Source organism: Oratosquilla oratoria, chromosome 19 (assembly GCF_046742065.1).
Source record: "Oratosquilla oratoria isolate Oo_2021 chromosome 19, ASM4674206v1, whole genome shotgun sequence".
NCBI lineage: Eukaryota > Metazoa > Arthropoda > Malacostraca > Stomatopoda > Squillidae > Oratosquilla > Oratosquilla oratoria.
Genome location: NC_134795.1, coordinates 17,461,979 through 17,604,478, shown reverse-complemented (window position 1 = coordinate 17,604,478; position 142,500 = coordinate 17,461,979). Strand labels below are relative to the sequence as shown.

At 40.7% G+C, this 142,500-nt stretch overlaps 4 protein-coding genes across 5 annotated transcripts in view; 2 read left to right on the top strand and 2 right to left on the bottom strand.

The window, feature by feature from the left end:
• Positions 1–28,109: 28,109 nt before the first annotated feature.
• On the bottom strand, positions 28,110–64,970 carry Neos (nuclear receptor coactivator protein neosin). Its single transcript, XM_076202676.1, has 9 exons — positions 64,836–64,970; positions 62,177–62,258; positions 61,810–61,967; positions 58,081–58,191; positions 57,357–57,534; positions 55,075–55,320; positions 45,443–45,642; positions 35,285–35,527; positions 28,110–28,911 (listed from the first exon to the last, which is right to left on the bottom strand). The coding sequence occupies exons 2-9, from the start codon at positions 62,236–62,238 to the stop codon at positions 28,346–28,348; spliced, it is 1,764 nt and encodes a 587-aa protein (XP_076058791.1). The 5' UTR covers positions 62,239–62,258; positions 64,836–64,970; the 3' UTR covers positions 28,110–28,345.
• Positions 64,971–66,649: 1,679 nt separating this feature from the next.
• On the bottom strand, positions 66,650–95,383 carry LOC143035761 (putative peptidoglycan muropeptide transporter SLC46). Of its 2 annotated transcripts, none has more exons than XM_076202692.1 (8): positions 95,299–95,383; positions 91,091–91,434; positions 90,738–90,977; positions 90,086–90,584; positions 85,982–86,083; positions 84,925–85,062; positions 77,920–78,160; positions 66,650–75,842 (listed from the first exon to the last, which is right to left on the bottom strand). In XM_076202692.1, the coding sequence occupies exons 2-8, from the start codon at positions 91,355–91,357 to the stop codon at positions 75,764–75,766; spliced, it is 1,566 nt and encodes a 521-aa protein (XP_076058807.1). In that variant the 5' UTR covers positions 91,358–91,434; positions 95,299–95,383; the 3' UTR covers positions 66,650–75,763. The 2 variants fall into 2 exon arrangements, with proteins under 2 accessions (XP_076058807.1, XP_076058808.1); XM_076202693.1 differs by lacking the exon at positions 95,299–95,383 and adding an exon at positions 94,845–94,993.
• Positions 95,384–133,087: 37,704 nt separating this feature from the next.
• The window catches only part of Sap30 (SIN3-associated polypeptide 30), a 13,836-nt gene continuing 4,423 nt past the window's right edge, over positions 133,088–142,500 (top strand). Inside the window, exons 1-5 of the mRNA XM_076202675.1 lie at positions 133,088–133,170; positions 133,291–133,393; positions 136,607–136,788; positions 137,911–138,048; positions 141,381–141,458. Of these exons, the coding sequence (XP_076058790.1) occupies positions 136,621–136,788; positions 137,911–138,048; positions 141,381–141,458 (384 nt within the window). The 5' untranslated portion in view covers positions 133,088–133,170; positions 133,291–133,393; positions 136,607–136,620. The remainder of the gene's footprint in view (positions 133,171–133,290; positions 133,394–136,606; positions 136,789–137,910; positions 138,049–141,380; positions 141,459–142,500) is intronic.
• On the top strand, positions 133,406–136,600 carry LOC143035751 (uncharacterized). The gene is made up of 2 exons (XM_076202674.1): positions 133,406–135,909; positions 136,283–136,600. Exon 1 carries the CDS (start codon positions 134,873–134,875, stop codon positions 135,461–135,463), a length of 591 nt encoding a protein of 196 aa, XP_076058789.1. The 5' UTR covers positions 133,406–134,872; the 3' UTR covers positions 135,464–135,909; positions 136,283–136,600.

Genomic DNA, 142,500 nt, shown 5'->3' with positions numbered 1-142,500 from the left:
TTCTAGCTTATGGTAAGACATTGGAGGATGCGCGTGACCAATATCAGCGAGCTATGTTGCAGGATAAGGAGACGGTAGCCCAGTTCTGCGCTAGATTGAAGAGTTAATTGGACCATTGGATGGAAAAGGACGAGACTCCGCAGACTGTCGAGGGTCTGCGCGACTTGATGCTGCGCACCCAGCTGGAAAAGTCGTGTCCCACGGAGCTGGTGGCTAAATTCAAGACACAGAAAGTAAAGGACCTCCAGCAAATGACTGACCTGGCCGACGCACACTTCGCAGCTTACGGGTACCACACGAGGAAACAACTTCACAAGAAGTTGCCTCCCCCTGTACATTCTCAGACACCACAAGGGTCTAACACGCAAGCCCAACACCACAATAAGTTACCAGTCATCTCCACAGTAGTCGAAACCACAAAGATTTACTCAATCTTTTTTTTCCTCACAGCCAACCACAGCAAGTGAGGAACCAGCCCTACTCTCAAGGTGGTTGGAAGGGTCACAAGGGTCAGAAGAATCAGCACGCTGCAGCAGCAGCAGTACACCACGGAGGAGCACCTGAGGAATTTTCCCCAAAGGTTATTCCACAAGAAGAGTGTGTCACCGCCGGTTCCGTGTCAACTCCCCAACACGTGTACTTATCAGCTGCATTGAGTTCTAGTCTCAGAGGTACAGGGCTCCTGGTTCAGCCTGGCAAGGTAAATGGTGTCACCGCGGAAGTCTGGGACAACGGATCGACGGGGTGTTGTGTCAAGGAGAGGCTTGTAACGCCTGACAGTTACACTGGAAATTATGTAACCGTGAGTCTTAGCAACGGGACTCGGGTGATCTGCCCCTTAGCTACGGCTCACACGAAGACACCACCCAAACCTGTGCAGCGGCGGTTACCAGAGGAGCCGCCAGAGCAACCAACCAGGTAAAACCTTTGATACTTTCATCTGTTTCAGATCTTGCAAATAGTGAGGACGTAGTTGCCGAGCAAACGACCGATCCCACACTTGCCATGGTTTGTAAGAAGGTTCTAGAGGGACATTGCAGAACTTCTCGGGGAACGGAAACCAGATTCCTTAAGTAAAGGGGAAGAATAGGACCAATTAAAAACGATGAAAATGTCATGATAGAATCGGAAGAAAAAATGAGTGAGGAGTTTAACAATTATTTTCTATCGGTGTTTACTAATGAGAGGTTAGATAAAGTACCTGACTGTGATCCGATTTTCAGAGGGAATGAAGAAAATAGCCTAACTAATATCAGCATTAGTAAAGAAGAAGTTATCAAGCAGATTGACAGACTTAAAGCTACAAAATCTCCGGGTCCGGACGAAATTTTTCCAAGAATGCTTAAGGAGTGTAGATTTGAAATCTGCGACCGGTTAACTGAAATATTCAATAAATCGGTAGACACTGGTTCTGTTCCAACTGCTTGGAGGCAGGCAAACGTTGTTCCTGTTTTTAAGAAGGGAGATAGATCGACCATATGCAACTACAGGCCAATCAGTTTGACGTCGGTTATAGGAAAGATGCTTGAATCAATAATAGTAAATAGACTCAGAGAACACATTGAAGGGCATAATTTAATTCGTGATTCACAGCATGGTTTCTCCAAAGGTAAGTCATGCGTAACTAATCTTCTATCCTTTTACACTAAGGTATATAAGGCATCAGACAACAATGAAAATTACGATGTTATTTACCTTGACTTTAGCAAAGCGTTCGACAAAGTGCCACACCAGAGACTACTAAATAAAATCAAAGCCCATGGCATAGGAGGAAAAGTGTTAGAATGGATTAGAGCTTGGATTAGTAACAGAAAACAGCGGGTCACCATAAATGGAATAAAATCTAGGTGGGGCAATGTTACTAGCGGGGTCCCCCAGGGCTCGGTTTTGGGTCCCTTATTGTTCATTATGTATATAAACGACTTAGACGATGGGTTAAATAGTGATGTTAGTAAGTTTGCGGACGACACTAAAATAGGACGCCTAATTAGGTCAGGAGAAGACGCCCAGATTCTGCAGGATGATCTTGATAAACTGTTAACATGGTCGGTGAAATGGCAAATGAACTTCAATATCTCTAAGTGTAGCGTGTTAAACGTAGGGCTACACAACCCCGAAAATAGATACAACTTAGATGACACGTTTTTAGAAAAATCTGAGTGCGAGAGGGACTTGGGAGTTCTGGTGAGTCCGGACCTTAAAACCAGGAAGCAGTGCATTAGCGCCAGAAATAAAGCAAACAGAGCATTAGGCTTCATTGCTAGGACGGTAACAAATAGAAGTGCAGAGGTAATTATTAAACTCTATCTAGCAATAGTTAGACCCATCCTGGACTATGCGGTACAGTTTTGGTCTCCGTCCTACAAAATGGACATAAATTCACTAGAATCAGTACAGAGAAGAATGACCAAAATGATACAAGGACTCGGAAATTTGCCTTACGAAGAGAGGCTTAGGCACCTAAACTTACACTCTCTGGAAAGACGCAGAGTGCGGGGTGATCTAATAGAAGTGTTCAAGTGGATCAAAGGCTATAACAAGGGTGATGCAAACAAGGTCATCATAATAAAACAACAGGGCAGGACTCGCAGTAATGGGTATAAACTGGACAAATTTAGATTTAAGAAGGTAATAGGCAAGAATTGGTTTACAAATAGGGTGGTCGATGAATGGAATAAACTTAGTAACCACGTAGTAAGCGCTGAAACTATCAGTTGTTTTAAAAAACGATTAGACAACTTTATGGATGGGGACGACAGGTGGTGATGGATACGGAGCTGCCTAGTGTAGGCCTTATGGTCTTTTGCAGTCTCCTTTATTTCTTATGTTCTTATGTTCTTATGTATCCAAGCGGGGACTCGAGACTACAGTTCGTCGTTCCAGAGAAGTACCGCCTGGCAGTGTTTAAGCTGGGTCATCATGCTACACTAGGTGGACACATGGGAGTACAGAAAACACAAGATAGAGTTTAGTCTCAATTTTTCTGGCCTGGGATAGGCAGAGAGATAGTGAGGATGATGAGGTCATGTGACGTATGTCAGAAGACTACAGATCGCGGCCGAGTGAAGCCTGCACCACTCTGATCTCTGAGCCATTCCAGCGAGTGGCTGTGGACATCATTGGACCTATCATTCCAAGGGCAGCTGACGGAGCCAAATACACCCTTACCTGCGTGGGCTTCGCGACGAGATGGTCTGAAGCAGTACCCCTTCGCAATATTGAAACCATAACTGTCGCCGAAGCAATGTTCGAAATCTTTTGTCGCGTGGGCATTCCTAAGCAAGTGTTGTCCGACCGGGGGAGCCAGTTCACTTCAGTCATGATGGAAGAGTTGCTGAGGCTACTGGCTGTAAAAGGGCTCAGGACTACCCCTTACCACTCTGTGAGCGTTTCAATGGCACCCTCAAGAAGATGCTGAAGCGGATGGCAGCAGAGCAACCTAAGGAATGGCCACGATTTATCGCCCCTCTACTATTCGCCAACCGCGAAGTACCCCAAGCTTCACTACAGTTCTCACCATTTGAGTTAGTCTACGGCAGGTCAGTTCGTGGTCCTCTGCAAGTACTGCGAGAACTCTGGGACGAAGAAGAGCCTGACCCCGCAGTGAAGACAACTTATGCATATGTGCTGGACTTGGCCGAACGACTATGAGAGACCTGTGAAGTAGCAAAGCAAGAGCTACTGAAAGCTAAGGAAGTTCAGAAGGCGTACTACGACAAGAAAACTAAGCTGAGGATCCTCGAGGAAGGAGACCAGTGCCTCCTCCTTCTACCCACCGCGCACAACAAGTTGCTGTCGCAATGGCAAGGACCTTTTGAAGTAGTCAAACGTCTCAATGATTTGAAATACTTGGTGCAAGTGGGACCAGACCAAAAGAGGTTCCACATTAATATGCTGAAGAAATATTACACACCTCAAGTTACATGTTCGGCAGTTGGTCAAGAATGTTTGCTGAATAGGGGAGATCGTGTGCTATCACCTGAACAGTACGAGTGTCTGCAGATTGTCGAAGGCCAGTTTAAGCAGTCGCAGATGGTCTCTGCTGCCATGGTTATATCAGAGGTTGAGGAATTGACAGATTGCGCACCCCCCCTTACCCGTGAAGCTATTCAAGGCGAAACGGTGGAGGATGTGCAAGTACCTCCGAGGCTTGGTCCAGAGCAGAAGAGACGTATAAATTCTATTCTCCAGCGACATTCAGCAGTGTTCTCCGATAAGCCTGGAGTCGCCAAGGTGGATTGCCACGAAATACAGCTGACGAGCAGCGTACCCGTCAGATTGAAGCCATACCCGATACCCATTCGTCTGGTGGATGCGGTCAAGAAGGAGATAGACAACATGGAAGCTGCAGGCATCATAGAGAAGTCATCGTCTCCCTACTGCAGTCCTATAGTCGTTGTACGCAAGAAGTATGGAGGTGTACGAATCTGTGGAGATTACCGCGGAGTAAATGCAGTAACCCAGGTGGATGCAGAGCCAATGAGCAATCAGCAGGAAATATTTGCAAAGGCCGCCAACTCCAAAATCTTTTCCAAGATGGATTTGGCGAAAGGATTCTTCCAGATTCCGCTGGAGGAGAGAAGCAAACAGGTCACGGCAGTCGCAATACCCAACGGACTTTACCAGTTCAAAGTACTACCTTTTGGACTTACCAACTCCCCAGCAGTTTTTAACCGTGCCATGCGTCAAGTTCTGCGCGGCATCCATGGAGTGGAAGCTTTTGTGGACGATATACTCATCCACTCTTCTACCTTCGAGGAACATCTGGAGATCCTGGAGAAGGTACTTAAGAGATTTAGTTCAGTGAATATGACAGTCAAGCCGTCTAAATGCGAACTTTTCCAACAGGAAGTACAGTTCCTGGGACATACCTTAGGCGAAGGACGATGTGGATGCCAGGATAGCAAGATAATGAAGATCAAGAATGCATCTCGGCCGACCACGAAGAAACAGGTCCGATCGTTCTTGGGACTTGTGGGCTACTACCGCAGGTTCATTCCGAATTTTGCTGTCCTCGCCTTGCCACTCACAGAGCTTCTCAACAAGAATGCTCCTAACAAGTTGACATGGAGGCCTGAACAGGAGGAAGCGTTTACGACGCTTAAGAACCTCCTCTGCAAGGAGCCGATACTTCAACTACCGGGCTTCAACCAGCCTTTCATCCTCCGGACCGATGCGTCCCAAGAAGGCATTGGAGCTATCCTGATGCAAGAAAGGGATGGGGATATTTTTCCTGTTAGTTATCATAGTAGGAAGCTGAAGCCAGCGGAGTTGAACTATAGTACGGTGGAAAAGGAGTTGCTTGCAGTTGTAGAGGGCATCAAAAAGTATTATTATTTCCTCTACGGAGATAAATTTATTTTAGAGACTGATCACTTGCCTCTTTCGAGCCTTAGGACCCCCAAGAACGCCAACGCCCAAATCATGAGGTGGGCATTGTACCTCCAGCTGTTCAACGTGGTCATCCGGTACATCAAAGGAAGTTCAAATGTTGGAGCTGACCTGATGTCCCGACTGCTCGAGAAAGACGTAAAAGTGTAGTAATTGTACTTTTATAGAATATTATAGTTGTGCAGTTAGATTTCAATTCAATTACATATCAGTGTCTCTATGTAATTATTACTGGAGTAATTGGTTAGACATTGCGTGGAGCAATATCTTTTTGTGTGGGCGAGTGTCACAGATCACTTGTGACTCGTAAAATTTGGCTGAATTATACATATACATAAACAGCTCATTAACTAATACATCAATTACAGTTTGAAGAAACTAAGTGGTTTGCGAGAGTATCACCAATTTGCGTAATCGAAGTTCGAAACTCTGAAGCATCAAATACCAAGACTTGGAAACTCTGAAGCTTCAAACCTCAGAAACTTCGAAACTCAAACTCCAAAGCGCGAAGAGTGGAGGAAGGGAGAATGACCAGAATGGACAGTCAAGAATCGACACAGCTGGTGAAAGATTCTGACAGAAATAGACAGTGTAATCAGTGTATTTGCCCCCCCCCAAAAAAAAAAACAGGAGGCTGATGTTCGTGTGAGATACCATGAACAATGCTATGTGTTATTAATGTAATTTAAATACTTTTATTAACAGGTTCAGAAGTTCATACACGTTTTTGTTTGTATTTCTGTTTTTGAAGCTATTATTTTTTATTACTTCCATGAGTCCATGTGCACTAACACTACACACGGATCCTACAATAATTTCTGTCTATGCGAGAGTATACGCGTGCCAGTGCCTTGTCACTGACTAGCACAAGCGTGTAACAATATAAAACGAATATTTATTCTATTATATATGTCTAAAATACAGAAAAATCTGAAAAACCTTATTAAGTATACTCCAGACTTCTGATACATCAGACTACTCAGAGGAAGGAATTCAGGTTAGCCCCCCCCCCAAAAAATTCTTATCCTGGATCCGCCACTGGTCAGCACCCAGCACTCACAACCATATACTAGTAGTGGTCTCAGTATACTCTTATATATAAGTATTTTAACTCTGGTAGATATGTGTTTTTCTTTAAATAGAGGGTACATTGGCCCAACATTTTGTGAAAACTTGGATATTCGATTGTTTATTTCAAATTCCATACTGCATTTTTCGTTTATCATCACTCCCAAGTATTTGAAGTTGTCTATCAGCTCCAGTACAGCATCTCCCAATCTCACCTCTATTTCGTCTCTCATTATCTTTATTACTATTACCATTATTAGCTTTGTCATTGTCATTACCATTATTACCACTATATGCCATTGTCATCGATACCATTATCATTACCATAAATACCATTATCGTTATCACATACATATAACAAAGGCTTTTTCCCCTGCACGGGGGGGTAGCCAAAAAGAAAAAGGCATAGAAACCACTCCCACCTATTCCATTTCCTATATATTCCACTCCCCTCCACCCTCCCTCTTATCTTGGCACCTCCTGGATGACGGGTCATCCCTGCATCCTGTCCACTGCCCTGGGTCAGAAGCAGTGTCGCAAGACACAGCACATCCACAGCAAGGCCGCTTCATAAATTCGGCGACCCCCTTCTCCGTCCCCCCATGCAGAAAAAGAGAAAACGTTATTACCATTAGCACTATGATAACCACATTTATCGTTAATTTGATCATTATTACCATTATCCATAATATCTCCATATCTATTACCATTACTAGTATTACTATCGTTATTGCTGTTGCTATTACTATTACCATTATTACTATCATTAATCACTATACCATTAATATAATGCGTGAACCAAATTAGTTTTAAATACAAATGCCTGTCGGTCAAATGTCGAAGAATTTGTTTTACCAACGGTACAAGCGACGTAGCAAGACAATGGGAAGAGAGGAGAGGTCCCCATAGAAAACGGAGACAAAGAGACAAGAGGAATGTGTAGACAGATGAAGCGATACATAGGAAAGAAGGTGAGAGCAGGAGGCAAGGAGGGGAAAAACAATAATAAAGATGAAACTAGAGGAAGAAAGAAGCTGAATAATTGAGGAATAAGTATTAAAGAATATAACTACGTTTAGGGCAAGGAAAAACAACTCCCCACAATAGTTTTAATGATTACAATAACACTTGATATAATGGATATACTTACGGCAAACGAAGCCGTCATCTTTGCCCTCAGCACTAGGATAACCTGGCACATATGAAGGACGCAAAATGAGGGAGTGAATGGAGATGGAGAGTTGTGTGGGGGTGGAGAGGTGAATGGAGGTGAATGTGGAGTGAGAATGAAGGAAGGTGGGTGAGGGGGTGGGGGTGGGAGGGTGAGAGAGAACTGGGTGTGTGATGTAGATCGTAGACGATGAGGGAGAGGGAGAGAGGGAGAGAGATATAGAGAAGAAAGGAAAAGACAAGCGTGTGTGTGTGTGTGTGTGTGTGTGTGTGTGTGTGTGTGTGTGTGTGTGTGTGTGTGTGTGTGTGTGTGTATTTACCTAGTATTTTACGGAAAGGGGAGCTATGCTCGTGGTGTCCCGTCTTCATATCTCATTTTATCTCAACTTTTTTTAAATTCATGTATTGTTTTTGCACACATCACTTTCTCATATGACTTGTTCCAACTGTCTATTACTCTGTGTGTGTGTGAGAGAGAGAGAGAGAGAGAGAGAGAGAGAGAGAGAGAGAGAGAGAGAGAGAGAGAGAGAGAGAGAGAGAGAGAGAGAGAGAGAGAGAGAGAGAGAGAGAGAGAGAGAGAGAGAGAGAGAGAGAGAGAGAGAGAGAGAGAGTGTAGGGGGAAGAACGGAGGGAGTGGAAGAGCGGAGGAAGTGTGGAATGGTCGAGGGCATGCAGCGGTCATTTACCACCGGAGTGTCTGTCTAGACCTCAGCAGGAGCAGGAACATCAACAGAAGCAATGGCCAGAGCAACATCAACGCTGACAGAAGCTCATAACATCCTTAATGTTATCGTCAATGTTATCAATATCGACAGCATTACCATCGCGTAGCATCACAATGATGAGTTTACATCATCACTACTATTGCCATCATTATTATTACCAGCATCATATATATTACAGTGTACCATCATATACCATATCACATTGTACCATAATACCATACGATAATAATGTATATCATCATATAACCACATGTTGTGGCATTATCACATTACCATCGTATAATTATCATTATCGTATTGTCATCATAATTATTGTCATCACCCGCCTCCCCCAGCGTTATCATCACTACCTCTTGATAACGAAAAAGTGAGTTTGAACAACCGACTCGATGTGGATGGCTCCCCTGCTTGCTTGCTTGCTTGCTTGCTTGGGGAAACCAGTTAGCAAGCGTACCTGAGCGAGGTGTGGCGGACGGGGGAGAGGGGGGAGGGGGAGTAGGGGAGGGGGGAGCAAGTGGCGTCCCAGCAACGACGGAAGGTGTTCGATTCTCTTCAGAGACTATTGGCGTTTCGATGCCTCCTTATGAGGATTAAATACTGCGTCTCATAAACTGGGTCGACTTTGTGGTGTTGCATGAAAATGTCTACACTATTTTGTAGTTACTAAAAAAATATCGTACCATAAGGATTATTATGAATGAAACATTAGATATCACTATAAGCAAATTTTGTTATACTGCGTGAGGCATTACACACCATACACTATTATACAATACATACATGTTAATGCAACAGTCTTAAAATTTTTATGGTGTTCAAACACTATTGGGATCAAGGCAAGCCAAGACAGATATACAACACTATCAAATACTGCAGAACTACTGATATAGTATTTGATGGAAGTGGTGGTGGCAGTGGTTGTGGTTGTGGTTGGTGGTAGCGGTGGTGGTGGCGGCAGTGTGGTATGCGGACCTACCTGAGCGTTCCACGACGTTTAGTCTCGAAGAGTATCGTTGGGTATCGATTATCTTCGCCGAGTACACCGTGAGAAACAGACGCCAGCACATACGCGCACACATATACTGTACTTGTATGTATATGTATGTGTATATTATATATATATATACATACATATATATATATATATATATATATATATATATATATATTATATATATATATATATATATATGCCTTTAGCCCTATTTTCTATTGTAGTGTGATACCTCAGCGTTTATTCTAGTTGTTGCCGGATGATTTTAATCACTTGATGGACCCTCCCCCCATTTCAGCAATAGAGTTAGGCCAGTTACTATCTCGCTCAACCTTCTCCCTACTACGACTTTGTACTTTACTGCAGCTCCTGGCTGTCAACATGCGATTTAATTCACCTGGGTAGGGAGACCCAGTACATAGCGAAATGGTCCAGGGTGAAATCCAAATATTTCGATCTGCCTAGCAACAGACGATTTCAGTCGGTTCATAGGACCACCGTCCGTGTAAGGTGCCAGCCAGGGGGATGGAAGGAAACTTGCTTCGGCTGCTAGAGGGAAAAAATAAAATAAAAGATGTTCCTCTGGGACTGAGGGGTCCTCGAAAAAAAGATTATATTATATATATATATATATATATATATATATATATATATATATATATATATATATATATATATATATATATATAAAATAATTATGATAATAATAATAATTATAATAACGACAATAATAATTATAATAATAATGATAATAATAATAACAAATATAAAAATCCTATCCCGCCCCAACTGTACTCTGGGGGGGGGGTGTCACTGAGGATGTTTTAGTGATCAATTGTTAGACGTCAGTTGTTAGATGGACCGAGATGGGGGCGCCCTTCTTCATCATCATGCATGATGACTCAGCATTTTCGTGGCATTCAGGAGTCACCCACCCCCACCCCCACCCCTCCTAGAGACGATCATCAAATAACTGCGACCACAAGCGGGTGGCGTAGTAGTGGAAAGAGAGGGCGAAAGGGGGGAAGAGGGGCGAGGTGGAGGTGGAGTAGGTGGCATAGGGGGAAACGAAAGGAGAGGGAGTGGAAGGGGAGAGGAGGAGGATGAGGAGGAGGAGCAGGGGGCAGTGGCAGGAAGAGGTGCAAGGGGAAGGGGAGGGGGAAGCGGGGGAGGCAGAGGAGGATGTGGAGGGAGAGGCGGAGGGGAAGGAGGGGTATGTGAAGGGAGCTGTGGAGGGAAAGCGAAGGGGAAGGAGTGAAAGGGAGGGGAAGGACGGGGAGAGGAGGTGAAGGGGTAGAACGAAGACTGGGAGGAAAGGGAGGGGGAAGTGAAGAAGGAGAGGGAGGTGGAGCTGGAAGGGGAGTGTAGACGAAGAAGAGGAAGAGGAGGGGAAGAGAGAAGAGGAAAGAGGAGGGGAACGGGAGCAGAGGGGAAAGAGGAGTGGGAGGAAGTGGAGGACGAGAGGAATAGAATGAGAGAGGAGAGGAGAAGGAAGGAGTTCAAGGTGGAGGAAAAGGAGGGAGCGAAGAAGGCTGGGCTATGGAAGAATATTGATATAATATAAAGGATCAAATAATACTACGATTCTCGTTTTAGTTGGAAAATATATGTAACTCGTTAGTGTTTTTCTCAACCAAGAGTTTCTAATGGTGCAAATCAACGCTTCTTCGTCTTACAAGAATGGACAAAATCACTGTTGGTTGGGTTCTAAAACAATTTACCAGTCAGCTGTTGGACTTCACTCCAAGATTTTAAAGTCAGGCATAAATTTTTTTTTTGTTCTCTTTGTTAATTAGGTTACAGAAGAGTCTACATATGTAGGGGTAACTTTAAAATATGAACGAACGCATTTGTTTTATCTGACGAAAAAGGGGTGAGGTTTTCGGTACTGAAAGAAATACTGGAGATGTTAGTTTCCGAGATAGGTTACTATTGTGTAGTCTTCTTATGTCCTGGTTGGGTACATTACCGTTTGATTTTTTTTTTCATTAAATGCAAATAAATGCCAGCACCTAATCAGCATGGTCGACCCAGTTACATAGATTTCAGACTTCGTTCACCACCACAGCCTTTCAACATAAAGAAACTCCACATGTATTTCTCATCATACATAAGGCAACATTATCCCAAGTCAATGATGATAACACCAAAAACTACAAGACAAGTTTGCTCCCTAAAAGGTTCTGGATTCAGGAGCTTGTAAAGGGTGCAAGGAGGATAGGAAGTTGTCACTACAGTTTAGGTCTGGAACTGCTGACAAGTCTACGAGACCTGTTGTGCATGGGGATAGGCCAATGGATATGTAGGTCATTGGAGGCAAAACACTGTAATTTGTTTTGTTGCATCGTAATAGGATGTGGGTTGTTAGTAGGATGTTAGTTTGCCTCTTAAGGTTGTGGTGGCATTTCCCCGAGTGGTGTCTTGTACTGATGCCCCCTTGTAGAAACTATAGTGGGCATGATGTGTAGTTAGCTAAGGTCTGATAGTTTCCATGTATTTTTTTCTGATGGAGGGGAAAGATGGATAACCTTATTGTCTATTTCATCTTCGTATGGGCCAACATGGAAACTGGTAAAGCAGGGGATGTTCCGAAATGTTATATCACTTAATAGTACTGGAATTTTGGTTCATTGCTGTGTCTCGTTAGTCATACTTGCATCAGTGACAGTAAAAGTTCCCCTCAATGGGGGTGGGGTAATTGCCATCATGTTACCTAGATTGATCCTGGGTTTGTGGGGATGCCTCAGCACTGTTGATAGGGGAAGTACAACTGAACATGGCTGCAATGCAGCATATAGGCTTTGATGTATCTAGGTGGCTACAGCTTTCTCTGTTTTTATGGCATTATTTGTGATGCAGTCAGGGAAACGTTACTCAAGGAAACTCCCCAGCCATGTAAAAATTGGAGAACTATTTTTGGGGATCTTTTTCTAGCCCCCTCCACATCTGGGTTGAGCAGAGCAGATTCTTGGAGAGCTGTTGCTAAATTGTTCTGTCTTCCCAAGCCAAATACAGTACTGGGTGACTACTGGTCATGCATCCATTGATATTAGTAAAAATAGTGGGTATGTAAGATATGTGATGATGATTTCAATATGGTAACTTTAACTAATCATTAAATCACAGGATATACCCCCTCTATTTTTACTAATATTAACAGAAAGCTTCCTTGCTGCCATTACAAGGATATTGCCAGAAATCAAGAAATCCCCTCTCCTACCACATCATCATGCACCATCACTGGCAAACTTGTTAGCAATAAGAATGAAGTTCATTTGATAGTTGAAGTTAAAGTTTTGACTGTGACTGAATACACTACCAGCCTCTGCCTCACACTTGGCACTTATTTTTTCTGGTGGGCACTGATCCTGTAGGGCAAGACAACGAGGTAGTGAAGCAGCAGCAGCTCACCAATTCCTCCAGGGAGAAAGGTCTGGGAGGCTTAGCCTTTCCAGATGAAAATAAAATACAATAAGAGGAGGAGCATGCTGACAGGAGACCTTTTAGTCAATAAACTAAGTTACAAACAAAAATATAAGAACAGACTGACTTATACTATACAGTGATTCACTGGAATCATGTCACAGATTTATATGTGGTGTGGTAGATGGATCTTTCACACCATGAGGTACAATTGAAATGTTATCTTATCAAATTTATCTTCCCAGTACATAAGCTTACAATAGCCTGAAAATGTATTTATCTAAATAATTCGATTTTCTACTGATACTAATGCTTTTTTTCTTTTTTTAATCTTTCTCCCACCTTGTTAGTGTTCCCTTTTATCTTACCATAGGCATGGGTTTATGACAATCATAACAGCATAATTATACTGGTAACAGCCTTCAACTACAATGGCCCTATCCATATGTCCTATATACCATTCAATTACGAGTGAATGGGCAACATCTTAAAAGAAAAAAATCTAAAAAGCACATCAAACAAAATGAAAAGGAAAACAACTTGGGCTATCTGAGTTCCAATTATCTTTATTACTGGTAAAAGTATACATCTTAAATTAACCTCGCTATATGATCAACTGTAGCATCATCAAACTCATACAGGGATAGCCACATGTCACAGTATTGGAACCTGTGTACAACAGGGCACCACTTACATAGACGGTACTTTTAACATAACATAAAACATACATACATACATTTACTGTATGTATATTTCTTCTTATATAGTAACTATAGCCTGCTAAGACTATTTTGTTGCTGAGGAAGGGCAATGAGTATGAAATTGTGTGAAGTCCAAGAATACTAGAATTTATCACGAGGGATATGCAAATTATTCAAGGTACTATGTTTTGAAGACTTAACTGAAGATGCTATATGCAGGAAGAGTAACCAATATTCAGATTTGGAATAGGGCCTGTCATGCTAAACACTACAAAGAGAAAGAGAGAGAGAGAGAGAGAGAGAGAGAGAGAGAGAGAGAGAGAGAGAGAGAGAGAGAGAGAGAGAGAGAGAGAGAGAGAGAGAGAGAGAGAGAGAGTGAGAGTGAGAGTGAGAGTGAGAGTGAGAGTGAGAGAGAGAGAGAGTGAGAGTGAGAGTGAGAGGCAGGGAGACAAAGGGGGAGGGAGACAGAGGGGGGGGAGAGGGGGAGAGAGAGAGAGAGAGAGAGAGAGAGAGAGAGAGAGAGAGAGAGAGAGAGAGAGAGAGAGAGAGAGAGAGAGAGAGAGAGAGAGAGAGAGAGAGAGCGGAGAGAGAGAGAGAGAGAGAGAGAGAGAGAGAGAGAGAGAGAGAGAGAGAGAGAGAGAGAGAGAGAGCGTGAGAGAGAGCGTGAGAGAGAGCGTGAGAGAGAGCGTGAGAGAGAGAGAGAGAGAGCGTGAGAGAGAGCGTGAGAGAGAGAGAGAGAGAGAGTGAAAGAGTAAGTGTGTCTGTGTGTGTGTGCGAGTGTGAGTGTGTGTGTGTCTGTCTGTCTGTGATTCACCATGGTCTTGGATCATGTGTTGGACTCACAGCTGACAGTTATAAACCTCCCCAATGACAGCCGAGTTCATATATGCCTGGTCTATGGGTAATGCTGTAAGATCTTACACAAACCCTCACATGCACACACACACACACGCACAACCTCCTTGCCCACAAGAGTTGGAGTGCTGGCTCGCAGTGCAGTGATAATGAAATCATTTCAGCCCTGAGCAGGAATCAGACTCAGACCACAGGATTAGCATTTGTGAACAATACCACTGCACCATCATGCCATGTGTTTGTTTGTTTGATTCACAATGGTCTTTGGATCATGTGTTGGACTTGTGATCAATAGCTATTTCCCTTCCAGAAGAAAGCTCAGAGCTCCATATATGACCGATCTATGGGTAATGCTGACCTTACACGCACACACCCACCCAACTCCCCACCAACGAGAGTTGGAGTAACAACCTGCAGCACAATGATACTGAAATTATTTCAGCCCTGGGTAGGATTCAAACACAGACTGCCATAGTGGCAGCCTTGAACTCTAACCACTGCGCCACAAGGTGTGTGTGTGTGTGATTCATCATGGTCTTGGAGCAAGTGTTGGACTCATGATCAACAGCTATTTCCCTCCCGGAAGAGAGCTCAGAGCTCATATATGACCGATCTATGGGTAATGCTATGTGTGTGTCTGTGCCTGTTTACTTAATTCACCTAATTGTAAATTTGGTTTATATATATATAATATATATATATATATATATATATATATATATATATATATATATATATATATATATATATATATATATATATATATATACCTGACATACAGAAAAATAATTGGTCCCACTTAGCACACAGGATGTGTATTAACAAAAGGAAAAATAATTCAAAGAACATGGGTGAAGAGTATAAGATCAAAGGAACTATCACTTTTAAGAATATATGTGCAAATAACTTGTTGATGTGTGTTTGTGTGACTAAGTGTAAGCGAGGTGAGGAGCTTCCACGAGGTTGTGCAACTAAAGCTCTTATGCCCATGTGTTCATACTGCCAGTACAAGCAGAACTCACAGTAACTGCTGGATTCAGATGAGATTCCACGTCGCGTGATAGTGATCAAAAGCGGCCCGCTACATGCACGTAGAATGCATGTTTAGCAAGAAACTTAATTCAAAGAACATGAGTGAAAAATATAAAGACTGAGATCATCAATTATATACACATGGCAGGACATCCTCAGTCTTTGCTTATTGCCCTTGAAAATTACAATATGTCCTCGTACTAATAGGCTCTTCTCATGGTGCTATGTACTTGACATCCAGAGTATATGTGCAACAGTAATACACCTTCCATGGTATCTCGGCAGTAAACCATATTTTCCAGTCACTACCTTCCCTGAGAAGAAAATGCTGGTTGTCAAAGAAAATAAATAAATAAAAAATAAATAATTAAAAAAAAAAGGATAAACTGAATAATGAATTTCTACCTCCAGGTATCAAAATCCATGACACTGAGTTGGGCTGGCTGGTTAGGTGGCAAACCAAAATTATTATGCAAAGTTAGAAGGGTTGATCAACTAAATCCCTCAGCCATAACCCACAAAGTGAAGTTTGTTTGGCACAGGAGAGGAGCTTCCTTGCTCCTTTCACTCACTCCCCTAACACATGTCCCTTTCACTCCTTCCACTTAAAACTAGGCAGAGATTACACTTTCCACTTTCCATTATGCCATATCATGTGGCAAATCAATTTAGTGAGATATCTGGACAAAAATGTATGGTACAACTGTAAGGCAAAACTGGAAAGTGAAACAGGCTGTAGAATAAAAGTGTTACGTGAAATTAAAGGTTAAAGTGTTACAGCCATGCAAAAGCTTTAAGCAAGGCTGTAGATTACATCTGGTAAGTGAAATTAAAGATGGAAGTGCAAGGCAAAACATAATTTGGCAAAATCATTGAGTGAAATCTCTGAAATCATCATGCAAAAGCATATGAAATGGCTTGGAGAAACTGTTTGATTCTTAAGAATACATACAGTATCTCAAAGATCCTTTCCCCCTTACAAGGGAGGGTTGCCAAGTCATTGTATACACACACACACAAACTAATTCAACCCCCTCCTCACTTCAGCATCTTGGAGATAACTGGTTGCCCTGAATCCTACTACAATGCTTGGGTCAAAAGAAATGTAAAACGGCAAAGTTTTTTTTTCCACAGCAAGGCCTGACAGCCCAAGCTGGTTTACCTCCCACTACTTCACCTTGTGATGACCTCTCTCCCCATCCAATCAAAAACAAATTATGCAGCAGATGAGATGAATATTCTTTCAAGCTCCACCATCCCTTTATTTATTCAAAATTTCCCTACTATTTTCTCCTATTTGTTTTGCATTCTCCCATCCCTACTCAACAGACATTCCAAAGACATCCAATGCCCTTTTCATCCATTACATTGATCTCATTCTCAAAAATTAAAAAAGAAAACAGGAAAAATCATAATGATAATTCTATGGCAAAATCATATGGCTAAGTTGTATGTTAAAAGTATAGCTCAAAATCATTAGGTAAAACTGTAATGAGAAATTTTAAGCAGCAACTGTCAAACCAAATTTGAAGATACAGTTTTTGTGTGAAATCTACATGACAAAATTACTATATGAAATCAAAATGTAATATGGCAAACCCATAGATTGAGTTTGTATGGCAATCCTCAATCTAAGAGTAAGATTGTAAATTTGTTGGCAAAACCATTAGCCATATTCACTGGATGAAACCATAAAGTGAAATCACCAAGCACAATCAGTTGGCAAGCAAGCCAGACATCAACATCAGATCATGATAGATGAAGGAGAGAAGACGGGAGGAAATACTAAGTTTCAAAAGGTCCACCAAATTTAATTGGGTCAGCAAGTACTTAACCTCCCTCAACACACACACATGCACACAAAGAACCAATACCATAACATGGCACTCAGATATGAAGGGTAGTGGGGGTGGAGAAGAAGACACATACATATATACAGTTATTAAAAAGTTATAGAATATTCATTCACTCTGATTTTTATTGAAGGCAAGAATACAACATAGTATGTCTTTGATGTCTTTAACATGGGATTATTCTCAAATATGTCGTGCATAACATACAATGTCCTACATGAACAAATAACCCCAGGTTCAATTTCACACTGTTCAGGACATGCTTACCTCTGCATCTGGGTGGATGAGTTTTGGTAGAGGTGAATCGCCATGCCATTTTTCATACCAATCAATCAAAAAACAACTTTTGCACTCAAGGGTTATGCTAATTCTTCCTTTACTTGGCGGCACTTTTTCTTTTAAACAGGCTGCTTGCCACTAAGCTGTCTTATTCGTTTCCTTCGTAACAAAGTGGTCAAAGGATAGCTCTACAACATAAGGCAGCCCGACACAGGAGCATACCCATGTCAGCCACTTATCATAATTACAAGTTCAACTGTTTTCACCCTACATCGTGAAATATACTGCAGCCAAAAAACGCTTTCCTGATAAAGGCCGATGTTTTTGGTCACCTGAGTACAAATGTTAGTGGGACAACATTCTAACATCCTATAACCTAATTAAATACCATTTTCAAGGTTTTCAATCTACCTATACCAAGGGCCTCCTCTCCCTTATATGGAAGGTAACCAAGACAAAAGCCATGCACCAACACCCGCCCATTTCACTCTCATCCACCTTCCCTCTCATCTTAGCTCCTTGTTTTCAATACCTAGCAATCATGAAAAGGCTTTACCTGCATATGATGTGGGTATGTGATTTGACTAAGCTATAAGGAACAGCAATCATGAAAAGGCATTACTATATATGTGGATATGTGATTTGACTAAGTTACAAAAGAACCTTTGGTATCTACGATAAAGTCATCAAAATTAGCACATAAAGACAGCTCTCTACATTATGTTCCCAAGGAAGGAGACAATTCTTGGATATGGTACAAGCTGTAGTTTAACATGTGTTTCATCAAGGTTCTAAAACTTTTAACAAAACTGCTGGTTAAGCATGAAAATTGGGGATGGAGAGATGGCTGTCTTACAAACATGCCTGAATCCTATGGTGATAAAAAGTTGAATGAAAACCTGACCAAACCTGAGAAAGTATGTACTATGTAGGAATGTGGATCAAGAGGAATAATCTCGTATGAAAAAGAAGTAAAACAATCAACTACAAAAGACCAAACAATATATTTCAATGCTGAATATGAGTAGGATTTCCCATGATGGAAGTTATGTTCACATAACTACTCTGCTTAATGAAAGAGTGCTGTTTCCAATGACAATTATTCAAGCCAACCCAGTGAACACAACCAGCAATGTTAACACGATTATGTATACCCACCAAAGACAACAATCAAGCTATGCATGGTGTCTACAAATAATAGAATTTAGAATTTTATCATTTTTTCCCCCATACCTAATTAGAATTTTTGCAACCTTTTGGCTTCCGAGTCCAATAACAAACTACCTGTTGGTAATGGTGGCCATGCACAACAGACATCAAAGAAACTTCTTGCAACCACCTGTCTACATAACCTGTCAATAACCTTATCTTCATCAAAACATACAGCCCCAAGGAACTCAAAGGACTAACAGTTTCCTAAGTGTGCCAAAGATCTCTATTATTTCCTTCACCTTTTAACATAAGGTGAGCTAGCAACTGTTCCTCTCCTCATGCTAGTGACATAGAAACTGTCCCAAACTAAGAAAACACGGATAAAAGTTCAAAATTTCTGCCTAGAAATATCTATAGGAGGACTTAAGGACAACTGTCAGGTGCTATAGGGTTTTAGGTTTCCAGTCAGTGAAGCTTGAGGCAGCGTCTTTGGCTTGTACGTGTTGACCCTTACAAGATGCAATGATAATGGGGAACTGACACTTCCACAAATACGGAGTATATTTATTTATACTGTACAGGCAATTACCGCAGTTACAGGTCATGCAACAGTAACACTATTTAATGACCCAGTAGTAAAGAGTATGACATTATTGTCATGACATGAAAAATTTTGTTTATGAATTGGTGACCCTCTAGACACCATGCTAAAGCTAAAGAACCAAAACACCACAGCTAAATCCCATTCCTAACTGCAACTTTCCTGGTATAAACCTCCATTAGACTTTCCTACCAATACTAATGTACATAAACAAACATGTGTTGATTCTTTTCCTTATTCATAAATTAATATAAGTGAGGGCTTAGGACAGAGGTTGCATGGATCAGGTTTTTCTTGTAAGACATGTATGTGAGAAAAGGATGTTTTTGGGACCTTTATGGATTTGGAAAAGGCTTATGACAAGATAGACAGGAAGCCACTGTGGGAGGTTTTGCAGGTATATGGGACAGGAGGAAAGCTGTTAGGAGCAGTCAAGACTTTTTTACAATAGTAGAGCCTGTGTTAGAATTAGAAATGGAAAGAGTGAGTGGTTTCAGGTAAAAGTGGGACTTCACCAAGGCTGTGTTATGTCGTCTTGGTTGTTCAATTTATACATGGATGGGGTGGTGCGAGAGGTAAATGCAAGGGTAATGGGTCAGGGGTTGGAGAAGGCTAAAGAAATTGGAGAAAAGTGTGAGATAAGCCAGTTGTTTGCTGATGACACTGTGCTTGTAGCAGGATCAGAGGAGGGATTGAGGAAGTTAGTGACAGAGTTTGGGAAGGCGTGCAAAAGAAGGAAGTTGAAGATAAATGTGGGTAAAAGTAAGGCGATGAGATGTACAAGGGGAAAAGTGGCAGCAGACTGGAAGTGATTATTAAGGGAGAGAGACTGGAGGAAGTGGATAGTTTTAGATACTTGGGTGCAAATGTGGCAGGAAAGGGAGGAGTCTAGATGGAGGTAGAATATAGATTGAGAGAAGCAAGTCAATGCTTTTCGGGGATTAAAAAGTGTAATGAGAAATAGACATTTGGGAATGGATACTAAGGAGATTATATGAAGAAGAGATTGTGCCAACAGCACTGTATGGGGCAGAAACATGGAACATAAGTGAGGAACAGTTTAAATAAGTTTGAGATGAGGTGCCCGAGAAGTATGATAGGAGTTACTAAGTTGGGTTGAGTAAGAGGAGAATGGAGGTGGAAAGGGAGTTGGGAGATACGGTTGATGAAAGAATATTGGGAAAATTTGGACACAGGGAAAGAATGAGTGAAGAAAGATTAGTAAAAGAGGTGTGGAAGGCAGAGGCAGGAGTGAACATGAGGGGGTGACCAAGGATGAGATGGACAGATGGGGTAAAAGGGTCATTGGTAAAGAGGGGAATGTGTGTTGAGGAAGGACAGAAGACGGAAAATAAGGGTGAATGGAGAATGGTTGTGTATGGATGAAGTTGTGATGCATAAGAAGGAGTGGGTGGGGGATGGGGGTGAGGGAGTATGTGTGAAAAAATAATGTAACACAGTCCAAAGGAGGGATTTCTTCCCGTCTTCTCTTTTTCTGCACGAGGGGACGGAGAGGAGGGGTCGCCGACTAAATGAAGCAGCCTTGCTGTGGATGTGCTGTATCTTGCAGCACTGCTTCTGACCCAGGGCAGTGGGTGAGATGCAGGGATGATCCGTCATCCAGGAGGAGCCATGATAAGAGGGAGGGAGGGAGGGAGGTGGGGTGGATGGGAGTGGAGTATGTGGGGATGGAATGGGTGTGAGTGGAATTTATGCCTTTGTTTATTGGTTACACTCCTTTGTTGGAGGAGAGAGCCATTGGTATATGTATTTACCTAATTGTAGTATACTGGAAAGGAGCAATGTTCATTGGGTCCTGTTTCCTACTCTCTAATTTTCTAACAGACCAATGTGTGTATTTACCTAGTTGTATCTTACGGGAAGGGTAGTTACGCTCGTTGTGTCCTGCCTTTGTATCTCGCAGTGTCTAGTTTGCTCTTAAATTCGTGTATGGTTTTTGCATACACTATTGTTTCGTCCAGTTTGTTCCAAGTGTCTACCACTCTGTGTGGATTTTTTTTTTTTTTTAATCTCTTCTATAACTGTCCTTTTTGAGTTTTTCCCATGTCCTCTTGTGTTTCTCTTGTCTCAATTAGTAAGTCCTCTCTATCAAGTATTTCCATGCCTTTCATGATTCTGTAGATGGTCAGTAGGTCGCTCCTTTCTCTTCTTTGTTCCAAAATCGGTAACTTCAATTTAGCCAGTCTCTCTTCATATGACAAGTTTGAAAGTGCTGGGGCCATTTTCATGGTTGCTCTCTGGATTCTTTCAATTTTCTTTATATTCTTTTTGGTACTGGGTGACCATAATGTTGCAGCATACTCCAGTCTAGGCCTTAATAGTGTGACTAACATTTTTTCAATCATTTCTTCATGTAAATAGGTAAATGCCATTTTTACTGATCTTAGCAAGTTACAGGAATCTCCGACAATTTTGTTTATTTGTTTATCAGGGGAAAAGTCGTTTGAAATAATTACTCCCAGGTCTTTTTCAAATCCCACTTTCATTACTTCCTTTGTGTGTGTACATGTGTATTTACCTGGTTGTATCTTACAGGAAGGGGTTACACTTTTGGTGTCCCATTTCTGTATCTCGCAGTGTCTAAATTGTTCTTAAATTCATGTATGGTTTTTGCACACACTATCATTTTGTCCAGTTTGTTCCACACATTCTGTGGGGGAAGCTGTTCTTTTTCAGGTCTCTTTTATAACTGTCCTTTTTAAGCTTCCTTCCCTGTCCCCTTGGATTTCTCATATCCCAATTTAGAAAGTCTTTCTCTATCAAGGACTTCCATACCTCTCATGATTCTATACATGATCAGCAAGTCTTCTCTTTCTCTTCTTTGTTCCACGGTCAGTAACCCCAGTTTTGACAATCTCTTTTCACATGACAGTTCTGAAAGCACGGGGGCCATCTTTGTAGTTGTTCTTTGGATTCTGTCAATTTTCCTTATTTTCTTTTTGGTACTGGGTGACCATGGTGTCGCTGCATACTCCACTTGGTCTTATCAGTGTGACTAGTATTTTCTTCGCCATTTCTTCGTCCTAGTAAGTAAATGCCACTTTTATTTACCTTAGCAAGTTGTAGGTTTCTCCAACAATTTTGTTTATTTGTTTACTATGGGACATGTCCTTTGTGATGATTACTCCCAGGTCTTATTCAAATCCCCTTTTCTTCACTTCCTTTTCACAGATTTTATATCGTCCTGATATCCTGTTTTTACTTTTTCCAAATTCCATTATACTACTTTTATGTTGAAGTACACTTTCCACTTCAGACTCCATTCCCAAAGTTTGTTCAGATCTCTGCAGCAACTCTCAGTCTATTTCAGTGCTCACTTTTCTCAAAACTTTGTGTCATCAGCAAAGAAGCTAATGTAACTGTCCACATCCTCGTCCATGTCACTCACATAAATAGCAAACATTATTGGAGCCAGTATCAATCCCTGAGGAACTCCACTAATCACCTCTTCCCAAGCAGAACCCTTATCTCTGAGTACTATCATTTTCCTTCCATGCAAAAAATTCTCCATCCATGCCAGTAGTTTATCTTTTGTGTATATGTATTTACCTAGTTGTATTATACAGGAAGGAAAGCTATGCTCATAGTGACCCATCTTTGTATTTCGCAATATCTGATTTATTCTTAAATTCTTGTATGATTTTTGCACACACTATTGTTTCATCCAATTTGTTCCAAACATCAACAACCCTGTGTGGAAAACTTTTTTTTTTTTCAGATCCCTTCTATAACTATCCCTTTTGAGTTTCTTTTTATGTCCCCTTGTTTTTCTTTTATCCCACTTTTAAAAAGTCTTCTCTGTCAAGGACTTCCATGCCTGTGTGTGTGTATTATCTAGTTGTATTTACCTAGTTTTATTATACAGGAAGAGAGCTATGCTTGTAGTGACCCATCTTTGTATCTTTCAGCATCTAGTTTGTTCTTAAATTCTTGTATAGTTTTTGCACAAACTGCTGCCTCATCCAATTTGTCCTAGATATCTACCACTCTGAGGAAAACTATTCTTTTTCAAATCTCTTCTATGACTACCCTTTCTGAGTTTCTTTTCAGGTCCTCTTGTTTTTCTCATATCCCATTTTCATAAATCTTCTCTGTCAAGTGTTTGTGTGTGCATGCATGTATGTATGTATTTACATAGTTGTAGTTGTATTTACCTAGTTGTATCTTACAGGAAGGGGAGCTAGGCTCGTGGTGTCCCATCTTTGTATCTCTCCATATCCAATTTGCTCTTAAATTCTTGTATTGTTTTTCCACACAGTTTTTTCATCTAATTTGTTCCATACATCCACCATTGTAGGGAAAGCTATTCTTTTTTAGGTCTCTTCTATAACTGTCCTTTTTAAGCTTCTTTCCATGTCCTCGTGTGTTTCTCATATCCCAATTTAATAAGTCTTCTCTATCAAGGACTTCCATGCTTTTCATAATCCTGTAGATGGTCAACAAGTCACTTCTTTCTATTCTCTGTGTATTTTACCTAACTGTACCTAGTTGTATCTTACGGGAAGGCAAGCTACGATGGTGGTGTCCCATCTTTGTATCTCACAGTGTCTAGTTTGCTCTTAAATTTATGTATAGTTTTTATATTTTTGCACACACTATTGTTTCATCCAGTTTGTTTCATACAACTATATCTGCAAGAATCAACAAATTTATACTTTGTTTATATGACCCACTGAATGTCGCTTATCCTTAAACCAAAATTGGTAAACAGAAAGGCCTCATTTTCTCACCCTTTTTTATGGTGTAAAAAATCCAATCCAATAGCACTTTTATTCCTCCACCACCCTCTCTATCAATAACTCCCATATTTTCTCTATTGGCTCTCTTTTCACCTTTCCTTTTCATTCTAAACTCATCCAAACATACATCAGCAGGTTTCTTTCCTCAACCATCATTATTTCCTCTTCACTACTTCCCTCCATCTCCTAAGTTTTCTTATTTCTCTTCTTCCAGCCTCCCTTGCTTCATATTCATACAGCTGTTTCATGTGCAATCTTGTTTACATTTAATTTTTCTTAAACCCCCCTCACTTTCTTCCATACTCCAGCTGTTTTACAAGCACCCAGCATACTATGCTTTGTTCCTGTATCTGCCAGAGCTGAAGTATTCATTTTCTTGACATTTATTCCCAGTTTCATCCCCTCACATATCTTACCTGCATATATATATATATATATATATATATATATATATATATATTTACTATCCACAAGACTTTTTTCAAAAAAATCTAGTATCTTCTCTTTATTCAGTGTATAAGAGCCTCTTGGCAAGAGAGGGGTTAAGTATCTTGAAGTAACCCTATACTACCCAGCAGATCAAATTTGTTACACTTAGGGGTTAAGTTTTAATGAACGAACCATGACTTTATTCAGCTTTGAAGGGTTAGGTTCCTCAGGTGTAAAGAAAGGAAGATGTTTACCTCACTAGAGTATTAGTACATGACACAAACATACACATATACACATCCACTCATATGAATACAATACTCTTGCAGGCATTCAGTATGGTGCCACCATCACTGATTGAAAAAATCAAATACGTAAAATTAGAATACAGGCTATAATGGAACCTTGACACAAGATAACAGTGAAATTGAAATGTCACGTACTATCAGTGCTGAAACAATAGCCCTGTGAACCAAATGGTATATTATTTACAGCAGGATGAATCTCTTATTCACATATTAATGAATTGCTAAATTAGACTCTACATTCTAGAACTATGTTTGAATATCATACATGTCACTTCTAAAGCAAAATAAAAAAAAATGACGTGTCTCAAAAAAGATTTACAACCCTGCAATTCTATGGTGTATATACAATCCCATCAGAAAAAAAATAAATGCAAAACATAAGAAAATAAATCAATTAATGAAATAATAGCAATGATAACTAAATAACTTATCATAATAATGATAATGATGATGATGATAATAATAATAATAATAATAATGATAATAATAATAATAAAATAAAACAAGTCATATGTATCATGAAATCTATGGTAGAAGGCCCTTTATATTAGTAGAGAGCAGAAAACCAGTGTAAGATTTTCTATGATGCTTGCAGGAGGCTAGCATGGAAGAATGAAATACTTTGATTGAGTATGCTGTAGCTAAGTATGTTAATAATGATTCTATTAAAGGAACAATACCTATTCTATTACACATTTTAAATCAAAATGGTAGAGGGCATTTCCCAAATTTGCCCTTGTAAATCCTTCTTCATAATCATACACTGTTTTGATTATATAATTACAAATTTCCACTACTAATTACCTGTAAATGGAGAAATTGGAAAAAAATCGCAAATATGAAACGCAATCACATGAAAATTTCCAGTTCTTCGAAATGACCATGAGACAACAGAGGAAGAACTCCTCCCGAAATTATGTCCAGAGAAAATTCCGAAAACCGGAAATTGCAAGATATCTTTCAGCCATCTGTTAAATGTGGAATGCAACCTCTTTGCAGACCTCGACAGAAAAATACCATAAAAGGCAGGGCAGGTCACGAAATTTTTATCAGAAATAACGGCCTTGAGAAAGAAAATGAAAATAAAAGACTTCAGCAAAGTGCACATCTATACCAGGGACGTAGGCTGCACTTGCAAATGTCTTTTCAGCGATTCAGGATGAGGATGCAAGCCATGACATTTCAAATATATTCCAAGAATGATCATCCACTATTACATTAACATCAAATCAGACCATTGTAATTATTCAAACATAAAATTCTAATGAACAGTACTAATATTATGATAACAATAAAGCTTAAAACTAAAAGCCTTAAAAAATGCAATGCAAATTTCTCATTTCTATGACACATTTCAGCTCTCTTTGGAAAGCATACCAAATCTTGCCTCATAAAGGAGGCTAGAGTATTGGTTACTGGCTTTCAAAAAATATCTAAACTGTAATAAAACTAAAGAACTATGAATGGAGGGAGGACCAGTGAGGAAAGACGACTAAGACAGAATAGCGGAATAGGAGTTTGAGTAGAAGGGTGAGTAGAAGGGGAAGTGGGTGAGGGGAGAGGGGCAAGATGGATGTGGATTGATGACTCAAACTTTCTGAACCTTCTCTACACAGAAACCCAGAGTCCTGCAACAGCCAGCTACTCCCCAGGTTCTATTTCAGATCTCTCACAAAAAATAATGTTGCATCACTGTGTGTTCTCTGTGTATGAAAGGAGGGGGCTTTATCTGTCACCAAGTAGTACACTGAAGTGTGGAGCAAGCACTGGTTGTTAGCATTTCAGTGACTGGAAACCCAGTCTTTGTAATGTTCCTTAGACTTTCCCATAGCTCTCTCTCATAAGTAATTTTGAACAGTTGTCTATGATGTATTACTGTAGGACAATTGCATGTCACCAGCTTACAGTCACTTATTGGCAGCTCTTATTGTGTGAAAAGGTGGAGGAAATAGGGCCAATGTTGAAAAAGGAAGACTTTGGACTTGGCCCAGATATAAAAAGTGTCAGTCCCTCAGGGCTGCACCTCCAAAGATTGAGGGTGTTGACAAGTTATGAAGATGGCCAGCTGGGAGATGATCTTCTTTGTCATCAATCTTGCAAAACTCTCCCTTCCTAATACCCATTATTGTCCCCCCACTCCTTATATGAAAATATGTCAAAATAGTATTAAATGATAGAAAAAGATCTTAGGACAAGCCAAGTTGCCAAGTGCAAGCCTCTTAAGGTTACTAGCTGGGTGGAGGTGAGTGCTGATGGACTTTGGAGGCATCTGGAATGGTAATACTCTCCAACATCCATCCTGCAAGACATCTACAGCAAGGGCTTTGTTGGTCCTGTACAAGAGAATGGGAGAGGGAAGGGTGGACAAAAGAAACAGGAGGGTAGGAGGGTTCATGGTCAAAAGCTAGACAGGAATAAGGAAGGGGATAGGAAAGAGTGGAAGGGAATGGGGATGGAAGAAAAGGATAAAGAGAATGGAGAGAAAATATGGGGGGAAGAAGGAAGAGGGAGTAGAAGAGAGAGAGGAAGTGGAAGAGAGACCAAATCAAGGGAGGAAAGGTGAGGAGATGGGAGATGAAGAGGGGAATGGAGATACTGAAAAGATAATGGGGGGGGTAATCACAACAGAAAAACATCGAGAGGAAAGAGAATGACAGAGAGGACAGAAAAAGTAGGTATAAAGTGAGGAATAAGATGAAGGAGAGTGACTTGGAGAACATGAATTAAAATACTGAAGAAATGTGTTCATGTGTGCATGAGAGAGAGAGAGAGAGAGAGAGAGAGAGAGAGAGAGAGAGAGAGAGAGAGAGAGAGAGAGAGAGAGAGAGAGAGAGAGAGAGAGAGAGAGAGAGAGAGGAGAGAGAGAGAGAGAGAGAGAGAGAGAGAGAGAGAGAGAGAGAGAGAGAGAGAGAGAGAGAGAGAGAGAGAGAGAGAGAGAGAGAGAGAGAGAGAGAGAGAGAGAGAGAGAGAGAGAGAGAGAGAGAGAGAGAGAGAGAGAGAGAGAGGGAGAGAGAGAGGGAGAGAGAGAGAGAGAAAGAGAGAGAGATCAGAGAGAGAGAGAGAGAGAGAGAGAGAGAGAGAGAGAGAGAGAGAGAGAGAGAGAGAGAGAGAGAGAGAGAGAGAGAGAGAGAGAGGAGAGAGAGGAGAGAGAGAGAGAGGAGAGAGAGAGAGAGAGAGTAGAGAGAGAGAGAGAGAGAGAGAGAGAGAGAGGAGAGATAGAGAGAGAGAGAGAGAGAGTGAGAGGGAGATAGGAGAGAGAGAGAGAGAGAGAGAGAGAGAGAGAGAGAGAGAGAGAGAGAGAGAGAGAGAGAGAGAGAGAGAGAGAGAGAGAGAGAGAGAGAGAGAGAGAGAGAGAGAGAGAGAGAGAGAGAGAGAGAGAGAGAGAGAGAGAGAGAGAGAGAGAGAGAGAGAGAGAGAGAGAGAGAGAGAGAAGGGGGGTGGATATGTAGTCATTTGTAACATCCTGTAAAAGAAGGCTAGAAATTGCCTTTCATCCCATCTCATGAATTTGGTTTTCTTTTTCTTTTCTTTTCTTTTTCTCTCTTCCGTGTTCTTTACTTCTTCCATCTGGGCTTGAAATGAAAATAAATGGGCTGAAGACTCCTCACTGGAAGGGGTTGTATGCTGCAAATAGGGAAGACTGACTCTGCTGTCCTTGCCCCACTTTAGTTGCAGCAGGAATAGTGCTTGTTTTTGACGTTAGGGCCGTAGAAGCACCCCACAGGGAGGAGCCTATACTTGGAGGAGGCACACCTGTAGGAGGTGGCACTCCTGTGGGTGGAGGAACACCACTCGGAGCTGGTACTCCAGTAGGGACTGTACTTATTCCTTTCATCATGCTAAGAATTCTATCCTGCAGATCTGACTGCTTTGCATTTGACGCTGCAGAGCCTAAAGGCTGTGGTGCTGCCACTGGGGCTGGTGTTATTGCCTGAGGCACTGAATATGCACTAAACGTCAAAGTGGGAGGTATGCTCACAGCTGGTGCAGTGTAAGGCTGATAAGGAGGCACCACTGTTGAGTGGCCAGGAGGAGGAACACCTGTGTTTATTGTTGTGGAGGTAACCACAGTTGAAGTATGGCTTGATTGAGGGGCAGTAGTGGCGATGGTGTAATTATAGCCCGGGTATGTTACGGCCATACTTGCATTAATAGAGGTGGAATTTGCACCTGAAATGTAAGTTTCCCAAAATATCAAATTAATCAAATGAAACAAAATCACATCAAAATGGCTTACATCTTAAAACAAAGGGTCTTGGGGGGGGGAAAATGGATTTCTTATATTTAACATCCCAAAATCATTCCCATCAAAATATGCTTAAGAAGAGATGAGAGAGTAAAATAAAAGAGCAACAAGAACACGAGTCACAGAAAACTAAAATTCTCTGTGTTTTTCATAGTTGAAAGCTTCCAGAGATACAGAACATAAACAATCATACCTAACTGACCTATCTGTAATGTAAAATTTCATATTTCTTCATAAAAGGCACATTCCAAAATAACTTCACAGCAATAACACCTATCTCTACATATCTTAAGCAATCTGAGACAGAATGAATAGCAAGTAATGATCACTTATCAAATGCGGGTGAATTTAAAATTTTTTAACACTACACAAAACGTTTTATATCAAACAAATCAAAACCAAAATAAAACACAACCACAGAGCAACAACTGAACACAGACAATAAATGTATCTGTTGAGTATGTTCAGGTGTGAGTTTTGACACTGCCAACACCTTATTCGGGGGAAAGGGGTCTACAGTATGTATTTGTATTGGAGTATAGGAATATGTGCAAATATATCAATCAGTCCAATACCCCAGCTTTCTCTTTCATGAGGTAAATATATGTATATACATGTGTATGTATGTATATATGAATGCATGTATGTATGTATATGTATGCATGTATGTACATGTGATATACATATGTATGTTTTTAATTATATTTACCTACCCAATTGTAATCTACAAGGAGAGAGCTACAGTTATGGGGTCCAGTTTGTTTTTCAATGGTCCCAAATCTCTCTGGGAAGAAATTTTGGAATATTGTCTGCATTGTATCAATGTGGGACTGTTCCTACATCACTGGTCGAAAGTTGTAGAGAGAGCAGAGCAATCACAAGATATCACCTCTCTTATGTTTGAAAAAGTACAAGAAATGCAGATGAAGTTGATAAAGAGAGACCTTGGGCCCAATCAGAAGACCAAGAGTCAGCCCCTCAAGGTTCCACCTCCTGAGGGAGGTGAGGGGGTTGAAAGGTTTAGAAAATGGGAACCTTTGCGGGATTTGCAGGACAAGCAGGTACCCATCACTGGTCCCAGGGAGTGATGTATAACTATGTTTTAATGTTTAGAGAAGCAAAGATAAATGTCAGATTGAGTGGTAGGAGGAAAATGATGATGGTTTATAAATTAATTTACTCTAACATTGCAAGCAACACGGTCTTTTTGGGAGCTGTCTTAAGAAGACCATATTGGTTACAGCGTTAGAGTAAATAAATTCCTATACCATCTTCATTTTACTCCCACTACCCAATCCCATGTTTTAATGGGAGTAAAGGGGTATGTATCTATAACTAATTTGTGCTGAATGAAGGAAAAAATGAGACAAGATATTGTGACACAACTGCAGTCCTGTGACACAACTTGGTTAATACACGTATATAAATGTCCTCAAGTCTCACGTGGTTTGGTGTGAAGTAAAAAAACAGAAACTACTTATGAAGGTGAGTAACTCAGTATTCATGAATCTATCCATCAATGTCTGAATATTTGTACTGGTGAGTCCTTTCCAAAATGTGCTACTGTGGCATATTCTTATCAATCATCAAAATGATGTGAAAGCCTAACATGTTCAGTTTAAAAAAATTACATACATACATATACCAATGGCTTTTTCTCCCCACACGGGGGGTAGCCAAAAAGAAAAAGTATTAGAAACCACTCCCACCCATTCCATTTCCTATATATTCCACTCCCCTCCCTCCCTCTTATCTTTACACCTCCTGGATGACAGGTCATCCCTGCATCCTACCCACTGCCCTGGGTCAGCAGCAGTGTCGCAAGACATAGCACATCCACAGCAAGGCCGTTTCATAAATTCGGCAACCCCCCTCTCCATCCCCTCATGCAGAAAAGAAGACGGGGAGAAATCCCTTCGGGCTGCGTCAATTCTTTTTTCCTATATACTTCCTCACCCCCATCCACCACCCACTTCCCCTCATGCATCACAGCATCATCTATACACAACCCCTCTCCATTCACCCCTATCTCCTGTCCTTCCTCCACAGACATTCCTCTCTTTTGTAATGCCCCTTTCACCCCATCCATCCATCTCATCCTAGGACGCCCCCTCATATTCACTCCTTCTACCTCTGCCTAGTAACCCCTATCATACTTCTCAGACATTTCATCTCAAACACATTCAAACTCCTTCTCTCTTCCTCTCTCATGTTCCATGTTTCTGCCCCCTACATTGCTGTTGGCACAATCACTCCTTCACATAACCTCCTCTTAGCATCCATTCCCAAATGTCTATTTCTCATTACACTTTTTAATCCACCAAGGCATTTACTCGCTTCTCTCAATCTACATTCTACCTCCAGCCCCATTCCTCCCTTTCCTGTCACATTCGCACCCAAGTATCTGAAACTATCCACTTCCTCCAGTTTCTCACCCTTAATGCTCACTTCCAGTCTACTGTCACTCTCTCCCCTTGTACATCTCATCACCTTACTTTTACCCACATTTATCTTCAGCTTCCTTCTTTCACACACCTTCTCAAACTCTGTCACTAACTTCCTCAATCCCTCCTCTGATCCTGCTACAAGCGCAGTGTCGTCAGCAAACAACAGCTGGCTCACATCCCACTTTTCTCCATTTTCTTTAATCATCTCCAACCCCTGACCCACTACCCTTGCATTTACCTCTCGCACCACCCTATCCATGTAAAGATTGAACAGCCAGGGCAACATAACACACCTCTGACGAAGTCCCACCTTTACCTCAAACCATTCACTCTCTCCATTTCTAATCCTAACACAAGCTCTACTACTCTCATAAAAACTCTTGACTGCTCTTAACAGCTTTCCTCCTATCCCATTTATCTGCGGTACCTCCCACAGTGCCTTCCTGTCTACCCTGTCGTAAGCCTTTTCCAGATCCATAAAAGCCCAAAAAACATCCTTACCTTTTCCTATAGCTTTCTCACATATCTGTCTTACCACAAAAATCTGATCTACACATCCCCTACCTGTCCTAAAACCACACTGTTCCTCACCAATTACTCCCTCTGTTCCTCTCCTAATCCTCTCAATCAAGACCCTCCCATAAGCCTTCCCAACTACACTCAACAAGCTGATCCCTCTGTAACTACTACACTCACACTTGTCCCCCTTTCCTTTGTAAAGCAGAATTATACAGGCACTCCAGTCCTCTGGCACTCTACCCTCTCTTAAACAAACATTAAATAACCTCACCAGCCAGTCCACCATAACTGTACCTCCTTTCTTCAGACATTCTGCATGGCATCCATCCAACCCAGGTGCCTTACCTGCTCTCATCATCTTAACAGCTGCATTCACTTCATCCTTCCCTATTTCTCCTCCATTTTCCTCACTCATCACTCTCATTTTCTTAGTGCTTCACACTGCAACTACCTTTCCCTCCCTATCCCCCTTCACATTTAGCAACTCCCTAAAATACTCTGCCCACTTTTCTCTCACTGCCTTCTCTTCCATTATCATCTCTCCATTTGCACCTTTTACCTTTTCTTCTCTACTTGATTCGCCTCCTCTTCTTCTTTTAACTTCCTTCCAAAACATCTTTTTATTACTTTCAAAATTTTCTGTCATACTCTTACCCCATTTCACATCTGCTTTCCTCTTTGCTTCCTTTATCTTATCCTTAACTTCCTTTCTCTTTACTTTGTACCTCTCATATGATTCCTTCGTACTAATTTGTAGCCAATCTATGAATGCCTGCTTCTTCTCTTCTACACCCTTCTTTGCTTCCTCATCCCACCACTCACCACCCTTCTTTCTATTTCCTCCCGCCCTCCTTGTTCCACACACCATCTTTGCACACCTTATGACTCCCTCCTTGAACCATCCCCATTCCTCCTCCACTCCTAGTTCTACTCTATCCTTTACTCTCTCCCACTCCCTTCTCAACTTCTTCTTATACTCATTCTCCTTTTTTTTCTCATTTAAGCAGTTCACTCTAAGCACCTCCCTACCTTCTGCCCTTTTCCTCTTTCTCCACCTATTCTTCACTCTCAATTTACCTTCCACTAGGAAATGATCTGATATTCCCCCACTCTCTCCCCTTAGAACATGTACATCCTTAACTCTTCCTACCATACTCCTGGTCAACACTATATAGTCCATTAACGCTCTATCTGCCACCTTTCCATCCACCACCCTCTCCCATGTGTACTTATGCTTGACTTTCTTCTTAAACACTGTATTTGCTATCATCAACTCTCTTTCAAGACACATCTCCACCATCAATTCCCCACTACGATTTTTGCCTCAAACTCCATACTTCCCAATCACTCCATCAATTTGTTCATTTCCTACCCTAGCATTTAGGTCTTCCGATACAACTACATTGACATTTCTCCCTAATCCCTCTATGCACTCATTTATATCTACCCAAAATGACTCCCTTTCCTCTACGTTCTTCTCACTACCAGGCCCATACGCACTTACAAAAACCCACATCTCCTTTCCCAGCTTCACCTTCATCCACATCAACCTTGATGACACCTCCTTCCACTCCACTACCCGCTTACTTATCTCTTCACTTACTAGTATAGCCACCCCTTCTCTCCCTCATCCCCTCTTCACTCCTGAGTACCTCCCAGCTACACTCCTAAACTCACAGTTGCCCTTTCCTTTCATTTTAGTTTCACTCAAAGCCAGTACATCCATCTTTCTTCTCACAAACATACTGCCTATCTCTTCCCTTTTACTCTCATCTGTACCACATCCACGCACATTAAAAGACCCAAACCTTAGGGTACTGGTTGGAAAACTCCCAGACCCTCTTATGCCTTTACTTTCTTTTTTAGGAATGTCCCCTTTTGGGGCTACAGGTAGTAGGACTCCTAATCCCATCCCCCGTCCCTTTTTTGTCGCCTTTTATGACTCAAGTGGAAATACTTGGTGGCAGTATTCTTTTCCCCCACCACAGGGTAGGTAGGCAAAAAAAAAAGGAAATGAATATTCAGAGAAATGGTACAGGACAGTGACAAGGGGTTGGGGGACAGCATAACAGAGGAACAGTTGTTGTATAAAAGTGTCATTATTTCTTTATGTACAGAGTTTTTCTCTATCACAGACAAAATGATGTGTGGCTCTGGTCCATAGGGGCACCCCATATAGACCCTTAAGTATCAACTGCATGCTACTTTGCCACAATAACATGCAGCCAATACAATACATATATATACATATATATATATATACATATATGCATATATATATACATATATATATATACATAAATGCATATATATATATATATATATATATATACATATATATATATATATATACACACACACACACACACACACACACACACCTATCAATGTTCAACGTTTCAAATAGAATTACGGAGCTACAAACAGAAAACTGGGTACTGAAAAATGTAATAAAAATATCTGAAAAGGGCATACAATTTTTAGGTAAAAAATGAATATGTCATCGGAACAATCCCAAAATTTAGGTCAATCATTCTCCAACAATGGAAAGAAGTATCTGAACTCTTAAAATTGTTGCCCCGTGATACTCATTCTACACCATTCAAGATATCAAGGAAAATGCTCAATCAGTGATCACCTCTTGCTTCTGGTCTCAGTCGCAGCTTTCATAATTCATAGTGCAGCAGCCAGAGCTCTAAATGAAACAATATTCTAAACAGCTCTGTGAATACCTTGCAAAAATCTGCAGGTATTCCTAACACAAGTTTGACGTGGAAGTGCTATCTGAGCAAAAATTGTTATGTTCATATCAATAGCTTGTTGCTTGAAATGCCAGTGACCTACGTACACGATATTCACAAAATTGTTCCCGACAATGCTGACATCAGTAAGGCACATTACCTTCTGTACATTTTCCATTTCCACATACAGCATTTTATGCCAAGAAATACTGCTGCAGTCTTCTATACACTGAAATTTGTAGCTTGTCCTTGTTTTAACTACAGCACCATAAAAATGTTCACTTTAACCAAAAGATTACTAAGCACCACATGAATGCTCATGTCTATCAAAAGATTATCAATCTCAATCTCTACCTATACATACAAATGCACATAGCCACAGTCACACATGCAAAAATACATTTGTACACCGAGCCAAATATTTGTGCACACCCTTTCTTCTATCCAAGAACAAATGCCATTCATTACAACCACACTCAATAATAGGTCAATCATTCTCCAACAATGGAAAGAAGAATCTGAACTCTTAAAATTGTTGCTAATAAACTTCGTGGGTCTACAGTTCCCCATGGCAAAGACATGAAACTTACCTGCATTCTCTCTCTTTTGTTCAATTTGATCATCAACAAGCATACTCTGCCTCTCTTTAAGGTACTTGATTATCTTGTCAAGATCCCCCATAGAAAGTGGGCGGGATTCCAGTAAATCATAGAGCAAATTGCGAACATCTCGGGGCACGACTTCACGCATACGCTGTCGAGTTTTCTTCACATATTGGGCAAAATTTTCCTCAACTAAACGCAAAGCATCTTCTACGGGCATGTTGCGGTGCTCTGTATGGGACGAAAGACTTCCATTATCAAATTGTTTATATAAAATGATGTCACTCCTTTAAACAATGCTCACCCACATCAAATAAACAAGAGATGGATGCAGGACTCTTGAATGTATCTTCTTCCCAATGTGGCTTCTTCAATTGCTACAAAAATTCTTCTGCATATTAAAAAAAGATTGATTTGAAATGCACACAAGTTTCCGATCTAAAAGGTCAGTATGAGTAGCATTCCTACTGTGTGATTCCTCAAGGACTTCACATGCTCCGAAATTATCAATTCCTGTGAAAAATTTTGGTAACATGTCAAACATTTGTTCATTTATTCAAACTTATAAAAAAGTGGACACATGAAGCAAACCTAGAATGTGCACAAAACCATGTTATCTGAAATAGAAAAAATAATATTTACCTCCCAATGCTCACTTTCTATGTGCATTGAAGTGAACAATGCTTTAAGACATCGAACATGCATAAAATATTCCATCCAAAATTCTGAGGAAAATTATGATCAAATCCACTATTATGAAAACAAATGGTGATGAAGATAATGAAAATACATCATATATTACCTCTGTAGAATTGAGGGACTTTGTAAAGAATGGGAGATCAGTAATATCTTATTATTTTTTTAATGTTATTTATACCCTAACTCCAGCAGCCGGCAATAAATTTAAAGCTTTCTGAACATTAAGACACCCCCATCAATGTTTTCCTTCACAACTTCATGATACCCTTTACCTGAGCTGTTGAGAAAGCATCACTTCACTCCTTTCCTATTCAAAGTCCCTTAAATCAACTTTAGGCTAACAAGTTTTCATACTGTGTACATTCCATTTTCATCTAAATCCCAACACAAGAAAAGAACTTTTACACATTTCTAGACCACAGTCACAATAAAAGTTATAAAAATACTATTCCATATATTTACTCCAGAATTCACAAAAACACATACAAGTTTCTGGCTCTGGGAGCAATGATGAGAACAAAGTCAAAGGGATATCACTTTATCCCTGATGTCAACATTTTCTATATTATTACAAACATAAACCTTTATTGGTGAACATAGTAAATACTTGGATCTGTAGCCTTTTGATGTTCACAATGTTCCACATATCAATTCTGCCTCATTTCTACCCACTCATGCATGGCTTCATCTAACAACGACACATCTTTTTGTACTTTGGCCTTTGGGTTCCCTACACTCCACTATTGAGATACGGTGAGAGTTCCTAAAAATCTAATACCATCTAGAAAATCTTACACTTGTGGATTAATCAATCCACTATCCCAGTTCTCTTTAACGTAACTCTTGGCCCTCGGGAAGCCAGTTACAATCACCAATTCAGCCTAAGGTCACTCTACTTTAACCTATTACCTATGTATGCCCCAATTACACCTGCAGTGTTAAGATCAACAGTGCAACAAATTTTTCATGAAATATCCAAATACCCACCCCCCTTTTACAAATTCCATCTGACTCAAAACGAAATCTATCTACCTTCAAGGTTAATTATCTGTGACATTTATACATGTGATGTTCTATAGATGATGTTAATTGTTGAACTGTAGTTAGTGAAAGATATATATCCAAACAGTTTGTGTTTAGAAATCAGTGGTCTTGACTCCCCACCTGAAACCAGAATATGTTCCACAAAAGTGAGAATCCCATGGTTGAAAACACACATGTACTCAGACTTTCTTCAATGTATCATTAATTTTCATTAAACATAGTTTGTCGTGACATCCAGAAGTTTAACAAGTATGAATACTACTTTACTCTGACTTAAAATAAAACAGAGTACCACTGAACCAACTCAAAAATCCAAACATCAAAAAATCATTATTCCTATGATGGACAGTTAAGGTTACATTGCACAGTATGACCATGAACATGAGACAAAAGAATTGAGTAGTCATGGATCTATTTCCATTTCATAGAGGTGATCTCAAAGATAGAAAGGAAAAGAAAAAAAAAGTAAAAAATCATATACACACAAGCCTCAACTTATAAATGCTCAATTCATGATCTTTTGTAGTTGCAACTGTCCACCAGCTCTTGCCTTGTAATTTGTGCCAATATTTCAATGTTCTGACATTTCTCTGCAATCTGGGGCGGTGGGCGGGGTGCAGGGATGACCCATCATCCAGGAGGTGCTCAGATGAGAGGGAGGGTGGGAGGGGTGTGGAGTGTATTTAGGGATGAAATGGGTGGGAGTGTTTTTATGCCTTTCCCTTTTTGGCTACCTCCCTTGGAAGGGGGAAAAAGCCTTGGTATATGTATGTATGTATGTATCTGCAATATTAACTGTTTTGGTAAATTATGACGAGTTATTGTTGTCACTATATAAATAATATATATTCAATTCATATGGCTAGTGTTATGAAGGTGTTCTTTAAATCCTAGCCAATATCTAGCAATATCTTACCTTATTTTACCTAACCTCACCTTACCTTAGCTAACCTAACTTAACCAAAGGACTCAGAGATGTACACAGCAACAGATATGTAATAGTGATTACACTATTGGTGATAATGATCAAACATGTCAGTGTCATAAACAATACACATTCAATTAATGTCACCACTGGTTATCTGTAAATCCCACACAGCATTTGGCAATACCCAACTTAACTTAACTGAAGGCCTGAGAAAACTACAGCTTTATCAGGTATGTCATGTTAGTGGTGATGCCAACAGTGATATTGATTGAATACATTTTCTTTAAGTGATAGCAATACTCTTATTCTAATATACTTTTTTTTTACATGGCCTAATCTGATGTCTAATAATTATACTGTACAATCAGTGTTTTTAAGTTTTATGTTTATAGTTTATGTTTGTTATGTTTATATGTAACACTGCCTCTAACCCAGGGCAGTGGATGGGATGCAAGGATGGCCCGTCATCCAGGAGGTGCCAAGATAAGAGGGAGGGTGGAGGGGAGTGGAGTGTATTAGGGATAGAGAGGGTGGGAATGTTTTTTATACCTTTTTCTTTTTGGCTACCTCCCTTGTAAGGGGGAAAAAGCCTTTGGTATATGTATGTGTATGTTTATAGTAAAGGACAACTATTTCTCCCTATGTTCAGGTTATAAAATTTCTTACTTTGACCATAAGTTGAGGCATGCCTGTATTGTCTACAACAAACCTGGTCACTAGCCATGGGAAGGAAAATCTCTCACTAAAGAAATACCATATGAGGACGGAGCTTTTATTGGTACATTTCGTTTCTTTCAGTTCTGTCAGGTACTAATAAAGGCTCCATCCATACATGGTACTTCTTTACTTAGTCTTGTCAGCAACTGCCAATTACATACAAAAACTCTCACCCATTTCATTCCTATCTTACAATCCCATCCCTTTTCCCATGTCAACCACAACAATATTGTACCAATTTTACTTCTCTAGTAGTACCAATATCCACCCCACTAAGAAAGAGGTTACAGTCTGTACAATAATCTCAAACTCATTCTGTCACCCAAATAATGATTGATATAAAAAATAATAATGATACATAACATTAATAAAATAATTAACAAAACAAAAATGAAATACTAGCATTCCTTTCCAGCCATTTTTTGTTCAACCGACCTTGATTCTCACATTTCTTCTTGTGTTGAAAATTTACCTTTAAATCATCTTATCTTAAAAATGCAGATATATTTTGTACATAATGTAAAAATAATTACTTTTACATATTAACCTATGCATACTACAAACTTTCAAGAACACTTAACCTAATTTCATAAATGAGGGCTTCAAGTCTACAATGCACACCAAAAAAAACAAGAAAAAAAAGAGCATTTGTTAAAAACTTGTTAATGCTACCAATAAATCTAGGTACATATATTAACTAATTCTGTTTCGATGTTATATCCATTAACATACACTCCTATTAGGACTACACAGGAAAATTATTATCAAAGGAAAAGAACATTCTAAAACAGTGGATGAGAAAAACACTTGTTTCCTGAGCTGCTGAAGAAATTCCTGCAATCAAGAAGTTGCCATTATAAAAATCTCAACTTATATCTAACACCAGTTCTTAGCACATTCTTTTAAGTAGAATTCAGTTAAAAGTTTAAATTACATAACTTCTCTTTAAAAACATACAAACAAGTTATGTTCAAAACCTGGCTCAAATTCTTATAAACTACTAATCAAATACACAAAAATCTGATCATATAAAAAGTAACATTGGAATGAAACTATCAAGAAATTATATGCACACATACATACATAAATACATACACACCAAGATGCCTTTTCCCCTTTGTAAATGGGTGGCCAATTCTAGGCATACATCAACCCTATATCTATCTCACACCCATCCAAGACCCAATAGTTGCCCCTTTCATCTAAGCTCCTTGCGGAGGAAGGGTCATCCTCATCCTGTGCTACACCACTCATGGGCAATGCAAGCAGAGCCTAACAGCCCACTGCTTCATTATATGGTGACCTCCTCCCCATTGGATGAAGAAATGGTAAAGAAAATACTAGTCACATTGATAAGGTCTAAATTAGAGTACACAGTGACACTATGGTCACCCAGTACAAAAAAGAACACAAGGAAGATTAAGAGAATCCAGAAACCAGCTACAAAGATGGCCCCAGAACCAACATAACTATCATATGAAGAAAAATTGTTAAAATTGGGGTTGCTGATTCTGGAACAGAGAAGAGAAAGAGGTGATTTGTTGACCATCTATAGCATTATGAAAGGCATGCAAGTCCTTGATTGAGAAGAATTATCAAATTTGGATAAGACATGAGGACATGGAAAGAAGCTTAAAAAGGACAATTATAGAAGAAACCTGAAAAAGAAAAGCCTTCCCCACAAAGTGGTGGATGTATGGAACAAATTAGATGAAAAAACAGTGTGTGCAAAAACAATACAAGAATTTAAGAGCAAACTGGATATGGAGAGATACAAAGATGGGACACCATTAGCTTAGCTCCCCTTCCCATAAGATACAACTAGGTAAATATACACATATACACACACAGAAAATTATTGATGCTGAAAGATACAAAGACGGGTCACCACGAGCATAGCTCCCTTCCCATATAATACAACTAGGTAAAATACACACACTGTGAAAGGTGGAGAGGATCTATGGGGAAATATATTACTTGACATAACTATAGAACATACAATGACACAATGGGTAAAAGAAAATACCAGATATAGAAATAATGAAGAACTGTCGAGACTGGATTTAATATTTACAACATAACCTGAAATTGTGGATAAAATTGAATGCAAGACACCATTTGGAAAGAGTGACCACATACTAATAGAGGTTGAACTAAAGAAGGAAATATATATGGAGAGAAATGAGAAATAAAGAAAAGAATGATGTACAATAAAACGGACTTTGGGAAACTTAAAAAATTCTTTCAAAATGGAAATTGGGAAAAATACTACAATGAAGAGACACAAGTAGAAAAGAAATGGATGATTTTGATGGAAATCTAAAATACATACATACATACATATACCAAGGCTTTTTCCCCCTTACAAGGGAGGTAGCCAAAAAGGGAAAGGCATAAAAACACTCCCACCCATTTCATCCCTAAATACACTCCACACCCCTCCCACCCTCCCTCTCATCTGAGCACCTCCTGGATGACGGGTCATCCCTGCACCCTGCCCACCGCCCTGGGTCAGAAGCAGTGTCGCAAAACACAGCACATCCACAGCAAGGCCGCTTCATTTAATCGGCGACCCCCCCTCTCCGTTCCCCCTTGCATATAAGGAGAAGACGGGGAGAAATCCCTTTGGGCTGCATCAAAATTTACTCACACATACTACCCCACCCCCCACCCCCCCGCCCATTCCTCCTCATGCAATCACAACATCATCCATATACAACCATTCTCCACTCACCTCTGTCTTCCGTCCTCTCCCTTCCTTCCTCAACAGACATTCCCCTCTTCCCCAAAGCCCCCTTCACCCCATCCATCCACCTCATCCTAGGACGTCCCCTCATGTTCACTCCCTCCACATCTGCCTTCCATACCTCTTTTACTAGTCTTTCTTCACTCATTCTTTCCATGTGTCCAAACCATCCTAATATTCTTTCATCAACCCTATCTCCCAAATCCTTTTTCACCCCTGTTCTCCTCCTCACCTCCTCATTTCTCACTCTATCCAGCCTAGTAACCCCCACCATACTTCTCAGACACCTCATCTCAAACACATTCAAACTCCTTCTCTCTTCTTCTCTTATGTTCCACGTTTCTGCCCCATACAGTGCTGTTGGCACAATCACTCCTTCATACAGTCTCCTCTTCGCATCCATTCCCAAATGTCTATTCCTCATTACACTCTTTAATCCACCAAGGCATTTACTCGCTTCTCTCAATCTACATTCTACCTCCACCTTCACTCCACCTTTTCCTATAATGGAGTGGATAAATACGTACCAAGACAGAAACAGGAAAAAGTTTATATTGAGTGCTGGTTCAACAGAACATGCAGTGAAGTGAAAGACAGAAGATATAAAGGTTAGAAAAGATGTACATACATACACAGATTTACCAAAGGCTTTTTCCCCCTTACAAGGTAGGTAGCCAAAAAGAAAAAGGCATAAAAACCATTCCCACCCATTCTATCTCTAAATACACTCCACTCCCCTCCCTCTTATCTTGGCACCTCTTGGATGACGGGTCATCCCTGCATCTTATCCACTGCCATGGGTCAGAGGCAGTGTCGCAAGATACAGCACATCCACAGCAAGGCCGCTTCATTAACCTCTTCACTATGGGGTACATCGCATGTCTGGCAGCATTAGCTGCCCGACGTGTGATGTTGCATCATAATAATCGCATTATAAAAAATAAAGTCAGTGCTCAATCGTTTGTTCTCTTTCACCCGTGTATTTTGATAACCATAGAAAACTGATGAAGCCAGTTTAGAGAGGATGAAAATAACGTAGGTACGACTATAATAAATATAATCAAGATGGCGACGTCGGCAACATCGAGTACCCACTTGCTCCTCATGCCGCCTACGTAGGCGTCACCGTATGGAAGTGGTTAAATCAGCGACCCCACCCCCCTTCTCCGTCCCCTCATGCAGAAAAAGAGAAGACGGGATGAAATCCCTTCGGGCTGCATCAAATTTTTCTCACACATACTACCTCACCTTCCATCCCCCCCATCCATTCCACCTCATGCATCACAACATCATCCATATACAACCATTCTCCATTCACCCGTCTTCTGTCCTCTTCCATCCTTCCTCAACAGACATTCCCCTCTTCCCCAAAGCCCCTTTCACCCCATCCATTCATCTCATCCTAGGTTGCCCCCTCATGTCACCTCCACATCTGCCTTCCATACTTCTTTTACTAGTCTTTCTTCACTCATTCTTTCCATGTGTCCAAACCATCCCATTACTCTTTCATCCACCCTATCTCCCAACTCCCTTACCACTCCTGTTCTCCTCACCTCAATTCTCATTCTATCCAGCCTAGTAACCCCCATCATACTTCTCAGACACCTCATCTCAAACACATTCAAACTCCTTCTCTCTTCCTCTCTTATGTTCCATGTTTCTACCCCATACAGTGCTAGCAGCACAATCACTCCTTCATACAATCTCCTCTTAGCCTTCATCCACATCATCCTTGAAGAAACCTCCTTCCACTCCACTACACATTTACCTATCTCTTCACTTACTAGTATAGCCACCCCTTCACTCCCTCGCCCTCTCTTCACTCCTGAAAACCTCCATATTACACTCCCAAATTCACACTCGCCCTTCCCTCTCAACTTAGTCTCACTCAAAGCCAACACATCCATCTTTCTTCTCACAAACACACTACCTATCTCTTCCCTTTTACTCTCATCTGTACCACATCCACGCACATTAAAAGACCCAAACCTTAGGGTGCTGGTTGGAAAACTCCTAGACCTTCTTATGCCTTTACTTTTTTAGGAAAGTCCCCTGTGGGGCTACAGGGAGAAGGATGCCTGGTCCCTATCCCCATCCCATTTTTCTTGCCTCTTATGATCCAAGTGGGAATACTTGGTGGCAGTATTCTTTCCCCCCCCCCACCAGAGGGTAGACAAAACACAGAAATGAAATTCAGAGAAATGGTACAGGACAGCAACATGGGGTTGGGGGACAGCATAATGGAGGGACAGTAGCAGTATAATAAAAGTTTCATCATTTTTTTGTGAACAGAGTCCTCCTCTATCACAGACAAAATGATATGTGGCTCTGTTCCATAGGGGCACCCCATATAGACCCTAAAGTATCAACTGCATGCTACTTTGCCATAACAACATGCAGCCTATACCTGGAAAGCACCAAATATATATCAACCATATAAGTTAATATGTAAAGTGCAGAGGAAAAAAGAAATTACGAAAAAGACATCAGAGATAAATGTAAAGATCAACCCAAACTATTACACAGATATGTGAATGGTATACTTAAAAATAAACAGGGAATAGTGTAACTATGCCATGGAAATATAGAATATGCTGAAGATTTAGAAATGGCTGAAGTCATGAACAATCACTTCAAGTTGTTTTCACTAGAGAAAAAGTACAGCATTGGGACAAAGGAAGTAAAGTGCGACCCCTCCCCCCCATGAGTGAAATAACAATAACACAAAAAGAAATACATACATATACCAAAGGGGACATGTATGAGTGTAGTAGTTTCAGAGGAATCAGCTTGGTAAGTGTAGGTGGGAGGTGCTTATGGGAGATTGTATGAAGGAGTGATTGTGCCAAAAGCACTGTATGTGGTAGAAACACGGAACATACAAGAGGAAGAGAGGAGAAGTTTTAATGTGTTTGAGGTGAGGTGACTGAGAAGTATGATAGGGGATACTAGACTGGATTGAGTGAGAAATGAGGAGGTGAGGGGGAGAACAGGGACGGGAGTTGGGAGATAAGGTTGATGAAGGAGTATTGGGATGGTTTGGACACATGAAAAGAATGAGTGAAGAAAGATTAGTAAAAGGGGTATGGTAGGTAAAGAAGTGTGGATGGCAGAGGTGGAAGAAATGGACATGAGGGGGGCAAACAAGGATGAGATGGATGGATGGGGTAAAAGGGACATTGGGAAAGAGGGGAATGCCTGTTGAGGAAGGGAGAAAAAAAAGATAAGAGGTGAGTGGGGAATGGTTGTGTATGGATGATGCTGTGATGCATGGAAGGGAGTGGGTGGGGGATGGGGGTCTTGAGGGAATGTGTATGATGTTTTGATGCAACACAAAGGGATTTCTCCTCTTCTCTTTTTCTGCATGAGGGGATGAAGTTGAGGGGGTCACTGATTAAATGAAGCAACCTTGCTGTGGATGTGCTGTGTTTCGCTGCATTGCTTGACCTAGAGCAGTGGACAGGAGACAGAGATGACTTTTCATCCATGAGGAGCTAAGATAAGAGGAAGGAAAGGGTGGTGGAGGGGAGTGGAATGCACTGGAGTGAAATGGGTGGGACTGGGTGCATGCCTTTTGACTTGACTACCTCCCTTATAAGATCGAAAAAGCCCTGGGTATATAGACAGATTAGGTTTGTAACTAGAGTGTGGTATGCCTGACCTGACATACCTCGCTAGTTACAAAGATAATAAATTTTCTTTAACTTTTCCTTTACAGACTAGATATGTACAATAGTAAATTAAAATCTTACTTTTCATTAATTATACCCTAATCAGCCTAGTAAATTGACCTGAAAATTTCACATACAATTAAAGCCTAATAAAATTCTATCAAAAGATTCAATCTAACAATAGTATCTCTACTGACCTTAACCAGTCCATAAATATTTCAATACTAGCTTTTATTTTAGTTTAACAAATAACATCTGAATGAGATAACTAACATTGACATTCTTAGGAGACATTAACATAGCATTTCATCCCATTCTTGTCCAAGCCCTTCTGAACTTACCTTGTGGATTTTCATGTAGTACATTTACTGTAACTGATCGATGGTTTTCATTCTCTGGCAAGACGAAGATAGCATACAGACATCGTCGCTGCGTCAGGTCTTGCAACACCTGGGAAAGTGGTAGGTCTGGTGGTGGGAAGAGAATGTCTACCAACATGTTGGCACGTTTCAGCTGGTTCTCGATACTCTCTGCGTAACTCCTGCAGGCACATGGAATTTCAAGAGGACCTTTAGTTACTGTCAGTATCACATTTAAGATGTAAACAATACTGTTCTCTCACAGGACACACCATGTTATACTAAAATCAACTTTTTAGTTACTGTAATAGCTAAACATAACAGACCTCCTAAAATTGGAGCAAATATTTACTAAAGTAAATGGGGTGGTGCGAGAGGTGAATGCTAGGGTAGTGAGTCAGGGATTGGAGATGATTAAAGAAAATGGAGAAAAGTGGGAGGTGAGCCAGCTGTTGTTTGCGGACGACACTGCGCTTGTGGCAGGGTCAGAGGAGGGATTGAGGAAGCTGGTGGCAGAGTTTGGGAGAGTATGTGATAGAAGAAAGCTAAAGATAAATGTGGGTAAAAGTAAGGTGATGAGATGTACAAGGGGTGAAAGTGGCAGTAGACTGGAAGTGAACATTAAGGGAGAGCGACTGGAGGAAGTGGATAGTTTTAGATACTTGGGTGCAAGTGTAGCAGGAAAAGGTGGAGTGAAGGTGGAGGTAGAATGTAGATTGAGAGAAGCGAGTAAATGCCTTGGTGGTTTAAAGAGTGTAATGAGGAATAGACATTTGGGAATGGATGCGAAGAGGAGACTGTATGAAGGAGTGATTGTGCCAACAGCACTGTATGGGGCAGAAACGTGGAACATAAGAGAAGAAGAGAGAAGGAGTTTGAATGTGTTTGAGATGAGGTGTCTGAGAAGTATGGTGGGGGTTACTAGGCTAGATAGAGTGAGAAATGAGGAGGTGAGGAGGAGAACAGGGGTGAAAAAGGATTTGGGAGATAGGGTTGATGAAAGAATATTAGGATGGTTTGGACACATGGAAAGAATGAGTGAAGAAAGACTAGTAAAAGAGGTATGGAAGGCAGATGTGGAGGGAGTGAACATGAGGGGACGTCCTAGGATGAGGTGGATGGATGGGGTGAAGGGGGCTTTGGGGAAGAGGGGAATGTCTGTTGAGGAAGGAAGGGAGAGGACGGAAGACAGAGGTGAGTGGAGAATGGTTGTATATGGATGATGTTGTGACTGCATGAGGAGGAATGGGCGGGGAAGTGGGGGGTGGGGTAGTATGTGTGAGTAAATTTTGACGCAGACCGAAGGGATTTCTCCCCGTCCTCGCCTTATATGCAAAGGGGGACGGAGAGGGGGGGTCGCCGATTAAATGAAGCGGCCTCGCTGTGGATGTACTGTGTCTTGCGACACTGCTTCTGACCCAGGGCGGTGGGCAGGGTGCAGGGTTGACCCGTCATCCAGGAGGTGCTCAGATGAGAGGAAGGGTGGGAGGGGTGTGGAGTGTATTTAGGGATGAAATGGGTGGGAGTGTTTTTATGCCTTTCCCTTTTTGGCTACCTCCCTTGGAAGGGGGAAAAAGCCTTGGTATATGTATGTATGTAATAACAACTGTTGCCTGGACATTCACTGATTGGATACCTGTAGCCTCACAATGGCTGAGAAATATACAATATTAATGTCTACAACATGTAATTTTCGCAGGAAAATTAATTTTTCCCTGATACAAACCTGAGGTACTCCTTACACTAGGATACTCTCGCGTAGCGCGAATATTTCTACTGCGAAATTAAAATCCTCACTCTGGGTCTGGGCAACACTTATCCTCAGTAAGGGGCCCCATTGGGGCAAGGGGGGGGGCCCTTGCCCTCCACCACAAGTCTCGCACACTATAACCATTCTCTGAGCCAGGTATGATTTAAGCACAAGGTTGTCAGGCAAGGAGAAGGAACTGTTTAGAGGGGTGGTTGAGGAGGGCCATTAAAGGTAAGGAGTACCTCAGGTTTGTATCAGGGAAAAATTAATTTTCCTGCGAAAATTACATTTGTTCCGAAGAATACAAACTCTTCGGTACTCCTTACACTAGGAGACTCGGACTTAGGAGGGAAGGAAGTTGTTATCTAGCCTGGGAAACCGCTGTAAGGAAAATCTAGTGTGCTAAGACTATGTTGACCAGACCCCTATACATTCCCCTCACTTTGAAGTGCACCCCTTTCTGTTCCCTGGAGTGGAGACAGAAAGGTTATAATCACTTTTGTACCACTGAAGGGCTTGAATTGATTCCCTTGGAATGCTTGAGAGCCCGCGGGTGAGGTAAGGGAATGTAAGAGTATGAGAAGGATTTTAGAAAGTTATCCCTGCAGTTGCCGAGCCAGAACCTGGATGAGTTGTCAGGGTCGGCTGTGTGCTCTTGAGGAGGGGTATATCATTTTCAGGACTTCTTGGGCGGCCACTATGGGGCCCAAAGATAAGTTCCCTAAAGATTCCCGCATAACTTCTTTGAGGTAAAAGGAAGTGAACGTATTCTGGCTCTTCCATATACCTGCTTGAAGAACCTGGTTGACTGACCGATTCTTACTGATGACTAGGGAGGTCCCTACTGCCCTCAGGTCATGGGCAATCTGTGTGGTTCATGTCGCAGGCTCTGCGGATGACTTCCATTGTCCAGTAAGAAATGGAATTCTTAGTGATGGGCTACCTTTAGTAGAGATGAACAACCACTTTAATTCTGGTCGAAGATGTTCGGTTCTCTTGAGGTAGGTCCGGATGGCTTGTACCGCCGAGAGGGAGATCTTCCTGGACTTCCTGAGGACGTGGAAGGAGGCGATCTCAGGAATGGTGGCTCGAACTGGGACTAACTTCCTGGAGTGGCACCATTTTGCAAAGGCGCATTTCCCTTGATAAAGGTTAGCTGAGGAAGAGCAAATAGGAGCGGACATGTCCTCAACCACTTCTCTGGGAAAACCCTTCTTTAGGAGGATCTGGACTATAGTCTGAACGCGTGAAGATTGAGTGCTGAAGGGTTCTTGTGCCAAGGCCCGTTGATGGGTGGATACAGAAGATCTGGTCTTCCCTGAAGGGCCAGAGGCTCTTCTACTGCTAGCTAGAGGGCGTCCGGAACCATGGGGCTTCGGGCCACCAAGGAGCGATCAAAGTCATCCGAAGGTAGGATGCGTGTCTTGCTCTGAGGAGTACCTTCTGGAGCAAGGGAATGGTGGGAAAGCGTAGGAGTCCAGGTTGTCCCAACTTTGCAGAAGAGCGTTTTCTCCTGCTGTCAGAGGATCCAGGAAAGGGCTGAAATATATTGGGAGTTGGTGATTCCATCTCATTGCAAAAAGGTCCACTAGAGGGGAGCCCCATTTGCTGAGGATGAAGTTCGCTACCTCTCGATAGAGGGACCATCTGTGTTGATTATCTGATTCTTCCTGCCGAGGTGGTCCGCCCAGACACTCCTCTTCCCCGGGATGTAACGGGCTTTGAGTGACACCTGGAGATTCTTGGCTAGGTTGAGGATGTCCATCATCAGAAGGCATAGTTCCTGGGAGACTGTGCCCCCCTTGCTCGTTTAGGTAGGCTACTACCAAGGAATTGTCCGACATTATGCCCACTACTTTTCCTGAGACTTGATCCTTGAAGTGACGGAGAGCCAGGAGTACTGCTTTCAACTCAAGCCAATTGATATGGGCTGTCCGCTCGACTGTGGACCAGGAACCGCTGATGTGATCGTCGTTGAGGTGGGCTCCCCAGCCCTCCTTGGAGGCATCGGAGAACAGGAGGACTTCGGGGGGAGATGGGCCGAGGGGCATCCCCATGAGAAGGTTGCATGGGCCTTCCACCAGAGAAGAGAATCCTTGACTTCTTCGGTGAGGGAGATGTGTTGTAGGGGTTCTCCCTCTTGCGGGGCCCACTGAGACTTGAGGAGCCGCTGTAGCGGTCGCATTCTTTGTCTACTCCAGGGGATTAATTTCTCTATGGAGGCCATATGGCCCAGGAGGATTTGGCATTGTGTAGCCGTCAGGAACCTGGTCGATAGTGCCTGTGCAACTAGAGATGCGAGATTCGGGATCCCCTTTCCTACTGGGAAGGATTCCATTAGGGAGGAGTCCAGGACCATACCCAGGTACGTGACTCTCTGTTCTGGTAAGAAATCTGACTTTTCCGGGTTGACTACTGTGCCCAATTTCAGGACAAAGGTTAGGACCATTCTCAGGTGTTCTTGGCATAGCTGGGCGGAATGCATCTTGGAGGTCCAGCGACACCATGAAGTTCCCTTCCCTGATAGACGCCCTTACGGACTCTGGGGTGGCCATTCGGAACTTCGTCAGGGAAAAGGAACTTGTTGAGTGGAGACAAATAGATGACTGGTCTCCACACCCCTGTTGTCTTTTCTACTAGGAATAGCCGTGAGAAGAACCCTGGGTCCGGAGTCGAGACTTCCACTAAAGTTCCTGTCTGGAGCAGAACGGAGGATTCCTCCGCTAGGGCCCGCCCGCGAGCCGAGTCCGGGTGGAAGCTGCTGACTTGGATGGGATAGAGGGAGAGGTTTGGGACAGTGGAAAAGGGAAGACAATAGCCCGTCTTAATGACTTAGTAGGTCCAGTCTTCCGCCCCGGCCTCTTCCCATGCTCTCCAGTAGAGGGAGAGGCAACCCCCTATCTTGTGCGGAGGGGCTGGCCAATTCCTAGGAGTCCTGTGGGGGAGTCCGGAGCCTCTATAATGTTTGCGTCGAGGATCTCGGAGTCCACCATATCCGGGGGAATCAGCGCGTGGGTGAGCATAAATCTCCCTGAGGAGGGGGTCACTGGGGTTCCCCGAGGATGGTGTCTCTCCTGTGGGACTCGAAGTTGGCTCAGGACGTTGAGAGACAGGAAACCTGATGCTTCAGGGCTCTGCTCGCGCTTGCCAAAAAGCCTGGAGGTCGCATTCTTCCTGGGGTTGTAGTGCGGGTAAGAACTCCCACGCCGAGGCAAGGAGGCGTTCTAGCCAGGAGTTCACCGCCAGGGACAGAGCCAGTGATTGAAGGTGGGAGCTGACTTCCCTGCCAGAGAGGAGGACGTTTCGCCTGCGCAGCGACTCGGCGTCCGCCTAACCAGCTCTGGTAACCTCGCCGGGATCGAGGCTGCTCCGAGGGTTGACCCCGATGGGGTGTAGAAGCGCTTCTGGTGTTCCAATGGGACCGGAAGCCAACGCGTCTTCTCGGTCGTCCTTGTTGCGAGAGCGTCGGAGGCCTGGGCCATGGCTCTCGCCGTCTGCGTACTCCATGGAAGGTGGAGGGGAGGAGGCTGGGCTTTCTGAGAGTTGGCCGTCATGAAGATGTCAGACTCGAATGTGGCTTCCTCTGCTTTCGGGTGGCCCAGTCGATTCGCCCTCCGAACCCTCGCGAGGACGTCCGAGAAGGAAGGAGGGACCACCATCGAGGATTCCGACTGGGAAACGGGAGGGGAAAGGGAGCGTGCCCCCCCCCCCTACGGAGCTGTGGACATCGTCGTCGGCGTAGGAGGGGTCGGCACGGGCAGAGAGGAACCTCACGCTACCATCCCGGTCACTGATGGGTACAGAGGGGGGCCGAGCAAGTGGAAGATGGTCGAGGGGGGCCCTTGGGGGCGGTGACTCCTCACGAGCTTCCGTGCGGTGCACGAACCGCGCTTGAGAAGCGCGGAAAAATTCCCGTTGGGCCTCCATCTGTTCCTTCAACGTAGTGACGAGTGAACAGAGAGTGGGGAGGAGGTCCGGGGAATGTCCGGGGAATGTCCACTTGGTGAGTCCCGCCTGGGTGCGGATGGTCCGGGAGACGCCAAGGGGAGACTGCCTCCAATGGACGAAGCTGAGTCACCCACGACGAACGCGCGCGTGGGCACATCTCGGGCTTCCTGCCCACCGGGCATAGAAAGGGTTCCGGCGATGACCCGGCTCGTCTGACGACGGGTGGAAGGTGGATGTGGGGGACCACCTGAGGAGAAGAGGCCGACGCGCTCCGAATCTCCGAACTCGGCTCCTTTGTCCGTGGGGGGGCGGAGCCGCCGGACGCATCCGGGAAAAATCTCGTACCCGGGGGGGGGGTTCGCGGGGGCGGCTATGTACAACCATTCCGTTTACTACGCTTAGGAGGGGGGAGACAACTGTCCGCGTCCTCCGCCGACGTAGCATCCGGTCAGCGAGAAATACCGCGTCTGCAACCTCGTCCCTGATCTCTGTCCCTGTGAGCAAAGGGCATGGAAGGTCACCGTTGATCACCCGGCTCTTTGTGCGTACTGCGGGATTCCTGAGTAGAAGAGACTAAGGGGCTCTTTGCCCCCCCCCCTTTGTCCGTGCCGGCGTCGAGTGTCGGGGGCAGCCGCAAGCGACCACATCCGGGAAAAATGTCATACAGGAACGGTAGCTAGCGGTGGTGTTGACGCGCATGTCCGGCTACGCTAACCGTCCTGGTTTGAAGGAAGAGGACAACTTGGCCTGAGAATGACTCGAAGTGGCGTTGTACCACCTTCCTGGCGACTGTTGAGTTTCTGGGATGGGCGAGGGCAAGCCGCAAGCGACCACATCCGGGAAAAGCTCGTACAGGAACGGTAGCTAGAGGTGGCCTTAGGCGCATGTCCATCTACGCTAACCGTCCAAGTTTAAAGGAATAAAGGACAACTTGGCTTCCTGTCTACTACGCCGTGGAGGAGGGAGAGAATGCTCGTCTCCTCCGAAGCCGTAGGCCGCCGTCCCATGTTTTTGGGGGGGTGAAGAGGGAAGCCATGTTCTATGCGTGCGCACCTTTCCCTTTATCTCCCTGCGGCGAAACCACAACAATACTGGAACCAGATTCCATACAGGAACGGTAGCTAGCGGTGGCGTTGACGCGCATGTCCGGCTACGCTAACCGTCCTGGTTTGAAGGAAGAGGACAACTTGGCCTGAGAATGACTCGAAGTGGCGTTGTACCACCTTCCTGGCGACTGTTGAGTTTCTGGGATGGGCGAGGGCAAGCCGCAAGCGACCACATCCGGGAAAAGCTCGTACAGGAACGGTAGCTAGAGGTGGCCTTAGGCGCATGTCCATCTACGCTAACCGTCCAAGTTTAAAGGAATAAAGGACAACTTGGCTTCCTGTCTACTACGCCGTGGAGGAGGGAGAGAATGCTCGTCTCCTCCGAAGCCGTAGGCCGCCTTCCCATGTTTTTGGGGGGGTGAAGAGGGAAGCCATTTTCTATGCGTGCGCACCTTTCCCTTTATCTCCCTGCGGCGAAACCACAACAATACTGGAACCAGATTCCATACTTACAGTGAAGGGTAGGATACCCGGTGGCGGTTAAGGGAATAATACAGGGAATGGAGAAGCACTTAATAATGCCAGGACACAGGATGGCGTAGGGAAAACCCCGATGAAATTGAAGGACGACGAACTCCTTAGCGTCCTTAGAGTGAGCTGGCGACAATCGAAGCGGATTGCTTGATTTTCGGCACCGACGTAAACAGTGACTTGGATGCCACGCCAATAAAGGAATTTGACTGAGAATCGGCCCATTAAGGGGGAAACCGAAAAAAAAAACTAAACATGCAGTAGAGAGATGTTAACGCGGTCACTACTGCGAAGAGAATGGTTATAGTGTGCGAGACTTGTGGTGGAGGGCAAGGGCCCCCCCCCTTGCCCCAATGGGGCCCCTTACTGAGGATAAGTGTTGCCCAGACCCAGAGTGAGGATTTTAATTTCGCAGTAGAAATATTCGCGCTACGCGAGAGTATCCTAGTGTAAGGAGTACCGAAGAGTTTGTATTCTTCGGAACAAATTGAGAAATGGTTAATACCCTTCATAGCTGCGGGAGTGCATAGTATCCCAGAACAATTAGGGTCCAAAAGACTGTACAATGGAGACCCAAAGGATGCACTACTATTTCCAGTTCTGTCTAACTTCACAAGTGACCTTCCCTCTCCAATTCAAGTTCCATCAGAGGTTTCACATATGCAGATGACCTAATAATCATAACCCAGCTACAAAACAACTACAAATCAGCTACCATAAACAATCAAGCATACCTAGACATACTGAAGCTGTACATACATACATGTACCAAAGGCTTTTTCCCCCTTACAAGGGAGGTAGCCATCAAAGTCATGAATCCACTCCCACCCATTTCATCCCCACATACTCCACTCCCATCCACCAAACCTCCCTCATTCTTTTCTTGGCTCCTTCTGGATGATGGGTCATCACCGCATCTCACCCACTGCCCTAGGTCAGAAGCAATATAGCAAGACACAGCACATCCACAGCAAGGCCGCTTCAATTGATCGGTGACTCCCCTCTCCATCCCCTCTTGCAGAAAATAAAGAATATGGGGAGAAATCCCCTTAGGCTGCATCATAATATCATTCACACATAACCATTCCTTACTTCTTCCCCATCCCCTGTCCCCTCCTTTTTTTTCATCACTGTATCATCTATATACAGCCACTCTCCACTTACCCCTATCTCCTGCCTTCCCTATGTTTCCTACTCAAGCACATATACATACATACATATACCAAGGCTTTTTCCCCCTTCCAAGGGAGGTAGCCAAAAAGGGAAAGGCATAAAAACACTCCCACCCATTTCATCCCTAAATACACTCCACACCCCTCCCACCCTTCCTCTCATCTGAGCACCTCCTGGATGACGGGTCATCCCTGCACCCTGCCCACCGCCCTGGGTCAGAAGCAGTGTCGCAAGACACAGTACATGCACAGCAAGGCCGCTTCATTTAATCGGCGACCCCCCCTCTCCGTCCCCCTTTGCATATAAGGCGAGGACGGGGAGAAATCCCTTCGGGCTGCGTCAAAATTTACTCACACATACTACCCCACCCCCCCGCCCATTCCTCCTCATGCAGTCACAACATCATCCATATACAACCATTCTCCACTCACCTCTGTCTTCCGTCCTCTCCCTTCCTTCCTCAACAGACATTCCCCTCTTCCCCAAAGGGGAAGCACATATATACATACATATATATATACCAACAGCTTTTTCACCTTTACAAGGGAGATAGCCAAAGGACAGGCATAAAATCCACTCCCACCCATTCCATCCCCACATACTCCACTCCCATCAATCCCTTCCCCCTCCCTTTGTACATCACTATATTTTTACCCACATTTATCTTCAATTTCCTTCTTTCACACACCTTCCCAAACTCCATCACTAACTTCCTTAATCCCTCCTCTGATCCTGCTACAAGCATAGTGTTGTCAGCAAACAGTAGCTTCTCCTTGGATACCAATAGCAACACCATGATGGGATCAATGACAGATACCTTGTGGTGGCCTTAAAAGATGGCCAGCATAGCTGCCAATTTTCAAAACCCACCTATTCCTCTCCAGCCCTGAGGGACTGGCACTAGGACTCCAGGACATCCAAAAGATTGTGAACTTCAACTATTCTTCCTTCACCTTTTCACATAAGAGAGCTGACTACCTTCCTTACTCTGACTACTTTCACCCAGTGACACTGAAACAATCCCACATTAATAGAGCAGAAAGCCGTCACAAGTTTCTTCCCAAAAATCTACTGATGGGCCTCTGGACCATTACCAGCCACTCCTGAACTACAGGTTTTCAGTCTGTAAATCTGAGATAACAATTATCATTAATCATTATCCTAACCTTTGCATTTTATTTGGTACAACGATCTCACAGTCATTGGGTCTCTGCGGATCCAGGGGGTCCACAGGAACTGGCGGAGGTTCTCGGTAGGCTCGTCGTGGTTCAGTTGTCGGAGGTGGAGGGGCGGGTGTTTCTGCAGGAGGCTGATCCCAGTACATACCATCTCCTGATCTCCCATAACTTTCATAACGATCATGGTAATCAGGATATTCCATGTAGTTTTCGTTATATCCTTCGTCTCTTTCCCTAAAACCAGAACTTGATTGAATATGCATGGGTATATATGTATATACATTTGTTGAGACATTCTGACAGGTTGACATGAATGGGAATAGAAAACACAGGAATCTTAGTTTGAGATTACTCCAGACTATTTCACAGGTATGGCTTTTTTTCATTAGCACTGTAGATGTAATTATATACAGTATTGGGATGAAGGGAGTGAAGCGAGATCCCCCCATGAGGGAAATAAAAGTAACATGGAAAGAAATAATGGACCAAATAATGAATCTTGATGTCAGGAAACTGCACAGTCCAGATGGGATTGCAAACTGGATACTAAAAGAATGTAAAGACGAACTAATAGACAAAATATATAATGTAATAAGCTGCTCACTCAAAGAAGGAAAAATACCAGAAGACTGAAAAATACAAATATTGTACCAATATATAAAGGGGGAAATAAGGAAGACCAAACAAATTACAGACAGGTCTCCCTTACAAGCATGGTAGCCAAAATGTGAAAAAGTTATCAAAAACAGATGAACTAAACATCTGGAGGAGAACAATATACTAAATCCAAGACAATTCGGATTTAGACAGGGAAGGTCATGTTCCACAAATTTGTTCTGTTTCTACTCGAGACTACTAAATATAATACAGGAAGGGGACAGATGGGCTGACTGTGCTTTCCTAGACTTAACAAAAAGGGATGACCCATCATCCAGGAGGAGCAAAGAAAAGAGGGAGAGAGGGGTGGTGAATGGGAGTGGAGCATGTGGGGATGAAATGGGTGGGAGTGGACTTATGCCTTTGACTTTGACTACCTCCCTTGTAAGGGGGAAAAAGCTATTGGTATATGTATGTACAAAAAGCTTTTGATAAAGTACCACAAAAAATTATCAAGAAAGCTGGAAACCATAGAAGGGATACAAAGTAAACTACTGAAATGGAGGATTTCTAGCATGGAAGAAAAATCAGATTAGTGCTCAGAAATAAGAAATCTACTTGGGAAGAGGTGATTAGTGGAGTTCCACAGGTATCAGTATTGGCTCCAATAATGTTTGCTATTTGAAATGGATGAGGGTGTAGAATATTATATAACTTCTTTGCAGATGACACAAAATTGCTGAGGAAAATGAGTACTGAAACAGATTGTGAGTCACTGCAGAGGGATCTGAACAGGGTTTGGGAATGGAGTCAGAAGTGGGAAGTGGACCTCAATATTAAAAAAGGTAGCATAATGGAATTTGGAAAAAAAAAAAATAGGACTATAAAATCAGTACAAATGAAGTAAAGAAAGTGGAATCTTAAAAAGACGTGAGAGTAATCATCACGAAGGATATGTCCCCTGATAAACAGATAAACAAGATTGTTGGGGAAACCTACAACTTGCCAAGATCAATAAAGTTGGCTTTTACCTACTTGGACAAAGAAATGTTGAAGAAAATCCTACTCACACTGATAAGGCCAAGACTGGAGTATGTGACACTATGGTCACCCATTACTAAATAAAACATAAATAAAATTGAAAGAATCCAAAGAGCAACTACGAAGATGGCCCCAACACTTTGAAAACTGTCATATGAGGAGAGATTGTCAGAACAGGAATTACCGACACTGGAACAAAAAAGAGAAAGAGGTGACTTGTTGACCATCTATACAACCATGAGAGGCATGGAAGTCCTTGATAGAGAAGACTTACTAAATTGAGATAAGAGAAATACATGAGGTCATGAAAGGAAGCTCAAAAAGGACAGTTATAGAAGAGACCTGAAAAAGAACAGCTTTCCACACAGGGTGGTAGATATATGGAACAAACTGGATGAAACAACAGTGTGTGCAAAAACCCCACACAAATTTAAGAGCAAATTAGACACTGTGAGATACAATGACGGAACACCACGAGTGTAGCTCCACTTCCCGTAAGATACAGCTAGGTAGATAAATATAAAACCAATCTACACTTAGCTTGATCTGTGATTCTATATGCTGTCAACAAAATATTCAGTCATAACATACACTACTTCACATAAGGGAAAACATTACTTTCTAAACCCTACCCGTAATAGCTATTGTTGTAATACTCTCTATCTCCACCTCCACCTTCTCTTCTTGTACTATGCTCTCTTCTGCCTCTGCCCCTCCTCTCTCCACCCCTTCCACGGCTTGGCGAAGGACCAAAAGCCCCATCTTGTTGAACATCTGACCCAGTGCCACTGATTTTGGCAGGTTTGACATCTGTTGTATATGAAAACAATAAGAACATCATTAGCTGGGAACACTGACACAATTAATAACATGAACAGGTGGCAATTGGCAAGAGTTCCAGATGTGTCACAAACTCTTTAAAAGGACAAAGCCCCCCATCCACCTGGAGGTATGGACCCAGTCCGTGTGTGTGATGGGTGGTCGGCATACCTGGTTTCAGTGACAGAACCAGAAACTCTCACTTCCTCCCAACTTATTTTCACCATTTTGTGGTTTTACCAAAAATAATCTTATGTAACCACAAAAATCTGCTGATTTTAAGTAACAAGGTGGTGATATCAGGGAGACTAGTTTAGCACAATCTTATCACTGGTAGTGAAACTCTACTTACGGTAAACAAAGATAATAACTAGAACTAGGTTATTGGTACATCATTTGCTGTAGAACTGGAGTATAATATCCATGAGTGGCATAGAGGGAATATGTGGGTGGCATTACTACCAACCCCAACTCTTAAGTCTGACTTAAAAAGTAAGTTAATCTATAGTCATCAACTTCCACTATCAATATACATACCTAGACGATATCCGTCCACCATGGCAAAGTTGCCAGCAGCAAGACATAATTGTGCTTCTTCTTCCGTATTAAACTGTACGAAACCAAACCTATTTTTTGCTATCGAAACACCTGAAAGAAATTAATAATTAACAATAAATGTGCCAAGTAGTAAATCAGTTTCAATTGTGTTTTCCACAATATAAACTTATGTTCAAATTCAACAAATGTATTGTATTACAATAATAGAGTAGCCAAGCACTCAGAAATATGGGTCCCAGAAGATAACAAATGTGTAAGGAAACAAGTCTCTCAGGACTGATGACAGATTAAACCTATCACTCACTAAAGGATAGTAGGTCACGATGACAAACAAGGAAGATGCAGAACTCAGAATGCCAAAATCAGAAGTTAGAATAGAATTAATTTTAAAAGTATACCAAAGGTCAATTAAACTAATGAGCAATAGTTTATATTATGATAAAAACATTAGTGACAAAATATAATGTACAAAGTCAGTTAGGAAGAAGAAAGAATAAAAGAATACATAGAAATGGGTAACCCAATTAGTCTATTAAGGACGGGAGAGGACAGAAGACGGGTGAATGGAGAGTGGTTGTATATGGATGATGTTGTGATAGCATGAGGTGGAATGGGCGGGTGGATGGGGGGTGAGGTAGTATGTGTGAGCAAAATTTGACGCAGCCCGAAGGGATTTCTCCCCGTCCTCTCATTTTATGCAATGGGGGGAAAGAGAGGGGGGGGTCGCCGATTTAATGAAGCGGCCTTGCTGTGGATGTGCTGTGTCTTGCGACACTGCTTCTGACCCAGGGCAGTGGACAAGGTGCAGGGATGACCCGTCATTCAGGAGGTGCTAAGATAAGAGGGAGGGTGGAGGGGTGTGGAGTGTATTCAGGGATGGAATGGGTGGGAATGATTTTATGCCTTTTTCTTTTTGGCTACCCCCCTTGTAAGGGGGAAAAAGCCTTGGTATATGTATGTATGTATGTAATTATAGGTCAGACAGGAGAGATGGACAGACACAGAGAGAATCTGAAAAGAGGCAGTCAGTCAGAGAGAATGTTAACATAGGACTTACAAACTAATCTACTTCAGTGTGGTTACACTTGTGTAAGAACATATATGTGATTACTTCAGTGTCTGAAAAACTTATATGTTGGAAATATATAGAAAAATTAAACCAAATGTTTCATTGTCCATACTACCATCCAACATAAAATGGTGGGAGCAGTGGGATTCAGAAAGAGAACATCAGTCACTCAGAGAGGATGTTGACCTAGGGCTTATGAACTAATTTATGTTGGTGTTTAGTGTGGAATGGGTGGGAATGGTCTTTATGCCTTGTTTTTTTGGCTACCTCCCTTGTAAGAGGGGAAAACGCCTTTGGTATATGTATGTATGTATGTTTAGTGTGGTTACATTTAAGTAAGAATATTTTGTGATTACTACAAAGCTTTTGAAAAACTTTTGTTGGAAATATATAATTTAAACCAAACATTTCATTTGCCATGCTAACCATCCAACATAAAATGGTGCTTAACTCTATGGGATTCAAATTCAGAGTACATTTATGATACTCTGTTTTCCCCCCCAACCAAGACACCCACCCATATTTCTCCAAAGTGACTTTGTGTCTTCCAGTGTGTGAAGTGCGTAAGTGCATAACTTCCATGCACTCACTACATGGTTACCAAGTCAATTCCATTTCTTGACCACTCTATTGGTAAACCAGTTCTTGCCTATTTCGTTCTTAAATCTAAATTTGTCCTGTCCTGTTGTCTTAGTATGATGAGCTTGTCTGCATCCCCCTTGGCAAAGCCCTTGATCCACTTGAACATCTCTATTAGATCAGCCCACACTCTGCATCTTTCCAAAGTGTGTAAATTAAGATGCCTATGCCTATCCTCATAAGGTAAATTTATAGGTTATCCTCTGGTCATCTGCATAGGTAAGCACTTTGGTGTATTTTCTGGATCTAGTGTTAGATCACTTGTGAAGAGGTTGAATAATGCAGGTGAAAGTGACTGCATTATACAGATTTTTTGTCCCAGAAAATTTGTTGCTTTCGATTACTTTGCACTGTGTGCGCTAATAAGTTTATCAACCATTTCTTAATGGTGTTGTGGATCTCTGTTTCTATGATCTTATTTGATAGCATGTGTCAAGGAACCTTATGAAATGCCTTGTTTATGTTTGTTGCTGCCAACTACACCAATTTCTCTAAAACTACTACATTCATAATTGGCTGCTTTTTCCTTATACAGTGGAACTATACATGCACTCCTCCAGTTCACTGGGCTATTTCTTTCCCTTAGATGCATATTAAATCACCCCACCAGCCATTCCATATACATATACATACATATACCAAAGGCTTTTTCCCCCTACATGGGGAGTAGCCAAAAAGAAGAAGGCACAGAAACCACTCCCACCCATTTCATTTCCTATATATTCCACTCCCCTCCACCCTCCTCCCTCCCTCTTATCTTGGCACCTCCTGGATGACGGGTCATCCCTGCATCCTACCCACTGCCCTGGGTCAGAAGCAGTGTCGCAAGACACAGCACATCCACAGCAAGGCCGCTTCATAAATTCGGTGACCCCCCCCCTCTCCGTCCCCTCATGCAGAAAAGGAGAAGACGGGGAGAAATCCCTACAGGCTGCGTCAATTTTCTTTTTCTCATACCAGCCATTCCACATGACAATGACCTAACCTTACCTGTTTCATCTCTTTCAATACTCTTTGTATCCCATTTTTTCCTGTAGAATATGTTTCTATCTCTAAGGGCTTCTTCCTACTTATGAGGGAGATAGCCAAGTCCAAGGACAAGTACCCACTCCCATTTGTTCCATTCCTATCCACCACCCTTTCCTCCCTCTCATCTTAGCTCCTCATGGATGCAGGATAATCCCCACCTCTTCCCCACTGCCTGGGTCAGAAGCAATGCAGCAAAATACAGAATATCCACATCAAAGGCCACTTAACTTATAGAGTAAAACCTTTCTCCATCCCCATATGCAGAAATTTGAGAAGTCTGGGAGACATCCCTTCAGGATGCATCAAAATATCATCCACACACAACCACATGCTCCCCCATCCCTCTTCCTTGCTCGACAGACAAAGAAATGAGAGAAGGTGGGGAGAAAATCCTTTCGAGTTGCATCAAAATATTATCTATACACAACCATTCTCTAGTAACCCCTATTCCATGCCTTTTAATAGTACATTAAAAAAAATAGCAACAAAAGAATGGCACTCAGAGAGAGAGAGAGAGAGAGAGAGAGAGAGAGAGAGAGAGAGAGAGAGAGAGAGAGAGAGAGAGAGAGAGAGAGAGAGAGAGAGAGAGAGAGAGAGAGAGAGAGAGAGAGAGAGAGAGAAAGAGAGAGAGAGAGAGAGAGAGAGAGAGAGAGAGAGAGAGAGAGAGAGAGAGAGAGAGAGAGAGAGAGAGAGAGAGAGAGAGAGAGAGAGAGAGAGAGAGAGAGAGAGAGAGAGAGAGAGAGAGAGAGAGAGAGAGAGAGAGAGAGAGAGAGAGAGAGAGAGAGAGAGAGAGAGAGAGAGAGAGAGAGAGAGAGACAAAGAGAGAGAGAGAGAGAGAGAGAGAGAGAGAGAGAGAGAGAGAGAGAGAGAGAGAGAGAGAGAGAGAGAGAGAGAGAGAGAGAGAGAGAGAGAGAGAGAGAGAGAGAGAGAGAGAGAGAGAGAGAGAGAGAGAGAGAGAGAGAGACTCTTACCCATGACTTTGCCAAACTTTGAGAAATGGCTCTGAAGCATTTCTCTGCTTATGGACACGTGAATACTGCCTACAAAAATCCGTGCTCCCACAGTCAGTGGATCAGAGGTCAAATCAGAAACCAGACGGCGGCTAGGTGATCTGTCTGCATCATCCTCTCTGTATGAAGTCATCAACATAAGCCAGTCCATAAAATATATTTTGTAAATAGTTCTGTACACAGTAGAAATTATTCTCTTTTAAGATGTTGCGATATATCATATAAAGCATAACATGAATCAATGCTCCACCATCAATATTCTTTGGAAACAATTGATCTTCAATTTTACAGGATAAAAAAGCAAGACCAAAAAATATATATACTATACCTGCTTTTGCTTGGACTTCGACTTCTGCTGTATGACCTGCGATGACTCCTTTCACGACCCATATTGCTTCAGTTTTGATTACCTGAAGACAAAATCACTTTTTCAGTTATGTACAGCTCATGAAAACTATTCCATTACCCAATTACTCTCTCTTTTCCCCTCCTAATCCTCTCGCACATTGGTACTAATTAAACTCAACAGAAATCCCTCTTGAACTACTATATTCATGCTTGTACCTTTTCCCTTCCCATAGTGGAACTACACATGCACTACTTCAGTCCACCAGTACACTTCCTCCCTTTATGCACATATAATACAACCTCACAACCCATTCCAATATAATTATTACCTTTGTTATACACTCCACATGACATCTGGCTAACCCAGGCCCCTTATTAGCCTTACAATGCTCTTTGTGGCTTCTCCTTCCCTATAGCCCTATAATTCTCCTCTCCCATTACAGCCATTTTTCTGGCAATTTTCACTGTCAAAATCATACTTTATCTCCCTTCACATTTAACAACTTCCTGAAATACTCTACCCATCTTCCCTTTACTCTTTTCATCTTCAATTACCATGTAAATCAGCATCCTTTATCTTCTCTCTATTTGACTTAACCCTGCCTCACTCTCCTTCCTTCTTCAAACACCTTTTCTCAAAATCTTATATCTAAGACCTATCCCCTTTATCCTCTCTCCTTCTGGTCTCCCTCAATTTAATTTTGTTTACACCCTCTTTACTCTGTACTTCTCATATGTCTCCCCACTTCTTCTCTGCAAACTTTTTTTCATATGCTTGTTTCTTCTTTCCTACCACCACCCACCTCATCTCTTTATCTCACTATTTACTGTCTCTCTTGTTCTCTCCCATCCTCCTCATCTGTCTTGCCATACTTAAGTACTTCCTCCTTTAATCTCTTCAGTTCCTGCGGAAGGTGCCAGACGAACCTCCAGTGCCAGGCTACACTGCCATCAGTAGGTTCTCTCAAAACTCACTACCAAACCAACTGACCCTCGCGAGGAAGGACAACAGGACTGGCAGCAGCGGTAGTCCACTACGGCTGTGAGGATTGACCTCAGAACTTCACTAAGTAACTAAGTAACAAGTCATATTCTCATGCACTGCATTACATACCTAATGTACAATGTATCACACTACTCGTGCTATAATATATTATCACTACTATAATACTCATTCTCTTTCACTGAGTAATAATAAACACAAAGATCGTGATCAAATCAGTTCACAGAATTCAGGGGTCACTCAGCTACAACTACAAAATGAATATAATCAAGATGCCGATGCCAGTGTCCTCATTTACCTGCTCATAACTCATGACAGCTTGAAGCTGTCCAACGGAACTACACCAGGTGCATCAAAGGGATGCAAGATCTCAACTATTGGGATCGCCTGGGAGCACTAGGCCTATACTCTCAACAGAGGAGGAGAGAAAGATACAGGGCCATTTACACATGGAAAATCCTTGAGGGACTTGTTCCGGACCCCACGCCCTCTACAATCAAGCCATACCACAGTATAAGGCATGGGCGTAAATGTGAGAGACAAACTCTCCCATCAAGAGCCCCGGTGAGGATTAAGACCCTACTGGCAACCAGCCTAGGCCATGAGGGCCCTAAAATCTTCAACGCCCTCCCAAAGGAGGTGAGAGAGAAAACTAAATGCTCGGTGGACAGCTTCAAACATGCACTGGATAGGTTCCTGCGGAAGGTACCAGACGAGCCTCCAGTGCCAGGCTACACTGCCATAAGTAGGTTCTCTCAAAACACACTACCAGACCAACTGACCCTCGCAAGGAAGGACAACAGGACTGGCAGCAGCGGTAGTCCACTACGGCTGTGAGGATCGACCTCAGAACTCCACTAAGTAAACTAAGTAAGTAAGTAAACTATCATCTATGTTACATGTAGGCATCATAATAATCATTGTATAAACAAGGTTAAACCCATTGTTCTTCCACTTTCATTTCTCCTTTATCCTAAATTACATCCCATACCTTAGTTGTCTAGATTAAGATTTCTTCCTCCTCGTTCAATTTGCTCAACTTCTGCATATCAGGCAGCTGATGCTGCATGCAAGAACTACCTATTCATGTTGTAAGTTCAAATGCAATTAATACTTCTAAATTCGATTAAATGAATATATGGAGTCCAACCCCAATCTTACTCTGCATTGTAAGATTGTACAGTTAAATCAATTCAAGTCAGTGGTTCTTAATGGTTTCCACTGTTTACACCCTCACTCAATTCACAAGCAGCCTCGTACCAATATGTCTGTGACTGTTTGCATCCCCTTTGTATTCCTTTGAAATTGTATAATTCTCAACATCTAAGGAGGACCACCTAATTAGCAATCGCGTCTCATTCACGACCCCCCACAGCTAATCATGGACTGGTTGGTTTCCTCAAGTACTATTTTCCTGTCACCTTATCACGTCAGTATTCATATTCAACTCTACACATTCTGTCTATGTTCTAGAGTTATGTATGTTATAATAACAATGTCTAACGGAAAACTCGTGTAATGAAAATGAAGGCTTACTGATAAAACGAAACGAAAGCACTCGACTTTGTGTAGGCGAAGGCCAAAAACTTTAGACATGAGATTAAGTAACATAAGATTCCATTCAACAAAGTCTTACTTTCTAAGTCTTAAGAATATTTCAGAATTGATGATGTGGTATGGATGTGTCGTCAATTAAACGAATTAGGCACCAGGTATTCAAAACCCAAATCGACTTGCAGCGCTGGTCAAAACAAACAATATGGCGGTCGTATAAGAGTTAGGCTCCGTTAGCTTGTTTTTACAATGTATCACACTCAAGTACTTAAATGTATACATGCAAAACAAGTATACCTGCAATAACTACTAACATTAAATCATATGTAAACTGTCAAACATTTGAATTAATAGTTTACAAGTTCTTTCAATTTAATTACTTATACAGTACCAAGTCTAAACTAAGTGCGAAACTTGAAATCGCGAATTTACAAATTACACGATATGGCGCGCGCGGCGAATTCAAATGTTTTTTTTTTCCAAGGTGCTAATACAAATTCTCCTTTGATTCATACAGTTTTCCTTTGCATTTTCTTTGGTCTTCTCTTTCAATTCCATTTCACCTTTCCTATTTACATCCCTTCTCCTGTATCCCTTCCCAATTTTTCTTTCTTCTTTCTCATTACTTTCCCCTTACTTTATAACTTCTTGTTCTCTTTGTTTTCCTTTTCATCTCCATCTCATCCGTCTTCTCCCTCTACCTTTTATTTAAGCTCGCTCTTTCTTTCCCTTTCACTTCTCTTTTTACAAAAAGATCTGGAGGCAGTATACAAATGGACAAATGAAAATATGGTGTTCAACAAGAAATTTTATATGGGCCAAATGAAAATCTAAAGAGTATCAGAACACCGTGGGTGCAGAGGAAATAAAAACAAAGGAAACACTGAGAGACCTGGGGGTGTGGATAAGTAATGACTGTGGCTTCAAAGAACACATAACCAACACCATTGTTTTACGGGTTTATAAATGGTACATTGAGATGGAAGTAATTGCCAAGTTGATAGTGGGTTGTGAGGTCTTTGAAGAAGCCTCAGCTCAGCCAGAAGTGATGAATGAAAGTTTCCAATCAGTCTTCACCAAAGAGAGTACTTTTTTGGAGGAAAATAATGGGAGTAGAAAACCAGGTTTAGGCGACATAAATGTAGAAGTGAGGGTAGTGATCTATCCCTTGGGATCATTGGATGTAACAAAAGCTTCAAGACCTGACAGGATTTCAAACTGGATACTTAAAGAATGTAGGAAACAACTAGCAGACAACTTTCACAGTCTTATTACACATTCATTGAAAGAAGGCATTATGCCACTTGATTGGAAAAGGGCAAATGTGGTGCCATTTTCCTATTTTTCTTTTCCTTCTCCTTGTTCACTTTTTCTCTTATCCCTTCTTTTTCTGCCCCTATTTCCCTTCTTCCCTTCACCATCCTTTCTCCCTCTTCTTTCCCTTTTCCTCTTTAGCCTTGTCTTTTAGCTGTTCTCTTCTTAATCTTTCCCCTTCTTTTCTGTTTTCAATGTGACCAAAGAAATGTGACACAGGATCAAGATTATCCTTTATTCAAAAGCTTATGAACTGAGAGGGATATCAAATAGGATTCATCTATGAAGTGATTGTTTTATAGACTCACCTCACCATCCCACTCCCGTGCAGTGGTGAGAAACTCCTGGCAGGGCAAAGCCCTGTCATTTCCAGCAAGCCACTGGTTTTTTTTAGGCTGATGTTGGGTCGCCTCCTCACCTGGCTAGGCCTGTCAGGAACCAAATCAACACAACCCACAGTGGGTCCCAAGAATCAAATTCATGACCACATGCTCATGAGGTTGATACATTATCCACAGGGCTACTGCACAGCCCTGTTTTACAGACACAAATGTATAAAACATACAAGGAAAAGAATACACATTTTCCAAAAGGTTCTACTATTATATTTTCATTATAAATTTCATTTTGTGACATATCACAAGATGTTATGTATCTTTTATATCCTTAAACACAAAAGAACATCTGCATATGTTTTACTGAACATTCAGCCTGACATTATTATGGCAGAGAAAAATTATGAAATTTCTAGTTGGAGTTCACTTCCTGAAGAATATCACCATAGTCTGTTTTGCTGAACCCAGGAGGATTCAGTTTTGATTTCACTAATGCTTGGCAGGATCCCTACACACAATACATGTACACATACACATACCCTTGGAATGGGAATGGCCAATTCAAAACACATGCCCTGCATTATAAACAAACAAATCCCATTTAACCACCCCTCCCATCTCAACACCTCAATGATGAAGTCATCATGTCTTCTGCCACACTCTTTGGGTCGAAAGCAATGCAGTAAGGTAAAATCTTCCACAAGAGAGCCCTGACAACTGCAATAGGTTTATTCCTACCACTTCACTGTATGGCAACACCCCTCGTCATCCACTCAAAATAAATTATGAAGCAAATGATAAGAACATTCCTTGGTCTGTGGCATCCCTTTATCACTGCATTCTCTTTTCCTTGTTTGGCAGACATTTCACATGAACCCAAAGCTGTATTCAATTCATCCATCCAACTCATTCTGTCTTCCTCTCAAGCTCACTCTATCCACTTCTGCATTTCCATGTTCTTTCCTAGTCTTTCCTCATTAGGCACACATTCATGGGGAGATGTTGGGAGGGTGGTCAGAGTGTTTGAGTCCCAGCCTTTTCTTTCTACCAAAAGTGCCCTTTTAGAAGAAAATAATGCAATTAATTTAATTGAATATCTACCATATACACTATTTTGATTTTGTGCATATACATACATATAGTCTGTATGTCATCTGGATTTCATTTTCATTGTCAGAGATGTGCCTTTTTTAAACTAAGCTTTCACCCTTCTGAAAATATGTGCATCATCATTCTTTACTCATTCTTTCCCAAACCATCTTAGTACTCTGATTTTCATTATCTGACAACTCTCTTCCCACTTTAATCAGCCTTTTATATTTCTCACTCCTATTATATTTCTTAAACACTTCATCTTGATAACATTCAGTATCTTCCTCCCCATCTACCTTATATTTGAAGTCTATGCTCCATATCGCACCATGGGTACAATCACTCATACAAACTTCTTTTTGCATTTATCCCCAAATCCCTCTTTCTCTTAATACTTTTCACTCTGCCCAGAGATTTACTTGGTTTCTTTATTTCATAATTTACTTCCACACTCATTCCTCCATTTACTACCATGTAACCCTAGATATGTAAAACGCTATACTTCCTCAAACCTCTCGCACTTCACGCTCTTATTCAACCAGCCATCATCATTTGCAATACATCTAACCACTTTACTTTTGCTCACAGCTACTCATAACTTTCTTCTCTTGCATATCCTTCCAAACTGCTTCAGTCTTTCCTCAGAATCAACAGCAAGCACATTGTACTCTACAAACAACAACTGGTTCATTTTCCATGCCTTTGCATTCCCACTCATCAATTCTAACCCTCTGCCAAGCACTCTTTCTTTTATATCTCTTACAACCTCAACCAGATATACATTGAACAACCATGGTGACATCAAAGTAAATATATACATACATATACCAAGGCTTTTTCCCCCTTACAAGGGAGGTAGCCAAAAAGGAAAAGGCATAAAATCATTCCCACCCATTCCATCCCTGAATACACTCCATACTCCTCCCAAAGTAAATAATGATAAAAATTAACTGGATATCCAACTTTCTCACATGGTTTAAACAGATTAATAATTAAGAATAAACTCGTCTCCTTCTGGGATGACCAGTAGTATTCAACAAAACAAAACATATTTATTTACCAAAAAGTTTTAGAAAAATACTAATTTCTCGAATCTTTTTTTGACACATACAGAGTGGCGGTGAGCCAGGTGAACCCCATGGGCTGATGTTTGGTGACCTCGGAATTAGAACAATGCCAGGAGTTCATGCAAGAAATTATGAACACCACTGTTTTTCTGCAGATATGTATATCTACATTTGTGCGCCAACACTAGTCTGCAAAAACCTCCTAATGTTGGAGAATTTAACTGAATTGGGTGTAATGAAAGCAGCATGAATTCATGTATACATGTCAATGGGCCTTTTCCCTCCTAACTCCTAAAATTGGCTCCCTTATGTGGCAAGTCTGCTCCAGTAGTTGCCCATGCTTTAGTTTTTTGTCTATACACTACTCCTTCAGTGTTCCTTAGTGACAGTGGGACTGATGTTTTAGTAAACATTTGTGAATGTTATGGCATCACTCAAACTTTTGTGACCGCTTACCATCCTGCATCTAATGGTCTAGTAGAGCAGACAAATAGGAAGATTTTGGACATTCTCAGGCACACTATTATTAACCTCCATGAATCTTGGGAGGATTGGCTTCCATATGTCAGTGCTTGCATCAATAGCACAATTAATGTTTCCACAGGTAAGACGGCTCATTACATCATCCATGTGTGTTAGACAGTCCTACTCGTCCCCTCTACAATTTTGATGATTATAGTCAACTCCAATGTCACACACTGCATAGGATATGATTCTGTGAGAGAAAAATTGATGACTCCAAGTCCAAAATGTTGAAACACCAGCATAGCAAGGCTACGCCTATTAACATAAGTATTGGTGATCATGTTTATAAAAGCATGCCTGACCACCAATTTAAACTAAATTGTAGGTTTACAGATCCCTTTTTGGTGACTGAAAAGTTGCATCCCAATAATTTCAGGGTCTTTGATCCTTCTCAGGGACTAAGTGAAGTACTGCACGTGGACAGATTTAAGGTAACAGCAAGTGCCTATCCCTGCATTTGCCCAGCCTCACCCAAAGCCCTCTGTACAAACTATACCTTATGATTTCTGTTCAAGAGGTCCAATACCTTAATATCTATGTGTGCATTGTATTGTATCTGTATTTTGTACTTTTTAGCTATTACCGGTAAGTGTATTGTCTTGATCTGTATGATATGTAAATTTTGTTTAGCTAGTGAGTGTCATGTTTTGATTGTCCAACTATTGTTTTCTTTTCTCTTTAATGGCACCAGTTCTTGTATATATATTCATGTATTGTTTTCTGTATGTATGTTTATATATCTCATATGTAAGTGTCAAGCATTTTGTATGCTCTCTTGTATAATGTATGTTCATATAAAAAATTTCTCCACATTTCTGTATGTATAATATAAATGTGGTGTGTGTGGAGTCTGTATATGTTTTGAGTTTTGTCTTGCTTCAGTCATTCATTTTTCTTGTTTGCTCAGTGGGGTCACTGAGTGGTGGTGGCCAAGCAATGTGGTGTGTGTGGCATATTGTAGCATTATACAATTATGTTATGTATTATACTTACATATTGCTCAATTAGAAATTGTATATTATCCCCATTGTATAATTAAATTTGATAGGTTTTGTTGGACATTTATTTCATTATTGATTGTATTATATATTCATTTTAAAGAGTGTAACTTTGTATATAAATCTGCAGGGAGAACCAAGGGAGCTCCTGTATGTTTGGTGCCAAAACAAGGCATGGGGTAGTTGTAACTCAGCCCCCAAAGTGTATATACACATTTGTCTATTGTAGTGTTCTATCGAACTGTGATTTAATACACTAATTTATACTGTTATTATACTTTTATTTAGCCACCCTACTACAAAATGATGAGAGCAGGTAAGGCACATGGGTTGGATGGGTGTCATGTGGAATATCTAAAAAAAGGGAGGTACAATGATGGTGGACTGGCTGGTGAGGTTGTTTAATGTTTGTCTAAAAGAGGGTAGAGTGCCAGAGGACTGGAGGAGTGCCTGTATAGTTCCTCTTTACATGGTAAATGGGGACAAGTGTGAGTGTAGTAGTTTCAGAGGGATCAGTTTGTTAAGTGTAGTTGGGAAGGCTTATGGAAGGGTTTTCATTGAGAGGACTAGGAGAGGAACAGAGGAGTAATTGGTGAGGAACTGTGTGGGCTTAGGGCAGGTAGGGGTAGCATAGATCAGATTTTTGTGGTATGGTAGATATATGAAAAAGCTTTAGGAAAAGGTGAGGATGTTTTTTGGGAGTGAAGGAATATGTGTCAATGATATTTTGATGCAGCCCGAAGGGATTTCTCCTTGTCTTCTATTTTTTCTATATGAGGGGACAGAGAGGTGGGTTGCAATTAAATGAAGCAGCGTTGCTGTAGATGTGCTGTGTCTTGCTACATTGCTTCTGACCCAGTGCAATGGGCGAGATGCAGGGATGACCCATCATCCAGGAACCAAGAAAAGAGGGAGGGAAGGAGGGGTGGTGAATGGAAGTGGAGTATGTGGCAATGAAATGGGTGGGAGTGGATTTATGCCTTTGACTTTGGCTACCTCCCTTGGAAGGGGGAAAAAAGCTGTTGGTATGTAGGATGAACATCGAGAGTAAACTCCCTGCTGCCTGTTTTCAGAAATGAGGTCCCAAGATGATGAGGTTTAGTCTCCAAACTGGGCTCAGGTTTTCTCTAACAATTTTTATTGTACTTTCTCTAACTTTTCACATTGAGATAAAATGACAACTGGTGACTGTTTCAGTTTTCCTACTACTACATTCCAGAGACAGAAAAAAAGTCCCACCCTAATACAACTGAGACAGAAGTGCAACATTTCTTCACAATGAGATCTATGGAAGATCTAAAGGACCATTGCTACAGGTTTTCAGTCATTGAAATTCAATGCAAAAGAATGAAAAAAGTGCAAATTATGTTAGGAATGACAACAATAAATGTTGCCCATAGCAGCTGGCAATGATCCTCAAGCCCTCCCACAGATCTCTCTGGGAGGGAACTTTGGACTATTGACTGTGTTACATTGATGTGGAATTGTTTCTATGTCACTAGCTAAAAGTAGTAGGAGAAGGAGGAGAATTGGTGCCAGTTGTCAGCTCTCCAAGGGTGAAAAGGTGTAAGGCAGTTGAAGTTGACAGAAAGAGAACTTAGGCCCAGTATGGAGATTGTCAGCCCCCCAGGGCTGCAGCTCCTGATGGAGATGAGGTGGATTGTAGGATCACCACAAGTAGGTACTCATCACTGGTCCCATATGCTAGGAAGAATATCATAATTAATCCATTGCTCCATGTCTCTCTTGTAGGAGACCAATGTCTCTCAGGTAACTGGCAACAGCTGCTAGGCAGCCCCAAAGGTCACTCCAGGAAGATATATAGTACTGCCATCTTAAGATTGTTGGAGTTGGACAGTATAGTATATGTTCAGTGTCTTCCGTGCTGAATTAAAAAGAAAACATTAAATGAGAACATATCCAGCACATAAAATTCCATATATTTGGTATACAATTTAACCTTTGATAGCGTTTTCTCATTATGAAAAGTAATACCTGCTGCCATATATGACATTATCACACGAGTATAAAAGTATGAAAATGTAGGAAATGTGTGTATATATATACACACACAGATACAAAGCCTATAATGAAATAGATATATGCTCATAAGCATACTTAATAAGGGTATACTGTACTATCACATTTGCTGTCATATATAAAAACATCACATAACTACAATAAAATATACAAAAACTTAAAACATATGCATCCATATACACACAAACTTGTAAACTATAAACTCGTTGAGTACTTATGTTTAGTTTACATAATGGAGCCAAGTTTATAAAACAATCTGTTATTACTTTGTTACAATATTTCATTTCTCTAATATTATCTGGAGGCAACTGCCTGATATCTTGGGGCAGTTGCTCTAGTTGGCCCCCAAAGAGAGGGTTCCAAGGCAGTTCGCTACAGGACATTTTGCTCCCAGACATTTTGCTACTGGCTTTCTCATTACTGGACAATTTGTTACTCAGACAATTTGCTACTATGTCATTTTTCTACTAGTGGACAGGGCAGTGGACAGGGTGCAGGGATGACCCGTCATCTAGGAGGTGCTAAGATGGGAGGGAGGGTGGAGGGGTGTGGAGTGTTTTCGGGGATGAAATGGGTGGGAATGTTTTTGTGCCTTGTCCTTTTTGGCTACCCCCCTGGTAAGGGGGAAAAAAGCCTTGGTATATGTATGTATGTATGTAGTAAAAGTAAAACACATTGATAAATGAGAAATTTATTCATGAAATATTCCAAAAACAAATCTCATTTCTTATTTAGTTTATTATCAGATAAAACCATAGTATCTATTTATTTGAAAGATGAAGTAAAAAAGAACAAGTATGTAACACTGTTATCAGATACAATCAATGTATTTTTTATTAAAAAGAAACAAGTATGTAACACTGTTATTTAGTCTATTATCAGATACATACATATACCAAGGCTTTTTCCCTCTTACAAGGGAGGTAGCCAAAACAAAAAAGGCATAAAATCATTCCCACCCATTCCATCCCTAAATACACTCCACTCTCCTCCACCCTCCCTCTTATCTTAGCACCTCCTGGATGACGGGTCATCCCTGCACCTTGTCCACTGCCCTGGGTCAGAGGCAGTGTCGCATGGCACAGCACATCCACAGCAAGGCCGCTTCATTAAATCGGCGACACCCCCCTCTCCATCCCCCCATTGCATAAAAGGAGAAGAGGGGGAGAAATCCCTTCAGGCTGTGTCAAATTTTGCTCACACATACTACCTCACCCCCCATCCCCCCACCCATTCCATCTCATGCATCACAACATCATCCATATACAACCATTCTCCATTCACCCCTGTCTTCTGTCCTCTCCCGTCCTTCCTCAACAAACATCCCCCTCATCCCCAAAGCCCCCTTCACCCCATCCATCCATCTCATCCTAGGATGTTCACTCCCTCCACATCTGCCTTCCATACCTCTTTTACTAGTCTTTTTTCACTCATTCTTTCCATGTGTCCAAACCATCTTAATACTCTTTCATCAACCCTATCTCCCAACTCCCTTTCTACCCCTGTTCTCCTCACCTCCTCATTTCTCACTCTAGCCTAGTAACCCCCATCATACTTCTCAGACACCTCATCTCAAACACATTCAAACTCCTTCTCTCTTCCTCTCTTATGTTCCATGTTTCTGCCCCATACAGTACTGTTGGCACAATCAGATACAAAATATCAGATACAAAATATCTTTTTTATTAAAAACATGAAGTTAAAAGTGCAGTAAAACACATTGATAAGTTAGAAAAGATGAAGTTAAAAGTGTTTTAATTTATGAGCAATTCCTCGAAGATATTGAAGTTTATTTGAAGAGTCATACTGTTCTAGTAATCTTTTTACACGTTGATCAACCTCCCTGTATTTTTTCTTCGAGGTTACGCTGTCTCCACGGATGACATGGGCAATTCTTGTTGTACTGAGAGCCTCTTCATTTTTCAGAGCAGTTATAAGGGACCAAATATTAAGATGTACATTGGTCATTGAAGTTTTAGTGCATTGTGAAATCCTTCAATATAGTTATTTGTGTGGAAGGGTGGTGAGCTAAACACAGTCTTAACAATTTTGTTTTCACTATCAACAACATAGGTGTGTACACAGACTTTACACAATCTATTTTTGCACATTCAATACTGCTTTGAACTATCCTTGTTTGCTTTGTTTATCATAAATATAATTTAGATAATCTATTAATTTCTTTCCATTTCTTGTTAAAGTAACTATACAAGGCATAGCTGATAGCAGAGGCAGAAAAATATATCCACAAATGCAGCAGCAGTAGTTGGCTGATGAGCATTGGTAATAGACTGACCAAGGTTCATTGACTAACATCCAACATTCTTGTGGTGGTGTTTGGCATCTATCCAGCCTATTTCTATGTTAGTCGTTAACCACTGTGTTAGTGAACTAATATCTCCCTAGGTCTCTCTTGGATCTAAGTTTTTCTAGCTTGTACCCATTTCAACGGGTCCTCTCTGACTACTATATGGCAGCAAAAAGACATAGTAGCAAATTGTCCTAGTAACAAATTGTCTGGGAACAAGATAACCAGTAGCAGTGTCCAGGAGAGAAATGTCCAGTAGCAAAGTGTTCTGTCACCCAAAAAGACACCTAAGGGAACACAGTCATTTTGGTGAGGTCATACATAACCATATAAAATGTACAACAGGATGAAAATCTAGACAGAAAAAAGGATGATATGAATATAAGGTAATGAAGATGTACAAAAAGGATGTAAGTCAGCATAGAAATTTATCAAAAGTGATAGTGTATCAATAAAGTATATAGTACTTGTGAATGAAATATGATAAAATCAGCCATGAAAACTGGGCATAGCATACATACATATACAAATATATATAGGCAAATGTATAATCTAATGAGGAAAAAATAAATACACATCAATGATGGGCACACATTACTACATATATGAATATGTAAATGTCCCTTAGGCCCTTCCACAGATGTCTCTTGGGGTGAATACTGGACTGTTGTCTGTGTTGTATTAGTGAGGAACTGTTTCTATGTCACTCATTTATAGTAGTAAAATAGGATCAGTCACCAATGGAGCCCTCCTTGTGTGAAAAGGTTAAGGAAATACAGTGAAGAAGTTGATAAAAAGATACCTTGTGCCCAATTTGAAGAACATGCGTCAGCCCCTCAGGGCTGTACCACCAAATGGAGGTGAGGTTTTGAAGAAGGATGTTAAAGAGACGATATCCCTCAACATCTATCTTGTAGAACCACCATTTGTCAGTAACTATCATTAGTCCTACTGCATCTTAAAGAACATATAAACTTTATGAAATTATAAAAAAGAAAAAAATTCTATGCATGAACACTATTTTTTTTTTTGTAGCAAAAAGTGAAGCATATTTCATGATCATGTTACACCATTAAAATTCTTTACTTTAAAAACACTAATGAAAAAGAATAAATTTCTACTTCCTTTACTTGTTACCGTTTACTTATTATGCTTCAGCTGGCTACTTCCCTTATAACAGGGGAGAAAACTTTTGGTATATATTTGTTATAACGCACTGGGCATGTTGACTAGCAAAATAAGAAAATATTGCAATATAATTTACAATTCTCTTCAGGATTTTTCTAATTAAAAAAAATATAGTAATAATACTGTACATAAAACTCTTGAAGTTATGCAGGAATTTCAGTGATGCTTTCTTCCATGAGATCTCTATACCTCATCTCATATGCCCTCACTGCAACAAACCATCTGCAAAAATGTGAAAACAAATCAGTATTACTTTCCATTGTTATGAAAATGTGCACAAAAACATAATGATGAGATGGACAAGGAGTGATGATGGTGAGTTGGATGCAAGTTGGACAGGTGAGAGGTTTGAGGAACTGAAGAGTTTTATTTGGAGTTTCATGAGGCAGTGAAAGGAGGAGAGGGTTGTGTAGGTAAATTATAGAGTAAATGATGCAAGTAAATATAGGAGGGATTAGAAGTGAGAATCTGGGGATGAATACATAGAGAATGTTGTATGGAGTGGCTGCCCCCATGACACTATATGGAGCAGACTCGGGATTTAGCACTTTGGCTGGCTCAAGATGTTATTTTCATCATCCAACAAACTCCAACAGACTGGCTGATGCTTTTATTTACATCTCTGAAATATATACATACATGTACCAACAGCTTTTTCCCCCTTACAAGGGAGGTAGCCAATATCAAAGGCATAAATCCAATCCCACCCATTTCATCCCCACATACTCCTCTCCCATTCACCATCCCTTGCTCCCGCTCTTCTTGGCTCCTCCTGGGTGATGGGTCATCCCTGCATCTCACCCACTGTCCTGGGTCAGAAGCAATACAGCAAGACACAGCACATCCACACCAAGGCTGCTTCATTTAATTGACAACCACCCTTTCCATCCCCTCACCCCACTCTTTTCCATGCATCACAGCATCATCCATGCACAACCATTCTCCATTCATCCTATCTTCTGTCTTTTCCCTTCCTTCCTCAACAGACATTCCCCTCTTCTTGAATGCCTCTTTTGCCCCTTCCATTCACCTCATCCTTGACTGCCCTCTAATGTTCAATCCCTCCACCTCTGCCTTCCACACCTCTTTTACTAATCTCTCTTCACTCATTCTTTCAAGGTATCCAAATCATCCAAATACTCTTTCTTCAACCCTATCCCCCAACTCCCTTTCCATACCCACTCTCCTCCTCACCTCCTCATTTCTCACTCTATCCAGCCTAATACATACATACACCAAAGGCTTTGTCCCTCTTACAAGAGAGGTAGCCAAAAAACAAAGGCATAAAAACCATTCCCACCCATTCCATCCCCAATAAACTCCACTCCCCTCCACCCTCTACCTTCCCTCTTATCTTGGCACCTCCTGGGGTTACTAGGCTGGGTGCCTCCAGCCTAGTAACCCCTACTGTATTTCTCAAGTATCTCATCTCAAACACATTTAAACTCTTCCTTTCTTATGTTCCATATTTCTGCCCCATAGAGTGCTGTCAGAACAATCACCCCTTCATATAATCTCCTCTTAGCATTCATTCCCAAATGGCTATTTTTTATTATAATTTTTAATCCCACCTCCTCCAACTATCTAAAGCTATAAACTTCATCCAGTCTCTCTTCCTTAATACTCACTTCCAATTTGCTGCCATCCTCTCCCCTTGTACATCTCATCATCTTACTTTTACCCACATTTATCTTCAACTTCCTTCTTTCACACACCTTCCCAAATTCCTTCACTAACTTCCTTAATCCCTCCTCTTATCCTGCTATATAGGCAAAGTGCAGTGCCATTAGCAAACAACTGGCTTATCTCCCATTTTTCTCCATTTTCTTTAATCATCTCTAATCCCAGGCCCATTACCCTTACATTTATCTCTCACACCACCCCATCCATGTGTAAATTGAACAGCCATGGTGACATGACACATCCTTGGTGAAGTCCCACCTTTACCCCAAATCACTGACTCCATTTATAATTCTAACACTGGCTCTACTATTACTCTACTACTCTCTCATCTTTGAAAAAAAAAAAAAATCTAGTCATTATGAGACTTGATTTAAAATGCACATCACTGTCTTCCCATCATCATGTATGTCATAAAAGGTGACGAAATGCAAAAGAGTTTGGGGACTAGAGATCCTCCATGCTGCAATTTCCCCTAATATAGTATCAAATACTCTAATATAGATTATTATATTCTTGAAAAACTTATACTCTATGGGTAAAAATATACATACTGATGACATATATGTTTATATTACAATATTACAGAATGAAAAATGTGTAATATCAATATACTTACATGTAAATCACAAGGGCAACAGCCACAAAGGAAGCACTGAAAAGGGCATAGGTTCCGGGAAAATCATGAAGGGTTGCATTGTAAACTGCCGTGTATAAAGGACTGGCAAACAAAGGAATGACACTTTCCCAGGCACCCAGCATGGAGAACACCTTGCCAAGCTCACTCTGAGGGACTATCTTGCTGATGATGGACCTTGTCAGGATTGTAGGAAGACTTCCAACGCAAGAAATTATTCCAGCTGAAATAGATACACCATTACATTTACACAATGTCTGTTGTACTATGTTCACACATAATAGTACAATTTTAACAATGAATGCATGAATTTATCACACTTTAAAGATTTTGTGTAGTTTAATTCCAAACAATATTGTTTAGCTAGGAGAAACCTCTCATTGTCAGAGATAATGGTTGTCTCAACTAACCCTACATAAACAACTGCAATGAATTCCGATTACTAATTACAGTATTACAACTGATTAGTATAAGAGGTATGGAAGGCAGAGGTGGATGAAGTGAACTTGAGGGGACGACCAAGGATGAGGGGCTGGGGATGGGGGTGTGTGAGGGTAGGGAGTGGCTATGTATTTACCTAGTTGTAATATACGGGAGGGGAGCTATGCTCGTGGTGACCCGTCTTTGTATCTCTCCGCATCAAGTTTTATCTTAAAATCTTGTATAGTGTTAGCACATACTGTTTTGTTGTCTAATTTGTTCCATGTATTTATCGCTCTGTGTGGGAAACTGCTCCTTTTCAAGTTTTTTCTATAACTATCCTTTTTCAATTTTTTTCCGTGTCCTCTTGTTTTACCTTTGTCCCACATTAATAGGTCGTTCCTGTCTAAAACTTCCATTCCTTTCATTATTCTGTAGATAGTTAGCAAATCTCCTCTTTCTCTTCTTTGTTCCAGAGTTGGTAGGTTCAATTTGGATAGTCTTTGCTCATATGTTAGTTCGGCGAGTGTCGGTGCTAGTTTTGTTGTCGCTCTTTGTAATCTTTCTAGTTTCTTAATATTCTTTTGGTACTGGGTGTCCAAAGTGATGCTGCGTACTCGAGTTTTGGTCTTATTAGTGTAGTAAGTATTTTCCTTATCATTTCTTCGTCCATATAGGTAAATGCCACTTTGATTGCTCTCAATAAGTTGTAGGTTTCTCCGAACATCTTGTTTCTATGCTTATCAGGTTTCATGTCCTTTCCAATCATCACTCCAAGATCTTTTTCATAGTTTGTTTTATTTATTTTTTCTTCCCCAATTCTGTAATCTTTTGATATTCTATTTTTACTCTTTCCAAATTCCATTATGCTGCATTTCTTAATATTGAATTTTACTTCCCATTTTTGAGTCCAATTCCATATTGTGTCCAGATCTTGTTGCAATGAGTTGCAGTCCTCTTCCGTTTTTACCTTCTTAAGTAATTTTGCATCATCTGCAAAAAAATTTATATAGCACTCCACGCCTTCATTCATGTCATTAATGTATACAGCGAACATGATCGGTGCCAGTACTGATCCTTGTGGGACCCCGCTTTTTACTTCTTCCCAGTTGGAGAATTTTTCTCTAATTACAACTCTCATTTTCCTCCCAATCAGAAAGTCTTTCATCCATTCCAATAATTTTCCTCTGATGCCACCTTTTGACTCTATCTTATTTATTAGTTTCCTATGAGGTACCTTATCGAATGCCTTTTGCAGGTCCAGAAAAGCACAGTCTGCCCATCCATCTCTTTCTTCTATTATGTCTACTAATCTTGAGTAAAAGCAAATCAGATTTGTTGTACAGGATCTCCCTCGTCTAAATCCAAATTGATTTGGGTTCAGTATAGATTTTTCTTCCAGGTACTTAACCCATCTGTTTTTGATCACTCTTTCACAAATTTTTGCTATTGTGCTTGTTAGTGAGACCGGTCTGTAGTTAGATGGATCTTCCTTATCACCTCCCTTATAAATTGGTACAATGTTTGCTTTTTTCCAGTCCAATGGTACTTTTCCTTCTTTAATTGATGATTTAATTATATCATATATTTTGTCAGTTAATTCTTCCATGCATTCTTTCAGTATCCAGTTTGCTATTCCGTCTGGGCCATGTGATTTTCTGACATCCAGGGTTTTAATTTGATCACTGATTTCTTTTTGTGTTACGTTTATTTCTTTCATTGCTGGGGATAATTCTCTCTCTCTAACTTCACTGTTAGGTGAGTTTTCTATTGTGAATACTGATCTGAAGTGGTTGTTCATTATTTCAGCCATTTCCAGTTCTGTAAATTCTTTTTTATCTTGGCGCAGTTTTTCTATTTCTTGTTTGTTTTTCAGTTTTCCATTTACATATTTGTAAAATAGTTTGGGTTCTTCTTTACAATATTTTGACCCACCCCAAAGGGAATTCTCCCCATCTTCTCTATTTTCCTCATGAGGAGTGTTTACCAAATAAGTGAAGCAGCCTTGCTGTGGATGTATTGTGTACTGCTTCATTGCCTCTCATCCAGGACAGTGGGCAAGAGACAGAGATGACCCTTCATTCACGAGGAGGTAAGATGAGAGGGAGGAAAAGGTGGTGGATGGGAGTAGAATGAGTGGGAGTGAGTGCGTACCTTTTGACTTGGCTATCCCCCTTATAAGGGGGGAAAAGCCCTTGGTATATAGATAGACCACAGTATTTGGGTTACTAAAGAGGACAGATTACATTGACAGAGGAGATCTCTTGATTAAGGATAGGAAGGCTTCAAGAAGTAATGAAAGCAAATTAAGAAAGACTACATATCTACAAGTACATATCTATCTTTATTCAGTGAAGTTGGGAAATCTTATGGGAGGCTTTATTGAGAGGATTAGAAGAGGAACAGGGGGAATAATCAGTGAGGAACAGTGTGGGTTTAGGAAAGGTAGGAGTTGTGTGGATCAGTATTTTGTGGTAAAGCAGATATGTGAGAAACCTTTAGCAAAAGATAAGGATGTTTTTGGGATATTTATGGATTTGGAAAAGGCTTATGACAGGGTAGACAGGAAGGCACTGTGGGAGGTTTTGCAGATATATGCAATTGGGGGGAAAGCTGTTATGGGCAGTCAAGAGTTTTTATGAGAATAGTAGTGTGTTAGAAATAGAAATGGAGAGAGCTAATGGTTTGAGGCAAAGGTGGGACTGTGACAGGGATATGTCATGTTGCCATTGTAGATTTGTTTGTAGTCTACATTGGGTTTGGAGGCACTGAGACAAATGAAGTTGTGGTTTGTTTTCTTTTATCTCTCTATCTAGACTGAGCTACATCTTACTCAAGGAAAACATTGGCGGATGCCAATGATGCTATTTTACATACAGATTCAAATGGTGGCTGTTGCCAAATAAAAATGTTGATGTAGAATTTATTCTCTACTATCTATTGCTTAATTTACTTCCACAATGTACAATACATGAACTGAGTATGGACACTCGGTATTAACACAGAGTTTATATATATACAAGCAATGGAACACATATTGAAAATTATATCAGTCATATGACAACTTGCAGTTGGCAATGGTAGCTGCAAGTGACCTTTTGTGCTCAGCCAAATGACCGTGGGTGAGGTCCAACACAATAAGGTGTCCCACATAAGTTTTCTGGAGAGGTCATGATCTGACGTCATATAGCTAAAATGCATGCATGTGTTCATGTGCACACTGGACATCTAAGGGATTGAATATTTTATTCAATCATCTTGCAACAGATGCCCAGTTCAGCTACCACTCACTGACCACAGTGAGGTTAATGCTCAAGGAAGATAAGAAATAATACAAGAATTTTGGACATACAGATAAATACAAATAGTGTTTGAGCAATTGTGGTATTGGGAAATACTGATGATTAAAATAAAATTCACTTAATTCACAGGTGGAAGTAGATATAATTTCTGTTCACCTAGGCAAAAAGTAATTTTATGAAGCTGTAGTTTGACTGTGAAGGTTGTAACATGGGAGAGGAATAGGAGTAAGCAGTGAAGAGGATTGATGATGATCCTCCATTGTAGGGACTAAATGAACTGATGAAGGAACAGTCTCTATGTCAACACCATGGGGAACTCTTTTGATATGATCTTTGTGCAATATGGTCTCTGTAAGATTATGCAACCTGAGTGCTTTGACTTTGTTATTTGACTCATGTCTAATGATACGATAGGGTCCAGAGAATTTAAAGGAAAGTTTCGAGGTGGGGGTGTGGTTGAGGGTGTAAACAATGTCTCCAAGTTCAAAGGTACAAGCTCTGGCTGATTTGTTATGCAGACAGACCATTTCATCCTTAGTCAGTTGAAGAATACTATGGATTCTTTTGAAAATATTACTGAAATCTGCTACCTTGACCGTGACATAATCAATGAAATTGTAAATGGGAGGTAATTCTGAAACAAGGTCATATAGTCTCTTGTCTGAGCCAAAGAGGACAAAATGAGGTGATTCCAATATTGGCCTGTTAATGCCACTGTTAATACAAGCTTGAATCATGAGGACATGTTCCTCCCAAGATGGGTGAAAATCAGAAGGAAGATGTCAAAGAACATTGAGAATCTTTCTATTCTGGCATTCAAGTAAGCCATTTGAACTAGGGTGCTAAGTAGTAGTATTACATTTTGTGATCTGAAAGTAATTACAAATATTTGAAAGAATCTCATTGTTGAACTCAAGTTCCGTTGTCAGAAATCAGAGTTTTGGGGTTAGTAAAGGGGCATGTGAGTTTGTGAATAAGGGTCTTTGTCACATGTTGTGCTGTTTTGTCTGGTAGGGGGGAAAGAATGCAGAATCATGAAAAATGGTCAACACAGACAAAGAGGTATTGGTTTCTGCTGTGTGTAAGTGGTAACTTAAGGATATCAACAGCAACCATGCTGAATGGTTTACAAGGGGTAAAATAAGTTAAGATTGGAACATGACTGCTGATATGACCTTTGTGAGTCACACAAGAGTGACAAGCATCAATGTAGGAGTGTATATCCTTCCTCATGGTTAACCAAAAGTAATGCAATCTGGCTTGTGTAACACATTTCTCTTTGCCAGGGTGAGTGGCAATGGGGGAATTGTGTGGGAGTTTCAGAACTTTTGGAATGAGGTCTGTAAGGACTGGATTTCTCTCCATCTTCTATTTTTCTGCTTGTAGGAACAGAGAGGGGGGAGGGGATTGCTGATTAAGTGAAGCACCCTTGCTGTGGATATGTTGTGTCTTGATGCATTGCTTCTGACCCAGGGTAGTGGGCAGGATACTGGGATGACCCATCATCCATAAGGATCTAAGATGAAAGGGAAGAAACAGTGATGGATGGGAATGAAATGGGTGAGAATGAAATGGGTAGGAGTAGGTATATGCCTTTTGACTTTGGCTACTTCCCTGGTAAGTGGGAAAAAGTCCTTGGTATATCTAAAGGATGTGAAGAAATACAGTTTTCCTTATAGATGTATAAATACTTGAAATAGCTTAGAAGGTGATATAGCCTAAGTTGGAACAAAACATGAACTCAAATCTAAATATAATTGTAAATCAAAGATATAGACTAAGTTGGTGCTGTACATGAATTTGAGGCTAGGTTTGACAAATTGGAGAGTAGGAGATGGGACCCAACAACCAATGCTCTTATCCTGTATACTGCAATTAAGTAAATACATAAAGAATTTTTTCACTCTACTAGAATAATGACAGACAATTCTATTTAGCATAGAAGAAACTGTCACTCTCTCTTCATTACTTGATACACATAACTTTTGCCTCCAATTTGACTTCATCCTTGGTCTTTATCTTAAGTTTATTACATCCATCTCTGCTTTCCACAATTTTTTCTAGTCTCCTCACTCATTCTTTCCATATGCCTAAACTACTCTATCAAACAGATTTCTTTCTACCTCTGCTCTCTGCCTCACCACCACATGTACACCCTTGTAACACCTATTTCTCAAACACATCAAATGCTCTTCCTAAATCTATTTGATATAAGAGTTTGAGAAGTAAAACATTCAGAGTAAATTCATCCTTAACCTCTTTGGTATGATGACGCTTATGTAGGTGTCATGAGACGCGAGTGGGTACACGAGGATGCCGACATTGGCGTTTTTATTATACATATTTTTTATAGTTGTATATGAGTTACCCCCGGACTCTGTGAACTGGTCTGATCATGTTTTCTGTGTTTATTATTACTCAAGAGTAAATGAGAATGAGTAATACAGCAGTGACTTTATATTCTATAATGCGAGTAGTGTGATGCATCATACATATGGCATATACATACATACATACATATATGCTGAAAAGAATGGGATGGTGTATTGATTGTAATTGATATACCATCTATTTCATGATACCTCATGAGCCCATTACATAACATGTAAACCATAATACCATCCCACACTTGTTTCATAGCATGTTATATAATACCCTTGTTTCATGGTATGTTATATAATACCCTTTGTCCCTTGAATTAAATTGCCCAGACAAAAGATATTGACACCAAATACATGCCCTGGTATATATATATATATATATATATATATATATATATATATATATATATATATATATATATATATATATATATATATATATATATATATATATAAATTCAATCAGTTGTCCTGGGTCTCTTCCAGTAGACCCATGAAACAGACAACACAAATGTAAACAAGAATCTATCATGATTACAGCAGCAGAGAGCAGAATGAATAAGAACAAACTTAAAACTACAGAAGAAGAACTGAAGGAAATAGCATTTACAATAAAATGTGGAAAGGAACCTATTAATGGAGGGTAAATCTGATTGTATACTTTCTACCAGTATCCAAAAAATGCATATGAGCTAAATTTATTACATACATACATATACCAAAGGCTTTTTCCCCCTTACATGGGGGTCAGCCAAAAAGAAAAAGGCATAGAAATCACTCCCACCCATTTCATTTCCCATATATTCCACTTCCCTCCACCCTCCTCCCTCCCTCCTATCTTGGCACCTCCTGGATTACAAAATATAAATAAAAACTTCAATTACCTAAGTAGATGAAAGCTGGAGTTGGTGCCAGGCCATACACAATGAATCCAACCATACGACTCACACAGCCAGCTAAGCCCAGTATTCCATCATCCACCTTTAGCTTGTAGCTCAACAATGGCAGTACAATTGCAGTTCCTAAGGACATTCAAATTTATATCCATAAATAATTATTTGCACAAACAAGCACTTAAATATTATGTTTACATTCACTAGATTTAAGTAATGAACTCAGCTGATTACAGGAGCCACCACTCACTCAGGTGAAAAATCCATACACTGTAAACTAATGTTTCTTTCCCTATTATATGTAAATAAATATATAGGCAATACAGATTGAAAAACTGCCATGCTGAAGATCCATATAAGACCTCAAATATCCATCTGAAACAGAGCTTTCAGGGACAAAATTTTGGACACTTGACTGGTGTATGTCAGTGACTGAAATTGGTAGTGGAAGGGGAGCAGTTACTAGATGTCAGTTCTCCATGTGAACAAAAGTAAGAAATACTGTTGAAGTTCAAAGAAAGAGATTTTGGGCCCAGTCTGGAGAGCAAGTGTCCCCTTGGGGATCCACCTTATGATAGAGGTAAGGGGGTTAATGGGTTTTGAAAATGGCTAGCTTTGCTGTCCAGCTTGTAGGCCTAACAAATATAGGTACCTGTTTTTAGTCTTACAAGCAATCTTACAATGCTAATCTAAAATAGAAAAACAAAACACTGACCTACACAGATGAGCTGATGATAATAACCTAATACACCAAATACAAAACAGCAACTAAGAACACCCAAGCTTACTTACGCAAACTTGAATACTGACATAGAAACAAAACTGAAGGCTCACCCCATAAATCATTAGTAACCAAAGACTGTCTGTCCCTCAGGGCAGCACCTTCAGATGGAGGTAAAAGTGTTTACAATTTCTGAAGATGAGCAGCAGAGTTGATTCTCTCTGACATCTTGCATGCCCACCACTTGCAGGTCCTGACCAGCATATCAAATAAAATAATTTTTGTAGACATGTATCATTGCTAAAGTCATCTGTCCATATCACTTACCTATAATTCCAAAAACAATGTTGAAAATGCTGAGATTGATGAATTGAGAGTAGTTCCAATTAAATTTGGCCACTGTGTATAAGTAGTCTAGTCCACCAGAACCTGTATAGAAATAAAACAATTATACTTTTACTTCAAAACTTTAAAAGCTTATTCTGTTTATAACAATTGTAATCAGAAATATGATTTCAACATTATGTATTATAAAGTCTCAAATATCTGGTAACCATACATACATACATACATATACCAAGGCTTTTTTCCCCTTACTAGGGAGGTAGCCAAAAAGGAAAAGGCATAAAATCATTCCCACCCATTCCATCCCTGAAAACACTCCACACCCCTCCACCCTCCTTCCCATCTTAGCACCTCCTAGATGACGGGTCATCCCTGCACCCTGTCCACTGCCCTGGGTCAGAAGCAGTGTCGCAAGACACAGCACATCCACAGCAAGGCCGCTTCATTAAATCGGCGACCCCCCCTCTCTGTCCCCCCATATCTGGTAACCAACTGATCAAAACTCACACTCAACTAGAAAGTTTCCAGTCAACACCAATGAAAAAATAATTGCCAAAAAGGAAAAAATACGAGTATAATGTAACCAACAGGCCACTCATGCCATCAGTGTAAAAGACGTATAAAAAACTGAAGTGGAGAGGGTATAACTGAATTTGGAAAAATGGGGTGAGAACCAGGAGGAATAAGGAGATAAAAGGATGGGATGGAGTTGGGAATAGGTAATAAGGGATGACGAGTGGAGAAACTATGAGAAGAGAGAAGAGTATGAGTGGTATTAAGAAGGGGAAAGAGTAGAAGTGGTCTAGAGAAAGATAAAAGTGTAACATTTATGAAAGAGGATGGTTTCAAATACAGATCTCTAGCATTGGGATAGATTTACCAAAATACTTTCTATCATCCTAAAATACACTAACAATAAAGGAATTTGCCATCAAAATAATAAGTCTTATTAATCTATGTGTTTTAAAACATATGGTGGAGTTAAATAAATGGGATATAATGCACCTATAACATAACAATAACTGCACATTAGATATCTATTTTTGTATTTACTTAATTGTAATATGTGGGAAAGGAACTATGCTCATGAGGTCTTATCCCTTTTTCTCCATTAAACACAGCTTTACAATCATCTATGGCTTTAGACTCAATTATGGCTTTTTTTTAGACTAATCCATGAGTTGATGCATCTCTGTAAAAAAAAAATGCATTTCTTAATACCCTGCAGACAAGTAGCATTTTCTATATATCAAATATTTCTGATCTTTCCTAGTGACTTGTCTGCTAGGCTAGGGATCAATTTGCTACTTTTTGTATTCTCTCAATCTATCTATATCCTTCACTTTGTGCAGAGACCACACCAATGTTACATATTCTAACTATAGCCAGTTGCCTGGGTGCCATGGTGGTGGACTGACTGATTTATATGCTGATCACACACAGATGAATAGGGAAAGGAGAAAAAGGAATTGATAAGAGAGGTTTATCTATTTATCTATCTATCTATCTATCTATCTATCTATCTATATATATATATATATATATATATATATATATATATATATATATATATATATAATATATATATATATATATATATATATATATATATATCTATATATATATATATACCAAGGACTTTTTCTCCCTTATAAGGGAGTCAGCCTTGTCAAAAGGCACATACCCACTTCCACCCATTTCACCCCCATCCACCACCCTTTCCTCCCCCTCATCTTAGCTCCTTGTGGATGAAGGGTCATCCCTGTCTCCCACCCACTACCCTGGGTCAGAAGCATTGCTGCAAGACAAAGTACATCCACAGCAAGACCACTTCACTTACTCAACACTCCCCCTCTCTGTGGGAGTTAAAAAGTAGAAAGTAGAAACAGGTTGTCTATAAATATCTATCAACAAACAAGAATATCTGACCAACCAGTCAAGATATGAGCAGTCACGAGTTTTTAAAAGAGTAGTAGAGCCTGTGTTAGAATTAGAAATGGAGAGAGTGAGTGGTTTGAGGTAAAGGTGGGACTTTGCCAGAGATGTGTTTTGTCATCTTGGCTGTTCAATACATGGATGGGGTGGTGCAAGAGGTAAATGCAATGGTAATAGGCTGGGGATTAGAGATGGTTAAAGAGAATGAAGACAAATGGGAAATAAGCATGTTGTTGTTCGCTGACAACACTGCACTTGTAGCAAGATCAGAGGAGGGATAAAGGAAGTTCATGATGGAGTTTGGGAAGGTGTGCAAAAGAAGGAAGTTGAAGATAAATGTGGGTAAAAGTAATGTGATGAGACGTGAAAGGGGAGAGGATGGCAGCAAACTGGAAGTATTAAGAGAGAGAGACTGGAGGAAGTGGATAGATTTAGATACTTGGGGGCAAACGTGGCAGGAAAGGGAGGAGTGGAGGTGGTGGTAGAATGTAGATTGAGAGAAGCAAGTAAATGCCTTGGGGGATTAAAAAGTGTTATGAGAAACAGACATTTGGGAATGGATGCTAAGAGATTGTATGAAGGGGTGATTGTGCCAACAGCACTGTGTGGGGCAGAAACATGGAACATAAGAGAGGAAGAAAGGAAGAGTTTAAATGTGTTTGAAATGAAAAGCCTGAGAAGTATGGTAGAGGTTACTAGGCTGGATAGAGTAAGAAATGAGGAGGTGAGGAGGAGAGCAGTGGTGGAAAGGCAGTTGGGAGATAGGAATGATGAAAGAGTATTTGGATGGTTTGGACACATGGAAAGAAATGAAAGATTGGTAAAAGTGGTGTGGAAGGGAGAGGTGGAGAGAGTGAATATGAGGGGGCAACCAAGGATAAGATGGATGGATGGGGTATAAGGGACATTAGGAAAGAGGGGAATGTCTGTTGAGGAAGGAAGGGAGAAGACAGGAGATAGGGGTGAGTGGAGAATGGTTGTGTATGGATGATGCTGTGATGCATGGAAGGGAGTGGGTGGGGGATGGGGGGTGAGGGAGTATGTGTGAATGATATTTTGACACAGTCTGAAGGGATTTCTCCCCCTCTTCTCTTTTTCTGCATGAGGGGATGGAGAGGGGGGTTCGCTGATGAAATGAAGCAGCATTGCTATGGATGTGCTGTGTCTTGCTACATTGCTTCTGACTCAGGGCAATGGGCGAGATGTAGGGGTGACCCGTCATCCAAGAGGAGCCAAGATAAGAGGGAGGGAAGGGTGGTGAATGGGATTGGAGTATGTGGGGATGAAATGGGTGGGAGTGGATTTATGCCTCTGATTTTGGCTACCTCCCTTGTAAGGGGGAAAAAACCCTTGATATATGTATACTGGTATGTATGTACGTACCAGTATTACTGTATATTTCCAAATATCTAAGCCACAAACAATAAATACAACCTATTCTCTGTAACAGCTGTATGAAAAAAAGTACTGCCTGAAATAAAATCTACAACATGCCCATTACCTCTACATTAATTTTTAATATTGTATATCATTTACTCAGGGATTTAAAAAAAGAGCTTGTATGAAGGAGCGATTGTATTCATGGCACTACATGATGCAGAGACTTTGAATATAAAGGAGACAGAAAGGAAGAGTTTGAATGTTTATAAGATGACTTGTTGAGAAAAATGATAGGTGCAACAAGAATGGATAGTGAGAAATTTGGAGATGAGGCAGTGTTAGGGTGGGAAGGGTGCTGTCAGTTAAGATAGTTTAGAGAATTCTGAAGTGGTTTGGACATGTGAAGAGTGAATGAGGATGGACTATCAAGCAGTGTGTGGAAAACAGTAATGGATGGAGGTTCAGAGGAAGACTGAGAGTGAGGAGGATGGATGTGGTGAAAGGGGTGTTAGATGCACATTAAATGTCTGTCCACAATGGCAGGAATGCAAAGAGAGTAAGTGGACATAGAATGAATGGATGAAATGTTGATGTAGCTCAAAAAGATGTTCTCATCTACTTAATAAATTATTTTGAGTGAATATGGAGAGGTGAGGGTGACACCAGATGATGAAGCATTAAGGATAAACTAGTGTGATGGGGGACAAGAATGAACATTCATCTAGATGATTTTCTACATAAAATTGTACAAGTAAAATTCTTTGAACTTACTAAAGCAGATGACCAGCAAACATAAGGCAAACATGAGAAGCAGAATCTTTGATCTTCCTCTGTTTTCCCTCCATTTTACAGTTGTAACAAAAGTTTCTTTCACATTTTTCACATCAAACAAATTTGTGCACATATTTCCTGATTTCTCGGAGAGTTCTCTGGATTCAAGGCGATATCTGGATAAAGGTCCACGAGTATCTTCTATGCGTACAATGATGTATATAATGCAGATAAAGTGCAAGCCTCCAGCAATGCCATAAATGCCAATGTATCCCAATTTTTCAAATATTGGTTTACTGATGAAAAGTCCTACAGGGGCACCAACAAACATCATTGCATCCATGAAAGCAATTCGCATAGTTCTTGACTGTAGCTTTGTGAGGTCAGCAATATAAGAATATGAGGCCATTAAGAGTGTTGCAAAGCTTCCTGATAAGGCACGTGGTATACCTGCCAATATTATATATTCTGGGGACAGGTACCACACATAGGAGTTGAACTGAAAACAAGAACTGACATTAATTTCTTCATGTCTAATAAAAAGTATCAAGCTGGCAAACAAAGTATAGATACACATTTCTCATTACCTCATCTATACAAATATATAATTATACAACTTGAATGAAGAACAAAAAGAAATGATCAATCCTACCATGTATACAAGTGCTGAGAAAAAGTATCCAAATATTGGTAAGAGCATTGGAATCTTGCGCCCATACGAATCACTCCAGGAACCCATGAACAATGCAAACAGAACTGCTGGGATATTTTCTAGAAGATCCTTATACATTGAATAGGTGTTAGAAAGCTTCTGAACATTTTCTTGCTTCTCTTTATAAAATGTTAGATTGTTGCATATTTCTTCTGAATAGTTGAAATGAATTTCACAGACCTGATGATGCAAAATGTTAATAAATATCATGACATTGATTCCATGGAATTAATTAATCTGCAATATACCATATACACCTTTTTGATAATTCACACAGTAAAAGCTGCACATACCTTAGCAAGCATTAAATTTGTAGTAAAGACGGTCTGTATTGTGAATGAGAGAACAGTTAAAAGTATAATGGGCTCCACTGTAACATTACTTAAACATCTGAGGCAACCCTTTTTCTGTGGTGCTGATTCATTTTGATCATCCTCTCTTGGTCCTGCTTGACTTTCAAATAATTCTGATTCCACTGAATCACTTGCATTTTCCTCAAATTTAGCTGATGAGGAGCAAGCCTGACCATCAGTATCTACAGATTCCTCTGTATGATCCATGGTTTACACCTTCAGAATGATGTCTGAATAACTTCTCCACTTTATCCACCCTGAATATAGTCACATAATGAAATATTCTGAAAATAAATACAAACAATTATTCATACAGGTAATACCTTTTCCCTGAAGTTTCCCTGACTGGAAACATGCACTCACAAAGTAGGCCTACTTGACAAAGGGCTTTGGTCCCTCCCATAGATGTCTCTAGGAAGAAACTTTAAACTGTTGTCTATGTAGCATTCATGCGGGAATATTTAAATGTCACCAACTGAAAGTACTAGGACATGGGAAACAACTCTGGATTGTGAAGGTAAAGGAAACTTGGAGCTATTTAACTTCCTGATCACTTCTTACAAAGGACTTTTTCAAAGAAATGTACACACAAAGGAAATACAGAGGTCTTATACAAAATTGAGCATATCCTAATGTACCCTGTCCCAGTGTGACATCTTTGTTCAATCATGTCACAATCACTATTATTCTTGACCTCAAACATTTGCTAAAGTGGGATTTTTTCTGTTTCTCAATATATATCCATTTATATAACTATAACTTTTATCACCCTAGTTATTGGCCACCAAATGTTAGTGACCTCTCATATGACCTCAAAATATCTGAAGTCATATTTCCTGAACAGTTGTTCATATTGACCTTTAAATTTCAGAAACATGTTTAGGGCCCTAAAAAAAAAAAAAACTATAAACCATATTGAAGCAAATTTGGAGAGATGAGGGTGTTACGGTGTTACTTTGAATGTTTTTGTTGATCTCACAGAGAATACCTATATATATATATATATATATATATATATATATATCAATCAATCAATCAAATCAGCCATCCAGAGTCCACTGCTGAACAAAGGCCTCCTTCATAGCGTTCCATGATTCACACGACCGTGCCACTCTCTGCCACGTCACTCCTGCAAACTTCTCGATCTCGTCTCTCCACCTTCTGTCTGGTCTCCCTCTTCCACGCTTCCTATCAAACTATTTACAGCTTGTTTAGAAGATATTTTCAGAAGGTTGAGTTGGGAAAAGAAAGGTTTGAAGATTAATGGCGAATATTTGAACCACCTAAGATTTGCAGATGACATAATTCTTATTTCAGAAAGAGCAGACGACTTGCAAGATATGCTGAGCGATCTAAACAAAGAAAGTATCAAAGTAGGTTTAAAAATGAATAAGAGTAAAACCAAAGTAATGTTCAACACGAAAGTTCAAAGTAAAGAGAGTGTAATTGATGATGAGAGTCTTGAGAAAGTTGAAGAGTATAATTATTTAGGTCAGATGGTGAAGGTGACGAAAGATCATGATAACGAGATAAAAAGACGCATTACAATTGGTTGGAAAATGTTTGGTAAGTATAATAAAATCCTGAGAGGCTCTCTACCTTTATGTTTGAAACATAAAGTTTACAACCAATGCATTCTATCAGCAATAATCTACGGATGTGAGACTTGGAAGCTGACGAGGGCGATGGAAACAAAGCTAAGGACTGCACAGAGGAGAATGGAAAGATCAATGATGGGAATAACACTGAGAGACCGAAAGAGAGCAAGTTGGGTGAGAGAGCAGACTAGAGTGAAAGATATTGTGGAAGCAGTAAAAGAGAGGAAGTGGAATTGGGCAGGTAAGTTGGTGCGAACGACTGATGAGCGATGGAGCAAGTGTGTTACTGAATGAACGCCGCGAGATATATTATATATATATATATATATATATATATATATATCTATATATATACACATATAAATATATGTATGTATATATATATATATATATTGAAGGTAGAAGCATAAACACCAGACTCAAAGTGGGAGGTTTAATGCCCAACATTTCTCTCATAAACCTAGAATGGTTTTCAGGGATGTGATGAGGTGCTTTGATCAAAGAGCTCATTATACTGGCTGCTGCTGAAACAGGGAGAGGTAGTGAGCACTGCTGAAGCTGCCCAGGCTCCCCCACCCCTTAATGGCAACAAGAACCAGACAACTGGTGACAATCAAACATAGACATTTGCTCACAATGGTTCTCACATACATTCTTGAAATTCGCAAAGAAACATGTCCTAGGACTAGGACCGAAACGTCGGGCATTAAACCTCCCACGTTGAGACTGGAATTTACACTTCTTCCTTCAACATGGATTCTAGATTCCAAACCTTTACATATATGGAATATATATATATATATATATATATATATATATATATATATATATATACATATATATATACATATATATATATATATACACATATATATATATTATATATATATATATAGACATATATATATATATATATATATATATATATATATATATATATATATATAATTTCTGACCCAGAGCAGTGGACAGGATGCAGGGATGACCCGTCATCCAGGAGGTGCTAAGATAAGAGGGAGGGTGGAGGGGTGTGGAGTGTATTCAGGGATGGAATGGGTGGAAGTGATTTTATGCCTTTTCCTTTTTGGCTACCTCCCTTGTAAGGGGGAAAAGCCTTGGTATATGTATGTATATATATGTATATGTATATATATGTATATATATGTATATATGTATGTGTATATATGTATGTATATATATGTATGTATATATATATGTATGTATTTACCTAGTTGTATTTTGCGGGAAGGGGAGCTATGCTCGTGATGTCCCGCCTTTGTATCTCGCAGTGTCTAGTTTGTTTTTAAACTCATGAATGGTTTTTGCGCATACTATTTCATTGTCCAGTTTGTTCCAAGTGTCCAAAACTCTATGAGGAAAACTGTTTTTCTTCAGTTCTCTTCTATAGCTATGTTTTTTTATTTTCTTTCCATGTCCTCTTGTGTTTCTTTTGTCCCAGTTAAGTAAGTTCTCTCTATCGAGTACTTCTGTGCCTCTCATGATTCTGTAGATGTCAATAGGTCACCTCTCTCTCTTCTTTGCTCCAGTGTCGGTAACTCCAGTTTAGCCAATCTCTCCTCGTATGATAGGTTTGCAAGTGCAGGTGCCATTTTTGTAGCTGCTCTTTGGATTCTTTCTATTTTCTTTATATTCTTTTTGGTACTGGGGGACCACAATGTCGCCGCATACTCTAATCTAGGCCTTATCAATGTAACCAATATTTTTATTATCATGTCTTCGTCCAAGTATGTAAACGCCACTTTTATTGATCTTAGCAAGTATGTATGTATGTATAATGCCGTTACAATATAAGCTATATAAATAAAAATACCTAGAAATAAACTTCGCTTGCACACTTTCTTTACGAACATGATCTTCAACTTTTGAAATAAAATCATAGGCCACTTCCGTATGAAGCAACGAATAATTGTGTTATCTATTTGTCCTAATACAAAAATTACATTACTGTAACATGTCACGATTGAAATAATTTTCAATTTATCCATGGCAGTAGCACTAGCAATGGTACATTTTGTTTCTAAATCCTTGTTATACTAAGCAATTAACCTTGCTTTAATTTTAATCAAATTACTTACCTCGACAATACAATAGATATGTGGCTTCATTGCGATAACTTAAACGTTTTAGTGGACCATGTATGCAGTAACCTCTATTCAATAAACGTTACATGTATTACAACTAACTGTAATAACAGCTTAAAATACGAGCATCGCTGATTTGTTATCCCTTTGAGTCGGGGATGTCGACTGCATTTAGTGCATTAACTTACGTAACGTATTATTTACTATTCGCACTTTGAGCAAGGCTAATCCACGACTTCCCAGCATTTTGCATTTCCATGCACTGCACTGCATACGGATAAAGGCTACATTATATTCTAGCAAAACTGCTTGGCAAACTTTAGATGAATCATCTAATTTCAACAAACAACATTACCAATTTGACCTTCCCTCCAATATTCACTACTTCTTCACGATAGAAAGGCTGCCATCTTCAATACCGTAACACATTAGCTCTACCAATGCTTACCAACACAATAACTCTAACCCCACACCCGCACCCTCTGCCCTCTTGTTCAACTCTGTTCTATCTCCCAGATTTCACTACCACGGCGTCCCCACTCCCTACTCCCCAGTGCACTCAGTGCGTCGTAAAGGGGAGTTGGTCGACTTGTACCCTCTCCCCACGCTCTTCCTTTTTCGTTAATCCGGACTTACTAGACCACACTTCCTGAAGTTAATAGTCAAGAATGTCCATGTACTCCTCACATTTTGTGTATAAAGATCAAACGGTCATTTTATATGCGATGATACTGTAATTCATATTATATAAGAACCTATTATATATATATATATATATATATATATATATATATATATATATATATATATATATATATATATATATATATATATATATATATACTTTGTTAAGTTATACGTATTAAATGCCAGTCATGCATCATCACAGACGACGGATGGCCTCGAATCAAATGTTATATAATTGATTCTGCCGCTGCTCACTGTAAACAAACATGTTGCTAATGTACAGGAACAGTTTGTTGCCATGCACGCCAGCCACCGACCTTGGAAAGGAGCTCAAGTGTCCAGCTGGATTTCAGGGGCTCGTACAGGTACAGAGAGAACAGTTTAGGTTCTGACACATTGCAAATTATTTTGTTCCACAACAATGATGATTACACCGTGTAACAAAAAAGATAAAAAATGTTTGTGATTTTTTTTTTAAATCTTTTATTAGGTCGTAAAAATGAAGAAAAACATATTTTATGTCGCTAATCGTTTTTTAATAACAAAAAATTGTATATTTACATATGAAAATAGCAGAAAAACGTCTTTGAACATTACTAAAACTATACAACAGCATTGAAACATACAGGGATATGCTAATCAGAAGTAGGTTAACATATGCTGTTGATCGTTACGTTATTTAGAAAATATTTTGAAAAAATGTGATTTTTATCGGCTGAAAGAAACCTGCACAGCGAAGCTATAGCGATAATCCCATACCACACTCCTGGTCATATGGCCATTTCCCGAAGGTTGAGTGTGGTTTGAATTTTCCGCCAAAATCATCGGAAATTTAAAATTCCCGGCTCTGTGCAGGCATGCGCATTGTCGACCCCACCTCCCCCTCCCTATTCCCTCCCTTCTTACCCGGCTAGCTCGAGCCGGACGTCGCGTCACTTAGCATCGCGGAACCAGACGAGTCGGTCACTCCACAACCCACCTTCTTTTCATGCCGGTAAGTCTGGTTCCTGCTCGTGCTCGTGTGTTCTCGTAGGGAGCCCTACCTGTTCTCCTGCAGTTTTTCCCCTTCGGTGTTGTGTCCAGACACCTTTGGGACACCCCTTCTATGATTATCATTATTCTATTTTCAGACCAAACGCTTGTGTGTGGAATCCGGCTGCACAGCCAGGATCTCGTCAGACGGCCACCACGACCTCTGCTCCCGCCATGCCCCTTGTTTCTCACAAGCTGGCTTTAACCCCCTAGCCTGCGTTGTGTGCAAAGCGCGGGTTGAGGAGATTCGTGCTGCTCCTCCCAAAACCCGTTCCAAGCTAGCCGCCCTCGAACTTCTTCGGGAGGCATGGCGCAGAGCTCGGAAATTGAAATCCGCTGACGACCCCCCCCCCTGGTGTGGGCGGATCCGGCGTTAGGCGTGGAATTGGGCCTCGTTCGCCCTCGCCATCCGTCTCCCTATGTCTCCGAGACTTCCGTTGGTGGACAACCTGGGCCTCTCGGAGTACAAGGGGACGAGTCTGATGTTACGGAGTATGGTGTCCCCGAGCGTCCTCAGGCCTCTCGGCAGCCCCATACATCCGACCATCAAGGGTCCTTAAAACCCTTACGGCTTGCTTTGTCAAGCACCCCCACGAACTCGTCTTCCTCCCTAGTTCACTCACGTGAACCCGGCAGGAAATCTCGCTCGAAAAAGAGGTCTGCCTCACCGAGGTCCAGGACGCTCAGCTTGTCCCCACCCTCCACAGCCTCTCCCCCCAACTCACCCTCCCTTCCTCGCTCTCCTTTTCCTCGCCGTAAATCCCACAAGGGCAGGGAGCCGGGGGACGAAACGAGGGGAGAGGGAACTCTGGCTGCCCAAGTGGCTGCCCTCCTTCCGTCCCTGATAGGCCCCGTCCTTGAATCGGCCCTATCACATTATCCGGCCTTTCAGACCGCGCAAATCATAACGCACCCCTCTCCAGAGCAACCTCCTATTGAACCTACGGCTCTAGCCTCCCCTCCCACTCTCCCTCCTGGTCCTTCCCTCCGCCCCTCCGTGCCGGCGACAGGTATAGGACTAGAAGGCCCCTCTCAGGAGGAACCCCCCAATCAGACGTCCGTCGGGTTGGACGGGGTGGAGGACCACTACAGTTCTTCTTTACCTTATCCTCCTACCATGACGGACTCTTGAGTTCACCCCTTCTCATGGTGTGACCTCCCCGGTCCTGGGAGTACTCGTTTGGAGAAGATCACAAGCTAGTGGCCTGGTCTCCCGACTACTCGCTACTGGAGGGCTGGAGGAGGAGAGATGACGTTATCCTAAAGTGGGCCAACGACGCGGAGGGGGCTAAGGTTCTATATAAGATTCGACCCCTCTCCGCCCCGGCCTCCACGCCCTCCAGGATTTCCACCTCTAACACTCTGGACGCATTAGGTGCTCTCCTGGAGAACCCTCGTTTAAACCCTGATGGGCATATGTTTGTCGACAGGTCGGGGGACTCACCGGCGGTAGCACTCTCCCCAAACGCCTGGTTCCCGCAGGAGAAAGGGGAGAAAGCCTTAGACATCCCTGCTCTCGAGCGGGCCCAAGACCAACCCAAGACGGTTCCTCCTCGACGGCATATCCCTTCATCATTCCCCGTCGTCCTGCCACCACCCTTCGCGCCGGAGGGCCTGCGCGATTGCTTGTGGCACTCGGGCAGGGACCCCGCCCTCCCCCAGCAACTTAGTGAACCGGAGGCTAAGTTGCTGACGACGGAGGCCTCGACCAGACAAGACCTTGCCTCTACCATCTCGACCGTCACGGCAATGGCGATGATGAGGAACTGGCTGACGACGCTCGCCACGAGCTTTGAGGACTTCCCGCGGGAAGAATTGAGGTGAGTGGGATATTTCAATCTATAGAGGGTCCAGACCTGTCCTGGCGAGAGACGCTCGGGTAGCGTCTTCACCCAGGACGGAGCCTCTTGACTAGCGCCCGAGGACGAGGTCGTTCGGAAACGACCTCGGCTTCGCATATGTTATACGTTCTACAATTGAGCGATGTGACTTTATTACACCCTCCGGGGATCGGGATCCTTCTCGCCCTACTAATTTGATTCGCGTGTTTTCTGTATGCAGACACACCCTGGCGGCACTCTCTATCGTGGCAGAGGGTACAGCCAACATGGCGTCATCAGCCCTACCCCCAGCAGCGAGGGCCTTCACCGCGGCTCGTCTGGCAGCTCGTCAGTCTGCAGCGCGGTCGGCCCCGGAGATAGCTCGCCGGGGCGTGGTGAGAGCAGCTCCCCTTTCCCGTGGTCTGTTCGACCAGGAAGCGACAGACCGCGTCTTCGCCACGGTCCCGACCGTCATCCAGATCCAACAACCCTCCCAACCGGAGATTCCAGGACTTCCTTCGGAGACACGCGATAGTGACCATCTCCGCTAGCACAGTTCTGGACTTCCTGTCTTGGCTAGCTGACACCACCAACAGGGCACCGGAAGGCCGACCCGGGCCATGCCCCCCACGCCCACAACATCAGAGGCCTCGCGGCATCGCTGGCGTTTCTCCGCACCCACTCTGTGGAACGGGTGCAGGACCTCGGGGGCTGGGCATCAGCAACTTCCTTCAGGACACGGTATCTCTACCACTCGATCACCCCTGTCCCATGTGTCGCCATGGGAACGGCTCCACCCCTCTTCGCAAAAGAAGGGGGGGCAAAGGGCGACCGAGGGGTAGGGGAAGGCCCAGGAACCGCTGAGCAAGATACAATATTCTACATAGAATTTATGCACTATGTGAATTGTACAATATTATTTTTTATAAAAAATAAATAAATAAATGAATATATATATATATTGATATTGATATCGATATAAGTAAAAAAAAAAAAAGAAAACAGGTCGAAATGGACATGACTTCTCCTATTCAACTTAAGCTAATCTATAGTCATGATGGTCAAGAACTTTACCATGTTGAAATTAATTTCAACGCTCACTGTGACTCGGGTCGAGATGACCATGACTTTGCCTATTCAACTTGAGCTAATCTACAGTCATGATGGTCGAGAATTTTACCATGTTGAAATTAATTTCGACGCTCACCGTGACTCAGGTGGAAATGGACATGACTTTTCCTATTCAACTTGAGCTAATCTACAGTCATGATGGTCGAGAATTTTACCATGTTAAAATTGATTTCGACGCTCACTGTGACTTAGGTCGAAATGACCATGACTTTTCCTATTCAACTTAAGCTAATCTGTAGTCATGATGGTCAAGAATTTTACCATGTTAAACTAATTCAACGCCCACTGTGACTCAGGTCGACATGAACATGACTTTTCCTATTCAACTTAATTTAATCTACAGTCATGATGGTCGAGAATTTTACCATGTTAAAATTAATTTCGACGCTCACTGTGACTTAGGTCGAAATGACCATGACTTTTCCTATTCAACTTAAGCTAATCTGTAGTCATGATGGTCAAGAATTTTACCATGTTAAACTAATTCAACGCCCACTGTGACTCAGGTCAACATGAACATGACTTTTCCTATTCAACTTAATTTAATCTACAGTCATGATGGTCGAGAATTTTACCATGTTAAAATTAATTTCGACGCTCACTGTGACTTAGGTCGAAATGACCATGACTTTTCCTATTCAACTTAAGCTATCTGTAGTCATGATGGTCAAGAATTTTACCATGTTAAACTAATTCAACGCCCACTGTGACTCAGGTCAACATGAACATGACTTTTCCTATTCAACTTAATTTAATCTACAGTCATGATGGTCGAGAATTTTACCATGTTAAAATTAATTTCGACGCTCACTGTGACTTAGGTCGAAATGAACATGACTTTTCCTATTCAACTTAATTTAATCTACAGTCATGATGGTCCAGAATTTTACCATGTCAAAATTTATTTCAACGCTCACTGTGACTCAGTGATGTCACGGTATGATGACGTCATTGTGATAAATTGACGTCACCATGTAGTCCTATGACGTCAATTTGTGTCCCTGTGACGTCACGAGACGATCCTATGGCGCCATGATCAATCCGGTGACGTCACAGTACAATCACATGATGTCACTAGGTATTAAACATATAGAAGTCCGCTTGTGGGTGACGAGACGTCACAAATTGCCATAGCACACTATTGGATGAAGACGCTCGCCACGGGCTTCGAGAACTTCCCGCGGGAAGACTTGGGGTGAGTTGGATACATACCGAGGGTCCAGGCCCGTCTTCGTGGGAGACGCTCAGGGAACGTCTTCACCCAGGACGAAGCCTCTTGACTAACGCCCACGGACGAGGTCGCTCGGAAACGAACTTGGCCTCGCATACTCCCTTTCGGTTTCTCGCTTACCCCGAGGATCTTCACGAAACTAGTGAGAGTGGTAGGCGTACGTTGGACGGAAGCAAGCGTCTCCACACTCATGTTCCTAGACGGCTAGTGGATGCATTTGCCCACCGGGGAGGGTGCATCGGCCGACATCTCAATGGCTCTGAGTGTGTTGGCGGACGTGGAGTTCGGGGTGGACTGGGACGGGTCTGCCCTTGCTCCCACACAGACTTTATTGGCTCGGGATTGAGTGGGACACAGTCAGCGTCCTTCGGGTGCTCCCCTGCGCCAAAAGAGCGTGCTTCTCTCACACGTCCTCCCTCCTTCGGTGGCGGGGGGGGGGGGGGCCTCAACTTCGCGACCCCGGCCCTTCCACTGAGCCGCTTGGGGCGCCGACGGCTGGTACGGGAGGTCGACAGGAGCATACTGCTTCTCCCGCGTGACCTGCCCGGGCCGATACCCTCAGCACTCCACAGGTTGTTGCGTCCCTGGCTTCGGTCGGGGGCCCTACGCCGGTCGCTGGAGTTTCTCCGCACCCACTCTGTGGAGCGGGTGCGGGACCTAGGGACTGGACATCGACGACTCCCTTGGGGACACGGTGTCTCTACCACTCAGTCGCCCCTGTCCCATGTGTCGCCATGGAAACGGCTCCACCCCTCTCATCTCAAAAAGTGGAGGGGGCAAAGGGCGACCGAGGAGTGGGGAGGGGCCAGGAACCGTTGAACAGGATACAAATTTCGTATAATTTACGCATTGTGTGAACAGTGCAATGTTGTGCATGTCACATTCTTCGGCGTGGGTACTTGACGTTTCTGTCTCCCCTCTACTGAGTGATAAAATGAATAAGTCTCCCATAGGAAAGACACACGTAATAACGGTTTGATTCAGGCTTCACCTCTCCTCCCACCTGTCCTCGTCTCATGCATAGCTTCGCTGTGCAGGTTTCTTTCAGCCGATAATATTTCTTTGTCGCGGCTCGTGCCGCTTAAATTCTTCTTATCGGCTTAAGAAACCTGCACAGATTTAGGGTCCCTCCCTCCTCCCACAGGCGAAGCCTTCATTTCTCATTGAAGTGACGCGACGTCCGGCTCGAGCTAGCCGGGTAAGAAGGGAGGGAATAGGGAGGGGGAGGTGGGGTCGACAATGCGCATGCCTGCACAGAGCCGGGAATTTTAAATTTCCGATGATTTTGGCGGAAAATTCAAACCACACTCAACCTTCGGGAAATGGCCATATGACCAGGAGTGTGGTATGGGATTATCGCTATAGCTTCGCTGTGCAGGTTTCTTAAGCCGATAAGAAGAATTTAAGCGGCACGAGCCGCGACAAAGAAATAATTCAAGAAGGTTATTCAAGTATGATTTATATGATTCATTCAAGTAGTCATTTGATATATGTTACCTTTTGTTTCCGTTCTTTTCCTTCAACTCGTCTTATTATATTTGTTCTTTTCTTTACAGATATTGTCTCATGATGACTTTGCTCGAGTTTCCTGCAAGCATGATCCTGATAACATCTGCTATCTCTGTGGAGTCTTTCTGAATGAATGTCACGTCAGTCAAGTACACCATCGTTGAAGGGAACCTCTTCTGTTCGGCTTACAAGGCGTACTTTGGAGTTCAAGTGGGGGGACCAGGACAAGCGTTGGGCGCCACACGTGGTTTGCGGAAGCTGTCGGCCCACTCTGGAATCGTGGTACAGAAGGAAGAAACGAAAACTGATGTCTGGCGTGACAAGAATCTAGCGGGAACCAACAGATCACACAAACAACTGCTACTTTTGTATGGTGGTAGTGACCGGTCACCGCAGGGCAAAGAAGACGGATGTGTTCGACTACCCCGATCTGCCATCATCTCCTCGTCCGGTGATGCATTGTGAGGAGCTTCCAGTTCCCAACCCTCCTCCGGTGATCACGAGAGATGCTTGCAGAAGTTCCAGCAGCGAAACAGAAGATGCCCACGACGATGTCTTTGCTGCAGATGATAACCAGGCCATTCCGCATTTCCCTAACCAAGCGGAGCTCAATGATCTTGTCAGGGACCAAGGACTCACCAAATCAAAAGCAGAAATACTGACATCCAGGTTGAAACACTGGAACTTGTTGGACGAGAGCTGTCGGGTAACAAAACAGAGACAACATCATGGCATGTTTTCTCAGTATTTCACACTGGATGTGAAAGTGTGTTAGTGTCACGACATCAACGGCTTGTTTGAAGAAATTCAATTCCCGTATGATCCCAGCAACTGGCGACAGTTCGCGGACAGCTCAACTAGGAGATGGGTTGCAGATTGTCCCTGAAATTGCACATGATGCATTCCCATTTGGATTTCTTTAAATCCAATATTGAAGATTACTCCGAAGAGCGCGGTGAGCGCTTCCACCAAGATGTGATGGAATTTGAGAAGCGCTACCAGGGCCAGTATAATGAGCGCATGATGGGCGACTACGTCTGGGGTTTGGTCCGAGAAACCCAGCCTCTTCACCGAAGAGTAGAAAATCTGTGTGCTTTCAATAAAGTCTTATCGAATATGCAGTATGCTATACTTTACTTCTGATTAGCATATCCCTGTTTGTTTCAAGGGTGTTGTATAGTTTCAGTAATGTTCAAAGACATTTCTCTGCAATTTTCTTATGTAAATATACAATTTATTTTTTATTTTTCAAAAAATCAATGCCATGTCTTTGATAACAATTAGCGACATGAAATGTTTGCCTTTTCTTCATTCTTACGACCTAATAAAAGAGAAACAACCAAAAATGTCACTCAAACAAAATATTTGTTACATTGTGTTATAATCCCAACAGAGTATAACACAGCTGATGCTGAAATATTACTGCAATCATTATTATTATTGTAATATTACAATTGTATTATTGTTACCATTTATTTCATATTACAAGCACTACAATTCTTTACATAACACGACTGTTTCCTTGTGGACTTCTGTGGCACATAACAAAGGAAGAAAAAAAGGTAAAATTAAATATAAAAAAAATGGTAGATGAGAGAACTGACTTACATGCTAAGTTATATAAACATTAGGAAGGAACAGAGGATGTAGCTTTATTGGAGAGTTGATGACCAAACAGAGGTAAAAATACAAGAATGAAATTAAAAATAAACAATAATAGTAAGTGATAAGATAATTATAAATAATAAAATATTAATAGAAATAACATGTACAATTTTTCTAAACTGAAAAAATATGAAGTTATAAAACTAAAGAAACCAAGAAGAAATAATATCTTCATGAATATGAGCGGAAAAGTGTTGCTAAAGATGAATGGAAAAATAGAAATAAAGAATTGATTGAATAAAATGTCACGGCGAACCGTGACAGAAAAAAAAAGATAAAAAAAAAATGTTGTACATAGATCAATAATTCAGATGCTACAGATTGACAACCATCTTCTGGATGAAGCGATCATTATTCCGCTACTCCTTGACTTCCAATGACACAAACCGAAGGATGAGGAGTTGTACTGTACTGCCGGTTAGTCGTCTGGTAGAACATGGGAACTGTGGGTATATGGGTCCTACTCCAGCTTTCCATTCTTGGCTGAAAGGAAACTCGACCTTCTTTGGTTAGTTTATTCTTCCAAAAGCTTCCCAAATCGGGGAAGGGAGGGAATTGAGAACTTGTGTCCCATTCGGTCTCCTACTAGTTCCCAGACTAGTTCTGAGACCAGACTAGTTCCCTTTTTAAATGGACAATTTGAAGAAACCATTAATATCTTTGTTAGGCCGTCTTGCAGTCTACGTGGCATCTTTTCAATCTCTCAGACCACGTGAGCGTGAGCAATACATCGAAAACGTTTTTGATCCCCTTCGTCCGATAGCGAGAGAAGGAGTATAATTTGACATAATAGTAACATCTTTTATATGTGTTTGTTGACGAATAAAGTCCTTTTTATGGATTTCATTATAATTAATGTTAATGATTACAATAGTAATTTAAAGATATTAGAACTGGATGGTGAATCAATTTCTAAGTACATCCAAAATATTAGAGTGATAGCTTTTCACCCTGACATAGCTTTTCCCTTGGGGAAAAATTGATTCATGTCCACTCTAATATCAAGCCACTTTCCGTCATGGACTTGCATAACCTTTACTATGTGTCTGCCCCAGTGGAATACAGATCTTTGTCTAACAATCTCAGTCTAGAACAAAAATTATTTTTCTCTTGTAACAACAAGAATCATGGATATATTGGAGCACTTAAATGTGGACACTACCCTATGGGTGTGCATTCAAACTGCTTTCCTAATAGCTTTGCCTGGCCTAATGCTGGGGTTGGATTGACTCCACTTACACAGGAGATCGCGTCACTACTTCAAAAGAGCTCTCCATTTTAAGAAGACAAACTTGGCTCCTATCGAGGCGTCCTAATGACTATCTGTCCAGACTTCTTGGCCAGAAACAACTCGTAAAAATTGAGTTTCAAAGGGGTTTGGAAAGGGGCGCACTCCATCCTAGGATATGTACCAACCCGGTACTACAAGAGCCAGACTTAGACAAGATCCATAATACCACTAAAACATTCACAATTATGACAATTTTCTGCGATACATTACAGATTCCTATTACAAACTTCTTTTCCTCCAACATAAACCTAAAAGAATATCATCCACTTTGAATAATTCTATGATACTACACAGAAGTTACAAGCAAGTACAAAAGTATAAAAGTGCAAAAATAGTAAATCATTATAACTAGGAACAGATTTGATTCGCCATCCTGCTGAGGGATGGTCCTGGGGGTCTGGATTGCTGTGTCCCTGTTACAGTATTGAGGAGTCCACTTGCGGAGGGGTTGTATGGATTGTGAGGTGCATGTGGTGTTGGTGTTACTGGTGGTTGTGTGTTATTATGTATTTGTATTAAGTGTTGCATTGTCTCCTGCAGATTAGACATCTCCCTGTCCATATTGTTAATATGTTGTGTTAAATTCCTTACTTGTGAACAAACTCCCTGATGGGACTGTGTAAGATTTTGTGTTTCTGTTACTGCTTGTTGGACTTCATTTTCCAATTCAATTAATTCCGTAAAAGAGTCATCCAAACCATGAGGCATCATTTTTTTTTCAAGTGTGCTTTAACCACTTACACCAACAATTTCCTAAAAAGGTGAACATCTAACATAAGACATATCTGTTCAATAACAATACTTGAGAGGAATGCAAAGTATAAATCATAACACAATGATCAAGCTAAAAAAACTACAAAGAAAATTCTACCACTACACTGTGACCTTCTTTACTGTAATTAGGTCTCGTGGGTAAGATGGAATCAATAGCATAAAGCTAAGGAATCCGAAGCGCTGCCACCATTCTGTCACGGCGAACCGTGAAAAAAAAAAGATAAAAAAAAAAAAAATCTTGTATATACTGTAGATCAACAATAATTCAGATGCTACAGATTGACACCCATTTTCGGGAGTTGGCGAGCACCATTCCGCCACTCCTTGACTTCCAATGACACAAACCGAAGGATGAGGAGTTGCCCTGGGCTGCAGGTTAGTCGTCTGGTAGAACATGGGACCTGTGGGTATGTGGGTCCTACTCCAGCTTTCCATTCTTGGTCAAAAGGAAACTCGACCTTCTTTGGTTAGTTTATTCTTCCAACATCATCCAAAAGCTTCCCAAATCGGGGAAGGGAGGGAATTGAGAACTTGTGTCCCATTCGGTCTCCTACTAGTTCCCAGACTAGTTCTGAGACCAGACTAGTTCCCTTATTAAAGGGACAATTTGAAGAAACCATTAATATCTTTGTTAGGCCGTCTTGCAGTCTACGTGGCATCTTTTCAATCTCTCAGACTTCGTGAGCGTGAGCAATACATCGAAAACGTTTTTGATCCCCTTCGTCCGATAGCGAGAGAAGGAGTATAATTTGACATAGTAACATCTTTTATATGTGTTTGTTGACGAATAAAGTCCTTTTTATGGATTTCATTATTTTAATTAATGTTAATGACTACAATAGTAATTTAAAGATATTAGAGCTGGATGAGGAATCAATTTCTAAGTACATCCAAAATATTAGAGGGATAGCTTTTCACCCTGACAAAAATACATGCAGTGATAAAGCAAAACAGAGACAGGGCATGGAAGAGGTGAAAAAATAACGGAAAATACAAAAGAAGAATGGAAAAGAAACAGACATGAATATACAAAATAATAGATGATGAGGAAAAGAACTGAGAAGGATGTAATTCATACATGCAGGACTCAACCCGAGTTATTCTTCAGATTTGGTAACCTGAGACGTAGGAAAAGAAGATCCAAATTGAAAGTTATATGAAGAATCAAGAATGCAAGCTGAAATGATGCAAACTTCCAATCAGTATTCCAATAAGAAAAATGGAGTGTGAGGGAGAAAAAGATGAAGATTAAATGTTAAAAAAATAAATGAAGGTCTTATGAAGTACACTGGAAGGAGTAAAAGACTATAAGACGTATAAGAACAGTAGTGAGAGACGAGTTCTGACACCACTGATGTTCTTAGTGTACAACAGTGATGTGATGAATAGAATAATCAGTTATGCAAACTTATTTGCAGGTGATGCCAAAATAATGAAGAAAATGAAAGGTGAAGAGGTGCTACAGAACAAACCGGATATGATTTAAGAATAAATGCAGCAATGGAAGTACAAAATCTTTCATCCTTCATAGATTCTAGGTTACCTGTAACTGTAGAGTATTTATTTTCTTTAATATTTCTGTACGCCCTATTTTCTCTGCCGAATCCCTAATGATATTCACCGAATTAAATTTCATACCCTTGATGACGTCCTGCATGGTCGTTGATTCTTGGAGTTTCAAACATGTTTTTAAATTTCAACTGAGTTTCCTTCTTATCTTTTATTTTTGTTAGACTCATTTTCTTCTTCAGGGCAGGTTTATTTCTCTGTTTTGATAAGGATTTATCTATACAACATATCATTCCATTGTTACTACTTATATTTACTTTATGACTACAAGATTGCTAACGTTGTTATTCTTATCCAATATAAAGTTTATTTCTTTGTTGTTCCATTTGGGGTTTGCCACGTCCATTTACGACCTACGTGCTTTGGTAAGAAAATGTTCCAGATCCTCCTGCCGCCTACATTCAGAATCTGCAATATCCAGGTACAGCCCTAGGAGGATGACTTCCGGTTTCCGGACCGGGCCCAAAATATCTGTATGAAATTCAACTGTATTTCCTCATTTTTTCCCATAAGAAGACATGATGATGCAACAATCTATAGGTGGAACCGAGGACCTGCCAGTCGTTGTAAGGCTGCGAGTTTTTGTAGAGGACGAAAATCGAGATAGCATACTAAATATATACAAAAAATGTATGTAATACCGTCGTTCTTTATGTTAACCCCCCCCCCCATTCTAACACCTCGGTTCCGAAAGTGTTGCAAATTAAAATTCCTTTTGGAAAATAAATCCCTCAGGAGAGTTCGAGAAATGTCTCGCCGAAGTGGTATCACACCATTCCTTGTTCCTGGTTCTTGTTTCTGTATGTCACGGGAACGTATCATCTTTCACATCAAGTTTTTTTTATATTAACACTTTCCTCTAAGCGTTGTCATGAACCCAAGGAGTGTTAAAAGAAAGACAAAAATCCTAAACATGTTTTCCTTGTTTATGTCGGCCAGTATGTCGTCTACAGATGCGGGAAATTTAGGGTAAAGAAAGCAGGCAAACTATATCGATGTACCTATTCACCCATTCACTATAAATAATCTTATTCTTGCTACCACCAGACAACTTTGTTCATTCCTGTCACGCCATTGGTAGAGGAGGGTGAGTAATATAAACCGAAAGGAAATGAGTCGCAGCTGAAATGATGAATCATGAGATGTTTTTTATAGTGACGCCTACGCGTCCGTCATTAGCAAGCCAAATGCGTCCAAAAAAAAACGCTTGCTCACTTTTCCTGTTTGTTTGTTTTTATTACTATTTTGTGTGTTTGTGTATTTTTCTTTTGTGTATATATATATGTATGTGTGTGTGTGTGTGTGTATTTACCTAGTTGTATTTACCTAGTTGTATTTTACGGGAAGGGGAGCTATGCTCGTGGGGTCCCGTCTTCATATCTCATTTTATCTAAACTATTTTTAAATTCATGTATTGATTTTGCACACACCACTTTCTCATCTAACTTGTTCCAACTGTCTATTGCTCTGTGAGGAAAGCTGTTCTTTTTAAAATCTCTTCTATAGCTGTCTTTTTTTATTTTCTTTCCGTGTCCTCTTGTATTTCTGTCATCCCATTTTATCAGATTCTCTCTATCAGTAATTTCTATGCCTTTCATGATTCTGTAAATAGCTATCAAATCTCCTCTCTCTCTTCTTTGCTCTAGTGTCTGTAGTTTAAGTTTTTGTAGTCTCTCTTCATATGATAGTTTCGAGAGTGTTGGTGCCAGTTTTGTAATTGCTCTTTGTATTCTTTCAAGTTTTTTTATACATTTTTTTGTACTTGGTGACCATATCGTTGCTGCATATTCCAATCTTGGTCTTATCAGGGTGATTAGGATTTTCCTCACCATTTCTTCATCCAGGTATGTAAATGCCACTTTGATTGTTCTTATTAAATTATAAGTTTCTCCAAAAATCTTATTTATATGTTTCTCAGGTGACATATTATTCATAACAATGACTCCCAGGTCCTTCTCATTTTCTACTTTTTTTATTCCTTCTTCTCCCAAATTATATGATCCTGTTATTCTGTTTTTGCTTTTTCCAAATTCCATTATACTACACTTTTTTGTATTGAACTCCATCTCCCACTTCCTACTCCATTCTTGTACTTTATTTAGATCTCTCTGTAGTGATTCACAATCTTCTTCAGTTTTCACTCTTTTCAGTAATTTTGCATCATCTGCAAAGAAGCTCATATAGCTTTCAATTCCTTCATCCATATCATTAATATATATAGCAAACATTATTGGGGCCAGAACTGTTCCCTGCGGGACACCGCTTATTACTTCATTCCATTTTGAGTGCTGATCTCTTATCACTACTCTCATTTTTCTTTCTTGCAAAAAGTCTTCCATCCAATTTAGCAATTTACCTTGTATTCCTCCTTCATATTCTAATTTCTTAAGCAACTTCTTATGTGGTACTTTGTCAAAAGCTTTTTTTAGGTCTAGAAATGCACAATCAGCCCATCCATCTCTTTCTTGTATTATATCTATTAGCCTTGAATAGAAACATATTAAATTGGTGACGCATGATCGTCCTTGTCTGAATCCAAATTGTCTTGGATTTAGTACGTTGTTTTTTTCCAAGTATTTTACCCATCTACTTTTGATAATTCTTTCACATATTTTTGCTATTGTACTTGTTAGAGAGACTGGTCTATAGTTGGTAGGTTCTTCTTTATTTCCTCCTTTATATATAGGTACTATATTTGCTTTTTTCCAATCTTCTGGAACTTTTCCTTCTTTTAAGGAACTGCTTATTATGCTATGTATTTTGTCTGCCAGTTCATTCCTGCATTCTTTCAGAATCCAGTTTGCTATTTCATCTGGCCCATGCGATTTTCTGACATCAAAATTACCCAAGTGTGTCAATATTTCATTCTTTGTTACTTCTATTTTTTCCATAGGGGGGACTTTTTCCTTCCACTCAATCTCTTCAGGTTGTATATTTTCCCTTGTAAACACTGATTTAAAATGTTTGTTCATAATTTCTGCCATTTCCATTTCCTCAGTGTATTCAACTCCTCCTTGTCTTAATTTCTCTAAGTCTTGTTTGTTTTTCAGTTTATTGTTTACAAATCTGTAGAATAGTTTTGGTTGATCTTTACACTTTTCTATAACATCTTTTTCATATTTTCTTTTTTCCTCTCTGCACTTTTGTACATATTCATTTCTATAACCAGTATATATTTTCCATTTTTCAGGTCTTCTGTCTTTTTTCCATCTGTTCCAGGCTTTGTCTCTTTTGTCCTTTAACTCCCTACAACTTTTGTTGTACCAGCATTTTACATATTCTTTTTCTTGTTTTTGTCTTGGGACATACTTTTCCACTCCTTTTTTGTAAATTTTTGTCAAAATATTCCATTTCTCTTCCACTGTTGTTTCTTCTTTGTATATTTCTTCCCAGTTTTCTTGTTGGAAGAATTCTCTTATTTTATCAAAGTTTGTTTTTTCATACATCATTCTTCCTTTTCTATATTGTTCATTTCTTTTCATATATTTTTCTTCATTAAGTTCCAGTTCAATCAATATGTGGTCACTTTTACCTATTGGTGTTTTATATTCAATCTTGTCTACTATTCTAGGTTCAGATGTAATTATTAAGTCTAGCCTCGATGGTTCTTCTTCATTTCTATACCTAGTGTTCTCTTGTATCCATTGTGTCATTGAATGGTCAGTAATCATCTCAAGTAGAGCATTTCCCCATGAGTCATCACCACTCTTTACTGTCATTTCTTCCCAGCAGATTTCTTTGCAATTAAAGTCGCCCATCATAACTATTCTTCCTCCGTCTTCCATTATTTTAGTTAATGCTATCTTTGTGTCCTCTAACATACTTTTATGTTCACTCTCCTCCCATGAGGCTGTTTTCGGAGGCACATAATTGATCACAAATTTTCTGCTCTTCTTATCTCGGTCTTCCACTTCTATCATAATCATCTCTACTGTATTCTTTCCATATATGACACCTTTCACGTTTATATCCTTCTTAGTCAGGAACATAACTCCACCCCCTTGTTTTTTCTCTCTGTTTCTAATCCAATAATTGTATGTATCATGTCCTACACTGTTGGGTGGTAGTGGGCCTTTTAATTTTGTTTCTACAATTCCCATTATGTCCGGTTCTTTTTCTTTCAAATAATCATTCAGTTCATTCAATCCTGTTATCAATCCATCTATATTTGTGTAAGACACTCTTAGTTTTCTGCCACTTCCATTGTATTCTCTGTTTCCCTTATGTTTTTCTTTAGTATGTCGAACTGCTTTATTTTCATGTTCACTACTCTCCAATAGAATCTCTCTTTCTCTGACTCCGTTCTTTCCTCGTTTTTTGCCTTAGCTTCAATTCTTTTCTGCTTTTCTGCCTCTCTTTCCTCCTTATTCATTTCTCTTTTTATCCATACCTTTTTATATTGATCATTTGTTGCTAGTTTCCCTGTCTTGGATAGAATTTTCTCTGCTGTTGTTTGTGACCTGAATTTAATCTTAATTGGTCTGGTCTTATCTGTACTATATTTTCCGAGTCTGAATTTTTCCTCAATTTCCTTTATAATTTCTGGTTCATCTTCCTGGACTAATTTTAATAAACTGCTTACTCTTTCATTTTCCTCCTTGATTCTTGCGGTTCTATCTGGGTTATGTTTCTCTTCCATTCCTAATATAATTATACATTTCTTTTTGTCAGCTAATTCTCTTACTATATTCTCCTTCTGTCTCATCACTTTAATAACTGAGTCTTCATTATGTTCTTTCAATTGCTGTTTGACTATGTCAGTGAATGAAACCTTATTCCCTTCTTGGGTTGTTCTCCAATTTTTAGCTTCTTTAGCTATTGTCTCTCTGTTTTCATTACTATTCTTCTTCAATTTCTCATTCTCCTCCTTTACATTTCTTAACTGTCTTTTTAGGTCCTCTATTTCATCAGTTAAGTTTCTGTTTGCCTTCTCTAGTTGTTCCAACCTTTCAATTCTCTGGAAAATGGAGTCAACATTACCTAACCTACTTTCCAAGTCCTCGATCACCTTATCAACTCTCTCCTCTAGTCTTATCAGTCGGGGGGGGGTTGTGTCCCCCCCACCCTCTTTAAATCCCTGGAACATATTCTCGTCACTTTCTACTGTATTGCTCCTCTCTATACTTCTAATCTTTACATTTTTATTAGACATTTCATCATCGCTCAGTCTTTTGTTTACCTTTCGCTTGTCTGGCTGGGCCAAGTCTACTCCCTCCTCATTTCCTTCCATTTCCCTCAGTAATCCCTCCCCTTTTCCTCTTTCCCTACTTTCCCACTACTCCACGAGCAATTTCCCCCCCACCCTGTAAAAACACTAGGCACTTCTCTTTGCGTTGGGATCCACAGACTTCAGTTTTCTTCAGAACGTCATCCAAGCCGTCCATTCGCTGAAGTGTGTGTGTGTGTGTGTGTGTGTGTGTGTGTGTTTACCTAGTATTTACCACCTAGTTGTATCTTACGGGAAAAGGAACTATGCTCGTGCTGTCCCGTCTCTGAATCTCGCAGTATCTAAATTGTTCTTAAATTCGTGTAGGTTTTTTGCACACACTATCATTTCATCCAGTTTGTTCCATACATCCACCACTCCGTAGGGAAAGCTGTTCTTCTTCAGGTCTCTTCTATAAGTCCTTTTTGAGTTTCTTTCCGTGTCCTCTTGTATTTCTCGTATCCCATTTTAGTAAGTCTTCTCTATCAAGGACCTCCGTACGTCTCATGATTCTATACATGGTCAGCAAGTCTTCTCTTTCTCTTCTATTTGCCGAAATATAGAAGTCACACTTTCTTCTAAAGTTTCCTTTTATTCCGACTGTGGGTTCTTCGTGATTATTTACAAATGTGCTACAACATTTTGTCTAAGTGATATATATATATAAATATATATATATGTATATATATATACATATATATATACATATACATATATACATATACATATATACATCCTTCAGTCATGCGATCTTTTTCAACTTATTCCCATGATTTTGTGGTGACCTCTTACCCCAAACCAAGATATTTTCTCTGCCAATTTCTCCCACCACCCTTCAAGGATCTGGACACCGCAGTCAAGTCCCCCTTTCTCTTTCTCCAACCTCTCATTGCACAGTTTATTTTCATTTCGATCTTATTCTATTTTTTTTTTCCAATCATATCACTCTTGCCTACGTCAATCTTGGATGGATTAGCATTTCGTTATATAATCTTATCCATGTTGTGAAAAACCACCTTTATATTCTTCGGTAATCCATACGTCTCCCCCCCTCCCCCCAATCTTACTGATACGCCTGTCAGGTGTCAAACTACCCCTTATCAATATTGCAAATCTTTTTTCACCATTGTTATCGCCCAGTCTGTAGAAGAAGGACGGGAGAGGACAAAAGACAGGGGTGAATGGAGAGGGGTTGTGCATAGATGAAGCTGTGATGCATGAGAAGGAGTGGGTGGGGGATGGGGGGTGAGGAAGTATGTATGAGATAAAATTCGACGCAGCCCGAAGGGATTTCTCCCCGTCTTCTCCTTTTCTGTATGAGGGGACGGAGGGGGTGGGGCGCCGAATTTATGAAGCGGCCTTGCTGTGGATGTGCTGTGTCTTGCGACACTGCTTCTGACCCAGGGCAGTGGACAGGATGCGGGGATGACCCGTCATCCAGGAGGTGCTAAGATAGGAAGGAGGGAGGAGGGTGGAGGGGAGTGGAATATATGGGAAATGAAATGGGTGGGAGTGATTTCTATGCCTTTTTCTTTTTGGCTACTAAGGGAGAAAATCCTTTGGCATATGTACGTATGTATGTTATCATATATATATATATATATATATATATATATATATATATATATATATATATATATATATATATATATATATATATACATACATAATTCAAATTTGCAACAGCCTGCAGCCCTACTCGTCTCTCACTGTTCTCATGCTCTATGCGTCGTTTGCAAACTTGTCAGTGTCGCGTTCTTCTTCACATGTGTAATGGTCCAATGACAGGCGCGACTAGAGGCAACTTCACTGAAATGGGTGGAAAAGCCAAATAGATAATTCTAAGTAAAATTTATTTTGTACGTACGAGTATATGCTAGTATTGAGTGCAAAAGGAAATAATGATGGGAGAGTTTGTCTTATCAAATAGAAGCTTTCTACGGAAAATCGTGTTCCTTTCCTTTCTGCAAGCCTACGTCGGTTATGATGTAGGTACCTCCTATAAGACCGTATCTTAACTATCTAAGTTTAGTGATTGGTCTGTCAAAATTCCTACGGGCCAGTAAACGATATGGCATGTCCATGAAGTACATTTGTGCCCTCTAGCAGAATAAATTCACTATTTCATGTACTTGTCATAGGTATTGCTGAGGTTGCATAGACGCCATGTTTACGGGCTGCTGCAGTCGGGAAGACGCCTGGGGAGAGAGTTATACAATCATCGATGTTGTTGTTGTCCTTGTTCTTGTTTTTGTTGTTGTCCATGTTCTTGCTTTTGTTGTTGTAGTTGTTGTTATTGTTGTGGTGGTGGTGTGTGTGTTAGAGGGAGTTTCGTCACTACATGCGGGAAATCATGCCAAATGCTGCTCCAAACTAAAGAATTCCTAATAGTGGAAATAAAAAAAAACTTAGTTAAGCACATTCTATTCATTGCAGATGTCCCCAGTCCAAAAATGAATCACATTCAACACTCATGAATAGTATAAAGAAATAAATACCCATGGAGCACAGGATTACCCAGAATCAGAACAAAACGGAACTCTCATAAATCAAGTCTACCGTAAAATGATTAAAAAAAAAAGTAATAAAGGGCTGTAAATATCCTAGCCCCAACGTTTCTGTTGAATTCTGCCCAACCCTATCACTTAACCCAACCTTTACGTAGGATAATGAAATGCCCTTTTTTTATTCACATTTATGGACATTATGACCGTGAGATGTGTCTAGGCACGGGAACGAAGGTAAGAGGCTTACGTAGAGGACGTCTTCTGTCGATTCAGACCGCCAGGTTAACGGAAGAACTTCACGAGTCGGTGGGCATTAGTCTTATTTTTCGTGGTCCCTGGAGTTTGGTATCAGCTCGGACTTCAACCTTATAGGTGGTCCGGAACAGTTCAAACATAAATGCAGAAGACAGTGTCCGCGGTGTGCTACAGCAGCGACGTTACCCGGAGGAAGCTGACGAGTCGTTGTACATCTGGCAACAACTTCCCAAACCGTCGTCTGGGAAGATCTTCACACGCTTGAAAATATTGTTATGGAATGTGAAGAAAAAAACATGAACTCAGGGATGAACACATAAAGGAACACTCCTACCATGCATGATATATGAGTAAAAATGTGAGAAATTGTTTATCTTTTTATTGAAATAAACAAGCTATTAGATGTTATGTACTGATTACTTTTTTCGGCATGGTCTTCTCTGCCATGCTTCTCGACGCCTTTGAGATCTGTGGCAATGGTGCCATGATCAGGTTCAGACGGGACAGGGGTGTGTTCAACCTCCAATGGTTGAAGGCACGCACTATTACCCCCATCTGAGCCTTCAGAACATCCGATTCATCACGGACACGAATTGGAACAACTTCAGAACCTCTGAGTCAAGGTCTAAGTAAACAGGTCTAATCGCTGGAGTAGTTCTGCGCAGCTTCTGACGTCATTTAGATGCGTCCATTTTCTCTTTGTGATACATTGAAGAAAACTGTGAAACGCCAAGGATGACAGGAACTATAATATTTTATATATTATATATATATATTATATATCATATATTCATATATATAGACAGGAACTATAATATTTTATATATATTATATATATATATTTTATATAATATTTGTCAGAATATAAATAATTGAGTGGAGCGGTGCGAGCGAAGGCGACGTCATTTTCGAACGACGGACCAACTTCAACTGACAGCTATAGGACCCGCTAACCCCACTTTGAACAGCCAAGTGACGTTCACGGGCTCGCTGCGCCAACTCCCTCGAAATTCGGTCGGAAGTGGTTAGACCTTATATTCTTAGATCTTGCTCTGAATAACACCTGTGGCCAAAATTCGTCCAATAAACCAACACAGACTGCACACCAAATACCTCAAAAGACTTCACGCTAAATACGAGCATCTGATGCGCCACATTTCACAAAGGTATATATTCTACATATCATCTATATATAGAATATATTTTACATATATTCTACATATTTCCTGTCGTCTACGCCGTTCCCTCCACCGCTGTATACGGTGACCAGCGGGCGTTAACGTATCGTTTTACCATCATAGACTGATTGTGACCAGACGTGCTGCGATGTGCTGGGTTCTGTCTGACTGAGTACCACGGACATGAGTCCGTCTGAGAACCAGTGGCAAGCGTGAAGAAAGTTGGCAGGTGATCAGTACACGTGCTATGGCTGGCCAGGCATCAGTCCTCGCTGGATACACTTGTAACATTACGCGAACGTTACTTGTGCTTTGGTCCCGGGGGAGTGAATGAAGCTCAAGAATGTTTGCTGGTTTTATTATGGTTAGTGCGAGTGTCGACCTAGGCTGGGTCGGCGGTCGGGCTCCGAGGCTGCCCTAACCGCGAAAGTGACCGCGGGCCTTGGGTCGCGCACCGCTGGTGACAAGTACAGAAGAGAACTGAACATGGAGAGCCAAGCCTGTCTCCTTATATACGCATCTTGCGTACCGAAAGGTAGCGGAGGACCCAGACTGACCGAAACATGGCTCAGCAGGGCCTAGCTTGTGTTTTCACGAGGATACAAATGTTTGTAGTACAGGCGAAATATGGACTTAATCTATACAATAGTAATACAAGGCCGAAGGCCAGCCGTTTCTACAACACATATACATTCCTTGTCCATCCCATTTCTGGAGCGGCGATACTATAAGCCAGAATATCGCGTAGAAACACATATGGGGTACTCTGTTCACCACACATTCATTTTGTGTGTAATACTCTTAGCGGCAGAACGGCTCCGCTTCTTCAGAAGGTCTGTTTTATTAATGGCGTGGATGGGGGGACAGACTGTGACTTATATATTATGATATAATCTATTATATACCCGCATAGAGGTAGCAACCCTCCATGTGTGGCACACCCAAACAAGCGTATATATTGCCACCATGAAACACGACCATATGCACAAACATCTACATACGTCTCTCTTACTGAAATCCATTTAATTGCTAACCTCCTCTCCTACTGCACCTTCTCATTTCAGTTAACCTGTCACTAAAAAGAAAAAAAGAAGAAAATTTTCTGACTGTACGACTTAGCCTCTGACCCCTTTCCCAACTGTGTTGACTGAGTTTATGGTCAATAAACATCTCGAAAGAGTCACCTCACAAAGTACCTCGGGAACTGAGCATCGATGTGGGCCAACCACGCCTAAACCTCCTGAACCACACCCAAAGAGTTTATTGGCAATAGCCGCTTTTTCACGCCACAATCCTTCATTTTCTAACAGACCGTCCTCCACCTTCCACAAAATCTGTTTCTGCGAAAGCAATTTTTTTTCTAGACAGTCCATAACCATATCTACAAGGCTAAGGTTCTTGCTAGTGTGGGAACTTCTCTACGCTGATGACTGTGACCTGATAGTTCACACCCACAGTGACGCCCAGAACGTAGCCAACGATTTCTCCAGACCCGCCTCACTCTTTGGGATCAGTTTCAACATCAAGAAGACAAAGGTACTTTCCTAACCAAGAACCAGGAGGACCCTATTTTCGGGGTCGGTGATGAGCTACTTAAGATACTGAACAGGTTTTGTAACCTAGGAGGAGTTATGTCCCAGAATGTCAGGATAGATGATGAGGTCCCCACCTGCATCGCAAAGCCACCGACGCATATGGACGGCTCCAGAGTAGGCTCTGGCCAGACCATGAAACAAGGCTCACCACTAAGATTGCCGTCTACCGCATAATCGCACTGACCAGCTGACTCAGGGTTGTGAGATCTGAACATGGTGCCGTCAACATCTGAAGAGACTTGGGCAGTTCCACGTGAGGTGTCTTAAGATCATCTCGTGGAAGGAAAAGATACCTGACCCAGTGCCTCTCGACCTCACTGACATATATATATATGTGTGTGTGTGTGTGTGTGTGTGTGTGTGTGTGTGTGTGTGTGTGTGTGTGTGTGTGTGTGTGTGTGTGTGTGTGTGTGTGTGTGTGTGTGTGTGTGTGCGTGTGTGTGTGTATGTGCAGGAGTTGGATGTCGTGAAGAAAACACTATCAATACAATCATTGATAGAGGTAGATAGCGGCTATTGACGTTAATTAGCCACGAGACTATCTTATCTTTTATTCGTTTATTTATTTTTATTTATTTGTTTATTTATTTATCGAAAGCAAAGGTGACCTTACGCGGGACCAAATCTGAGCAGCCGCTGCTCTGATTTAGTTGCTCCCTGGTCCGATTGAACATCGAGCAGCTAATTACTCGCTGCCTGTCGAGATCGACAGCACGCTGTTCAAGTTCTGTGCAATTAAGATCTATAGTAAAATGAGCTTCCTAATATATCTTACAACATTATTATATATATTAAATATGGCGTACAACGAAGAAGAAATAACTTCAAAAGTTTGAAATAAGATATCATTAGCTTGAGGCCACTGTTGAATATTGACAGGCGAGACTTTCTTTTTTCATTGGGTTACAGGCACCATGGATCCTTCCCCGTAGGTCGGGGTTGGGGGTTGGGAGGGAAATAATGCCCCCAACACATTTATGTATACAAAGCTTTTAGGACATGTTGGCAGGTCGGAGGAAATACATACAGACATACATACATACATACACACATACATACATACATATATATATATAATTATATATATATATATATATATATATATATATATATATATATCACAAAGTTATGTCGGAGCACATTTGTAAAATAATACTGATGACCCACTTTCGGAGAAGAATAAGCGAAGATATAGAGATCTGTATATTTCGATCACTTACTGTGATCCTCTTCAGCTGAAGAGGATCACAGTAAGTGATCGAATTATACAGATCTCTATATCTTCGCTTATTCTTCTCCGAAAGTGGGTCATCAGTATTATATATAGATATATAGATATATATATATATATAGATATATACAGTATATATATATATATATATATATATATATATATTCAGTTTTGTTTAATTTAGACCTCATTGACCAGGTTAATGAGCACACAAGCTACTGTATGTACCAAGCTTTGTATGTTTTGTACAAACAGTAGGCCCACATTTTTTTTTTTTAAGGCAGTGGCTACTTTTACGACGAGTCGTAAGAATAGTTCTCAGACTATTCTTACAACATGGTTGATAGCACTCTCTATCGTGAACTTTTGAACTAAATTTTTACAATAACCTAACCTAACCTAACCTAACAATTCTCCCAGGAATATTGTTTAAAAAAGATTAAATGCGCAAATTTATCTTAAGTTGCTAATGACAGAATATAAGAATGAAGGAGACTGCAAGAGACCATAAGGCCTACACTAGGCAGCTCCGTATCCATCACCACCTGTCATCCCCATCCATAAAGTTGTCTAATCGTTTTTTAAAACAACTGATAGTTTCAGCGATCACTACATGGTTACTAAATCTATTCCATTCGTTGACCACCCTATTAGTAAACCAATTCTTGCCTATTTCCTTCTTAAATCTAGATTTGTCCAGTTTATAACCATTACTGCGAGTCCTGCCCTGTTTTTTAATATGATGACCTTGTTTGCATCACCCTTGTTAAAGCCTTTGATCCACTTGAACACCTCTATTAGATCACCCCGCACTCAGCGTCTTTCCACAGAATGTAAGTTAAGGTGCCTAAGCTCTCTTCGTAAGGCAAATTTCTGAGTCCATGTATCATTTTGGTCATTCTTCTCTGTACTGATTCTAGTGAATTGATGTCCATTCTGTAGGATGGAGACCAAAACTGTGCCGCGTAGTCAAGGATGGGTCTAACTATCGCTAGATAGAGTTTGATAATTACATCTGCACTTCTATTCGTTACCGTCCTAGCAATGAAACCTAATGCTCTGTTAGTTTTATTCCTGGCGCTAATGCTCTGTTTCCTGGTTTTAAGGTCCGGACTCACTAGAACTCCCAAGTCTCTCTCGTACTCAGTTTTCTCTAAAAGCGTGTTATCTAAGTTGTATCTATTTTCGGGGTTGTGTAGCCTTACTTTTAACACGCTACACTTAGAGATATTGAAGTTCATTTGCCATTTCACCGACCATATGAACAATTTGTTAAGATCATCCTGCAGAATCTCTGCGTCGTCTCTTGACCTAAATAGGCGTCCAATTTTAATGTCATCCTTAAACTTACTAACATCACTATTTATCCCATCATCTAAGTCATTTATGTACATAATGAACAACAAGGGACCCAAAACCGAGCCCTGGGGAACCCCACTAGTAACATTGCCCCACCTAGATTTTACTCCATTTATGGTGACCCGCTGTTTTCTATTACTAATCCAAGCTCTAATCCATTCTAACACTTTTCCTCTTATGCCATGGGCTTTGATTTTATTTAGTAGTTTCTGGTATGGCATTTTATCGAACGCTTTGCTAAAGTAATTATCATTGTTGTTTGACCCCTTATATACTTTAGTGTAAAAGGATAGAAGATTAGTCACATATGACTTACCCTTGGAGAAACCATGCTGTGTGTCACGAATTAAATTATGTTTTTCGATGTGTTCTCCGAGTCTATTTACTATTACATAACATGAGAACATATGAATAAAGGAGACTGCAAGAGACCGTAAGGCCTACACTAGGCAGCTCCGTATCCATCACCACCTGTCATCCCCATCCATAATGTTGTCTAATCGTTTTTTAAAACAACTGATAGTTTCAGCGCTTACTACATGGTTACTAAGTTTATTCCATTCATCGACCACCCTATTAGTAAACCAATTCTTGCCTATTTCCTTCTTAAATCTAAATTTGTCCAGTTTATACCCATTACTACGAGTCCTGCCCTGTTGTTTTATTATGATGACCTTTTTGAATTTAGTTCAAAGGTTCACGATAGAGGGGGCTATCAACCATGTCGTAAGAATAGCCTGAGGACTATTCTTACGACTCGTAAAAATAGGCACTGCATCCGACTTCCCAGGCATCGACTTTGACCTCGCGCCAATTAAGAGCACGGGTCATGACCTGATCCGTGTATATAAGCCGGACGGAAGAGACGAAGAACTAGACCGAATTGAGACGCAACTTGAAACGCACAGTCGTCACCTCCTTCGCCCCCCCTCCCATCCCTTTTTCTCACGCTTAGAGCGAGCCATTATCTCTTAGCGCCCAACTCTAATAAAACAACTGTCTCCCCATCAGATTTTGCCTTCCAGCCAGCCTGGCAGATGGTCCTATTATTGTGGGGTTATCTAAAAGGAAAATAGTTGACGGCCACTGGTGAGGACGCTAATGTCATCACCCATAACACTTCTCAATATCAGAACACATTTTGACAAATGCCGATACACAATTATATTACTTGCTACTTGAAGTGTCAGTTTCTGGGGCCCAGCTTCACTGTTGACGCAGCACTCTGCAGAGACACACTTCGTATTTTCCTTTTAGTATTTGTAGTTGTCTCTAAGGCTCTTTTCGTTTAAGGTCGTAGCAGTCAGTGAACATATGGGTCCTCAGTTTCTTTTTTAAATATCGCTTTACTGTCACTATTTATGTCATCAGGCAGCCTGTTATACAGCCTCGGTGTATTGAAAAAATAAGAAAAAAGTAGCCAGATGAAGTATTCCCCACATTTATTATTCTTATTATATTTTTTTTCACCTAGGCAAAATGGCTATAGGAAATGTAGAGATTCTGATACAAGATCTTTTTCATTTGAATTTTTATTGCGAAATGTCGACTTAACCTTTATTGCGCAGACTTTGTATCTATTCCGAACGTCTTCACATGATTTCATTCGTTAGAAAATTCTTATTACTCCCAAAGAAGACTCTAGAACTAAATCCACTATCTTGTTCACTACGAGTTATCACCCTCGGAGATGATCCTGTGAACAAATTTACTGTTCAGAAGGCGGGCATTTCATCCACTATTCATGATGAGTTGGAGCTGAGGACAATTAATTTCTTGAACAAAGTGTGCTACGTGCTTCTGACAAAGAAGGTGGCCATGCTCTGTAGCTCAGTCACGCTTACGTGCATGGAATATCCTCAGGTTGCCTACTCAGACACACGGAAGCCCGTTGACCAACTGAAAATGATTTTGCAACTTTCTGTTTTTCCTTATACCCTTTTCCTGATATTTAGTTGCCGCAAGGAGCTCTCTCTCTTTATCTCTCTCTTCTGCATTCTCTTTCTCTGTCTGTCTGTTTCTCTCTCTATCTGCCTGTGTCTGTGTCTCTGTCTCTCTGTGTGTCTGTTTCGCTGTCTATCTGTTTGTTTGTCTGTTTCTCTCTCTCTCTCCCTCGCTCCCTCTCTCTGTATCTCTATCCGTGTGTCTCTCTCTGTGTACTGTCTCTCTATCTGTCTATATGCCTGCCTCTCTGTCTGTCTCTCTCACTCGCTCTCTCTCTCTATCTGTCTCTCCGTGTCTGTCTCTATTCGTGTTACTGTCTATCTGTCTGTTTGTCTATTTCTCTCTCTCTCCGTGTCTTTGTCTCTCTGTCTGTCTCTCTCTATCCGTGTCTGTCTCTCTCCGCATCTCTGTCTCGCTTCGCCTCTGTCTGTCTGCCTGTCTCTCTCTCTCTCTCTTCCTCTTTCCGAGTTCCTGTCTCTCTCTCCCTCTGGATCCCTGTCTCCCTCTCTCTCTCTCTCTCTCTCTCTTAATCTAGGGAATACCCCTTACACGGAGGAAGGCTTAAACATAATTTTGAATGCGGAAATAAAATTAAATAAAATTATTATTATTTCATACTGAAACTAGCCTCAGAGTGAAGATGCGGCTAAATCTCGTAAAACATTATTTCGACCTCAGACATAAATGAAAGGAAAAGTTAGATATAATAAATGAATTAATAAAGATGGGAAGCATGGTAGAGAGCAGAAAGAGAAGTTTGCAAGAGTGACGTGGCAGAAGCTGGGAGAGGTCTTTATTCAGCAGTGGGCTCCGAATAGCTGGCGTGTGTGCGTGCGTGCGTGTGTGTGATTCACCATGGTCTTGGATCACGTGTTGGACTCGTGATCGACAGCTAACCCCCCAACCCCCCGGAGTAAGCTCAGAGCTCATATATGACCGAACTATAGGTAATGTTGTGACCTTACACGCACACACACACCCAACTCCCCGCCCACGAGAGTTGGAGTAACAACTCGCAGCGCAGCGATACTGAAATTATTTCAGCCCTGGGCGGGATTCGAACCCGGACCGCCGTAGTGACAGCCGGGAATTCTAACCACTGTGTGTGTGTGTGTGTGTGTATGCACATGTATGTATATACTGCAATATATATATATATATATATATATATATATATATATATATATATATACCGGGTGCGGCAGGCATTTGAGAACACACCTTATCGGTGACATAGTATTCTAGATCCCACAGTTAACTTTTATCATTATCATTATTATCATTATTATTATTATTATTATTATTATTACTATTATTATTATTACATACATACATACATACATATACCAAGGCTTTTTCCCCCTTCCAAGGGAGGTAGCCAAAAAGGGAAAGGCATAAAAACACTCCCACCCATTTCATCCCTAAATACACTCCACACCCCTCCCACCCTTCCTCTCATCTGAGCACCTCCTGGATGACGGGTCATCCCTGCACCCTGCCCACCGCCCTGGGTCAGAAGCAGTGTCGCAAGACACAGTACATCCACAGCGAGGCCGCTTCATTTAATCGGCGACCCCCCCTCTCCGTCCCCCTTTGCATATAAGGCGAGGACGGGGAGAAATCCCTTCGGGCTGCGTCAAAATTTACTCACACATACTACCCCACCCCCCACTTCCCCGCCCATTCCTCCTCATGCAGTCACAACATCATCCATATACAACCATTATTATTAATATTATTTTATCCAGGCTGAACATAGTGGAAACGAGGATCACTCAGGTAATTAAGAGGCATGGTGTAATCGTCTCCTTGATGAAGAGGCATGCTGTAATTGTCTCCTTGGCTGCAGGGCACTCTGACTCCGAGATCGCTGCATTCCTAAATGTCGCCAGGTCGTTCGTTTTCAAAGGTCGGAAAGAGATTGATGCTGCCAGTGGCGATGTGGTAACCGTTTCTCCTGATGTTAATCCTTTCGACTATTACCCCTGGGGCGTTGCTGAGAGGGCCTCCAATATGCATCCACACAACACCGTTGCAACTCTCCAGCAAGCTACTGTAGCTGCGATGGCAAACATTCCCAAGCCCCACCTCATTACTGCCTGCCAGCTGTTTACATGTCGTCTAGAAGCTGTCATTGCGAATGATGGCGGTTTCATCGAATGAATACATGCATTGGGTAGGTATTCACCTGTACAGAAGAGTAAATGGGACTGAAATGCTCTATCTAGTGTCATTTTCCTTATTCCACGGACGTTCCTTTGTTCTCAAATACCTGCTGCACCCTCTACAGTATATACATAAATGTATGTATATATATATATATATATATATATATATATATATATATATATATATATATATATATGTGCACTGAAAACCCACTATTATTTGGATTTGAAAAGAAGGAAATAACGAATTTCCGTATATTTCGATCACTTGCTGTGATCCTCTTCAAGCGGAACACAGACAAGAGAACATACAAATCTTATATACAGATGAGAGAGGTAAAGTTAGGGAACATGGACAAGACATCTCATGTGGCATCAATATTGTTGCGCGGGTTTTGTGGCAAATCGTCCGCTTTTACAATATGAGGAAATAATTTATTAACTGCCAAATTATTTCCTCATATTGTAAAAGCGGACGATTTGCCACAAAACCCGCGCAACAATATAGATGCCACATGAGATGTCTTGTCCATGTTCCCTAACTTTACCTCTCTCATCTGTATATAAGATTTGTATGTTCTCTTGTCTATGTATTCCGCTTGAAGAGGATCACAGCAAGTGATCGAAATATACGGAAATTCGTTATTTCCTTCTTTTCTTAAATCCAAATAATAGTGGGTTTTTAGTGCAATTACTAATGTGTAACGACATTACTGGACAGTGATATATATATATATATATATATATATATATATATATATATATATATGTATATATATGCAGAAAAAAAACACTGGGAAACCACTGCATATTATTTTCACGTGTGCCTTGTGAATTACTGCAATATATATATATATATATTTTTTTTTTTCAATAATTTTGCATCATCCGTAAAGAAGCTCATATAACTTTCAATTCCTTTATCCATATCATTGATATATACAGCAAACATTATTGGGGCCAGAACTGTTCCTTGTGGAACTCCACTAATCACTTCATCCTAATTAGAGTGTTTGTCTCTTATCACCACTCATTTTTTTTTTTTCCATGCGAGAAGTCTTCCATCCACTTCAGCAGTTTGCCCTGTATTCCTTCTGCAGTTTCTAATTTCTTTAGTAATTTCTTATGTGGCACCTTATCAAAAGCTTTTTTCAGGTCTAGAAATGCACAATCAGCCCATTCATCTCTTTCTTGTATTACATCTATTAGCCTTGAATAGAAACACATTAAGTTTGTGATGCATGATCGTCCTTGTCTAAATCTTAATTGCCTTGGATTTAGTACCTTTTTTAATGCATTACCCATCTAACTTTGATTATTCTTTCACAAATTTTACCTATCGTACTTATAAGAGAGACCAGTCTATAGTTAGTAGGGTCTTCCTTGTTTCCCTCTTTATATATCGGTACTATATTTGTTTTTTCCCATCTTTGAACTTTTCCCTCTTTCAATGAACTGTTAGTTCATTCCTGCATTCTCTCAAAATCCGGTTTGCTATTTCATCTGGTCCATGCGATTTTCTGACATCGAAATTACTCAAGTGATTCATTATTTCATTCCTTGTTACTTCTATCTCTTTTATAGGGGGGACTTTCTCCTCCCACTCGATATCTCTAAGTTGTATGTTCTCCCTCGTAAACACCGATTCAAAATGCTTGTTCATTATTTCTACCATTTCTATTTCCTTTGTGTATTCAACTCCTCCTTGTCGTAGTTTCTCTAATTCTTGTTTGTTTTTCAGTTTATTGTTTACAAATCTGTAAAATAGTTTTCGCTGATCTTTACATTTTTCTATTACATCTTTTTCGTATTTTCTCTTTTCTTCTCTGCACACTTGTACATATTCATTTCTATAACTAGTTTATATTTTCTATTTTTCAGGTCTTTTGTCTTTTTTCCTTTTTATCCAAGCTTTATCTCATTTGTCTTTTAACTCCCAATTTTTGTTGTTGTACCAACACTTTACATGTTCTTTTTCTTGTTTTTGTCTTGGGACATAATTTTCCACTCCTTCTTTACCAATTTTTGTCAAAATATTCCATTTCTCTTCTACTGTTGTTTCCTCCTTGTGTATCCTTTCCCAGTCTGCTTTTTGAAAGAATTCTCTTGTTTTATCATTTTTTTTTCATACATCAATCTTCCCTTTCTATATTGTTCGTTTTTTTCCATGTATTTTTCCTCATTTAGTTCCAGTTCAACCCATATGTGGTCACTTTTAATTATTGGTGTCTTGTATTGAATATTGTCCGTTATTTCGGGTTCTGATGTGATTATTAGGTCTAGTCTCGATGGTTCTCCCTCATTTCTATATCTAGTATTCTCTTGTATCCATTGCGCCATTGTATGTTCTATAATCATATCAAGTAGTACATTTTCCCATAGGTCGTCTCCACCCTTCACTTTCATCTCTTCCCGGCAGATTTCTTTACAACCAAAGTCACCCATTATAACTATTCTTCCTCCATCTTCCATTATCTTATATAGTGTTATCCATGTGTCTTCTAACATATTTTGTGTTCTCTCTCTTCCCATGAAGCCGTTTTAGGAGGTACCTAATTCATTACAAACTTCCTGCTCTTCCCATCCCTGTCTTCCACTTCCATCATGATTATCTCTATTCTTTCCATATGTGACATTCATCACATTTATATCCATCTTAGTCAGGAACATAACTCCACCACCTCTCTGTTTCTAATCCAATAATTATATGCACCATGTCCTACACTGTTGGGTGGTAGTGGACCTTCCAATTTTGTCTCTACAATTCCCATTATGTCCGGTTCTTTTTCCTTCAGATAATCATTCAGTTTGTTCAAACCTGTTATTAAGCCATCTATATTTGTGTAAGACACTTTTAATTTTCTGCTACTTCCATCGTGTTTTCTGTTTTCCTTCCGTTTTTCTCTGCTATGAACCATTTCCTCACTTTCATATCCACTACTCTCTAATATAATTTCTCTTTGTCTGACTCCGTTCTTTTCTCGTTTTTTTTCCTTAGCTTCTAGTATTTTTGTTTTCTCATCCTCTCTTTCCTCTTCATTCATTTCTCTTTTTATCCATACCTGTTTATACTGATCACTTTCTGCTAGTTTTCCTGTTTTTGCTAAGATATTCTCTGATGTCGTTTGTGACCTAAATTTAACCTTAATTAGTCTGGTCTTATCTGTGTTGCATTTCCCTATTCTATATATTTCTTCAATTTCTTTACCTGTTTCTTGTTCATACTATTGAACTACTAATAACTTGTTTACCTTTTTCTTCTCCTCTTTTACTCTTGTAGTCCTATATGGATTATGCTTCTCTTCCATCCCTAATATAATTATACATTTCTTTTTGTCCGCCAAGTCTCTTACTATACTCTCCTTCTCTTTCATCACTTTAATATCTGTGTCCTTAGTTTGTTCTTTCATCTGTCGTGTCACTATATCAATAAATGCAATTTTGTTGTTCTCTTGCACTTTTCTCTAACCCTGTGTTTCTTTTGCTATGGACTCTTTATTCTCTTTGTTTTCTTCTTTAATTCCTCATTCTCATATTTTACTTCTTTTAACTGCCTTTTTAATTTTTCTATTTGTTTAGATTTCGGTTCTCCTTCTTTAGTTCTTCCATTTTATCAACTCTTTGCGTAATCCGTGTAAGTTGGCTGAACCTAACTTCCCAGTGTTCGATCATTTTCTCTAGTTTTTCCTCTAGACTTGCTAATCGGGAGAGGTTGGCATCCCATCCCTCATTAAATCAATGGAAATTATTATCTTCACTTTCTATTGTGTTGTTCTTATCTATATTTCTAATCTTTGTGCCTTTACTGATATTTTCGACTTCACCTGCGTCGTCTGCAGCCCTCTTGTTGACATTTCTTCTGACGTCCGAGGGAGCCCGTTCGTCTCTTCCACATTTCCTTCCATTTTCCTCAGTAATCCCTCCATTTCTCCTTTTTCTTCGCCTTCCCACTACACCACGAGCTTTCTTTCCCTACTAATACAACAAAGGTACTCCCTCGTCGTTGAGATCGACGAAACTTGAAATTTTCCTGGAGTTCCAAAATTCGCTGTCACTTCGACCGACGTGTGTGTGTGTATTCACCTTGGTCTTTGGATCACGTGTTGGACTCGTGATCGACATCTATTTCCCTCCCGGAAGAGAGCTCAGAGCTCGTATAACCGATCTATGGGTAATGCTATGACCTTACACACACACAATTTCCCGCCCACGAGAGTCGGAGTAACGACTCGAAGCGCAGCGATACCGAAATAATTTCGGCCCTGGGCAGGATTCGAACCAGGTACTGCCGCACCTCCGTACTGGCAGTCCAGTACTCTATCAACCGCGCCACCGATTCGTGTGTGTGTGTGTGTGTGTGTGTGTGTGTGTGTATTCAGCTACTTCCTTGGGATTTTTTGCCAGAAAAAAGTGCGTACCGTATTTTCCGGCGTATAGTGCGCGACTTTTTTCCGTTGGAAGGTCCTAAAAATGGGGGGTGCGCGTTATCCGGTGGTGCACATTATCTACGGCCTACGATAAAAATTCTGCGGCTGTGTGTGTAATTTTTTTCACAACAACGTGACGATGTTGGCCGTCACAAAGTCGGGACGGCACACTTCTCCGTGACGTTCCGTGAGAACAAGAAGAACAGTCATGGTGACATGAAAGAATACGCCAGCATGGGCTATATAAATATTTGGTATAGGTAGGTATCTATCGAATCTTATTTTTCATGTTTAAATAGGCCTAAACACCATGAAACATGATCAATATTCATGATATTTGCCCATGTTCACAGCATCCTAGTTTGAATTTTTATGTTGGCTTTGTTGCTTCACTTTAGGTACGGTACAAATTCCGTTGCGGCCGTTCATAAACTCGTGTCAAACACCTGACTACAACACCCTCTTTCGGGAGTTATATTAACTAAACGTCACCTCGATGAGAGACTGTCCTATTTCACCACTGTCATTGTAGGTTCAAAGCTAAAACGAAACAGTCTGTAGTTTGTTTCAGTATTAAATAAAAAATGGTAAAGACGAATTATTTCCTCAAGATATAACATGAAAATTTTCTGTAAAAATCCCGAAATTTTTCTGTATATTTTACTTCCAATAAACTTTTTTTAGATCATATTTCCTACAAACTTTTTAAGCTACAAAGTAATAAGGGACCAACGCACAACATGAGTCATATACCGGTACATGTAGTTCCGACTTTTTCTTAGTTGTTTGCTGATTGATGCCTAAACTGACACTTAATTTAGTGACAAATCAACAGATTTCCCAGCGGTGGCTCTAGCCAATGAAAAATACTTCTCCATGTAACCTCGTTCACATGATACTAAGTAATTAATCGCCGTTATTTCATTGGTTTATTTTTACTAACATTAATTATCGTAATCTATGCAAATATTTGGGATCCGTAAAACAGCACTGGTACCAACATCATGAACGTTGGCCGTTTTAGCTCACCCGAAATATGCGAGATCAGGGCCGAGATTGACAGTTCTATTGCCAATCTAGCCTACACTAAACACCCTCTTGCGAGAGTTTGTTAAACTAAACGTCACTTCAGTAAAGACACTTATGAATCGAAACATAGTTGCTGCATGGCGATAAAAACTTGTACACGGTGATAAAAACTTGAACACGGTGATAAAAACTTGTAAAATGAATTATTCCCTCAGGATAGTAAATTAAAAAATGTCTGTAAAAATCCGAAATTTTTCATGTACATTTTGTATTCAATAAACTTTTCATGGCTCAAATTTCCCACAAAACAATGGAACAACGCAAGCAGGAGTCGCATACATGCAGTTCACGAGCTTTAGCCACCAGTGACTTTTCCTGGCATGCGCGTTATACGTCGGTGCGCGCTATCTGTGTACTGAGATAACGAAGTGCATGTGTGTGCATTATAACCCGATGTGCATTTTAAGCCGGAAAATACGGTACATTTCTGACCGTTGCTGTCAAGCGAATGGTGATCAATGCACAGTATTTACATACGAGTATTTGAATGACTGTTAGAAATTATTCCGTCCATATTGACGCAGCTGTGATGGGTCCCATTGAGCCACCCCCACCCCACCCCACCCCTAGGAGAGTTGCAGCCTCCATACCTCACCACGGTATAAGCGCTTAATCCTGTTTGGTAAGGCTGTATGTAGAATGAAGTCTGAAACCAATGCTAACAGCTCGAGCATACAGATTAGGTACCAGCATATATATGCGACTCTGATACACCGCGCCTCTGAAGTCTGCCGTTGTGGAAATAGGTTGGAAAGCCATGAAAGTATTTTATATACTTACCGGGTATAGAACCCAGTCCTGCCGAATTCCGAGGCAGGAACGTTAGTAGCTGCTGCTCCAATATAAACAGATAAATTAATGCCAAAATAAATGCAAAGAAATGTCCACTTTTCATCAAGACCATGTCTTTCCCATATTCTTTCGTCTCGAATGAAAAATTATGATAACGGTATTTATCTAAAATTTTGACAGAAATATTCAACGCTTGTATACTTCCGGACGGGTCTCACTAAACGCCGACCAAAGTCGACCAAAGCCGACCAATGATGGTTTTTTATCAAATGCATAATTTATATATAAGAAATAGCATATGGTTGCATTATTTGACCTATTTTCTTTAAAATGTATGATTGCCATGTAAAATCATCAAAGAGAAGTTACTTTTTTATCCTCTGTAAAATTACCAACCGGCAACCAACGCCGACCAAACCCAAACAGTGACGGCTTTTGCTCAAATGACAAAAACGTATTCTCTTTGATGATTTTACATGGAAGTTACACATTTTAAAGAAAATAGGTCAAATAATGCAACCATATGCTATTTTTTATATATAAATTATGCAATTGGGCAAAAACCGTCATTGTGTGGTTTTGGTCGGCTTTGGTCGACTTTGGTCGGCGTTTAGTGAGACCGCTTCCGGACAGTATCGCACCGAAAGAGATAGTGAACATGTTATTTACGAAGGATGTCAGAATGGAGGAATAGTGGAAGTTTAAAAGTAATTAATGTTATTCCTCACTGGAAATTAGTTTTCTATCATACAATAATGTTGCGTGACTGTGGTCAGTAAGGACATTAATGCCTATAGGCTGGAGTATTAACTTCAGTCAGTTCCATATAAAGGGCTGAACAGCTTGATCAACAGGAAGTAATATGATGATGAATTCAGAGTCGTAATTGATAACAAAACCTATAATAATAATAATGACATAAGTAATGTGAAAAAGTCAGAATAAATTGATAAGGCCCGCCAAAGGATAATTAACCTGAACCTTGATTCAGTTTTAAAAAATCTGAATTACACAGTTCCATTTGTATTTTACCTCCTATCGCTTTGACACTAACGCTTGTACTTTATATGAATGAATGATAGTGAATATGAAAGTTGTCGAAATGCTCAACAGGAGAAACAGCTTAATCATGTACATGTCAACTTGTATAATAAGTATACCACAGTATTATTAGTCATTATGCTTTTGACTACAAAGACTTTTGTCATCCTCCACTTGCTTTGTCTCATACAATTACCCTATAACCAGTTACACAGGAATTCGATTACTTAAAAATGTTCTATACTTATAATTACGTCCTATATTTCTTACACCAAACTATACGTGTCACATCCTTAGTTAATGCTAATTCAATATAGTTCATCGTAGATTTTAAACGCTGAGTACATGAACCTGTACTCAGTTTATATTTGGATATACAACAGAAATAGCATTATAATCGAAAATATTTGAAAATTCAGAAAATTAATCAAAATTCATGAGTGATTGAATTTACTCTGTGCCAAGCCTTTCTACACTACATTTGGCTACTCTGATTAATACATTTTCACTCTTTAATATTTTGTTATTATCGAACCGGTAACTGAAATGACAGTTGACAACAGTGTTAAAACATTTGGCTGTTGCATTTTATTGTTCTTTTTTACAATAATTATAGGCTGTAAACTTCAATATATTATAATTTATCATTATATATGAATAAATAAATACATTTCACTTTTCCGTACATTTTCAAACATATTTTGAATGTGACATGAAATACAAATTCTTTACAGCGAAATATTATTGGAACAAAATGTAAACAACAATATGCTATTCGAGTCTGGTGCCTTGGTTGGGAAACGTTAGAGGATGAGAGAAGTACGGCAGCATCGGTGCCGGATTTTAGCAATTTGATTTATATGATTGTGACCAATGTAGACGCTCCCATCAATTTTACCAGTAGTCCTTATTAAATGTGAATACCCTTCTTCCTGGTAGAGTGACCTTGATTTTATAAGGTTGAAAGACAAGAACTGAAGAAGTGATACGTGGTGACCCAGAAGCAGTAGAATTTCGTCGTCAGAATTTCATGGTAGCTTGTGTAAGTATTATTTTGTTGTTTATTTTTATAAGTATTTCTTGTTACATTACTTCATACCCATTTCCGGTGTAATGACTGCAACCGTATCTTGTCAAAGTACTAATGTTTGAGTGATTACGAGTAGAGAGGATGAATGAATGTTCGCTTTCACTGCATGAGCATTTCCGTGGTCAGTTTCGTATGCAATGGTGTTAAAGTTACTACATCTTGGCAGTAGTTTAGTAATTGAAAAGTGAGTGTACTAACAGAATGGGGTGCAGTATTTTTTCAAGTTTGATTGCTTAAAAGTATTGGTAATCATAATCATTATATCCACATTTTCAATTGACCTCCAAATTCTCAAACATTTTGAATGAAGAGTATTGTAGGTGAGTAATAAGTTCTTGCAGAAGTAGCTTGTGTGTACTTCATTGACAAGATAGGATTTTTTAGATTTTCACTGATAGTTGTATTTCTATAGGACCACTTATAGATCCAGCTGGGGAACTCGAGAGTGACCCAACTAAAATGGCAGAGTTGCTCAGACTGCAATATGAAAGGGTGTTTAGTGAACCAAAGGACCATATGAAGGTAATGGATCCACATACCTTCTTCAATGAACACCAGGTGACACCACACCAACTGTCATCAGTAAAGATTTCCACAGAGGAGATAATAGTGGCCATTAACGAGATTGCACCAAATGGGTTCCATGCCCAGGACCAGGACCAGGGTTCCATGCCCAGGACCAGATGGGTTCCATGCCCAACTGCTAAAAAACTGCAAGCACCAACTAACAGTACCCCTGAAACTGTTATGGGAAATGTCCCTACAAACAGGACATGTACCACGAGCCCTCAAAAATGGCACAATTACCCCTATACATAAAGGGGGTAGCAAAGGCATTGCCAAGAATTACAGGCCAGTGGTATTAACATCCCATTTAATTAAAATTATGGAAAGGGTAGTGCGGAAAGCCATCGTTGAATATCTGGAAACCATAGAGGCATTCAACAATGGCCAACATGGATTCAGACAAGGACACTCATGCCTCTCTCAATTACTTGCCCATTATGATAAAATACTAGATGACACCAAAGATGGGGACAACGTGGATGTCATATACCTTGATTTTGCAAAAGCATTCGATAAGGTGGACCATGGGATCCTTTTGCACAAAATGCGAGCACTTGGTATATGCGGAGCCCTAGGCAAATGGCTCCACAGTTTCCTATCCGATAGGATACAGCGAGTGAATGTACAGGGTACTTCTTCACAGGCAAGCAGGGTTGTTAGCGGTGTTCCCCAAGGTACTGTACTGGGTCCCCTACTATTCCTCATCATGATAGGGGACATAGACAGGGACCTTAAATACTCTACAGCGACATCCTTTGCCGATGACACGTGAATCGAACTGAAGATACGTACGCAACAAGATGCCGATAATATAACCTACAGCAAGACCTCAATGAAATTCTGAGGTGGGCGGAGGTGAACAACATGGCACTGAACGGGGAAAAGTTCGAACTTCTGCGCTATGGTCACCATCTGGATCTAAAGATCTCAACACACTACTACTGTGGCCAGCAAGAGATCATTGCGAAAGATGTAGTGAAAGATCTGGGAGTGAGCATGAGCAGTGATGCCTCCTTCTCCCATCACATAAGCCAAGCAACGTCCAAAGCGAGGCGTCTAGCAGGGTGGATACTTCGTACCTTCCAGACAAGAAGTCCAAGATGTATGCTGACCCTGTGGAAATCATTAGTCTTACCACACCTAGAATACTGCTGCCAGCTCTGGTCTCCCCAGAAAGTATCAGAAATCATGGAGATCGAAGGGCCCCAAAGGACCTTCACCAACAAAATACATGGGCTCCAGGAACTGAACTACTGGGAGAGACTGAAGGAGTTGCAGTTGTTTTCTCTCCAACGACGCAGGGAACGCTACATCATCATCTACGTCTGGAAGGTATTAGAAAAGAAGGTGCCCAACACCGGCATACAAGTATCAGTCCACCAAAGAAGAGGGAGGCTATGTTATGTGAGGACCACTCCCGGTTCAACACTAAACATAAAAGTCCAGAATTCATAACTGAGAAACATGTCAGGGGTGTCTCCAGACACCTTCAAAAAACATCTGGATATATGGTTGGCCAAAATACCAGACCAACCACCAACACCAGGATACATCAGCCCCAACGCCAATCGTCTGACCGATTGGACAATTGATGTGAGGGAGCTACCTGGTCACAGTGGGACTCCAGTCTAGCTGCGTCGATCACCGACAGAAATCTTCTAAGTGTATCTAATAAATACTTGTCTTTTAACTATCTTATTTGTTCTGCATAGTTCATAGTCTTATTCACTTCACACATTTCTTATATCCATTTAAAGAAAAAATTATAAAACAGCTAAGTATATTCCCTTAATTTTTCCATAGAAATTCAGAAGAATGTGAAAGGGTTATAGTATGATACCACTGGAACATACAGATGTCTGTCAAAAGAGTATAAGAAATTAATATCCTTTACTCTTTAGGTCTTTATATGCATATATGCTTTATATGCATATCTTTATATGCATATCTTTAGGTCTTTATATGCATATTAATATCCTTTACTCTTTACTCTTTATATGCAAAGGGGGACGGAGAGGGGGGGTCGCCGATTAAATGAAGCGGCCTTGCTGTGGATGTACTGTGTCTTGCGACACTGCTTCTGACCCAGGGCGGTGGGCAGGGTTCAGGGATGACCCGTCATCCAGGAGGTGCTCAGATGAGAGGAAGGGTGGGAGGGGTGTGGAGTGTATTTGGGGATGAAATGGGTGGGAGTGTTTTTATGCCTTTCCCTTTGTGGCTACCTCCCTTGGAAGGGGGAAAAAGCCTTGGTATATGTATGTATGTACTCTTTAGGTCAAATTAGTTGTATTATTGTTTATTTAGTTCTTTGTATATGAAAATCATCAGTATTTGGTTAAGTAATAAGTCAGACATGGCTATCCAATCTAAATGTGGCTCCTCTAGATTTTATTCATTTTTTATTTATCTATTGTGCACCAAACTATCAAACATCTTTTATAGAGAAATACCCAGTACATAAGAGTTTGAACTAATGTGAATAAACAGTTCAATTTTTTTTTTTCTTGTTTCTTTGTTCAAGACACAAATCTGAAGGAAGTTGTACTAGAGTGCATGTGCAGTAATCTTGACTCTTGTTTATACAATTTTCTTTTTCAGACACTCTTTGCAACATGAATGGGATAAGCACAGAGGATGACTCTGGCTCACAACAGGACCAGGTGTGCTGCCTTGTGGATGCAGGAGAACGTTGTACTAGGTTGGCTGGTAATGCAGCATATAACAAAAGAATTCAGAAAACTGTTGCCCAGAGGAAACTACGATTGCACATGGATTCATCAGTAAGTTTTTGACAAGTGTATTCATTACTATGTTCATGTTTACAGTGTTCTTATTGTTGGAGTTTTTTTCCATAATTTGACAGTTTGTTTACATTGATCTCACAATTTCTAATTCTAGATCATTGCGTCTCAGTCATGATTTTGACTTTTTTTGAATTGTTCAATATCTGTAGTGTCAAGTTAGCTGGGATACTGCAGCTAAAAATTCATACCTGATGTTTTCCTCTCATGTTAATGGTTAGAAAAAACTTACAATATTGAAATGGATAGGTTACCACATCTTTAAAATATATATATATATTTGAGTGCTCAAAGAAGGTAGTGGGTGAGAGGAGAGGATCATAAAGTTAAGGAATCATGAAGGAGGGAGGTAAGAGAGGATTGGGAGACAGCAAGGCAGAGATGATGTCATTTTAACAACATACATACATATACCAAAGGCAGTGAGAATTAAGATTTTTTTTTTTTTTTTTTTTTTTTTTTTTTTTTTTTCCTCTAGACAGCTAGACAATCTAGTCAACAAAATCAGCAAACTGGCAGACATGCTAGGTAGTGAGATCTAATGATTGCACCATTGAAATGAGCCAGCTGTATTATTTGATGTAGTAAGCATTGTATTGTTTTGAATTTACCATAAGTAAAAAAAAAATGGGGGGGTTGGAGACTCAGATTGACGTAGTGTTCTTGCAAATTTGTGGAGTTCATTGTCAAGTGAAAAGTGAGTTACTGTACATATTCTTTATCAGAAGAAAGCCACATTAGGTGAACATAACTCATTGCTTTGAAGGAAAGGAATTGGTGATGATAAGGAAGAGAACAAATATGTAAACACCTTAGCTACCAAGGGAAGGCTAAAGATGAATAAATATCCTGGCAAGCTAGATTTAAAGGAAAAGTGTCATTCAGTATCGAAGGAACAAAATAAGATGTAGTAATCAGTAACTTTTCTAATAAGGGTGTGCCAGAGATATGAACAAAACCTGGTAGCTGTCAGAATAAATGGAAAAGTTCCACCTGGTATGTAGATAAAAAAAATTGATGACCTCAAACAAAAATAACAATATTCGACCAAAGGGATTAAGATCATAACTGATACATTATGAAAATTTATTATTTTTTCAGGCACATCACACCTTCATATGCGAGTTCCACAAGGGTGTTATCCAGAGCGTGAGAGTGCGAAGAAAGAGAAGAGATTCTGAGGAAGATTCCGGTGAATTTGATGGTGATCACCCAGATGTTGAACTATTTAATTTACAGGTATAGTATTTAGAATAATTGCACATGTAACAATGGTTTGGTATTAAGAAGTATAGAAAGGGAACAGTGAGGGACTGGGGAAAAGCAGTGTGGATTTAGGAGAGAGAGAGAGAGGAATGAAAAAAAAATAAAGTATGAAAGTTATTATACTCATAGTGCTGTATGGAGCATAGACTTCAAATACAAAGGATGTGGAGAGTTAGATTGAGTGTTTCTGAGAAATATGACAATTCAGATATGAAGGCAAGGCAGAGAATGGGTGGAAGTGAGCTGTAGGATAGGGTAGATCAGGAAGTGCAGAGGTGGTATGAGTATGGAAAGAACTAGCAAAAAGTGTGGAATGTAGAGGTGAATGGAATATATTTGAAAGACAGAATGAGATGTATGAATGGGGTAAAGGGGCGATTTAGATGCATGAGAAATATCTGTTGAGCAGGGAAGACTACAAAAGATAGTGAATGGAGGTCAATTATGAAAGATTGAAGAGAATAGATGGATGATATATGTATGTATTTATATAGTTATAACACTTATTACTGCCCCTTTAATAATGGGTTACTCATGAATATACTTAGGTGATTTGGCATAGAAAGAATGAGTGAGGAAAAACTAGAAAAAATTGTGTGGAAAGTAGATGTGAATAGAGAGAACATCTACTTATATATCAAAACTTGAGTGAACTTGACTTTAAGAAAATAAACTGGATGGATGGATGGGAGATTAGATGGAAGAGGAATGTCCGTTTGGCAAGGAAAGGAGTTCAAAAGGTAGAATTGAATGGATGAAGAAGTGTCACTGCCTGAAGGGATGTTCTTGTTTGTTCTAATTTTCTCAAGCAGATGACTAGGGAGGGGTGACCATGTAATGGAATAATTGGAATAAACCTGTTCTACCTGTAAGGCCCTGCAGGAGAAGGGCTGTATCTTGCTGCACTGCCTTTGATCCAAACATTGTGGTATATGTATGTATTTGGTATTTTACTAGTATTCTGTAAGTGAAGAGAGTAAATGTGGAGTGGAAGGTTTCTTAAGGTTAATGTGGATGAAGGTGAATCTGGGAAGGAAGATGTGGCTTTTTGTAATGCATATGAGCCTGTTAGTGAGAAGAGTGCATAGAAAGTAGGGATAAATGTCAATGTAGTGGTATTGGGAGATCCCAATGCTGGGGTAGGAGATAAACCAATAGACAGAGTGGTTGGAAAGTGTGGAGATCCAGGAAAAATTCATAGTGGAGAGATGATGGCAGAGATGTGTCTAGAAAATTGATGATAGCAAATAGTGTTTAAAAAGAAAGTCAAGCATAAGTACACATAGGAGAGGGTGGTGGATGGATGGGTGGTAGATAGGGCTTTAATTGACTATATAGTGGTAACCAGGGGAAGAGTAGGAAGAGTTTTGGATGTATGTGTTCTAAGGGGAGAGAGTGGGGGAATATCAGATAATTTTTTTATGGAAGGTAAGTTGAGAATGGAGGATAGATGGAGAAAGAGGAAAAGGACAGAAGGTAGGGAGGTGCTTAGATTGAACTACTTAAATGAAAAAAAGGAGTACAAGAAGCTGAGAGAAGAGTGGGAGGGAGTGAAGAAGGAATGGGGATGGTTTAAGGAGGGAGTCACAAGGTGTGCAAAGATGGTGTGTGGAACAAGGAGGATGGGAGGAAATAGAAGGAAGGGTAGTGAGTGGTAGGATGATGAAGCAAAGGAGGTTGTAGAAGAGAAGAAATGAGCATTTGGAGATACGAACCGTGTGAGTTGGACTGGTAGGGGTTTTGTGGGTCAGATTTTTGTGGTAAGATAGATATTTGAGAAAGCTTTAGGAAAAGGTAACTGTTTTTCGGGCTTTTATGGATTTGGAAAAAGCTTATGACAGGGTGTAGAGGAAGGCAATTTGGAAGTATTGCAGATATATGGGATAGGAGGAAAGCTGTTAAGAGCAGTCAAGAGTTTTTATGAGAGTCCTAGCCTTCTGATAGGGGGAGTTTGTGACGTTAAACCATATCATCATCATCAACAGTAGAGCCGATATTAGAATTAGAAATGGAGAGAGTGAGTGGTTTGAGGTAGAGGTGGGACTGCCAGGGATGTGTTATGTCACCTTGGCTGTTCAATTTATACATGGATGGAGTGGTATGAAAGGTAAATGCAAAGGTAGTTGGTCAGGGATTGGAGGTGGTTAAAGAAAATGGAGAAAAATGTGACAAGCCAGTTGTAGTTTGCTAATGACACTGTGCTTGTAGTGGGATCAGAGGAGAGATTAAGGAAGATAGTGACGGAGTTTGGGAAGTTATGCGAAAGAGGGAAGTTGAAGATCAATGTGGGTAAATGTAAGGTGATGGGATATACAAGGGGAGACGATGGCAGTACATTGGAAGTGAGTATTAAAGGAGAAAGACTGGAGGACGTGGATAGCTTAAGATACTTGGGTGCAAATGTGGCAGGAAAGGGAGGAGTGGAATTGGAGATAGAATGTAGATTGAGAGAAGCAAGTAAATGCCTTGGGGGATTAAAAGTGTCGTGAGAAATAGACATTTGGGAATGGATGCTAAGAGGAGATTGAAGGAGTGATTGTGCCGACAGCACTGTATGGGGCAGAAACCTGAAATGTGTTTGAGATGAAATGCCTGAGAAGTATGGGAAGGGGTTACTAGGCTAGATAAAGTGAGAATTGAGGAGGAGGAGAGCAAGGATGGAAAGGGAGTTGGGAGATAGGGTTGATGAATGAGTATTGGGATGGTTAGGACACATGGAAAGAATGAGTGAACAAAGATTAGTAAAAGAGGTGTGGAATGCGGAGATGGGTGTGAACATGAAGGGGCAACCAAGGATGAGATGGATAGATAGGGTAAAAGGGGCATTGAGAAAGAGTGGAATGTCTGTTGAGGAAGGAAGGGAGAAGACAGAAGATAGATGTGAGTGGAGAATGGTTGTGTATGGATGATGCTGCGATGCATGGGAATGGGTAGGGAGTGAGGGAGTATGTGTGAATGATATTTTAATGCAACCCAAAGGGATTTCTCTCCCCCTTCTCTTCTTCTGCATGAGGGGATAGAGAGGGGGGGGTTGCCAATTAAATGAAGCAGCCTTGCTATGGTGTGCTGTGTCTTGCTGCATTGCTTCTGACCCAGGGCAGCGGGCCAGATGTAGGGATGACCTGTCATCCAGGAAGAGCCAAGAAAAGAGGGAGGGAGGGGTAGTGAATGGGAGTGGAGTATGTAGGGGATGAAATGGGTGGGAATGGATTTATGCTTTTGACTTTGGCTACCTCCCTTGTAATGGGGAGGGAGCCATTGGTATATGGTATATGTATGTATTCTGTAAGACGTTATATTTGCAGGTGAATACCTTGAGAAGATACAAGCGCCACTACAAAATACCAACTCGACCAGGCCTCAATAAAGCACAGCTTGTTGATGTAAGTATATTTCTAATTTTGTAACTTATAGAATTGTTGCAATATGATATTCACTAACATAAAATGCCTTGTTTGTTTTAAGTATTGATAATTCTGGATGGATGTACAAGAATATGAACTTGAATGTTATGGTGTGATTGCTTAAAGTAATTAGAAGCCCTTGCTTCTTCATAATGTTTCCATAATCATTCAATTTGCTAATGAGACCAATGATCTACGTGCAAGTTGTGGTTATGCAACATATATAAACAAAATACCATTACAATATTAACAAAATGCATGAGAGTATTGGCTGCATACAATTATATGTTTAAAGCTAAAGGTATTTTTGTGATGTTCTAATAGTCTAGATTCACACAGGTTTCATTTCAATGAAGTTAGCCTCCATTTAAAAAGCATAATGTTGGTATGATAGGGACCAGCAACAGGTACAGTAAGTCCTTATACAGTACATATGCATTCCTGAAAACCTTACCACAAATTGAAATTACTGGATACTAAACCCATTATAACATGTAATAATAGGATATGGCAGATGTACCTTCTCCTTGCTCTTTCCTCTTCAAAACACAAGCGGATACCGTATCTGTGAATTTTTCTTAACATAAATAGAATCGAGGGTAGTAATTACCAAATACCAAAACCAGATAAATACCAGATAAAGAATTACCATATAAGGAGGACTCACTGTACCTGACAATGTTAGTTCCACATTATGGACAAAGATCTATCTCCCCACTGACCATATTCTAAAATTTATCAACACCTTCAGTTCCTACTGATTTCTAGACCAAGCCCAAGATGTGTATCATATATACACACATTAAAGTCCCCCACCCCACGATAAGCACACTTTTTCATGTAAGAAGGGCTGGCAGTTGGTAATTCCACCCCATTTCTTGTATGCCAGTTACACATAATCAAACTGTTAACACCCTTACCCTATGGGGCTGGCTATCAGTCTCTGGACTATGCTAAGATCTCTACTAAATATGACTGTCTATCCATTACTTGTTCTCATAAAGAGACTGACAGCTGGCCT

What these genes read in the sequence shown, in the direction of transcription:
- Neos (XM_076202676.1), bottom strand. Translation starts at nt 62,238, where the DNA reads ATGGGTCGTGAAAGGAGTCATCGCAGGTCATACAGCAGAAGTCGAAGT. An exon ending in GGTGGACGGATATCGTCTAG is followed by an intron (nt 57,535 to 58,080) that starts GTATGTATATTG and finishes CATATACAACAG; the next exon opens with ATGTCAAACCTGCCAAAATC. An exon ending in TACAACAATAGCTATTACGG is followed by an intron (nt 55,321 to 57,356) that starts GTAGGGTTTAGA and finishes TTCTGGTTTTAG; the next exon opens with GGAAAGAGACGAAGGATATA.
- LOC143035761 (XM_076202692.1), bottom strand. Translation starts at nt 91,357, where the DNA reads ATGGATCATACAGAGGAATCTGTAGATACTGATGGTCAGGCTTGCTCC. An exon ending in TCCAGCTTTCATCTACTTAG is followed by an intron (nt 78,161 to 84,924) that starts GTAATTGAAGTT and finishes TATCTATTTCAG; the next exon opens with CTGGAATAATTTCTTGCGTT. An exon ending in GTTGCCCTTGTGATTTACAT is followed by an intron (nt 75,843 to 77,919) that starts GTAAGTATATTG and finishes ACATTTTTGCAG; the next exon opens with ATGGTTTGTTGCAGTGAGGG.
- LOC143035751 (XM_076202674.1), top strand. Translation starts at nt 134,873, where the DNA reads ATGGCACTGAACGGGGAAAAGTTCGAACTTCTGCGCTATGGTCACCAT.